Source organism: Mirounga leonina, unplaced genomic scaffold (genome assembly GCF_011800145.1).
Source record: "Mirounga leonina isolate KUSES-001 unplaced genomic scaffold, KU_Mleo_1.0 Mir_488, whole genome shotgun sequence".
Classification (NCBI taxonomy): Eukaryota; Metazoa; Chordata; class Mammalia; order Carnivora; family Phocidae; genus Mirounga; species Mirounga leonina.
Window position 1 is genome coordinate 10,927,251 of NW_023270777.1, and position 136,857 is coordinate 11,064,107.

At 53.2% G+C, this 136,857-nt stretch overlaps 7 protein-coding genes across 24 annotated transcripts in view; 3 read left to right on the top strand and 4 right to left on the bottom strand.

Moving 5' to 3' along the window:
* PRPSAP2 (phosphoribosyl pyrophosphate synthetase associated protein 2) overlaps positions 1–5,241 on the bottom strand; it is a 53,156-nt gene extending 47,915 nt beyond the window's left edge. For 3 of the 7 annotated variants that reach the window (XR_004676390.1, XM_034989718.1, XM_034989715.1), the window contains exons 1-2: positions 5,109–5,240; positions 192–288 (exon numbers count right to left, since the gene is read on the bottom strand). The gene's annotated coding sequence lies outside the window, so the exon portion shown is untranslated. Of the gene's footprint in view, positions 1–191; positions 289–5,108 lie in introns of all 7 variants that reach the window. The other 4 variants (XM_034989717.1, XM_034989719.1, XM_034989720.1 and 1 more) reach the window with 2 other exon arrangements.
* Positions 5,242–38,671: 33,430 nt separating this feature from the next.
* Positions 38,672–61,846, top strand: SHMT1 (serine hydroxymethyltransferase 1). Of its 2 annotated transcripts, none has more exons than XM_034989722.1 (12): positions 38,672–38,745; positions 45,772–45,886; positions 47,192–47,337; positions 51,488–51,603; positions 51,948–52,108; positions 53,897–53,978; positions 54,493–54,705; positions 56,087–56,203; positions 57,627–57,749; positions 59,510–59,626; positions 60,138–60,248; positions 60,806–61,846. In XM_034989722.1, the coding sequence occupies exons 2-12, from the start codon at positions 45,794–45,796 to the stop codon at positions 60,976–60,978; spliced, it is 1,452 nt and encodes a 483-aa protein (XP_034845613.1). In that variant the 5' UTR covers positions 38,672–38,745; positions 45,772–45,793; the 3' UTR covers positions 60,979–61,846. The 2 variants fall into 2 exon arrangements, with proteins under 2 accessions (XP_034845613.1, XP_034845612.1); XM_034989721.1 differs by having other exon boundaries at positions 38,699–38,960.
* A 659-nt stretch (positions 61,847–62,505) lies between these two features.
* Positions 62,506–75,545, bottom strand: SMCR8 (SMCR8-C9orf72 complex subunit). Its single transcript, XM_034989724.1, has 2 exons — positions 72,616–75,545; positions 62,506–66,946 (listed from the first exon to the last, which is right to left on the bottom strand). The coding sequence occupies exons 1-2, from the start codon at positions 74,970–74,972 to the stop codon at positions 66,493–66,495; spliced, it is 2,811 nt and encodes a 936-aa protein (XP_034845615.1). The 5' UTR covers positions 74,973–75,545; the 3' UTR covers positions 62,506–66,492.
* Positions 75,546–75,741: 196 nt separating this feature from the next.
* TOP3A (DNA topoisomerase III alpha) lies at positions 75,742–103,498 on the top strand. The gene is made up of 19 exons (XM_034989723.1): positions 75,742–76,151; positions 80,025–80,084; positions 81,243–81,316; positions 82,162–82,237; positions 83,212–83,320; positions 84,340–84,483; positions 84,639–84,809; positions 85,080–85,180; positions 87,059–87,133; positions 88,394–88,476; positions 90,564–90,771; positions 92,408–92,593; positions 92,786–92,915; positions 95,754–95,867; positions 95,967–96,132; positions 97,624–97,767; positions 99,257–99,379; positions 100,823–101,472; positions 102,806–103,498. Exons 1-19 carry the CDS (start codon positions 75,972–75,974, stop codon positions 102,982–102,984), a joined length of 2,973 nt encoding a protein of 990 aa, XP_034845614.1. The 5' UTR covers positions 75,742–75,971; the 3' UTR covers positions 102,985–103,498.
* Positions 103,499–108,693: 5,195 nt separating this feature from the next.
* MIEF2 (mitochondrial elongation factor 2) lies at positions 108,694–114,256 on the bottom strand. 9 transcript variants are annotated; one of them, XM_034989732.1, is made up of 6 exons: positions 113,977–114,256; positions 113,015–113,215; positions 111,634–111,784; positions 111,256–111,436; positions 109,292–110,718; positions 108,694–109,200 (listed from the first exon to the last, which is right to left on the bottom strand). In XM_034989732.1, the coding sequence occupies exons 3-5, from the start codon at positions 111,775–111,777 to the stop codon at positions 109,664–109,666; spliced, it is 1,380 nt and encodes a 459-aa protein (XP_034845623.1). In that variant the 5' UTR covers positions 111,778–111,784; positions 113,015–113,215; positions 113,977–114,256; the 3' UTR covers positions 108,694–109,200; positions 109,292–109,663. The 9 variants fall into 9 exon arrangements, with proteins under 9 accessions (XP_034845623.1, XP_034845624.1, XP_034845618.1 ...); XM_034989733.1 differs by having other exon boundaries at positions 111,634–111,788; positions 113,977–114,029; XM_034989727.1 differs by lacking the exon at positions 113,015–113,215 and having other exon boundaries at positions 111,634–111,788; positions 113,977–114,089.
* A 1,132-nt stretch (positions 114,257–115,388) lies between these two features.
* Positions 115,389–128,494, top strand: FLII (FLII actin remodeling protein). Of its 2 annotated transcripts, none has more exons than XM_034989735.1 (30): positions 115,389–115,521; positions 117,145–117,255; positions 117,571–117,642; positions 118,803–118,883; positions 119,209–119,294; positions 119,427–119,588; positions 119,815–119,918; positions 120,292–120,467; positions 120,565–120,722; positions 121,388–121,472; positions 121,861–122,005; positions 122,204–122,340; positions 122,541–122,753; positions 123,228–123,407; positions 124,131–124,213; positions 124,324–124,398; positions 124,640–124,723; positions 124,826–124,997; positions 125,496–125,600; positions 125,689–125,880; positions 126,029–126,217; positions 126,356–126,495; positions 126,582–126,828; positions 126,998–127,152; positions 127,240–127,300; positions 127,387–127,515; positions 127,598–127,704; positions 127,792–127,897; positions 127,993–128,058; positions 128,149–128,494. In XM_034989735.1, exons 1-30 carry the CDS (start codon positions 115,459–115,461, stop codon positions 128,281–128,283), a joined length of 3,819 nt encoding a protein of 1,272 aa, XP_034845626.1. In that variant the 5' UTR covers positions 115,389–115,458; the 3' UTR covers positions 128,284–128,494. The 2 variants fall into 2 exon arrangements, with proteins under 2 accessions (XP_034845626.1, XP_034845627.1); XM_034989736.1 differs by having other exon boundaries at positions 122,207–122,340.
* Positions 128,495–128,981: 487 nt separating this feature from the next.
* LLGL1 (LLGL scribble cell polarity complex component 1) overlaps positions 128,982–136,857 on the bottom strand; it is a 15,923-nt gene continuing 8,047 nt past the window's right edge. For both annotated transcript variants that reach the window (XM_034989738.1, XM_034989737.1), the window contains exons 9-23: positions 136,840–136,857; positions 136,536–136,759; positions 136,244–136,311; positions 135,056–135,209; positions 134,871–134,975; positions 133,981–134,273; positions 133,641–133,788; positions 133,275–133,428; positions 131,541–131,833; positions 130,842–131,106; positions 130,548–130,662; positions 130,254–130,366; positions 129,859–129,979; positions 129,622–129,701; positions 128,982–129,067 (exon numbers count right to left, since the gene is read on the bottom strand). The exon at positions 136,840–136,857 is cut by the window's right edge and continues 137 nt beyond it. In XM_034989738.1, the coding sequence (XP_034845629.1) occupies positions 129,623–129,701; positions 129,859–129,979; positions 130,254–130,366; positions 130,548–130,662; positions 130,842–131,106; positions 131,541–131,833; positions 133,275–133,428; positions 133,641–133,788; positions 133,981–134,273; positions 134,871–134,975; positions 135,056–135,209; positions 136,244–136,311; positions 136,536–136,759; positions 136,840–136,857 (2,150 nt within the window). In that variant the 3' untranslated portion in view covers positions 128,982–129,067; position 129,622. The remainder of the gene's footprint in view (positions 129,068–129,621; positions 129,702–129,858; positions 129,980–130,253; positions 130,367–130,547; positions 130,663–130,841; positions 131,107–131,540; positions 131,834–133,274; positions 133,429–133,640; positions 133,789–133,980; positions 134,274–134,870; positions 134,976–135,055; positions 135,210–136,243; positions 136,312–136,535; positions 136,760–136,839) is intronic.

The following is a 136,857-nucleotide window of genomic DNA, read 5'->3' on the forward strand; positions in this document are numbered from 1 at the left end:
TTTTATTTTTTTTAAATAGCAAATGACTTAAGCTGAAGGAGATTAGTGTTCGCCATCATGGAGTCTCTTATGTTACATCTATGTATGGACAAATAAAAAGTTCGTTTGGATTTTAGGGTTCCGAATTTATGGAAATATGTTATATGATTTAGTTAGTTTTCATGACCACTGGGAATAAATGATAAACTTACAAGAAAGGTGGAGCTGAAGAGCTCAGTGTTTTACTGTTTTGCTGCTTAAAGTCAATTATGGACAACCTCCTTTTATTCTCTGACAACAAAAGTCCTCCTGGATTAACACACAGAAAAATGGCAGAGCCATTAGCAAGGACACGGACTGATGGACCCTTAAATAATGAATAAATAACCCACCTATGACCATTATATTTTCCTATAATAACTATTGACCCCAAAGCCCTCCCCTGGTCTGTCAGCTGCCTAATGCCCTGAGCCACATCTAAGGCGGACCTTGCCACCTGCATTTTCCTGAACTGCAAGAAAAGGCCGACCAGAAAATAACCCTGAGGGGGAGTGAGCAGACCACCCAACTGAAAGGCAGCAGGGCATAGACAGAAAAGCCCCCGGCCTCAAAGTCATCAGAGGTGAGGTGGTCATCCCACATTCACGTGCCCTCCCACCTTCCCTTCTCTGGGCTGTGTCCTTATCACCCAAGGAAGGTGCAGGACTTAGGTGCCCCAGCAACAATCTCGAAGGCCACGGGGGCATGGGGGCACGTTCCCAGCAAGCACACTGTGCTTCCTCAGTTGCAGCTTTACTTGGGATGGCACCAGGGAAGGCCGGTGGAGATTACGAAAAGAGATGAAGCTGAGCGGCTCTTTTTTGCTGTTCTTCCATTTTAATTATAAGAGTAACACACAAACGCATTCTCCTTGGAAAAATCGGAACCAGGACCGTTTAAGCTAAAGTCACCAGGCCCCTTCCCACCCACCCTCCCAGAATGGACAGTTCTTATTAGTTTGATACGGACACCATCAGACCTTTACGCATTCACTCGTGGCCCTCCCCTCATAAAAAGATAGGACAAAAATACATTTCTAACATTAAAAAAATCATCGTACAAATGTATCTATCATCCTTTTTGTTAAACGATATATTCTGACAACCCAGGGTTACAAAATATATGCCCATCTGGTCCTTTTTAACTGCTGCAAATACTCCATGGTACTTGAGTTGCCTCATTTAGGGGGTCAGCATCCTAAACAGGCCTCCTAGTGCATGTGTGCATCTCTCTGCAGTAACTGCAAGAGAACCACTGGGGCCTGGGGATGGTGCAATTTACAGGTACGGCAGCACCAGCAGGCTAGGAAAGCCCGCTTCCCCACAGAGTGCCTCTTAAGGGAAATGTGGAGCAGGGCCATGAAATTTACCTACAGCCTGTGAATTACAAACAGAAACGCAGGCACAAATGGCCAAAGCCCTAAGGAGACCAAGGAGGACTGGTGGTGCCTACCATGGAAGGTGGCTTGGGAGCAGGGATTAGCCAACTACAGTCCACGGGCCAAACCAGGTCCCTCCTAATGCTATTGCTGTACATAAAACTGTATTGGAACACAGCCACGCTCACCGCCTACAAACTGTCTATGGCTACAATGATAGAGTTGAGTGCCGGCCATAAAGCCGAAAAAGAGCTGATCATCTGATCCTCTACAGAAAGTCGGCTGACCCCTGCTTTATGGCATAGTGTGGGGCAGAATGGCTGGTATATATGAAAGAACATTTGCAACACTCGAAGTTGTAAGAGATCTTAAGTATCTTCCGACACTGTCTCTCAACCAATATATGTGTGTTCAGGAACACAGGGTACACGTCTGGAAGAGGAAACTCGTTTTCCTGTAGTTGTAAGTATAGGCTTTGGAGTCAAACTCATGTGTGCATCTTGTCTCCTACTTAGTTCCCTGCGAGGCCCTGCATAAATTAATCTCTCTTAGCCTCAGTTCCCTCATCCATACAATACATGAATATGGCCCCTACAGGGTCACTGTAAAATTAATTTCTGTACAGCACTTAACAAAGTGTCCCACACAGAGGATCTGCTTGGTAAATGGAAGCTACATAGGAATCAACTGTTAATATTTTGGTTTTCTCCTGAACAAGTACAGTAATACACATAGGGTGGCCCTCTTTTTATATCCCACAAACTTCAAAGAAGAAGATTGCTAAAGTACCACACAGTGTTCTTGAGAGGGCTTGGAACACTCAGAAGGAAAGCATCTGAGGGCAGAAAGAGCTCTTAGAGGTCAATCGGCCCATCTACAGGACTCCAAGAAACCACTCCGGGCGCTTGAAGAGCTCCAGAGACTGATGACCACATCCTGAGGGCCCATCCATTCCAAACTCTTTTTAGAACATGTTAAACTTCCTTTCCCTGCAGTCGCCACCCCTGGTCCTTGTCCTTCCCTTGATAATTTACAGCAAACATCAAATTCCTTCACTGCAGGGCAGTGCTCCATCTATCTCTAGATGGCTCTCTTAGCTCTGTGTATTCTCTTCTCCAAGCTACTTCCTGGAGCCTTTCCTCACTGGTCATAGTTTAAATGCCCTTCACCACTGACTGTGGCCTCTTAAGTCCCCGTCTTCAGGTACCAGGTTTCTGTAACTGAAACCTAACCTGAGACTACACTCAGAGATGGCACCGGAAGGGGAGTCCATGTGGAAATGGTTATCGATACAGTCATGTTCTGTGACCATTCATTCTACAAGATGTTCAAACCTAAGGGCTGTTGCTAGCTTTGGTTCTCCTTTTCCCTACTGGAAATGGAAGTTGTGCTCTTTACCAAGCTTCAAGAAAAGTGAGTTTTAAAAGATTATCCTCAGAAACATAATCACCAGGATGGGGCTGGCAGGAGGCTCATTAGCACAAAGCTTCAGTGTGAAATGGAACCCACAAACTACAGTTGCTTTTGCATTTATCCTAAATTTACTCTAGAATGTAAATGTGTGAGAATTATTTATACCACGTATGAAAACACACCCTTTTCAGAGACTCTCGGCCCCTCTCAAAAAGCAAATCCTACTCCTCTTTGAATGAGATTTGACAACCTATTGGGTCTCATGAAGGAATCCACACTGAAAGACCACTTGCTTTGGCTGTTGCCAGCAGTCATTTCAAAAGCACTTCTCCATATTTTGGATGAGGAAGGCTCGCATTACAGCGTGATGCTTTCCCTCCAAAGAGCCCACTGTACAAACACCTCCTGTCTAAAGATGCTGGAGTAGGAGGGTGAAGTCTTGGGTCTGTCTTCCACAGTCCCTAGCTACCAGTCCTTGGGTAGGTCCCTTGGCCAGGCCTGTGCCTCTCCCTTCCTGACAAGAGAAATAGATGCTTAGTAAAATCAGCTTCCTCCACCAGAATTTAAGGTCCAGGACAGCAGAGATTTTTTTCTCACCATTATGTCCTCTGCTGTACGACCAGAGCACATCGAAGAAGCTCAATGATATTTGTCAAACAACAAACATTTGTTGAGTAAAGTCTGACCTGGTTGAGGTGCAATGATTAACAAATGGAACTAGAAGGCATCATAAAGTGCAAAGAATGATTATTTTTATTAGTGATGTCCCTCACTCAAAAAAAAAAAAAAATGCTTTTTATATCAGTGCTGAAGAGAATTAGTAGGGCAAAAGCCTAAGCTGAATTAATCCTCTATGCTTCTGTGATCCCAGGCACGTTGCCCATCTCTCCATCAGCACGTTTTCTTACAGCAAACATCATTTTCTGAGTGCTTTGAATTCTTATGACAACTCAATAAAGCAGGCACCAGATGAGGACCCATTTTACACATGGGGAAATGAGGCTTTGAGATGAAGAAATGGGCTCAAGCCTGCATGGCCTCCAAGCAGCAGACATTAGCTCAGTTTCAGTCTGACTTGGGAGCACTGACAGTTGTATGCACAGCTTGTCTCTTCACAGCACAGAAAATGACTGGACTCCCCTGCTGAATTTGGCATTACAGCGAGCAGGATCGGACAAACATCCAGATTTTGAAAAATGTCTACAGCAAACATGCTTGTTTAGGAAACAACTGATATCAAGTGTTAAAGAAAGAGCACAACACAGAACTTTGATTCAGTATTTCCCCTTTTGGGGATTTATACCAAGGGGAAGAAAGAAAAAAGCCCTATATGCTCAGTGATGGTCACTGCAAGATTTTTTTAAGAGCAACACTGGACATGTGGAAAGGATCCATAATGGGGTAATTAAGTAAAATTCTGAATATATATTCAACACAATAAAAACGGTAAATCTCCGGGACTATGCAGAAGTCCTTCGGTTAAGTAAGAGCAGAATTTCATTTCCTCTAATCAAAACTGGGTGATAATGGTACAGACCAGGTCAGGATAGGAATACGGACAGGAGTAAGGGTATGACTTAGTGGAGTTCAATAGTGTGACTGAATTATTTTTATTTGCGCATTTAAATCTTTTCAACATTAGAAATCACACTTCCTCATGCCCCAAATCCCCATTCCGCACTTCCTTATTCTTTGTAAAAGCTAAAACAACCTAAACTGCGCCAGTACCAAAATAAAGGGGGGGAAATCCTTACCATCCATGTAATACACTGGGGGAAAACATTTTATAGTGAAATAAGACCTAAACATGACATCAAGGTCCTCCCTCCTGGGTGAGTTCTGGGCGGAATAAGAAAAAAATTAAAATAAAAAATTAAAAGCCGGCTACAGGGTAACAAATGTCTGCGACGAGCAAGGCCAGTCAACTCAACATCACGGGCCGTGTCAGATTAGGGGCCGGAGACGGCTGGGCTGGAGGCTTGTTTTCTGAGCCGCCCGGCCGCAGGTCCCCTAATTAGGGCTCGACTCCCAACGGCGCCTGGAGCGGGGTAACCCCGGGGCCCGCGCGCCGGGCCCGAGCCCTGCGGACTCCGGACGGGAAGGGAGGGAGGGAGGAAGGGGGCGGCTGCGGGCGCGAGGCCGGGGTCGCCCCGCTGCACCCCCCCAGCCGCCGCCCCGGGACCGCGCGACCCGTCGGCGAGCCGGCGCCGCGGGGCTCCCCGCCCCTTGCACCTGCGCCCCGCAGCGCCGGAGCCCGCCGGTCCGCGCCGCCACTCGTCGCTGGCTCCCGCCCGCCTACCTGGCCCCGACCCCAGCCCCGGCCCCGCCGCAGCCTCGGCTGCCGAAGGAAGAAAGCGCCGGCTCTCCAGACGGCTTCTCTAGGAGCAAAATGGCGACTCCATGCGCAAGAACGGCGTCCGCGGCGACTGCGAGGCCTGTGGGCGGGGCAGGGGGCGGGGCCGGGAGCCGCGATTGCGGAGGCACCTGGCTTGGGGCCGTGGGCGTGGCCCACCCGAGCGGAGCAGCGAGGCCGAAGAGCCGGGCTAGAGGGGTGGGGCCAGGCCGGCGCGAGGGGCGGAGGTGGGCGGGGCTGAGCCTCACTGGGCCCCCGGGACGTGGCTATCCCCCAGGTGGCTGTGAATGAGAGCGAGCGTGTGGAATCACAGATGTCTGGGTTCGAGTCTTTACTGGCCTGTAACCTTGGGCAAAGTCACTTCACCCCTCCGAGCCTCGATTTCCTCATCTGAAAAATGGAAAGATAGTAGCATCCATGTCATGGGGTTGTGAGGATTAAATGAGATGGCACCTGCAGAGCTTTTTAGCTCAGTTTCTGGCAAGTAGTAAATGCTCCGTTGTTATTGTAATTATTTCCTTTCTTCTTTTGTTATAAAGGAATTGGTGCTTTTGGTATCCGTTTCCTGAATTCCTTATAATTTAAGTGTGTTTAGCCTTTATTTTATATATATAACATAATAATAGCGACCATGTATGTAGCATTTATCATGTGTCAGACCAAGTCCTCTTAAGTGCTTAACATATATTAACCGTAATTTATTTAATCCTCACAAGAGAATGAGGTAGGCATTTTAACAGCTCTGGGAACTGAAACACCGACGCTGAATGACTTGACAAATGACTAAGTGGACAAGAATTGCAATCCAGGATGCCCGGCACCAAACTCTGCACTAAGCTGACCCGTATACCGCACTGCATCTCCAACTCTGCTTTGGATTTTTCACAAGCATCAGGCACGAAATCATTCATCAAAAGTTGGGCAGCTAGGGCGCCTGGGTGGCTCAGTTGGTTAAGCGACTGCCTTCGGCTCAGGTCATGATCCTGGAGTCCCGGGATTGAGTCCCGCATCGGGCTCCCTGCTCGGCAGGGAGTCTGCTTCTCCCTCTGACCCTCCTCCCTCTCATGCTCTCTGTCTCTCATTCTCTCTGTCTCAAATAAATAAAATCTTAAAAAAAAAAAAAAGAAAGAAAGAAAGAAAAAGTTGGGCAGCTAGCTAGAAGCAGCCAACCTCTTATTTTACAATTGCAGAATACAAGCATCTCAATTTATGAGTTATAAATTGGGTGATACTTCATGAAATGGAGTCATTTAAGACATCTCCTTTGCCTGACAACTGTACAGGGACATACTTCTGCAAAGAGCGAGGCCCATGAGCCCACTGATACATCCGCGGCACAAAACTGAATCCTCTCCAAACGGAACTCTGCTGGGTTTTCTTCACTTCTTCTGCACTGTGATCTAACCCTCGTCCAACCCCACCTGCCTGCCTTGGCCAGCAGCGTGGGATCCACCCTTCACGCCACCTGTTGCCCTATGAATGGATCTGACCAATCAGGACAGCTCATCTCTCTCTCTGCTTGCTGATTGGCTCCAAGGATAGGCCGCTGAGCCAACGGGAGCCCGGGAGACACAATCTCCAGCCTCCTGGGGGGACTGAGGCTAGAGGCTTCCTCTCTTGCTATCTGTCAGGATACCTGGAGGGGAACCGACAGAAGAAATGCTCAGAGAAGAAGAAAGGGGGAGGGATATAGACGAGCCCCGTTGAGTTTGGCTGAATCTGAAGTCAGGAGTTCCCTGGACTTTTCAATGATGCGAGCCAATAAATTTCTCGCCCTCTACCCTCTTAAGTCATTGCGGACTGGGTTTCAATCATTCATTCGCAGGGGCCTGCGGGTTCTCGCCCAGCTTACTTGTTGTTCTTTCTCACCAGCCTGGTCCTCTATCTATGAACTACAGGGCCTTTGCACGTGCTATTCCTGCCTCCCGGAATGCTCTTCCTCCTGCAGTCCTTTCCTCCATCCACTCCTACTGAAACTGCATCTCAGCTCAGCTGTCATCTTCAAGCCTTCCCTAAACACCCCCCATCTACTTCATGTACTTTTTCTTCATTAAGCTTATCATGATTGCTAATTATTGCTAATTGTTTTTACTTGGATGATTATTTCATAAATATCTCCACCCCAGGTCCCGTAGACTGTAAGTCCCGTTTGGGCAGGCCCTTTGTCTCTTTTGCTGACCACTATTTCCCAGTACTCAAAACAGTGTCTGGCACAAATATGGTACTCAAGAAATGTCTGTAAAATGGGTGACCTCAGATTTACTCCCCTGGTGGAAAGGAGGTGGGCAATAGCACAGAATTATATGATACTCGCACCACACAGAGAGAACGTTCTGGAAATTATACAGATCGGCTCTCCTGAGCCAGTATGGCTTGCTCCGATATAGCACTGCTTTCAGGATTCCAGTGAAATGGTTAGTTTCTCATCAGTTTCCCCTCATTGCAGGCACTTATCTTCTGGTTTCCTTTGCTCTTTTATATCAAATACCACTTGTCCATCCGCCTTCCGTTTTCCAAAGATTCTTTTGAAATCCCTGGGGCCGATGTCTTATCTCCCATTATCATTATCCTTGGGGTTTAGGCCATGGGGGGAAGCTGTGGTGGACATCCTGCCCCGATGACCCAGCAGTGACCGCAGCCCCAGTCACCACCTGACAGCAATGGTAGGAGAGACCCCAAGTGAGAATCACCCAGCTGAGCCCAGTCAAACCACAGAATATTGAGAGATAATAATACATTTTTGGATTAGGTCACTGAGGTTGGAGATGTCTTGCTACACAGCAATGGGTAATTAGCAAGAAAGGAGCAGAACCAGAATTTAAAGACTGTGGTCAGTTTCACTTGAATGCAGTTTTGGGTTAGTCTATTGCTAAGCTTGAGAATCCCTTGCACACTTGGAGGTTTACAAGTCTTTATATATTATGGAAGTGATCAGCCTGCCTGCATCACTTCATTGACCACATTCAAGGGTCAAACTTTTGCACATAAAATATGAATCAAGACACCAAGCCTAAGACATTCCCCTCCAACCTTTTCTTTTTAAAGGAAGAGAATCTTTGCTATAGTTTTTTAGAAGTTTGTCAGAAGGGTGGTAGAGCAGAAAACACAGACTTCTCCTTCAAATAAATGTTAAAATGAAAATTCAGGGACTTGACTGTCAGTCACTAGGACCAGAGTCTGCATCCTGCCTCCTCACTGCAGAAATGACCTCAGACAGAGCAGTGAGGGCACTGTCCTGAGCTTCAGTTTCCTCACCTGAAAAATGGGTACTCAGATTAGCAGCTATATGGGGATTCAGGGTAGGGAATGACCTTTCCGTGGAGTCCAGGAGTAAGAGGCCACCAGGGGAAGCTGGCCCACCCTGCATCTCTGGCCATCAGGAATAAATGGCTTTGTTTCCTCTCCAAGTGGAGGAGGATGGCAGCTGGTCTGACTGTGGGAGGCAACAGAGACCAGTGGCCTGGTCAGTAGTCAAGGGGACCTTGGAAGCTTCCATCATCGAGCCCTTTCCCTTATCCTTTGGATTTTCTTTTTCTATATCCCCCCCCAAAAATGAAAAAAGCTTCATAGTTTTCATGATTATTAATATTTACATGTAAAAAAAATTCAAACACACAAAGAGAAGAGAGTAAAAAGGTGTTTGCCATTATCTTACCGTGGAGAGATGCTCACTCCTGATATGATTTTTTAAAGATTTATTTATTTATTTGAGCGGGGGGGGGAGAGGAGCAGAGGGAGAGAATCTTCAAGCAGACTCCCTGCTGAGCGCGGAGCCCAACACGGGACTTGATCCCACCACCCATGAGACCATGACCTGAGCCAAAATCAAGAGTCTTTCGCTTAACTGACTACGCCACCCAGGCACCCCACTCCTGATATTTTTTTAACCTCCCTTTTCCACTTACCAATTGATTGCAGACAGTTCATGTTAATGAACTTAAGTCAAGGTCATCGTCATGTGTACCGTGGATTAAACAGCATAGACTTGGGAACGAGATGACCTCTGTCCAAATTCCTTCTCCCCTACTCACTGGCCGTGTGACCTTTACCTTTCTGTCCCTGCTTCCTCAGCTATAGGAGGGGAATGATCACAACGTCTACCTCAGTAGGTTGTCGTGATGACCAAGTGACTTATTATCTGGCACAGAGTTGCCAACCACTTTCTATTAGCCACACTTACTATGAACTACGGTAATATGGATGGACCATGATGTTTTTAAACCACCTCTAATTCTGAGCACTTTTTACTAATCTACGCAACCTGTCTTTGCACTTTTGCCCAAGTATTTTTTCACGTTAAATTTCTCCAGGTAAGCTTGTTGATCAAAGGATATGCGCTTTTCAAATTTTGTCCCCAAGAAATTTTGTATTAACTTATATTCTTGCCAAAAACATGAAGAGTGTCCATTTTTTCTCCTCATCCCCACCCACACCAAGCACGATCCTTTTTTTTTTTTTTAATTGGCCCAGTGGATGGTCAATGTTTCCTGGACTTTTAAAATTACTTGTCCAGGGCGCCTGGGTGGCTCAGATGGTTAAGCGTCTGCCTTTGGCTCAGGTCGTGGCCTGGTCAGTAGTCAAGGGGACCTTGGAAGCTTCCATCATCGGGTCCTGGGATCGAGTCCCGCATCTGGCTCCCTGCTAGGCGGGGAGCCTACTTCTCCCTCTGCCTCTGCCTCTCTCTCTCTGACTCTCATGAATAAATAAATAAAACATTTAAAAAATAAAATAAAATAAAATAAAATAAAATTACTTGTCCATATCAAACTGCCTGTAGCTCCCTGGCCACCTTGCTAGCTGACCTTCAGCTCCATTCATTCACTCAACAAATATTGATTGAGTACCCACCACGTGCCAGGCCCAGTTAGAGAGCTGGGCCTCAGCAGAGAATGATGAAACACCTGCCTTACGAGATGACCAAGAGGTAGGTAAGCCCCTGCATGCTAAGTGGTTGCCAAGTGCCTGCTTTAGCACCCAGGAAATGATACTATACAAGTGAAACCTTCGTAAATAAATATAGAATATAAATTTTGTAAATATATAAATGATATTATATCACCATATATGACATTCATCCCAAGTTCCCATGGGATGTCGATGCTGTCCAACAGCCATACTTTGAGAACCACTGTCTGGGAGCTCTGAGGATGAAGGAGAAGAGTGGATGTTGGTGAGCTACTAGCCATCTCTATCACAGACGGGAAGGGGCCCCAAGTCATGTCCTGCAAAGGACCACTAACAGCATTAAGACCTTCTTCCAGAATGAAGGGGGGGAAATCGGAGGGGGAGATGAACCATGAGAGACGATAGACTCTGAAAAACAAACTGAGGGTTCTAGAGGGGAGGGGTGTGGGAGAATGGGTTAGCCTGGTGATGGGTATTAAGAGGGCACGTTCGGCATGGAGCACTGGGTGTTATGCACAAACAATGAATCATGGAACACTACATCAAAAACTAATGAAGTAATGTATGGTGATTAACATAACAATAAAAAAATTTTTTTAAAAAAAGACCTTCTTCCAAGGCTTTGTCTTTGTATGCTCACTCCACATCCTCCATCAAATATATAAAAATGTGCCCACATATGGCAGAAAATACGAAAGTCTTTGCCATAAAATAAAACTTGGAAGGATTTTATATGATTTCATTTCTGAAGTCATTTGGCCGCAAGGGATTCACTCAACTCCTGAATATCTGTGATATCTAAGCAATTAGCGTTCATCTTACTTTATGGGAAATTTTTACAAAGTGAGGAAATCTAAGCCACATGTTTTGCTGTCCTGAAAAATGTATGAACATTAGATTCAGTGATGAGGAGATGGAGTCTAATGTTACATTGTGTGGGCCTTTAATTAAATACTGATTAATACCGGCTTTGCAGGGGTTTAAAACATTTTTTTGATGTAATAAAAAAAAAAATTAGGTCTCAAATATAAATGAGAGCCCTTGAAATAGTCCTCAGTCCTGGGCTTGGTGCCCAAAAGCTTGCAAAATAAAGTGGAAGCTCTTTCTGAAGTGTCTGGACATGGACCCTGGAGACACCTCTCTGCCTATAAATCACTGCAGGCCTGTCCCATGGGAGGGAGCAGCTGGGCCTTGTTCCTCACTGAGGCCCGAACTGGGGCCAGGGCAGAGGCTGCCAGGAAACAGCTTTCATCTCGGCCTCAGGAAGCTGGTCAGAGCTACCAGCAGAAGGCCTGTCCTGTCTGGGGAGGCACCACTGTGAACGGCAATAAGGAGGTCTCTGTGGATCAAGCTGGGCTGGGTTTTGCTGCAGTAACAAATGGGCCCCAGATGACTGTTGGTTATAACAGCAAAGAATTTGTTCTTTTTTTTTTTAAGATTTTATTTATTTATTTGAGAGAGCACGAGAAAGCACGAGCAGGGGAAGGGGGAGGGGCAGAAGGAGAGGAAGAAGCAGAAGGAGAGGAAGAAGCAGACTCCCCGCTGAGCAGGGAGCCCAACACCAGGCTCGATCCCAGACCCTGGGGTCATGACCTGAGCCAAAGGCAGATGCTTAACCGACTGAGCCACCCTGGCGCCCCCCAAAGAATTCTTTCTAACACTACGTGTCCATTGTGGGTCCTCTGGCAGCTCTAACCCACATGGTCCACATTCGATGCCCCAGCCTGAAGGAACAACCCCTTTTTGGGCCAGTGTCCATCTTCCAGCAGAGAGAAAAAAAGACATCTGTTGCTAATTATGCATCAACCGGAACAGCTCCTGCTGGGAAATGACATGTGTCATTTTTGCTCATGTCAGACAAAGAGTCTCTCCTTGGCTGAACTCTACTCAGGCTCCTCTAAGTTCTTTTTCAACTAGGCCTCAACTTTTGGACTTCTGTGCTCATATTTGCATTGTCCAGTTGAAGTAAGAACGTTGCTAAGTCCGTTTAGCCAGAATCCCCCATCCTCCATATGCGATCACCCTCCATACCTAATGGAGATCCTCACCCTCCGCTGTCCCCCTGGTGGTGTCTCATCACCCTGGCCCGCCTTCTGCCAAAATCTCCTTTGGCCAGAATCCCTCTTGACATTTCCTTTCGGTAATTTCTCATCCAATGGCCCCCACCCTACTCCTTGGTTATAAATGGCCACTTTTCTGTGTTGTGTTCCGAGTTGAGCCCAGTTTTTCTCCCCCACTGCAAAACCCCACCACAGTGGTCCCGGCACTTACCCCGATTGACCCTCTTGAATAAAGCCTGCCTTACCATTCTTTAACGGGTGTCAGAATGAGTCATTCTCTCTTTAACACACCCATTGGCCAGAGGAAGTCGTGGGGCCAAGCCTGGTGTCTGAAGCAGGGGAAGAGAGTGCTCCAGCAAGTGGCTCTGCGTATAATGCCATCCTCCACCACTTTCCTTTGAGAGGGAAACCTGGGGCAACCATCTGTAAAGCAGACCCCACCCAGAACGGTGGTCTTGTCCATTAGGTCTCACGCAACTGTGCACTGGAGAGAAGGAGGAAACGTCACTTGCCAAGGTCACAGAGCCAGAAAGTGGCAGAGCATCAGAAGACCCTTTCCCCCCCCTCCCCCCTTTAATCTCTTCCTCCATGTTTCTAAAGCGGATGCAGGTGTGGTCATCTCTGATTTACATCCCGGCCCCTCAAGCCAGTGTAGAAGGTCATCTGACTCTGACTCAGCTGGGCTTGAGGTGTGGAAGTTACAAAACCTCCGCGGCCTGATTGACAGGTGAAGACACATCCTTACATTTCTGGGGAAGGTCGAAACTGCAATTAGGTTAGGTAGTAAGCCCCAGTTTGGTGAGTTGGCCTGGCCCAAGTGATGCCATTTGGGGCCTGGGTTTTCTTTTTAACAAGGGAAAAAGAGACCTCTCAGTACAGGACTGGGCTCAACTCTGAACACAAGGAAAAATCAGAATTCACAGCCAAGGAGCAGCATGGGCAGGTCAATGGATGGAAAATTATTAAGAGGAAATATCAGGGCTAAGGGGGGATTCTGGCTAAAGGCAGGCCAGGGTGATCAGACATCACTTGAGCGATGATGGGGGATGAGGAATTTCCTCAGATATCCAGGGTGGGAGATTCTGGCTAAAATGATTTAGCAGGATTCTTGCTAAAACTCTTAGAGGATGTGCTCAAGGACAGGGCCAAATTAGGCTCAGAAGAGTTTGGTGGTCAAGTTTGATCAAGGAGAGAACTTTTGCCAACAACCCTCCATTGATCCTAATGTTTAAACACCAGCTCTAAAGAATATTTGCGGGACAGTTGAGGAAACTTGAAAGGGGACTTGATGTGAAACAGTATTATAGAACTCTAAATGTTCTTGTGCTTCCTTTAGCAGCACAGATACCAAAATTAAACTTTCTTGCATGTGGTAGTATCCTTGGGTTATGTAGGATATTCTTGTTTTTAAGGGGTGCGTGCTTAAGTATTTAGAGGTGAAAAGTTAGCCCAAGACCACAGGAGTGGGTCTCAGGTTAGGACTGACAATCGAACTCACGACACGCAATGGCTCACCCAGCCCCTCATTTTCTTAGAAAGGATATGGAGCAGGAAACACAGCAGCAGCTTCATAAAGAACTTCCATATGGCTTTTCTTCTCTAATTTCTGCATGGGGGGGCATGTTCTAGCTGCAGGCAATCTCAACAAAGGGAAGCCACTGGCTCTGGGGTCCCCTGCTAGGTGAGTTACACTGTAAAGACTCCCATTCTTCAGTAAAGCTATAGTCCATAAATTATAAGTTATACCAGGAAAAACGCTAGAGGCCAAGTACAGCAATCGAGGGGCATTCTTGGGTCCGTTTAACAGCACAGGACAGGTCCTGCAAGAACCCCATCTAAATGCACATTGAAAATCCATTCATGAGGCTAGAGGAGGGAGTCCAAGTTCAGCCCTGAGGGCTTTCGCTCTCTGCAACTTCTTTTGAAGTGCTTTGATTAAAAAAAAAGAAAAAGAAGGGGTGCCTGGGTGGCTCAGTCCTTAAGCGTCTGCCTTCGGCTCAGGTCATGATCCCAGGGGCCTGGGATCCAGCTCCGCATCGGGCTCCCTGCTCAGAGGGAAGCCTGCTTCTCCCTCTCCCACTCCCCCTGCTTGTGTTCCCTCTCTCGAGGTGTCTCTCTGTCAAATAAATAAATAAAATCTTTAAAAAAAAAAAAAAGTTGAATAGGACCAAATGCGAACAACTGTTGAATCTAGGAAATGAGAAAATGTTTACCGAACTATTCTTCCAACTCTGCTGTGGTTGACAATTTTCTGTACAAGTCGTCGAAAAAGTAAAATCTAAAACGGAGGAATTCCCCTCCTGCTTTTATTTCCTGTGTGGTTTACTAGTCAACTCTGCCTGTTCAAACCTTCCGGTTCTCACGTCCCAGGACAGATCTCTCCGGTTTCACGCAGTCCCCGAGCGCCTGACTGATGATTGGAGCCTAGGATCCCTCCCTCCCTCCAATGCAAGTGCTGATTCTTCTGGAAGCACATGCCTTCGGACTCTGTTGGCTTCCTTCTGTGGCAAAGCACACAAAACAACAACAACACACACACACACACACACAAATTGCCTTAAACAAAAAACCAAAAACCAAAAAAAAAAGGAAAATTTTCCACATAACCAAATAGTCCTAGATTTCACTTCAGCCAAGTTTTGTGCCAAAGACCAGAGGATGAGGCCACGCCCCCATCTCTTTCCCATCACTGGCTTTTCATCGTCAGTGTTGCTTCCGCCGGTAGACAGGCCATTAGACGGCGGTGAACAACTTCCGGACCTGCCCCCTTCCAGAAGAGCTCTCCGCAGCCTTGGCCCCAGCGTGGTCAGCAAAAAGTCCCGGCTCACTCTGATTGGACAGGCTGAGTCACACTCCCACCCCCCACCCCAGCCCGAGCCAATCACTTAAGCCAGGGAATATTAGCCCTGATTGGCCTACCCTGCGTCACACACTCCACACCTGGATAAGGGGTGGAGTCCCCGTGGGCGGAGAGCCCTGGGAAAGGGGCGGGAGCTGGGAGCGGCTGGGTTCTGGAAGATTAGCGGCTGCGTCAGGGATGAGAGCAGAGAGGGAGGTGACTTGGTTGGTGACCTGGTTCCAATGCACTTCAGAGGACTCTGAGAGCTTTTTCAACCTTTGGATCCCCCCAGTGATTTTTTTTTTTTTTTTTTTTTTTGGACGCTGAAAGGGCTTGGCTGGTTGGTTGGATTTTTGTTTTGTTTTGTTTTTTCCTCCGGGAAGTATTGATTAACCTGCCCTCCTCACGCTCAGCCCAGCCCCTGTCAGGAGCCCGCACGGGCTGGGTGTAGTAGTTCACAAAATGACCACGAGATGGAGATGGAGAGGTGAGAAACCAGTCTGGGTTTATGTTGTTTACTTTTTAGGGAAGTAGAAAATATATACAGAAAAGTGCATCTTAAGGGTTCCGTTCAATGAATTCTCACAAACTGAACAAACCTGTGTGGCCAGCATTCATTCATCTCAAGAGATAGAATATAGATGCCCTCTTCCACCCACTCTCCCCCCCCCCCCGCGAAGATCACCACTGTCCTCATTCACAGAGCCCTAGATTAATCTTTCTTGTTTTGTCATTTATATTCATGGAATCATACAGTATGTGCTCCTTTGGGTCTGGCCTTTTTTTTTTTTTTTTTAAGATTGTATTTATTTATTTGAGAGAGAGAGAGCATGAGCTGGGAGAAAGTCAGACTCCCCGCTGAGCAGGGAGCCCCATGGGGGGCTCGATCCCAGAACCCTGGGATCATGACCTGAGCCAAAGGCAAACGCTTAACGACTGAGCCACCCAGGCGCCCCCTGGGTCTGGCCTTTTCCCTCAACATTCGTTTGTGAGCTTTATCCATGCTGTCGTGGGTAATTGTATTATTATTATTATTATTAAAGTAAGCGCTACCCCCAAGGTGAGGCTTGAAGTCACAAGCCCGAGCTCAAGAGTTGCGTGCGCCACTGACTGAGCCACCCAGGCGCCCCTGTAGTTGTATTTTTGAATGAACACAGCTCATTCTGGTTCTGTAGCTCCCTTCTGTTGTGGATGGGCATTTGGGTGATTTCCGGTTTGGGGCCATTATGAATAGCTCTGTTATGAATCTTTCACACTTATCTTTTGGTGGAGATTATATATATTTTTGTTGGGTGTATGCCTGTGAATGAGATTGGTGGGCCATAGGTTATATATATTGGTTTAGCATAAGCAGCTCCTGCCAGGCTGCTTCCAACCTAGTTGAGCTGATTTATACTCCCAGTGGTGGTGCAACAGGATTCTGATCGCACTGGGTGTTTTCTGTCTCTTCCATTTTAGCCATTCAAATAGGTTAGGCTTTTTTTTTTTTTTAAGTTTGTTTGTTTGTTTGTTTTAGTAGTCTCTACATTAGTTAGTTATTTTAGTAATCTTTACACCAAACATGGGGCTCGAACTCACAACCCCAAGATCAAGAGTCTCATGTGCCTCCAACTGAGCCAGCCAGGCATCCCTAGGCTTTTTTCTTTTTTTTAACAGCTTTATTAGGTATAGTTTACATACTGTAAAATTCACCTGTTTTATGTGTCCAATTCAACAATTTTTGGTAAATTTATGGAGTTGTGCAACCACCACCATGAACCGATTATAGAAAATTTCCATCACTCCAGAAAGATCTCTCAGGCCCATTTTCGCTTGGGTTTTAACTTCATTGTTTTCTTTTCTTTTTTTTTTTTTTTTTTTAAGATTTTATTTATTTATTTGACAGAGAGAGACACAGCGAGAGAGGGAACACAAGCAGGGGGAGTGGGAGAGGGAGAAGCAGGCTTCCCGCCGAGCAGGGAGCCCAATGTGGGGCCCGATCCCAGCACCCTGGGACCATGACCTGACTGAAGGCAGATGCTTAACGACTGAGCCACCCAGGCGCCCCTTCATTGTTTTCAATAGCCTTTAGGGACTTCCTTGGTGCCAGGCACTTTGCTAAGCAATATCAGTGATTTTAAAAATCAGAAAGGGGTGCTTGGGTGGCTCAGTTGGTTGGGCATCTGACTCTTGGTTTCGGCTCAGGTCATGATCTCGGAGTGTCAAGATCAAGCCAGGCGCCGGACTCCACTCAGTGTGGAGTCTGCTTCAGATTCTCTCCCTCTCCCTCTCGCTCACACTCTCTCTCTCTCAGGTAAATAAATAAAATCTTTTAAAAAACCAATCGGTAACACCTGGTCCTTGCAGCCAAGAGAGAGACAGACTGTGGGTCAGGGGAGACACAGAGCAGCATGGTATGTGTGGTGACCCAGAAAGGGTTGAGGGTTTCCGAAGCTTTAATTGCCCACAGGGGGAATGAAGGGAAGGAGAATCGGCTTGGCCACCACCTGGGGGAAAATGTCCCTCCAAAGAAGAGCTCAGATTTCCGGGCCTTGCTAGGAGAACTTTTCAACCAGGGGCTTGATTAGGGGTCTCTGCCCTTTATACCCAGAACTTCCTGGACTCCAGCACACGTCTGCCTCCCCCACTGGACTGAGAGCTCTTAAGAACAAGGGTCTTGGCCCACTTTTTCACTGTGTCTCCAGAGTTTGACACAGTGTCTAGCATATAGTAGGTGCTTGTATTTGCTTCATGGGCTGCCATGACAAAATGCTATAAACTGGAGGGCCTACAACAGCAGAAATTTATTCTTTCACGGTTCTGGAGACTCGAAGTCAGAAGTCAAAGTGTGGGCAGGGTCCCCCTCCCTACGAAGCCTCCAAAGCAGGATCCTCCCTTGCCTCTTCGGACTTCTGATGATTGCTGGCAGTCCATCCTGATCCTTGGCTTGCACTACATCTCTCCAATCTCTGCCTGGTCCTCACGGGGCACATTCGTGTTTGTGTTTTGTGTCTCTTCTCCTCCAATCATGTTGAATTTAGGGCTCACACTACCCCAGTATGACTTCATCTTCACTAAGAATACCTGCGAAGACACACCATTTCCAAATAGAGTCATATTCTGAGGTTCCAGGTGGACATGAATTCTGCACACGTGTGTGTGTGTGTGTGTGTGTGTGTGTGTGGAGGGGGAGGGAACATTATTCAATCCAATACAGCACTCGACAGGAGTTTTCTGGAAAGTGACTGCCCTTCTGCCTGCTTCAGAGCCTGTTGCTGGCTCTGGTATGACAGCCATTATCATGGGTTGGGACGGGGCTGTTCCATGACGTCTGTTAGACCATAGCCCCTGCTCCCAATGGCTTCCTGGGTGTTCAGTCTGTCTTCTCCTAGAATCAGCCCCCCATGGGTGCTTCCAGACAAGCCCCCCACAGAGGGCACAGCCCTGGACACAGTAAGTTACTGTATCCTAGCTTCCCTCTCTTTTTTATTTCAAACATTTTTAAAAATATACAAATAATGCATGGTGATTTTTATACACTAAAAAAAATTGTTTTTTTTTTACTTAAACATTTCAGGGGCTGCCTGGGTTAAACGTCTGCCTTCAGCTCAGGTTATGATCCCAAAGTCCTGGGATCAAGACCCTGAGATCATGACTTGAGCAGAAACCGAGAGTCAGAGGCTTTAACCCACTGAGCCACCAAGGAGCCCCCACCTCCAGAAACTTTAGAGGAGAATTTGCTCCTTGCCTCTTCCAGCCTCTGGTGGCTACTGGGATTGTGGCTAGATCACTCCAATCTCTGCCTCCATCTACACACTGCCTTCTCTGTGTGTACATCAACTCTCCCTCTGCCTTCTCCGTCGAGGATATATACAACTGCATTTAGGGTCCACCCAGATAATCCAGTAAAATCTTATCTCAAGATCCTTAGCTTCATCACATCTATGAAGACCCTTTTTCCAAATAAGGGACTATTTACAGGTTCCAGGGATTAAGACTTGGTATCTTCCAGAGGCCATTGTCCATACTGCTATGGCACTGTTATTCACGTCCCTATCACTTAGCAGTGAAACAAAATCCTAGTAAAAAGAAAAGGAGGCCATAAAGGAGTGTTCTGGGCACCATTATTTGTTATAGCAAAAAAGATGGAAATGTCCTCAGTGATCAGCTGGTAAAGGAGAATGGACAAACTATGGCATGATGTCATGGGATCTTACATAGCAAAGAAGATGAATGAGCTCCTGCTACATTTAGCAACATGGATAAATCAACTGCAGGAGTATATACTGAGCTCTGTGCTGGAGGTTGGGGGTCAAGAGAAAAACTGGAGTCAGTCCTTTGTCATAGGAGTCCTCAGTCCAGTGATGGACACAGACCAAGAACTAATCATGGCAGCCCAGTGTATACAAAATAGCAGTGTACCCTGGGACCTCTAGTTGCGCTGAGGATGAGCCAACCCTACCTGGGAACTCGGGGGAAGCTACACGGAGAAGGAATATTGAAGGATAACTAGGTTTGCACCAGGTGGGCATGAGGGAAGGGCATTCGAAGTGGAGAGAGGCCAAATGCAAAGGCTTGGAGATATGAGAAGAAGGGGAAAGAAGAAGGTGCACTCAGGGTATGGTCAGGCTCAGGCAAGAGAAATCCTAACAAGAGAAGGAACTTATGGGCTCCAGTGACATGAGTTTCAGGAGTGGTTTGATCAGGCTCTGCTGCTCTATCTGCTCTGCCCTTCCTCATGTGTCAGCTTCTTCCTTGGAATGACTTCCTGCCAGCCAGCAGTCACCAGGGAAACAACCTTCCTTATTCAGTCCAGGGTAGGAAGGTGTTTCTGCAACCATGGGCAACCATTCCGAGCTTAGCATCAAGTGGGCTACCCCCAAATCATCATGAAAGCTATTCTGTTTGCCATGCCCTCCCCTCCCCTGCCCCCGTCATTCTCCACTCCTCTCTCTGCATTGTTCCAAATCCTGGTTATGACATAGGTAAATACAGAAGCTAGTGAGATCGCAGTTTTGGTTTGTAACTCCTCTTCTTTTCATATCGATTTAAAAGAAAACTACACTGGGGTGCCCAGCTAGCTCAGTCGGAAAAGCGTGGGACTCTTGATCTCAGGGTCGTGAGTTCGAGTCCCACGTTGGGTGTCGAGATTAGTAAAAAGTAAATAAATAAACTTAAAAGACAACTACATAAAGCAAGACTTTTAAATCTATGTGGATGGGCACACAAGGTATATTTATTTGGGGACAATCGCAGCAGAATGGAAGGGAAGAATGGAGTTATAATACAGCAGCAAAGGTTTGGTAAACTATGTACTGAAATGAACATTAGCCTTGAGGGGCGCCTGGGTGGCTCAGTCAGTTAAGCATCTGCCTTCAGCTCAGGTCATGATCTCGGGGTCCTGGGATAGAGCCCCACGTCGGCAGACTCCTTGCTCAGCAGGGAGTCTGCTTCTCCCTCTCCTCCCTCTGCCCCTTCCCCTGCTCATGCTCTCTCTCTGTCTCTCTCTCAAATAAATAAAATCTGAAAAAAAAAAAATGTTGCGAAAGGCAGGGGTTGTAGAGAATGGGGGAGAGAGGGATGGCGTGTGACTACTAACTCCTTTTGGGAGTGAAGAAAACGTTCCGAAATTGGATGGTGGTGAGGGTGGCATAACCTTGTGAATATACTAAAAAGTGCTGAACTGTATACATTAAAATAGTGAGTCTTATGATACGTGGGTTTAAAAAAAAAAAACAAAACAAAAAACAACCCATCCTCCTGTGTGTAGCAGTAGGAACATACTCAGGGCAAGTGACAGAAAAAAACAGCAAACATCCAGAGTAGCTTCACACAGGTGTTCGTGGCTGGGGCTGGAATTTTCCAAAGGCTACTGGCCTTGGCTCACATGGACCAGGATGGCTAAAACCGACTGGGGCTGGTCAGGCCTTGACCTCTCGCCAGGCGGCGTTTCCACGTGGCTAGCATGGGCTTCCTTAGAGTAGTCTGACTTCGGACATTGGCAGCTAGCTGTCCCCAGGAAGGCGGGGACAGGAAGTGGAGGCCGCAAGGTTCTTAAAGGCCTGAGCCCAGAAATTGGCACATTATCATTTCTTGGTATTTTAGTAATCAAAGCAGCCACAGAGGGGTGCCTCTGTGTTGTTAAGCGTCTGCCTTCGGCTCAGGTCATGATCCCAGGGTCCTGGGATCGAGCCCCACATGGGGCTTCCTGCTCAGAGGGAAGCCAGCTTCTCCCTCTCCCACTCCCCCTGCTTGTGTTCCCTCTCTCGCTGTCAAATAAATAAATAAAATCTTTTTTTTTTTTTTAAGAAAGCAACCACAGAGCCCACTCTAATTCAAGGGAAGATAACATAACCCTCAATGAGAGGGATTTTTAAAAGATTTGGGGCTGTTTTAATCCTCCCAAAAGGTTTTGACAGACACCCCAGGAAGGGCTCATAGACACACACTGCACCCTGAGTGTTTGCAACTTCATGGTAGTTTGAGTCCTTGTCAGCTGGTTTTGTTGTGGATCTAGTCAGTGAGATTTTGCTGTGCTCTCCTGGTTCAACTGTTTTTATGTAGGAATTTGGAGATTTTGAAATATGATATCACCATCACCGCCACCATCATCCAAGACTCTGCCCTCTGGGTTTTAATTTGGATCTGTATAGTTTCTTCATTCCTGAGCTGATACAGGTCATGAGAGAATATGGGACCCGCAGGGCTCATAGAAACTGTAGGAATGTTCTGGCCAGTCAACCCTCATCTGTGTAACCTCAAATGACTGGAACTTGCCAAGTTTCTTCATTAGTAAATGCAAACACTCACTTTGAGAAGACGCATTAAGTGGAGCACTTGGGTGGCCCAGTAGGTTAAGGGTCTATCTGCTGGTTTCAGCCCAGGTCATGATCTCAGGGTCGTGGGATGGAGCCCTGCATTGGACTGTGCTCAGCTTGGAGTCTGCTTGAGATTCTCTCTCCCTCTGCTCCTCCCCCCACTCGCACTCTCTTTCTCTCTCTCAATAAATAAATAAAATCTTAAAAAAAAAAAAAACCCTCTTATCTTAAAAAGAAAAAAAGAAGATGCATTAAGAAATACCAGACAAAGCATTTGGCATGTATTAGATACTCAGTAAAGATAGGTATTTAAAAAATAAAAATAACAAAGTTGTTGACAGATTGAAGAGAAAAACAAAGATTGGAGGAGTGTGTGTGTGTGTGTGTGTGTGTGTGTGTGTGATGGTTAAGTCAAGCCAATCTTTCTAGAGTGATTGGTAATATTTAAACCAGAGCTGTACAACTGTTATTTTCTTTGGCCCGAATTTCCCCATCTGGGAATAAATTCCAAGGAAATCCATTCACAAAGAGAAAATATGTAATTTCTCTGCAGATGTTTTAATAGCACTATCCATGGTAAGAAGTAATTTGAAACAAAACAACTGACTAATAAGAAAGAAAATCTTGAAGGGCACCTGGGTGGCTAGGTCGGTTAAGTGCCCACTCTTGATTTCGACTCAGGTCATGATCTCAGGGTCGTGAGCTCTGTACTGAACATAGAGCCTGCTTAAGATTCTCTCTCTTCCCTCTCCCTTTGCCCTTCTTCCCCCGCTCATGCACTCTCTCTCTCTAAAAAAAGAAAAAGAAAAAGAAAAAGAAAGAAAGAAAAAAAGAAAGAAAGAAAGAAAGAAAGAAAGAGGAGAAAATCTTGAAAAAGCAGAGGAAGAGAGAAAAATAGCAAAAGAAAATGGAAGTGTAAGAAGTCAAATGGTCAGTCCCTCCACTGAAGCAACCATTAAGCAAAAACTGACAGAGTCAACTTTTTCTGGAGCTCTGGAATCCAATCAAAAACTTACAGCCACCAGAAAGTGCTAAGTGAAGGAAAAAAAAATTATTAAATTTTAGTAAGAAAGGATTGTGTCCATCGATAGATGAATGGATAAAGAAGATGTGATATATATATATATATATATATATATATATACACACAATGGAATTTTATCCAGCCTTAAAAAAGATGAAATCCTGGTGCGCCTGGGTGGCTCAGTCAGTCAAGCAGCTGCCTTTGGCTCAGGTCATGATCCCAGGGTCCTGGGATCGAGCCCCGCATCGGGCTCCCTGCTCAGCAGGGAGCCTGCTTCTCCCTCTCCCTCTGCCTGCCTCTCTGCCTACTTGTTCTCTCTCTCTATCTCTCTGTCAAATAAATAAATAAAATATTTAAAAAAAGAAAAGATGAAATCTTGCCATTTGCAACAATATGGATGAACTAGACAGAATTATGCTACTTGAAGTAAGTCAGTCAAAGGTAAATACCATATGATCTCACTCACAGGCAGAATTTAAGAAACAAAACAAATGAGCAAAAGGGGGAAAAAAGAGACAGACCAAGAAACAGACTCTTAACTATAGAGAAAAACTGATGGTTACTAGAGGGGATGCAGGTGGGGGGATGGGTAAAATTATAAATAAATAAATAAATAAATAAATAAATAAATAAAAGATTGTGGGTTTTTTTTTTTCCTTCCCACCAACCATCACCCATTTCTCTGGCTGTGGGGATGGCAGCCCATGTTCCTGTCGTAACTTGCTAGACCAGGGGCTTTGTTCCAAATACTGTGCTTGTATGTTTTGACTAATCTGTCAGTTACCTAAGGTACTGGGGCAAGCTAAAGAGTATAATACTTGAAAGAAAATATTCACTAGCAGGATTCAGAAGCAGATTTGATCAGGCAAAAGAAAGAATCCACAAACTTAAAGATAGAACAATTGAAATTATCCAATCTAAGAAGCACAGAGAAAAAATGATGAAAAATAGAGCTTAAAGGATATGTGGGACATCATCAAATGTATCAATATATGCATTATGAGAACCCTGACAGGAAGAGAAAGGAAGAGGCAAAAGAATAACTGAAAAAATTAAGGGGCGCCTGGGTGGCTCAGTTGGTTAAGCGACTGCCTTCAGCTCAGGTCATGATCCTGGAGTCCCTGGATCGAGTCCCGCATCGGGCTCCCTGCTCAGCAGGGAGCCTGCTTCTCCCTCTGACCGTCCCTCCTCTCATGTGCTCTCTCTCTCTCATTCTCTCTGTCTCAAATAAATAAATAAAACCTTAAAAAAAAAAAAAGAAAAGAAAAAGTTAAGGCCAAACACTTCCAACATTTTGTGAAACCATGAATCTACATAGTCAAAAACTCAAAGAACTGCAAGTATGAAAAATCCAAAAAGATCCACAAAAAGACTTTAAAATCAAATTTTCAAAAGTCAAACACAAAGGAGAGGATTTTGGAAAGAGAGTGAAGTAGCAAGCATCAAAACTGTCTCCCCACCTAGATAAGAATTGCACTAGCAGATTCTGTTTTGTGGGAGTGCCTGGGTGGCTCAATCAGTTAAGCGTCTGCCTTCAGCTCAGGTCATGATCTCAGGGTCCTGGGATCGAGTCCCAGGTCAGGCTCCCTGCTCAGTGGAGAGTTTGCTTCTCCCTCTACCCCTCCCCTCTGCTCATGATCTCTCTCTCATGCTCTCTCTCAAATAAATAAATAAAATCTCAAAAAAAAGAAAATCATAAGGAAGAGAAAATACATTTATAGTACTGTATTTATTTTTAAAAATTTTTTAATTATGTAAGTGGACCCGTCCTGTTCAAACCCATATTGTTAGGGGCCAACTATATGTATACATATATATATAAAATTATATATAATATATATAATATAATATTATAGCCATATATTATACTATTATAAATAATATCTATTATATCTATTATATATATTATATATAATTATATATGTTTATATTATTAAACTATATATAACTATAATACATGATATACATAATATATAATCATATATAATAATATGATTATATTTCAGAATATAGTATTATATTAGTTCATATATATTATAGCTTTAATATATAATTATATATAATAGCTATATGTTAAAGCTATAGTATATAATTATATATAATATTTATAATAATGATTATTATATGTTATCATATGTCATTATGTTAGCATATATAATATTATTTATTGTAGATATATTATTATATATTAAAGCTAATGGGACAAAATGTTAGCAATATGAGACCTATGCATAAAGGAAAAGGCACACATATGTTCTATTATTCTGATTCTCGGAAATTTTCTGTAAATTTGAAATTATTTAAAAATAAAATATATTTTTTAAAAGATTTATTTATTTATTTATTTATTTGACAGAGAAAGGCACAGCGAGAGAGGGAACACAAGCAGGGGGGGTGGCAGAGGGAGAAGCAGGCTTCCCGCCGAGCAGGGAGCCCGACGCGGGGCTCCATCCCAGGACCCTCAGATCATGACCTGAGCCGAAGGCAGACGCTCAACGACTGAGCCACCCAGGCGCCCCTAAAAATAAAATATTTTTATTTTTAATTACTTATTTACTTAATTTTAAGCAAACTCTACCCCCAACGTGGGCCTCAAAGTCACCATCCTGAGATCAAGAGTTGCATGCTCTACCGAGCCAGCCAGGTGCCCCCTACAAATAAAATATTTTAAAATTCTCTGTGCATACTGACATAGTTTGGGTCATTTGTCCATTCCTTCACTCCTACGGTATGTACTGAGTGTGCCAGTCAGTGCTAAGGATCCCACTGAGCAGTCCCAGTTCCTGCCTTGGAGGAGTCTCACGCCTCAGCGAATGTTAACACCACATTATATACCTAAGTGTCTCAGTGGAATTATGGTACGCATGTGGCTCTTAGCTTGATTTTCTTCTTGCTATACTTCTCCCACCCCGGCCTCTCAAAGCAAGAAGCTAGTCTTTTATCTTCTGCTCATGGTTTGGGGCTGCTGGGATGAAAGCACTTGGAAAGAAAATCTTCCAGCACCTGTACAAATTCTAATGCAAGCCACATTAGGCAGCAAGGACGGGGACAAGGTGAGTAAAGAGGAGGAGCCAAAGCTTGCCCCAGACAGACGGAATCCACTACCCATAAGAGAAAAACATACCATAGAAGAGCTTATTTCTCTCTCACGTAGGGGTAGGCACTCCAGGACAGGTTCTGGCTTTTGACCCTCCTCCTATCAAGAGGTAGAATCTGATTCCACAATCTCTGAGTCTGGGTTGACTTTAGTGATGCACTTCTAACGCACGGAATGCAACAGAAGTGATGCTGTGTGAGTTTCAAGGCTAGGTTGTAAGAGGTGCCCGGCCCTCTTGGTGGGAAGCTCACTCTCACCATGCTGTGAGCAAGGCCAGGCCATATGCAGAGGCCACGGGTCCATGCTCTGTCTGAATGACCCCACAGAGGTCTCGGCTCAACCAGCAAGGACCATCAGACAGGTGAGTGAAGAAGCCTGCAGCCCCAGCCTCTTCTGACTATAAGCACACCAAGGACCTCAAGCAAGAACCTGCTAGCTGAGCCCAGGCAACCACCAGAACCAGGAGATACAATAAACAATCAACTGGGGGCGCCTGGGTGGCTCAGTCGGTTAAGCGTCTGCCTTCGGCTCAGGTCATGGTCCCAGGGTCCTGGGATCGAGCCCCGCATCGGGCTCCCTGCTCTGCGGGAAGCCTGCTTCTCCCTCTCCCACTCCCCCTGCTTGTATTCCCTCTCTCGCTGTGTCTCTCTGTGTCAAATAAATAAATAAAATCTTAAAAAAAAAAATTAAAAAAAAAAAACAATCAATTGTAGTTGTTGCCGTAGGGCATTAAATTTGGGGTGGTTTGCTCTGCAAGAATAGGTGATCAGAGCGTACATGTTCCGTGCTAGAGTTCTTTGGAAGGATTAAGACCCAATCACCTACAGCAGTAATTCACTTGATCCATGGGCTTTGTTGGCTATTTTCTCTTCTATACTTATTGATGTGTTTCTTTTTTTTATTTAAGATCAATTTATTTATTTGAGAGAGAGCATGAGCAAGTGGGAGGAGCAGAGGGAGAGGGAGAGAGAACCTCAAGCAGACTCCATGCTGAGCATGGAGTCTGATGCAGGGCTGGATCTCACGACCCTGAGATCACGACCTGAGCAGAAACCAAGAGTTGGACGTTTCACTGACTGCGCCACCCAGGCACTCCCTTACTGATGTTTCTTAACATCATCTCCCAAATAAACTACTGTATCAAATGCCTAATTCGGGGTCTGCCTCTGGAGACCAGGGTATTACACTCAGATCATTGTCATGGTTAAGAGCAAGAATGCCATGGCCAAACTAACTAGGTTCAGGATGCGGCTGTCACATTTACTGGCTATTGACCTTGGCTAAGTTACTTACGATCTCTCTATTTCAGTTTCCTCATATGTAAATAGTGAATAAAAAATAGGCCTACCTCCTAAAGTTGTTCTAAGTTTAAATGAGCTAATATATGTACAGTGTTTAGAACAGTTTCAGATACATAATCAGCAGTATAAACGTGTTCTTTAAAAAACAAAGAGGGGCGCCTGGGTGGCTCAGTCGTTAAGCGTCTGCCTTCGGCTCAGGTCATGGTCCCAGGGTCCTGGGATTGAGGCCCGCATCGGGCTCCCTGCTCAGCTGGAAGCCTGCTTCTCCCTCTCCCACTCCCCCTGCTTGTGTTCCCTCTCTTGCTGCTCTCTCTCAAATAAATGAATAAAATCTTTAAAAAAAAAAAAAAGAAAGAAAATTTTTTAAATAAGAAAGAGAGGGGCACCTGGGTGGCTCAGTCAGTTAAGCATCCCACTCTTGGTTTCTGCTCAGGCTATGATCTCAGGGTCGTGAGATCAAGCCCCGAGTAGAGCTCCATGCTCAGTGTGGAGTCTGCTTGAGATTCTGTTTCTCCCTACCCCCGCTCTTCCCCCCCTCAGATAAATAAATACATCTTTTAAAAATAATAATAATAATAATAAAGAGAATTTATTGGCTCGGGTAACTGGACAATTCCAGTGATCAAGAATGGCTTGATCTGGGCTTCACTCTATTTTGACATCATTCTTTCAACTCTATGCCCCTCCATGGTTGGCTTCATCCTCAGGCTGGTTCTTTATTGGTCAGAAAAACAAGAAGCAGAGGTTCCAGAACTCACATCCATGTACCACATAATGAAAAAGGAGAGAGAGAACTTCTGGTCCCCCAACAATCTCTCAAAACTCTTGGGTCCATTCTGACTGAATCAGCTTATCTCATGTGCTGTCAGTAAGTGGACCATTTGGAGCTGGGGGCAGGGTCAGTCTCCAGACAACTTCCTGCTACACAGTGTGGACCGGAAGCGATGAATGTCCGACTTCCGTGTCAAAGCCAGGTGGAACACTGCTGCCTGGCATCTTGAAAACAAATCACTCTGCCTCGGAGGACAGATGGGACAAGGGCCCGAGTGACAAGGAAGGGCGATCAGTAGATTGTGATTATTAAGAGAAATGATCCAAAACTTGGAAAATGACTCTGTGAGCTTTCAGTGTCTTGCAGAGGTTCGTCTAACCAGCCTGACTGAGGACAGACAACTTTCTGGGGGAAAGGAAACTTTACTTGCCAACGGTTTGGAGCCAATGGATTTTACGGTTCTGCAAAACTACGATGAGGTGCTTTTATTTTCTGTCCAGTGTAGGAGATGGCCCCAAGGGTTATAGGGTTGTTTTTTGGTTTTGTTTGTTTTTTGCTGGGTAAAACATTAATCGATTTTGTACTGACACAGCATTTCTCATCTTGCCCTTCCTTTTTTTCCCCCATGGATTATATGTTCGAGAGCAGGAAGAATGTAAAGTGTCCCCAAATTGAGAAGGCATGTAGAGACTGAAAAAACAAAGCATCTGTCTCCATACAGAATACACAGAGTTTTATTTTGGGTAACTTTCTGACAAGGAGGATCTGGGGGACAGCTATCCAGACAGCCGTGCAGGCAGTCTCAGCAAAAACCCAGTTTTTAACCTAGTGGTTTTATAGAAGGGGGGATGCAGGGGCGCCTGGGTGGCTCAGTCGTTAAGCGTCTGCCTTCGGCTCAGGTCATGACCCCAGGGTCCTGGGATTGAGCCCCGCATCAGGCTCCCTGCTCGGCGGGAAGCCTGCTTCTCCCTCTCCCAATCCCCCTGCTTGTGTTCCCTCTCTCGCTGTCTCTCTCTCTGTCAAATAAAAATAAATAAATAAAATAAAATAAAATAAAATAAGGGGTGCCTGGGTGGCTCAGTCATTAAGCGTCAGCCTTCGGCTCAGGTCAGGATCCCAGAGTCCTGGGATCGAGCCCCGCATCGGGCTCCCTGCTCGGCGGGAAACCTGCTTCTCCCTCTCCCACTCCCCCTGCTTGTGTTCCCTCTCTTCTCTGGGTCTCTGTCAAATAAATAAAATCTTAAAAAAAAAGAAGAAGAAGAAGAAGGGGGGATGCATAGGGGAGTGTTTGCATATATATGACTGACAACTAATATTTAACAGACCTGACGCCATCTTTGCCTCTGAAGGAGAAAAGCATGTTATGGGAGCCCACGGAAATCCAGAACAGGCTCCCTAAACATTCTGGTCTTGGGATGTGAGCATGGAGTTTATACATCTATCATTAGGAGGCCTGAAGAGGTCATTAAGCAAACAACGACAAGATGGTGGGTCAAAAATGGACTCAGTATGGACAGCATTCCTACATTATAAAAATCCCAGTTTTTTTTATGTTCCCTGTGACCATACCAAGTGTTAGTGAGGATGTGGAGCAACTGGAACTCTCCTAAGTTATGTAGGGGAATTTGAATGGGTACACAACACTGGAAACCAGTTTGTGAGTTTCTGATCCCATTGTGGATTGAATTTTCATTTCCCAAATGACTGATGACATTGAGCATCTTCTCATGTGCTTATTGTCCATTGGTATATCTTCTTTGGAGAAATGTCTATCCAAATCTTTTGCCCATTTTCTAAGTGGGTTGTTTTTTGTTGTTGTTGATTTGTGAAAGAACTTTATATCTTCTAGACACAAGTCTTTGGCAAATATAGGTATTGTAAATATTTTCTCCCATTCCCCGGTTTATCATTTCATTTTTTTTTTTTAAGATTATATTTATTTATTTGACAGAGAGAGACACAGCGAGAGAGGGAATACAAGCAGGGGGAATAGGAGAGGGAGAGACAGGCTTCCGCGGAGCAGGGAGCCCGATGCGGGGCTCAATCCCAGGACCCCGGGATCATGACCTGAGCCGAAGGCAGACGCTTAACAACTGAGCCACCCAGGCGCCCCTATCATTTCATTTTCTTAAAGGGATCTTTCAAAAAGCAGATTTCAAAATTTGATAAAGTCTAAGTTACACTTTTTTCTTTTGTAGTTCACAATGCTTGTGTTACTTAGAAATCTTTGCCATTCCAAACTGTGAAAGTGTTCTTCTATGCATTTTTCCTAGATACTGTTATAGTTTTAGCCTTTATGTGTAGTTCTCTAATCTATTTAAAGTAAATGTTTTTATATAGTGTGAGGTCAGGGTCAAAGTTTATTTTTGCCCGTGTGTATATTCAATTGTTCACCACCATTTCTTGAAAAGAATATCCTTTCCTCATTGGATTACAATGACCCCTGTGTTGAAAATCAATTGACCATATCTTCATGGTTCTATTTCTGGACTTGCTTCCCACTTATACATCTATCCTTATCCCAATACCATACTGACTTGATTTCTGTACCTCCATTCTAAGTCTTGAAATCAGGTAATGTAACTTTGTTATTTTTCAAAGTTGATTTGGCTTTTACATTTCTGTATAAATTTCAAAAATCAGCTTATAATTTCTGCAAAAATAAGAAAAGCCTGCTGGGATTTTTATCTGATTGCATTAAACCTACACATCAATTTAAGGAGAATTGCTATCATAAAATATTGAAGCTTCCAGTCCATGAGCATGGTATGCTGGTGTATCTCTCCATTTATTTAAGTCTTTTTTTACTTTTCCAACAATGCCTTAGAGTTTTCATTGTACATTTAATAAACATATTTGGTTAAATTCACCCCTAAGTATTTCATGGTTTTGGACACTGTTTTAAATGGTATTAGTTTTATAAAAGTGGTGGGAGTATGACCCCTGCCTTTCTCCCTATCTTGGGGGAAAAGCATTCAGTCTTTTACCATTAAGTGTTATGTTACCTATCTGTTTTTCATAGCTACCCTTTATCAGGCTGAGAAAGTTTCCTTATTTCTAGTTTGCTGAAAGTTTCTTTTTCTCATAAATGGGTGTATTTTTAAACTTTTTATTTTGAAATAATTTTAGCTCTATGAACAGTTGCAAAAATATTACAGAGTTCTGGGGCACCTGGGTGGCGCAGTCAGTTATGCATCTGGCTCTTGGTTTTGGCTCAGGTTGTGATCTCAGGGTCATGATCTCAAGGTCATGATCTCAGGGTCATGAGACCAAGCCCTGCATCAGGCTCCATGCTCAGTATGGAGTCTGTTTAAGACTGTCTCTCTCTCCCTCTGCACCACCCCCCCCACTCTCTTAAATAAATAAATAAATCTTTAAAAAAATATTACAGAGTTCTTTTAGGTTGATAAATATGTTCTGAACTCTAGTTGGTGATGACTGCATAACATAGTAAATGTACTAAATGCCACTGAATTATATGTTTAAAAATGATTAAAATAGTTGATGTGTTTATGTTCTGTGTATTTCACTACAATAAAAAAATTAATACAGTGTTTCCATATACCATTCTCCTAGCTTCCACTAATGATAACAACTTACATATCCACAATGCAATGATTAAAACTAGGAAATTAACACTGGTACATTACTGTTAATTAAACTGCATGCTTTATTTGGATTCTATTCTATTCTTTTTGGATTTCTCCTAAGATTTATTTTTGCCTGTTCCAGTTTCCAATCCAGGATCCTGTATCCCATTTAGATGTCATACAGCCTTAGTCTTCTCCCGTTTGTGACAGTTCCTCACTTCTTTCCTTGTCTTTCACAACCTTGACAATTTAGTGGAGTTCTAGTCTGATATTTTGTAAAATGCCCCTCAATTTGGGTTTGTCTGGTGTTTTCTCCAGATTCAATCAAGGTTATGCATTTCAAGGAAGAAAAGCTGAGAGGTAATGTGCTTTTCTTAGTATCTGATATGAAGTCAACATATCTTAGGGGCACCTGGGTGGTTCAGTCATTAAGCGTCTGCCTTTGGCTCAGGTCATGATCCCAGGGTCCTGGGATGGAGCCCCGCCTCAGGCTCCCTGCTCGGCGGGAAGCCTGCTTCTCCCTCTCCCACTCCCCCTGCTTGTGTTCGCTCTCTCGCTGTGTCTCTCTCTGTCAAATAAATAAATAAAATCTTTAAAAAAAAATCCTTAAAAATTATTAGCAAACCGAATCCACCAACATAGAAAAGAATTATATACTGTGACTAAGTGGGATTTATCCCCAGAATCCAAAGTTGGTTGAACATTCAAAAACAAATTAATGTGTTATACAGACCATATAATTTTTTTAAATGCTACATAGTGATCTTAATAGATGCAGGGAAATCATTCGACAAAATCCAAAACTCTTTAATGATAAAAACACTCAACAGACTAGGAAGAAAAGGGAACTTACTCAACCTGAGTAGGACCATCCAAGGAAAACCCACAGCTAACATCATACTTAACGATTAAAGACTAGATGCTATCCTCCTAAGATCAGGAACAAGAAAACGATATCTGCTCTCACTACTAGTGGTTCTAGTCAGTGCAATTAGACAAGAAAAAGAAATAAAGGCACCTGGGTGGCTCAGTCAGCTAAGCATCCCAACTCTTTATTTCATCAGGCTCAGGTCATGATCTCAGGGTTCTGAGATTGAGCCCCGTGTTGGGCTCCGCACTGGGCATAGAGCCTGTTTATGACTATCTCTCTCCCTCTGCCTCTCTCTGCCCCCACCCCAACCCCCGCTTGCTGGTGCACGCTCTCTCTCTTAAAAAAAAAAAATCCAAAACACTGACAAAACCAAATCCAATAGATCCCACCTTTATCTACCATTTTGCTTTCCATGGTTTTAGTTATCCAGTGTCAACCAGAGTCCAGAAGCAGATAATACTCCTTCCTATGCATCCTATCCTCTTTCTGATGTATAGCATCCTAACACTACATCACAATGCCTGTGTCACCCACCTTACTTCATCTCATCACACAGGCATGTTATCATCTCACATAGTCACAAGAAGAGTGACTACAGGACAATGAGATATTTTGAGAGAGAGACCACGTTCACATAACTTTTATTACAGTCCATTAATATAACTGTTCTACTTTATTATTAGTTATTGTTGTTAATCCCTTACTGTGCCTAATTTATAAATTAACCTTTATCGGGGTGCCTGGGTGGCTCAGTTGTTAAGCGTCTGCCTTCGGCTCAGGTCATGATCCCAGGGTCCTTGGATCGAGCCCCACCATAGAGCTCCCTGCTCTGCAGGAAGCCTGCTTCTCCCTCTCCCACTCCCCCTGCTTGTGTTCCTGCTCTCGCTATCTCTCTCTCTGTCAAATAAATACATAAAATCTTAAAAAAAAAAAAAAACTTTTAAATTAACCTTTATCATAGGTATGTATGTTTAGGAAAGAACATAGTATATACAGGGTTTGGTACCATCCATGGTTTCAGGCATCCACTGGGTCTTGGATCATAGTCCCTGGGGATAAGGGGGGTGGGAAACTAGTGTACAGATGAGAATGCAAAACAACTATAACTCTCGTTCTTATTTATGTGAGTGCAAATTTATGCAGCTACTTTGGAAACCATGTTAGCAGTTTACTATAAAGTTATACTTAACCATAATAGCCAGCCGTCTTTCCTAGGTTTTTATATAAGTGAAATGAAAATGTATGGTCATGCAAAAACCTGCACATTGATGTTTATAGCAGCTTTATTGATAATAGTAAAAACTTCAGTGCTAAATCTGACCAATGCTTTTCCTGCATTTATTGTGACGATCATATTTTTTCACCTTTATTCTATTAATATGTGAATTGCATTGATTGATATTCAAATGTTGAAATAAACTTTGCATTTCTGGGATAAACTCCACTTGATCAAATATATGATCATGCTTATATTTTGCTGAATTTGTTATTATTTTGTTAAGGACTTTTATATCTCTGTTCACGAGGAATATTGGTCTGTAGTTTTCTTCTAATGATTTTTTTTTAAAGATTTTTATTTATTTATTTATTTGAGAGAGAGAATGAGCTAGAGAGAGAGAGAGAACACATGAGAGGGGGGAGGGTCAGAGGGAGAAGCAGACCCCCCGCTGAGCAGGGAGCCCGACGCGGGACTCGATCCAGGGACTCCAGGATCATGACCTGAGCCGAAGGCAGTCGCTTAACTAACTGAGCCACCCAGGCGCCCTCTTCTAATGATTTTTGTCTAGTTTTTGTAATAAGTAATGCTGGGTTCATGAAGTGTGTTGGAAGGTGTTTACTACTTCTCTATTTTTCTGAAAGACTTTGTATAGAATTTGCATTATTTCTTATATGTTTGATAGGTAGGAATACTATGCGGGCCTGGAGTTTTATTTGTGGGAACTTTTTAAAAATATGAATTCAAATTCTTTACTTGATATAAGATTATTCATAATTTCTATTTCTTCTTGAGTGAGTGTTGGTAATGTGTGTCTTTGAGGGAATTTGTCTGTTTTAATTCTCTTATTATTCTTTCAATGTTTTTATGGTATGTAGTCATGTAATTTGTGTCTTCTCTCTTATTTTCTTGATTATTCTAGGTAGAGTCTTATCAATTTTGTTGATTTTTTAAAAGATGTATTTATTTGGGGCAGGGGAGAGCAGAGGGAGAGAGAGAATCCTCAAGCAGATTCCCCACTGAGTGCAAGTGGGCCAACTTGGTGCTTGATCTCATGACCCTGAGACCATGACCTGAGCTGAAATCAAGAGTGGGGCGCTGAATCAACTGAGCCACCTAGGTGCCCCAATTTTGTTGATTTTTCTAAAGCTTTTGATTACACTGATTTCCCTTCTCACTATATTTGTGTATGTTTTTAAATGGTTGAGCATAATTCTAAAAGTTGTTTTGATGTTCTTATCTGCAAGTTTCAACACCTCTATCATTCCGCATCTGTTTCTATTCATTGATGTTTTCTCTTAGTTATAGGTCACATTTTTCTGCTTCTTGGCATGTCTCCTAACTTTTGATTGGATACAGGACACTGTGGATGGTATTTGTTGAGTATCTAGACTTTGTTGTCTTTTTTTTTTTTAAGATTTTATTTATTTATTTGAGAGAGAGAATGAGACAGAGAGCATGAGGGGGGGAGGGTCAGAGGGAGAAGCAGACTCCCTGCCGAGCAGGGAGCCCGATGCGGGACTCGATCCAGGGACTCCAGGATCATGACCTGAGCCGAAGGCAGTCGCTTAACCAACTGAGCCACCCAGGCGCCCCTGTCTTTTTTTTTAAAAAAACGTGTTGGATTTTGTTCTGGAAGACAGTTAAGTTACTTGTAGATCTGTTTGATCTCCTTGAGACTTTTCCTAGAAGTTTTTTTTTTTTTTTCAAAATAATTGTAATTCACATGAAATTTCAAAGATAGTACAAAGAGGGCCTATGTACCCTTTACTCAGTTTCTCTCATGGCCACATCTTCCATAACTATAGAGATCCCATGCAAACTGTTATGTGTATCAACAGCTCAGTACTTTCTATTGCTGGCTGGTATTCTAGTACACGTTTCTTTTTCTTCCAATAAAAACAAAACAAAACAAACAAACAAACAAACAAAAACACAAGTATTAGGATTCTAAAGAATTACACAACAAAAGAACGTCAAGGGACGGGCAAAATTGCACCATTCTCCAGGGGCACATTAGTTATTCCAGCTTAACACGTAGCTTCCAGACAAAATGAATTTTTATTTTTTCTAAGTGAAATAATGTACAACTGCTATCTTCCTCTGAACTTACAACTTTCAAATGCATAGCTTCATCTTAAGCTTGGTAAAAAAAAAAACTTTTAACAGGATGATGGCCTGCCTCAGTATGTAGTATGTACTTTGCGGGAAATTTTTTACAACAATTATAACACAGGAATAATACTATTGACAATGAAATCTTCAATTTAGAATCTGAATATTCAGTCAATGAAGCTGTCTCAAGATCTCCATCTCTTGTTTGCTCTATTTGTATTCTCTTTCTGGCCACTGAATTAGAGCTTTGAGCCCAAAAGATTTATTTTCATTACAGTAGATAATATGTTGTTTAGTGTTCAGTTTTTTTTTTTTTTTTTTAAGTAGGCTCCACGCTCAGCATCGAGCTCAAAGTGGGGCTCGATCCCATGATCCATGAGATCATGACCTAAGCTGAAACCAAGAGTCGGATGCCCAACTGACTGAGCCACCCAGGCGCCCCTCTTCTTTTTGCCTTCTTGATCATCTCCTTCTTTAGAATCAGAGGTTGATGGGACCCCTGTGTTAGTTGAAATGTTCCCTTTTGATTCAATGCTTGCGTTTCTCTCTTGTTTGTCTCGCTCTTCTCTTGGTTATCTCCTTCCTTCTGACCCTCTTCATCTTCTTGAAGCTTCTTTTTAGGTTATCATTTCACCCTCTGAAGGACAAGGCAGATCGATTTTGGATCTGCCTGTTGGTTTTAGAATCTTCACTTCTGAAAATAGGGAATAGAAAAATAAAACGTTCCCATAACGGTTGGTTTAACCATTCATCTAATGAAGGACATTTGAGTTGTTTCCAGTTTGGGCGTATTGGAAATACAGCTGCTGTGAACGCTTATGTATAGGTCGTGTACACTAAAGTTTTTGTTTATCTGGGTAAATGTCCAGGAGTATGATTGCTAGGCAATATGGAAAGTGTAGGTTTAGTTTGTTAAGACACTGATGAACTGTTTTCCAGAGTGGCTGTACCATTTTACATCTCTACCGGTGATGGATGAGAGATCCAGTTTTTTAGCTTCTTCTCCAGCATTTGGCAGTGGGCGTAATCTTTTGATTTTAGCCATTCTGATTGCTATGGAATGAATTTTGTCATCCTCCGCCCCCCCCCCCTCCCATTCTTATGTTGGAGGTCTAAAACCCAATTGGACTGTATTTGGAGATCGGGTCTTTAGGAGGTAATTAAGGTTAAGTGAAGACACAAGGGTGGGGCCTTGATCTGGTAGGATTAGCATCCATATTAGAAGAGGGCCCCGGGGCGCCTGGGTGGCTCAGTCGTTAAGCGTCTGCCTTCGGCTCAGGTCATGATCCCAGGGTCCTGGGATAGAGCGCCGCATCGGGCTCCCTGCTCCGCGGGAAGCCTGCTTCTCCTTCTCCCTCTGTCTACCACTCTGCGTACTTGTGCTGTCAAATAAATAAATAAAACCTTTAAAAAAAAATCCAGCTGCTTTTGCAAAAGTTGATAGGCTGATTCTAAGATTCATATAGAAATGTAACAGGAAGGCGCCTGGGTGGCTCAGTCAAGCATCTGCCTTCAGCTCAGGTCATGATCCCAGGGTCCTGGGATCGAGCCCCGCATCGGGCTCCCTGCTCAGCAGGAAGCCTGTTTCTCCCTCTCCCACTCCCCCTGCTTGTGTTCCCTCTCTCGCTGTGTCTCTCTGTCAAATAAATAAATAAAATCTTTAAAAAAAAAAAAAAGAAGAGGGTCCCTATAAGAAGAGATCTTGCTCGCTCTCTCTCCTTGTGCGCACACACACTAAGGAAAGGCCACGTGAGGACATACTGAGAAGGCAGCCATATACAAGCCAAGAAGAGAGTCCTTACCCGAAACCAAATTTGCTGGATGGTCGATTGCAGTGGGGGAGAGAGATGGAACTAAACTCTGAATATAGCATGGGCAATTAGGAATCTACAGCCAAGGAGGGAGTGGGGGGGTAGTCAGTGGGTGAACAATTACTAAGGGGTAAGGGGGATTCTGGATAAACTGACCAGGCCAGGGGGATCCGACATCACCAAGGATGGTGGAGGACAAGGAATCCAGATACAGAGGGTCGTGGGTTCTGGTTAAACTGACTTAGCTGAATTCTTTCTAAAATTGGACAAACACAGAAGTCCAAAAGGCTTACTGGAAAAAGAATTCAGGAGAGCGTGACTAGAATTCAGCCAAAGAGAGAATGTTTGTGGGCGCCTGGGTGGCTCAGTTGGTTAAGCGACTGCCTTCGGCTCAGGTCATGATCCTGGAGTCCCGGGATCGAGTCCCGCATCGGGCTCCCTGCTCAGCAGGGAGTCTGATTCTCCCTCTCCCGCTCCTCCCTCTTGTGCTCTCTCTCTCTCTTAAATAAATAAATAAAATCTTAAAAAAAAAAAAAGAATCTTTGCCAGCTCCTTTCCCTATACTGTGCAGCCCCATGGCTTTTATTATTCTTAACAATGGCTAATACTTATTGAGCCCTTATAATGTGTCAGGTACGACGTTAAGTGTTTCAGACACGTCTATTAATCCTCCCGGGAGTCCTGTCAGGCAGATAAAATTATCTCCAATTCAAAGTTGAGAAATATGAAACTCACATAAACTGACTGCCTAGGACTCCATACATAGAGTAACAGTGGCATGAGCTCGAACCCACGTTTGTCCTATTTAAATGATCACTGCGGTAAACTGTAAAGAGGACAATGCAAATGTCAAATATGAGCAACAAAATTCACCCCTATTTCCGCGGCCTACCCAAATTCACTGGGACAGGCCCTCTGCCGACGCCCCGGAAACCCCCGCCCCGCGCCCGCAGCCAAGGACTAGGTAAGCAGCGCACTACGGCTGTTCCCCGGCCGGGCGGGGAGGGGCGGGGAGGGGCAGCCCCGCCCACCGCTCCGCTGCAGCCAATAGCGCCTGCGCCACGGGGGCGGGGCTGCCCCTCTGATTGGGCACCTCCGGGGGCGGGGCCGGGCAGCGAGCACCCGGCACCGAGTGGAGCGCGAACCGCGGAGCGCCGAGTTCTGGGTTCCGGATTCGCGCGGCAGGTATCACGTGGCGGGCACACAGTCGGGCGCGGGTCGGCAGGTCTCGGACTCTGGCCGCGGCGGCAGCGCGAGGCCTCGGGGTCGCTGGGCTGGTGTGCGGGACCCTGTTCCGGTCGGTGGGCAGCTTCAGGTGCCAGGACCTTGGTGTCCCCGGCGCTCTCGGGGTGTGCGCCTTGTCGCCGCGCTTCCCCCGCAGCTCTGAGAAGCCGGAAAAGGTGAGGGGCGCTTTGTTAGTGGCCGGGGTGAGGGGCGAGAGGGCGGCGAGCCCCGATGCCCGGTCCCTGGTCACCGGTCGGTGCAGTAGGGGTGGTGGGCTCCGCCTTTGACACAGATACGAATGCTTATAGCTGATAAGGTAGCCGCTCCCCACGGAGCACGTTTCTCGCAGAGCATGTTCAATTTAAGTGCACCCTTCACCTGGCTACAGAATCCCCTGTGCTGCAGGTGGAGGGCTGTCACGTAGCCCATTTTACAGACGAGGAAGTTGCGGCTCGACTAGAAGAGCCGATTTAGGCGCGACCCTGCAGATAGCAAAATGGCAGGGCCCGGAATCAAACGGAAGCTTCTCAAGCATTGCATATATGGTCGCGCTGCTTTCGGAGTGCGAGCAGATCCCTGCGGGGGAGGAGCTCCGCCTGTTGTCTGCAATCTGTCACCCCCCTGCGCTAGGAGACAAACGTTGCACTGTGGGGTGTGGGGTTCTTGGCCCCGTGCCCTGTGCTTCGAGGTCCTGGAAGTTAAGTGACCCTTGATCACATGAGGCCAGCACAAAACATGTGCCTTTAGTCAGGCAGTTGCCGGACTCGAAACACCAGTTCAGGTTCTTATGGAATCACATTTTAAATTTCTTACTGGAGGGAACATGCGCTGGAGGTGGGCAACTTGTGCTTTTATTTAGCGCAGCGTCATGGGAACGTGGCTTTGGAATTAAAGGTAAACCGGAGTTCAGATTCTGACTCCTTGTTGTAGGACCTTAGACCACTTAGCTCTCTGAGCCCCGGTTTCCTCCTCTGTATACTAGGGAACACAAAATCTGTGTGTGGGACACACAGATGGCATTTAACAGGGTCGTTCCCTCAGGAGACTTCTGGCTGGTTCCACCTGTGTGGCAAAGGCCCGGGGAGGATTTGGGGCCATGGGGAGGCTGATGACCTTGGCAAGTAAATTCACTTACCAGGTCTGTTTCCCTGGGGTTGAGCTGAGGATGATGCCACACGTGAATGACATTTCCCCAACAGAAATATCCGGCACTAAAATGATAGTAATGGCTGCAGTGGGCTGTGTCCTCAGCCCAGATTACTGAGTGGTAACAAAGTGGTAACAAATATGGCCCGAAGGTCCCTCCGTTTCTTTCGTAAGAGTAGTAGCTGGTAGTTTTTGAGTACTTACTCTGTGCCTGGCACTGTTGTGAGTGCTCTGTGTATGGCCGGTGGCTCATTTAACTCTCCCTGCCAGCTCAGAACTATCTTCACTTCTGGGTTTTATATGAGGGGACTGAGAAACAGAGGCGTCAGTAACTGGGGTTGCACATTAGGAAGTGGAGACCAGGATTTGAACCCAGCAGGCTGGCTTTAGCAGTTTCCTTGGGTGTGGTCTTACACTGTTGGGACATGGGAGGTTTGGAGGGGTCCAGCTTGGGAGGTGTCCCCAACCTGCTTTTTGACATCGGGAACCTTGATCTCCCTCAGTTGGGTTTCTCTAGTTGTTAGTTTCAGGTTGCACAGATGGATTGAGAAATGGCTTTAAGACCAAGGTTTCTAGAACACAGTTTAAAACTTGTCAAGTATGTTCGGTCAAGGTGAAGAATCTCTTCTCCCATCCCTGTTCTCACCCTTGGTCCTTCCAAGTATCATCTTTTGTGCCTCTGCTTTGTTCCCCAAGCTTCAGCCATGCGGGCCTGATTTCTGGCCCTTAAGTCAAACTTCTTCCCATTTTAGGGCCTTTGCACTAAATGTGATAAGGTGAAGAGTGATTTAGGAGGATAAGGTGTGTTTGCTCTTACCCCAGATCTCAGAAGCTTGGCCCCTTCCCACTTCAGATCTCAGCTTAGACATCTTTCACGGCTTGGCCTAAGGAAGCCCTCCACCCATTTATTGTCCTCAGGGCAATCACTACCACCTGAAATTATCTTGTGAATTTCTTACTTTTTTGTTTGTCTGCTCCTCATAAAAGCAGGGCCTCTGTCCTTTTTTTTTTTTTTTTAAAGATTTTATTTATTTATTCATGAGAGACAGAGAGAGAGAGACAGAGGCAGAGGGAGAAGCAGGCTCCCCGCGGAGCAGGGAGCCCGATGCGGGACTCGATCCCAGAACCCTGGGATCATGACCTGAGCCGAAGGCAGACGCTTAACCGACTGAGCCACCCAGGCGTCCCAAAAGCAGGGCCTCTGTCCTTTTGACCCATGTATTCTTGTTCCTCACTCAGCGCCTGGGACATAGGAGTTGCTCAATAAATATTTGTTGCAGGAATGAGTGAATTTACTGTAGGCTAATAGTAGCAGTAGAGTATAGATCTCTTAAATATCAAAAGCTTGTTTTGAACGAAATATAGAATTACTGTATGATCCAGCAATTCCTCTTTGGGTCTATACCCAGAAGGCTTGAAAGCAGGGACTTGGTATTTGTTCATGTTCATGGCAGCATTACTGACAGTAGCCAAAAGGTGGAAGCAACCCAATGTCAGTGATGGAAAAATGGATAACCAAAGTACTGTGTGGCGCCTACATCCAGTGGAATATTATCCAGACTTAAAAGGGAGGGACATTCGGACACGTGCTACAACATGGATGAACTTTGAAGACCTCATGCTGTGTGAAATAAGCCAAACACAAAAGGGCGACTGTTGTGTGATTTCATTTACTGAGGCCCCTGACATAGTCCGATTCATGGAAAGTAGAGTAGTTGTTACCACCAGCTTGGAGAGAAGAGAATGGAGAGGTGTTTAATGGGGGCCCAGAATTGCGGTTTGGGGTGATGAGAACGTTCTGGAGACTGATGGTGGTGATGGTTGCACAACAATGTGCGTGTATTTAATGCTACTGAATTGCACTTAAAAAATGGTCAAAATGGCAGAGAATGACAAATACCATAGTGGCTTCACTTATATATGGAATTTAAGAAACAAAAGGAACAAGCAAAGAAAAAATAAAAAAACCAGACTCTTAAATACAGGACAAACTGGTGGTTGCCAGAGGGGAGGTGGATGGGTGAAATAGGAAAAAAAAAAATTTTTTTTTTTTTAAAGATTTTATTTATTTGAGAGAGAGAGAATGAGAAAGCACATGAGAGGGGGGAGGGTCAGAGGGAGAAGCAGACTCCCCGCTGATCAGGGAGCCTGATGCGGGACTCGATCCAGGGACTCCAGGATCATGACCTGAGCCGAAGGCAGTCGCTTAACCAACTGAGCCACCCAGGCGCCCAAAAAAAAAATTTTTTTAATAAAGATGATTTTTAATTTAAAAATGGTTAAAATGGTAAATCTTATGTATATTTTATCAGAGTTCAAAAAAAATGAGGACAAAGTTCAAGGTATGTTATTTTTCAGCCAAACTCCAGACCTCAGGAAAAGATGTGAAGTATGTCTTCCCTAAATATATTAGCCAAAAATGATGATCTTCCCTGTGCTTCTTAAAAGGTACACAGTGTCGGGGCGCCTGGGTGGCTCAGTCGTTAAGCGTCTACCTTCGGCTCAGGTCATGATCCCAGGGTCTTGGGATCGAGCCCCGCATCGGGCTTCCTGCTCAGCGGGAAGCCTGCTTCTCCCTCTCCCACTGCCCCTGCTTGTGTTCCCTCTCTCGCTGTGTCTCTCTCTGTCAAACAAATAAATAAAATCTTTAAAAAAAAAAAAAAAAGTACACAGTGTCAGGATCTCTTTCTTGTTTTTTTTTTTAAGATTTTATTTATTTGACAGAGAGAGACACAGTGAGAGAGGGAACACAAGCAGGAGGGAGTGGGAGAGGGAGAAGCAGGCTCCCCGATGAGCAGGGAGCCCGATGCGGGGTGGGATCATGACCTGAGCGGAAGGCAGACGCTTAACCGACTGAGCCACCCAGACGCCCCCTCTTTCTTGTTTTATCAGCTCCCTGGTCATCTGTAAATCTGGTCAAGTTGACACATAATTTAGCTATTTATATTCCAGGTCTTTGTCTTACTGTAATTCAGATTGCCCCGGGATATAATAGATCTATTTGACTTAGTAGAGACAATAGATTGTATCTATAGTAGGTGTAATTGACTTAATTGAAACAAGACAAAGAATCTTGAACTCTCTGCTTTTTTTTTTTTTTAAAGATTTTATTTATTTATTTGAGACAGAGAACAGGCAGAGGGAAGAGGAGAGGGAGAGGGAGAAGCAGGCTTCCCACTGAGCAGGGAGCCCAATGCGGGGCTCGATCCCAGGACCCTGGGATCATGCCCTGAGCCTAAGGCAGATGCTTAACTGACTGAGCCACCCAGGTGCCCCTGAACTCTCTGTTTGAATAAAGAATAGAAACTTTTTCATGGTTAAAACAAAAAGCTTCATCTGGACTAAAGAAGGGTATGGGTTTGGGGCACCTGGGTGACTCAGTCCTGCATTGGGCTCCCTGCTCTGCCGGGAGCCTGCTTCTGCCACTGCCCTGCCTGAAATAAATAAATACACTCTTTAAAAAAAAAAAAAGAGGGTGCCTGGGTGGCACAGTTGGTTAAGCGACTGCCTTCGGCTCAGGTCATGATCCTGGAGTCCTGGGATCGAGTCCCGCATCGGGCTCCCTGCTCGGCAGGGAGTCTGCTTCTCCCTCTCCCACTCCCCATTTGTGTTCCCTTTCTCGCTGTGTCTTTCTCTGTCAAATAAATAAATAAATAATTAAAAAAAAAAAAAAAAGGAGGAGGAGGATATGGGCTTAATAAGAGTGGATTAAGTACCCCATGTCGGGGAAGAAGGCTTGATCCTTAGTAGTTATAGGATACAGGGTAGAAAGTTCCTCCCCGTGGGTGGGCCGTGAGAGCAGGAGGTCCTGGTCCCACCTGCAGCTCTCCCCTGGGGCTTCAGAGGTAACTGACTCAGAATTAGCATCTTTCCCTAAGGAAAAGGCTTGCAGCCAGGACAGAAGGCCGCAGGTCTTCTGAAGGGAAGCCAGTGAGCGTGGAGATGCAGGTGGGGACTTTGTTCCTTGTCCTGAGGCAGAGTGCAAGGGAGTGCCTTTCCCACAATGACTGTAGATCTGGACTGCCTTGGAGGAGGAGGAGGGCTACAAACGGACTTTAGTTATTTGGCGTTTGAGCAATATCTTCCCTGTGCTGCTTGCCACCTTCACATCCTTTTTGAGTAATCAATATTTAAAAGCAGCTTGGTCTTCGAAATTCTAGGACCAGAGCGCCAGTTTTGGCTCTTGTGCTTTTTTTTTTTTTTTTTTTTTAAAGATTTTATTTATTTATTTGAGACAGAGAGAATGAGAGACAGCATGAGAGGGAGGAGGGTCAGAGGGAGAAGCAGACTCCCCGCCGAGCAGGGAGCCTGATGCGGGACTCGATCCCGGGACTCCAGGATCATGACCTGAGCCGAAGGCAGTCGCTTAACCGACTGAGCCACCCAGGCGCCCAGCTTTTTTTTTTTTTTTGGTGGGTTTACCACCTGTCGAGGGCAAGTGTGTGGGCTGATGCAGAGAGCCTTGGGTTATATTGGCCTTTCTTGAGTGCAGGGATCAGCATGGAAAAAAGCTCTGGGCATAGTGCCCAAACCATTTTCCCATCTCGCTCTCTCCACCTGTGACAGCAACGTGGACATGGCCAGCCACCTTCGAGGCCACCTGCCTGCCCTTGGCAAAGTAGGCCTGCTGTTGCTGCAGAAGCGTGCATTACATTGAGGCTGAAGTGCTTGCAGAACGTGGCTTATTCCTAATCCTCTATGCTTGAGTTAGAATCATGGCTGCTTTGAAAGCCTCAGTGAGGAATTTCCCAGTTTCTTCTTGCTAGCTCTACCGGAGGTTAAGGAGGATGGATCGCTGAAATTTGGGAATACTGGGCTGTTTTCTTTAGCCACTTCCCTTGTTTTATCTAGCTGCATGAAGTCACCTGTTTTGCTCGCTGCTGGGCAGGGCTCCCGTCTGTTTCAGTCACCACCGTGTGCCCAGTACCAACCCTGTGGCTGCCACAGGGAAGGTCCCTGATAAATAGCTGGCAAATGAGTGTCCTGAAATGAAAACATAGCAAATTGATGGAAAAGTCCTGAAAAGCTGCCAACTACTGATTAGAGGAGGTTGGTTCCTGGCAATATTTAAACTTTCTCACTGGTGGATATTCCACTGCCCACAAATTGTCATTCTCTGCAGGAGCCTAGGTTACAAAGCTTGCATTTTCCGCTCAGCTCTATTTTAACAGGGTGCGGTTTTCTGTTGAAAAAGACAGACATGCAGATCTGACCGGAGGGTTTCTATTTAAGCAAAGAGCGCATGCCTTAACTCATAGCTCCTACAGTAGGACGTCTGTGGGGCACTCAGAATGTGTGTTTGGGGGTTTTGAGCCCATCCTTCATGGCCAACCTGCCGTTCAGCCCTGGGCTGAGATACTTTTTCTGTTCTGAGCCTCATTTTCATTACTTGAAAAATGGGAAGAATAACAGTGAAGTCAGCAGTTGGTTTGTTCAATTTGGCAAATATATCTGGCCATGCTGGGGTTCTGTGTGGGATTAAAAAAAAAGAAAAAAGTAACACTGAGTTCTTGCCTTCGAGGCACCTGGTTTAGTTGGGGAGCTACCCAGGAAGGGTAGAGGGAAGAGGGGTACGGGGCTATCTCTAGGCTGGGGCAAGCCTCAGAGGGAGGGCGGAGAGTTAGTTCTCTCCACTAACAGGATTACGAGCTGACCTCCAGAGTTCCAGAAGGATCCAGAAGTTCCTGACATGGTGGTTTTGCAATAGATGACCGTCATGTTTACCCAGCGGTTGTGAGGGAAGGGCCGTAAGACACGTCCGTCCTTCAGCAACTTGGGAGAACCAACAGTTTGCCATGAGCTTTAACTAAATTTAATGCTGGGAGTGTTTCCATTTTTTAGGCAAATTGAAACCAGTGCAGTGATGACTCAAGTCAACGGGGCTCACAAGGATGCTGCCCTGTGGTCGTCGCATGATAAAATGCTGCTACAGCCCCTGAAAGATGGTGACACCGAGGTGAGGCGCGGGGAGTCTTGTTTAAATCGCCTGGTCTATTCCTAAATAAACCTTCCTCGGGACAGCCTTGCAGTTAGCAGAAGAGGGCCAGATTTAGAGGTGGTGGCTGACAAAGTGGCTAAAAGTCCTCCGTGGAAGGCACCTGGCTGGCTCGGTTAAGCATCCGACTCTTGGTTTCAGCTCAGCTCATGATCTCAGGGTCTTGGGATCGAGCCCTGAGTCAGGGTTTGGCACTGAGCGTGAAGCCTGCTTCAGATTCTCTCTCCCTCTCCCTCTGCTCCTCCCCCTGCTCACTCACACTCACTCTCTAAAATAAAGAAAAACAAAAGCCCACTGTGGGGAGGGAAATAGGGATATTTCTGGGTTTCCACAGAGTGCAGAGCACTGTTCTGCCTGCTCTGGAGGAAAGGGGCACTGGCGGGCCATTGAGATCTGACCTTTTTCTTCATGTTCAGATATCTAGACACCGAGAAGCATCTTTTATTTATGTGTTTTTATAACAGCTTTATACGTGAGAGATCATTCACTTACCATATAAGTTACCCACTTAAAGTGCATACGTCAGTGGTTTTAGTATGTTCACAATCAATTTTATTTATTTATTTATTTATTTGAGAGAGAGAGAGCATGAGTAGGGAGGAAAGGGAGAAGCAGACTCCCCGCTGAGCAGGGAGCCCGATGCGGGGCTCCATCCCAGGACCCTGGGATCATGACCTGAGCTGAAGGCAGACACTTAACCAACTGAGCCACCCAGGTGCCCCCCACAATCAATTCTAGAACATTTTTATCTCCCCCAAAGAGAAACTTCAAACCCATGAGCAGTCATCCCCGTACCCCCCCCGCCCCCGCAAACTCCCCAGCCCGTGGCCACCACTGGCCTACTTTCTGCCTCTGTGGGTTTACCAAAGCAACTTTTATTTTAAGGACAAAGAGCAAGGAATAAAGTCCAGGAGGGAGAAACTTGGTGAAACATAGTGATGAAAATAACAAGATGGTGCAAAATTAAAAATTAGGTGGGATGCTTATTTGAAAGATCATTTTCTCTTCAGTCCTTTTGTTTCCCTTAATTCATTGTCTTCTATGAATTCCTCCCTAAATGCTAAAATCTGAGGAAGATTTCGGCTATTCTCTTCATGCTATGGGAGTCTTTGTGGGGTTATTTGGGTTATGGTCAGCTTCTGCGGGCAAAATAGGACTCTCTCCTAGCGTCTCATCTCTTTCATAGATTATGGCTTTGATCCGAGCAAAACGCCAACCTAAATCGGCCAGATGTTCACCGGTCACCATCCCTTCTCTTCTCATCAGGTTTACAACATCATCAAGAAGGAGAGTAACCGGCAGAGGGTCGGGCTGGAGCTGATCGCGTCAGAGAATTTCGCCAGCCGAGCAGTTTTGGAGGCCCTGGGCTCTTGCTTAAATAACAAGTACTCCGAGGGGTACCCAGGCCAGAGGTATGTGAGTGCCATCAAAGGCCTGCTTCTGACCTAGGGATGGGAACTGCCGAGTCCGTCTAGGGTCTACACGACCTGGGGATTTCTCTTCCGCCCCTATCCCGTCCGTAACTCGTTTGCGATTCCCAGCATGTGGCAGCGCTGATGTTCTTAGAGCAGCTGTCCTCATGGTCTTTAGCAGTCCCTTTGGGGGCTTTCCAGAATAACAGGCCAGTCCCTAAGGAGTCTGGAGCTGCTGGGCCGTTGTCGAGCTTCTAGAAAAAGGTCAGCGCTCTGAGGGACGCCGTGGAAGGTTGTTGCTCTGTGAGTAATGGAGTCGGTGTCTAGAATGATCCGGAAGCAACTACTGACTCCACCGTGGCTGCATTAGAAATGTTGGATTTGGTCAACTCCCTCACCCTGCGAACCACAAGAAGTTCTGTTCATTTGTGGTTTTTTACAGTCTTCAGCAAAGATGACGACTACAGAATTTGACTTAGGGTTTTTGCAGATTTGTGTATTTGTGTCCCAAAGGACAGGGAAAAAGAAGGGTTCCCCCCTCGACCCGCTGTCTGCCACTCCACCCCGAGATGCCCCCGGAGGTCTCTGGAGAAGGGCCGAGAAGCAAGTTGAAGGCATACTCTTTCTCCGCCCTGAATAACTGCCTTCCTCTCTGCGCCTTCAAGGGTTCACCTGGTGTTTTCACAACCAGTAGCTCATTTGATCCTCGGGGCTGCCCTACAGGGCAAGGAGGGCCGTTTTCCACGTGTTACAGATGAGGAAGCCCAGACTCACTGAGGTTCAGTGACTGCTCAGGGTCGCACACAGCGGGATGTTTCCACGCTGTGGTCTCGTAAAAAATGAACATCGGGTCTTTCTTGCTGGTTCCTGGCACTGAGCCCCTAAAGCCCTTGGAATTCGCTGGTGGTAGGCGTGTCTTTTGTTATTCTCAGTGACCCTTTGTTGACCAGGCTTGAGTTTATGTGAGGTGACCGAGGGTGGGGCGCCTAGATGCAGAAAGACCAGATAGGAGATTAGAAGGTCAGAGCTTTTGGCCCTCTCCCCAAGCCTCCAAGGCACCAGGGCTCCAGGGGAGGCTGGACTCCGTGGGGCTTGTACCCGTCGAGGTGCTGGGAGGGTGACGCGCCCTCCCGTAATGCCCTATGCACCTCTTCCCTTGGGCTGTCCTTGAGTTGAATCTTTCATAATAGACCAGTAATCATACAGAAAGCACTTTTCCTGAGTTTTGTGACTTGTTCTGGTGAAATGAGTGAGCCTGAGAGGAGGTTGTGGGGACCCCCAAATTTGTGGCCAAGCGGGACAGCGGTGTAGGTAGCCTGGGGGCCCAGGACTTGTGGCTGGTGTGTGAAGTGGGGGCAGACCCGGGAAACTGAGTCCTTAACCTGGGGCATCTGCGCTAACTCCGGGCACTTCATGTCAGAACGGAGTGGAATTGTTGGGACACCCAGCTCGTGTCCCAGATTTGGTTGTTGGTGTTGGAAAAAAAAAAAAACCACACCACACATACTCCAAATCCCAAGCTGTCTCAGGGGTTCCAACATTTCTGAGTTGACCTTGTAGAAGAGACTCTGACGGATCCTGGGGGTTTCTGTCCCCACGCAGTGGACACAGGGACACCTGTCCTTGTAGAGAGGTGAAGCAGGTGATACCTGGCCCCCTGAGGTGGTTAAGAGTTCCACTGTATTTACTGCTGTGGTTTGAGGGCACCCATTAATCCCTGGTAGGCATTTCTCCTCCTCTGTGAGTCTTGTCCCAAATGAAAATAGATACGAATGAAGAGGATCCACTTTCTTGTAGGTGAAGTTTATTGGAAGAACATGGCTTAGATCCCAGGCCCAAATCGGGCTTCCGAACCCCTTGCCCCGAGCTGAATTTCCAGGTGCGGCTTGGGACAGCAGTGGGGAACCGTGGGGACATTTACCAAGTACTTGCTGACTTTTCATCAACCCTGAGCTCCCACTTTTTCACATTTTAACATCTCTGAACTGGGGATGGACCTGACTGACACCAAGCCATTATTTCATTGAAAACACTTCTGTCTTTCTCGGCAATCGGTGAGAATATGGTGGCCTTGTAATTGAGGGTGAAACGCAGTGCTGTGTTCTAGGCATCGGGCTGAGCGTGACCACGGTCCCGTGCATGCATCCCGTAGCCTGACTGGCCTTCCTGAAGGTCTAGCACTCTTCCTCAGTCATGGGCTGCTCTCCTTCAAGCTCGGGGAGACCACACCCTTCTTTGGTGACAAAGCAGAGCATGTGACGCTGGAAGGGCCCTTCCGGATCACTCAGTGAAGCCCCTTCCGGTTCCCAGACTTGTTTACGGCAGCCTTATTCACAAGAGCCAAGAGCTGGGAGCAACCCAGGTGTTGGTGGGTGGATGAATGGATAAGCAAAATGTGGCCGAGCCACATAATAGAACGCCCTTTAGCCTTAAAAAAGAATTCCCGGGACGCCTGGGTGGCTCAGTCGGTTAAGCGTCTGCCTCCGGCTCAGGTCATGATCCCGGGGTCCTGGGATCGAATCCCACATTGGGCTCCCTGCTCCGCGGGAAGCCTGATTCTCCCTCTCCCGCTCCCCCTGCTTGTGTTCCTGCTCTTGCTGTGTCTCTCTCTGTCAAATAAATAAATAAAATCTTAAAAAAAAAAAAAAAACCTTTTCAGATTGGGCACCTGGGTGGCTCAGATGGTTAAGCGTCTGCCTTCAGCTCAGGTCACGATCTCAGGGTCCTGGGATCGAGTCCCGCATCGGGCTCCCTGCTCCTTGGGAGCCTGCTTCTCCCTCTGCCTCTGTCTCTCTCTCTGTCTCTCATGAATAAATAAATAAAATCTTTAAAAAAAAAAAAAAGAGAAGAAAAAAGAATTCCCATCACACGCTATATCGAAGATGAACCGTGAGGACGTTGTGCTACGTGCAATAACCCAGTCTCCAAAATGTGCATACGTGGCATGCCACTGTGGGCTATCTGGAATTGTCAGGATCAGAGCGAAAGGAGAATGACGGCTGCTAGCAGCTGTGGGGAGCTGCTCCCGCATATGGGTGTAGAGTTTCAGTTTTGCAGGATGAGAAAGTTCCAGAGGTCTGCTGCACGACAATGAGAATCTACTCAGCAGTGTGAAGTACTTAATACCACTAAACTATATGCTTAAAAAAGGTTAAGATGTCAATTCTGTACTATGTGTTCTTTACTAGGATAAAAAGAATATATATATTATTTATTTTGAGAGAGAGTGAGCCAGTGTGAGCGAGCACGGGGTGGCGGGGAGGGGCACAGGGAGAGGGAGAAGCAGACTCCCTGCTGACCAGGGAGCCCAATGTGGGGCTCAATCCCACGACCCCAAGATCCCATGACCTGAGCCGCAGTCAAGAGTCGGGCACTCAACCGACTGAGCCACCCAGGCGTCCCAAAAAGAGTATATATATTTAATTTAAAATTTTGAAGGTTTGGGGCGCCTGGGTGGCTCAGTCACTGGGCGTCTGCCTTTGGCTCAGGTCATGATCCTGGAGTCCTGGGATCGAGCCCCGCATCGGGCTCTCTGCTCAGCGGGGAGTCTGCTTCTCCCTCTCACTCTCCCTCCGTACATGCTTTCTCTCTCAAATACATAAAATCTTAAAAATATATATATAAAATAAATAAAAATAAATAAAAATAAAAATGTCTACTGAATTGAGTTAATACGATTATTAATATACAGATAAAAAACAAATTTTCATATGTAATTATTAAACAAGTAAAATTTTATTAGAACTATAAAAACAAAAAACAGAAGAACTTTCCAGCTCTCCATGCCCACCAGCCCTGAGGAACCCCCATTCCCCATTCTGGCTCTAGGACTTTGACTGCTCTTGGAACCTGATATAAGGGGGAACACACAACACACGGCTGTAACTGGCTGATGTCACTCAGCATATTGACAAGGTCCTCAAGGTTCATCCGCACAGCCTGTCAGAATTTCCTGTAGACGCGGAGGTACTCGCTCAGTCTCGCGGCTGACTTGGCACGGATGGAAGATGAGTGGCGTGGGGCTCGGGGGACTCGTTCTCACTGCTCCAACACTTTTTTTTCTTCTGTCCCAGCCCGAAGCTTCTTTGGCCTCTGTACGAAGCACAGAGGTTCGGGGCCAGAGGGGGCCTAAGTCGGCTTTCTCCCGCAGGTATTATGGCGGGACCGAGTTCATCGACGAGCTGGAGATCCTCTGTCAGAAGCGAGCGCTGCAGGTCTATGGTCTGGACCCCGAGTGCTGGGGGGTCAATGTCCAGCCCTACTCAGGTAACTGCCACATCCAGACGGGCCTGGGCTGCCCCCTGCCTGCTGGCGTTAAACGAAGGCAGTCCCAAGAAGGACTGCCTGTAAACCGAAGTGAAAAATAGGCTAAGCCCCTCCTGGGTCTGTGCATCTCTGTCCATCAACCTTGACTCCCTCCTGACTCCCCCCTCCTGAACACTCCTGTCCCTTATTCTCGGGGTTTGCTGCAGGGGAACCTCCAGGGAGCTGGGGGAGCTGCACAGCGGTGGCCAGGCCCGTTCTGTCCACTCCTGCTTGATAGCCTAGTGGCCAAGCTCTGGGGTCCTGCTCGGGGCCTCATGGGACCTTCCCCTGGCCTCGCGTTCCAGGCTCCCCCGCCAACTTCGCGGTGTATACCGCCCTGGTGGAGCCCCACGGGCGCATCATGGGCCTGGACCTGCCCGATGGCGGCCACCTGACCCACGGGTTCATGACAGACAAGAAGAAAATCTCTGCCACATCCATCTTTTTTGAATCTATGCCCTATAAGGTAAGAGGGGGTCTCTCTCTGGGGCTCTGCAGGCCTTTTCCTCAGAAAGCCTCAGTGTTTGGCTGTACCTGTAGGAATAGGTGGTCCTGTTCCTGAGGTGCTACAGGATGTCCCCCCCTTTGGCCATCTGTCACCTCCCTGCCCTGGGGACTCCTCAGGCATTCGGGGCACGTCAGGGGCAGCTAAAGCACAGGGAGATGGGTCTCCTGGGTACTGGGGGCGGCCCTGCTCAGAACCCCCCCCGCCGTCTGGAGGCAGCCCCTGCAGGTGGGAGGCTGGGGCCAGCGCCGCACACCCGCGCCCCAGCCCATGATGTTCTGGAAGAGCCGGCCCCTGCACCCCGCTGACCCTCACAGACTGGCCAGCAAGCCACAGCCTATATGAGCCACGGGCCCGGCGTGTGACTGGCACGTAGTCGTGAGGGACCCTTGTCATTATAAACAGTTGGGTCGGAACAATGCACGGACGACACGTGGGCTCCCGGGGGGGCGGGGGGTGGTGGCTGATGCGTAAACTGGATGCCGGTGATGGGGACAATGGCAGTAACCTGCACGCTGGGTTATGGGGCAGCCCGTGCACGTGGTGATTCTCCCTCTCGTCCAGAAACCACTTCCTCCTGCTGTTTATTGTCCCGTGGGCTGGTCCCCATTAGTCCAAGGGTCTCACCACGAGCAAAGGTTCCAGGGCATCCTTGTGCTTGGCTGAGTGTCAGACACAGGATTTTAATCTTTTAGGAAAGTCAATCCAGTGTTCCTTCCATCTTGGCATTCCGTGGTCTTTGCTGAGTGCCCTTGACTGTTCGCCGTTCGTTAGCCTTTGGCTCCGTCTTAGTAACCGTGTGTGCTTTTTGTGTGCAAGGGACAGTTCACTTGTTTTCATGGCAAGTGCAGGCATTTCTGGCCACAGGGATCCTCATCGGCCAACACTGACCTTAAAGATGGATTTTGAAACATGAGCATAATGAGATGATGCTCAGCCTTTGCACGTAGAACACAAAAGCCAATTTCTATCTTTCCTTTTTTTTTTTTTTTAAAGATTTTATTTTTTTTATTTGAGAGAGAGAGAGAGAGTGAGAGAGATCATGAGCAAGGGGGAACAGGAGACAGAGAAGCAGACTCCCTGCAGAGCAGGGAGCCTGATGCGGGGCTCCATCCCAGGACCCTGGGATCATGACCTGAGCCGAAGGCAGACACTTAACGACTGAGCCACCCAGGCGCCCCTCAGTTACTAATTCTAATAGCTTGCCGCCAGAGGCTCGGCTTTTCCGGGTACACTGTCACGATGTCTGTGAGTAATGTCAGCTTTTTGCGTCTTCTGATCCTTGTGTCTTTCTTTCTTTTTCTGGCCTCTTTGTACTTGGACTAGAAGGGCTGTTAGCTGCAGCTTGTCTCTTTCCCAAAGGTAACAGCGGCTCAGCACTGCATTGCGTGGTGCACGTTTGTTGTTCCTGTTTCGTTCCCCGGTGGCTTTTTGGGTCCTCGTCCTTCCTGGGAGAGCCCCGGGGCAGGGGCTGACTCTTCCTCTGGGGACCCCTCAGGGCATCCTGCCTCCGTGAGCAATGCTTGGTTATCCCCCACTAGTGCAGGCCAAATACACGGGCGCCCTGTCTCGCCCTCCAGTCGGGCCCTGGGACAGCTTTCCTGCATTCGCGGTGGAGGGGAGCGAACAGGTTTCGGGCAGGTACAGAAAGTCATCTTACCTCGAGAGCTGGCGCAGGTTCGGGCGGGAGGGCAGGCCCGGCGTGGTGGAGGACGCCGCCCGAGCCTGCTTCTCCGTGACATCCCACAGGTGAACCCGGACACCGGCTACATCAACTATGACCAACTGGAGGAAAATGCCCGCCTCTTCCACCCGAAGCTGATTATCGCAGGTGAGGAGCGGGGGGTGAAGGAACCGCCTTTCTTAGCAGCTCCCGTGCCTCTTAGAAAACGAGGACGTGGACATGTTCCCTAGCTCACTGCTAGTCTCTGCCTCGAAAGGCTGGCCTTCTGGGGTCTCAGTGTAGTCTTTTCTTTCAGGACAAATAACTGTTTGCCGCCGTTAGTACAAAGCGGAGTGAGAGCTGAGGCTGTTCTCAGAGAAGCATCTAGAAACGTTAACCCCTGACTAATTGGTGGAGGTGATAATAGTTAGAGGCCATCCCAACCACCGTGAAGAGGCACCTGACCTGAAGAGGCAGCTCAGAGTGGTTGCCTCTGGCACCAAGATGTTTTTTGGGGGGGGGGGGGGTAGTTGTCATTGCCGTTCTCGGGGATGTTGCAGGGAGAAATTTCCAAGCTGTCGACTGTGCCTGCCCGGGGGCCGCTTTGCAGGTTCGCACTTCCGGCGACTCTCAGCTGGCCGTGGGTGTCTCTGACTCGACTCTGTCACCTCTGCCATCTCAGGAACCAGCTGCTACTCCCGAAACCTGGACTACGCTCGACTGAGGAAGATCGCGGACGACAACGGGGCGTATCTCATGGCCGACATGGCGCACATCAGCGGGCTGGTGGCGGCTGGCGTGGTGCCCTCCCCCTTTGAGCATTGCCACGTGGTGTCCACCACCACCCACAAAACCCTGAGAGGCTGCCGAGCCGGCATGATCTTCTACAGGAGAGGTGCGCTTTCCAGGTGTGGGGTACCGGCGGGGTGCTGGCGTTGGCCTTTCTCCTCTGGGGTTCATGTTCCGTTTGGGGAGCTGGGAAAACCCAGGTCCCTTGATGTGTCCCTGCAAGAGCTACTTAGGAGGGGGCAATGGCGGGCTGCTGAAGAGATCTGGAAAGAAGCTCTGAGCACAGCTCTTGCCTCACTCCTTGGGTGTCCGGGTCTTGGGAAAGGAGGAAGGGTATTGCGCTGTGGGACAACTAGTCCTCCCTACAAGAGCTGAATGGAGGTGCGTGGCTGGCCAGGGGCTGCCAGAGGCCTCACGGTGCAGCCTTGCTTTGGTGAACTTACTCTGGTCCAGCATGCCTCTCGAAGAGGATGACTCACAGTAATCAAAGCGTAAGACACTGATGTATAAACCATAGTTACCAGTGTAGTCCTTTTAGTGAGGATTCTCTGTTGAATGCCTGCAACCCACACGTCCGAGCACTCCCTTTATTTTGGGATCCCCACACCTGGGAAAGCCAGATTCGTGATCAGATCATTCAGCCCGTGGTGAGACCAGATGCACGCCCACCCGCAGAGAAACCGGCCCTCTTGGCAACTGGGTCTCTCTCCCCTGCAGTCTCCTTGTCAGGCCCCCTGGCCAGGGCTGGCCACACCCACATGCCCACGAGCCTTCTCAGTGCCCTGTTGTCCCTGAGGACCTTCTTCAGTTGTATGGACAGTTCTGAGGCAGGTAGCCATTGCCACCTGCCTGGGAAATGTTTGTTTCTTCCCACGGAGTGCTGCTGTGTGGCTAGCCTGAGCGACTTCTGCATCGGCCACGTCCACGCTGTGTGATCCTCGGCTAGTTGTGCAGCCTCTCTGTGCCTCATTTCCATGCCTCCGGAGCGGGAATCGTTATAATAGCAGCCGTCCCTTCAGACTAGTGTTTGGAGCATTCATTCATTCATGTAAAGTGCCTCGAGCAATTCCTCGCTCACAAGAAGCTCTGCAGAGACCTTAGTTACTACAACGGATTGTTAACCTTTCTTCCAAAAAGGAATCTTAGTCCTCATTAGAGCCTTATTATATAATTAATATATGTCATTATACAAATGAGTCTTCTCTCCTTCAAAGTAACCGTCTTGGAAGACTGCTGTCTTGGACAGGTCTTTGAGGAAATATGCCCAAGGCATAGTCTTTGTTACAGTCTCAGTGGAGGGAAATTATTATCCTTTGATTTCAAGGGGCCCCTAGCCCCTGCAGTGTGATGGACCAGGTCTCCTCCCCCAGGACCAGAGGCCAGGCTTGTGCTTAGCGCCCCGGAGCCAGTCTGGGTTGGAGTCCGGGTGGGGAGAAAACAGAGGGGACAGCCTGGCTGATGTTCCCATTCTGTTTTCCTTCATCCAGGAGTGCGCAGCGTGGATCCCAAGACGGGCAAAGAGACTCTGTACAACCTGGAGTCGCTTATCAACTCGGCCGTGTTCCCAGGCCTGCAGGGCGGTCCCCACAACCACGCCATTGCTGGTAAAACGTCACCAGAGCCAACCCCGAGGCCTCGGGTGGCGCTTGGGGGGGGGGGCTCCCTCATCCATGGCGGCCCCTTCGCTCCTCGGTGGCGCCTAATGCCCAGCTTACCTGTCCACCAAATGGGTGGCAGGACCTGCACGCTGGGGCGAAACCAAAGCGAGATCTCTGTCCGGGAGGTGCCAACCAGGAAGAAGAGGGAAACTGGTAACTGGTGTCAGGCAGGGACAGCGGAGAGTGATGACCACTCCGCTTCAGGGAAGGAATTCAACAATTAGGAGGCGGCACAGCAGAGGGGGTGAGCGGTTAGCATCCAATCCCTGAGGAGACAAGTCACCTCGTCCTGACATCCTGCCCCTCGCACCGCTGAGAACATCCAGCAGGCTGCCAGTGACTTACTCCTTCTCTGTACAAATGGCTTAGGAGATGTGATGACCTCAGAGTTGTTCCAGAGTCTTCCGTGGAACAAAGCGGTTTGGTAGAGGAGCCCAGGACAAAGGCACACGGCCTCCATTCAGAGACACGCTGGTGTTTCTAAGGAGGGGAGGAAGGGGGCGGGTTTCCGCGGGGTCTTTTCCCAGTCCCCTCTACACCTCCAGACTCCGGGTCTGCGGTTCCTTCAAGCCCTGGGTGATGGCATCACTCGCTCTCCAGCCACCCTGGGCCTTTTCCAGTCATTTCCACCAACACCGACGAGTGGCTTTGGTGCGCGCACGTAGGCAATGCCTACTTTGCTTTCTCCTTTACTTCCTGTGCCCCCTTCAGCGGCCCTTGGGATTGAACGAGGGACCGGAGGAGTCTGGACGCGCAGGTCAAACAGGCCTGCGCCTCTCTCTCCTGGCCTCTGGTCGGAGAGATTTGCACAATTTGGCACCAGAGCGGAAGCGTTTGGGGGCAGCTGAGTGCTCGTGTCCACACACTGAGCCTAAAAAGGACCGTAAAATCCATCTTGCGGGAGAACAGCTTCCCTGTGATAACCGTGTTAGCACGAAACTCCCATGCTCCTCAAAAAGTAGAGGCCTGGGGCGCCTGGGTGGCTCAGTTGGTTAAGCGACTGCCTTCAGCTCAGGTCATGATCCCAGGGTCCTGGGATCGAGTCCCGCATCGGGCTCCCTGCTCTGTGGGGAGCCTGCTTCTCCCTCTCCCACTCCCCCTGCTTGTGTTCCCTCTCTCGCTGTGTCTCTGTCAAATAAATAAATAAAATCTTTAAAAAAAAAAAAAAAAAAAGTAGAGGCCTGTAGGGTCAGCCAGGTAATTGTAGGATTAAAAATAGATCTCATTTGGGGCGAGGAATATAATCCACCCTCTCTCGGGTGGCAGTGAAAAGCAGGGAGGCCCGCGTGGAAACAAGGGGTGTTCTGTGACTCCTGGTCGGCCGGCTGGTCCCGTCCTGCCTTCCTGACCCTTTCTCTCCTCCCGCCAGGGGTCGCTGTGGCCCTGAAGCAAGCGATGACTCCGGAATTCAGACTTTACCAGCGCCAGGTGGTGGCCAACTGCCGGGTTCTGGCTGAGACCCTGATGGAGCTGGGCTACAAAGTGGTGACAGGTACCAACCGAATGCCCGGGGAGGTGCCCCTGCTCCTCGGGGTGGCATTGAGGCCCTGCGGCTGCAGCCGTGGGCTGAGTCTGTCACTGGCGCGGGAGACCACAGGTCCTCAGGAGCTTTGTGGAAGGCGTGCCCAAGGCCCGGGGAGTGCACCGTGTCCACGTGTGCTTTAATACAACAGATGGTGCTGGGGCGCCTGGGTGGCTCAATTGGTTAAGCGACTGCCTTCGGCTCAGGTCATGATCCCAGAGTCCCAGGATCGAGTCCCGCATCGGGCTCCCTGCTCGGCAGGGAGTCTGCTCTCCCTCTGACCCTCCTCCCTCTCATGCTCTCTGTATCTCATTCTCTCTGTCTCAAATAAATAAATAAAATCTTTAAAAAAAAAAAAAAAGGGGCGCCTGGGTGGCTCAGTTGGTTAAGCGACTGCCTTCGGCTCAGGTCATGATCCTGGAGTCCTGGGTTCGAGTCCCACATCGGGCTCCCTGCTCAGCGAGGAGCCTGCTTCTCCCTCTGACCCTCCCCCACTCATGTACTCTCTCTCTCTCTCTCTCATTCTCGCTCTCTCAAATAAATAAATCTTTAAAAAAGAAATACAACAGATGGTGCTGAGTAAGCTCCCGCGGGGTGGGCTTTTCAGGTGAGGGCCCGCTCAGGGCTGCCGTCCGCTTGCGTCCCTGCGGGCTCACGCAGTTAGGACGGCAGCTTTCTGGCAGACTGTGATCTTGAAGGACAGCGTCGTTCTTCTGCTCGCAAGGCTGCTGTCTATGCTGCCAGTGGGGTGGTCTAGGGAGGGACGTCCTGGTATCCCACAGACTCGGTGCCCACTCCCTGCCCGCCGCCCTTTTCAGGGACTTCAGGCCCCTGTCTGAGGAGTGGGCTCCCCACCAAACTTGATGAGCAGCAGAACTGGGACAAAAACTGGCTCCTCTGCAGTCCTGGGGAGCACTTTTCTCTGGTTCCCTCCACTTCCTTTCTTTCCTTTCTCCTTCGTCCTGCGCATCTGTCAGTAAGAACGCCCTGGAAACCTCCGTGGGGACGGTGACCTTCAAGGTCCCTCGGGTCACTCGTCAAACTTGGATGTGCACACAGTCCCCCAGGCACCCTGTTAAAGTGCAGGTCTGACTTGGCAGGTCTGGGTTGGGGTCTGCATTCCAGCCGGCCCCCACGTGATGCTGGCGTGGGAACCGCACTTGGCATCGGGAGGAGTTAGACCAGACTCCCTCTGGGTGCAGACAGCACATGGCAGCCCCGCGCTGCCCGAGGCCTCACGGGAGTCTCAGGAGAGAAGCCTCCACCTCCCTGAGCTCCCAGGCCTGCCCGCACCTGAGGGCACAGCGCAGGTGGCGGAAGCAGAGAATGGTGACCGTAAGTCAGCATTTGTGATCACCTGCTTTGTGCATGGTGCGGGCGGAGTGCTGCACTGAAACGTCACAACAGCCTTGTCAATTATTGCTCTTCTTTTATTTTTATTTATTAATTAAAAAAAAATATTTTATTTGATAGAGACACAGCGAGAGAGGGAACACAAGCAGGGGGAGTGGGAGAGGGAGAAGCAGGCTTCCCGGCGGAGCAGGGAGCCCGATGCCTGATGCGGGGCTCGATCCCAGGACCCTGGGACCATGACCTGAGCCGAAGGCAGACATTTAACTGACTGAGCCACCCAGGCGTCCTGTTACCCTCGTTTCTTAGGAAGAGAGGACTCCGTCACTTGGCATGGAATCAAGTTTCTCTATTCCTACATGTCCAATTTGGTTTTCCAGGTGGTTCTGACAACCATTTGATCCTCGTGGATCTCCGTTCCAAAGGCACGGACGGGGGAAGGGCTGAGAAGGTTCTAGAAGCCTGTTCTATTGCCTGTAATAAGAACACCTGTCCAGGTAAGAATCCTTTCAGCCAAAGTTCTAGCTGATGGTAGCTGGGCTCTGGGGACAGACATAAAGGGATTCTGGAGAGGTACATACATGGGAGCAAAATCGTGGCTCTCTCCCGGCCTGCTCCTTCCGACACAGCCCGAACCCTGCCAGGGGCAGAGACGGAGGGACTGAGGCAGGCTGCTCGCAGGTGCCATGGGCATTTGGATAAGGGAAGCAGGGGCCTCTGGAACAGGCTGGCTCTCTCGGGGTTGTAAGAATGTGGGTGATGCATCTAACACAGATGCTAGCCTCGCTTTGTGGAGGAGCAACCCCCTTCCTGTTTCAATACAGTGGCCCAGAGGGGCTGCTGTCTCCCTGGGCCTTTGTTCCTGCCTCTGGCATTTCAGTCAGCAGCACTCTGCTTCCTAGAAAGAGCCACCATCCAAGTCCACTTCTTTTGGCCAAGAGTCTTAAATGCACAGCGGTCAGTGGTGAGTTGGGGGTGGCCGAGGGACAGAGCCTGTTTTTCTCGAAGGTGACAAAAGCGCACTGCGGCCCAGCGGACTGCGTCTGGGGACTCCAGCCCTGACATCCCGAGGACTTTTGGAAAAAGAGTTCCAGAAAGTAGCCCAGTTTATTCACAGAGGTAAGGATAAGGTTTGGAAGTCGGCCACTCTGAACTGTGCATGGAGTTTCTGATTGGGAGCAAGCATTTGAGACCCAGCCGCTGAAGGACTTTCCATGTCCAGGCGCAGTGCGGGGGGACAAGGCAGAGCAAAAGTCACCTTAGCAAACCATCTAGTCTGTGAGAGGTCGGTAAACTCGTCCTGCCCAAGGAAGGGGGCACAGGAATCACTTCCGAGGTCCCCCTTAACACCTGCGGCTGTCATGCCCCCGCCACTGGGCGCACCCTGACAGCCGAGCCTCGGGTGTGTCTCTGGGGCCCGCTGAGCCGCAGCACGGCACAGTTCTAGAAGCCTGTTCTATTGCCTGTGATAAGAACACCTGTCCAGGTAAGAATCCTCACTGCTCTTTCGTTCCGTACCTCTCCCCTGTTACATTTCTTTTGGCCAAAGCTCTAGCTGATGGTAGTTGGGCTCTGGGGACAGACACGAGGAGATTCTGGAGGGGTACATACATGGGGGCAAAATCGTGGCTCTCTCCCGGCCCACAGAGGACTCGTTTTGTCTCTTGCCGGCACAGGGATAGAACTGACTCTGCAGATTCAGAACGACGTTGGGGCCAGGGCCACCCTGAAGGAGTTCAGAGAGAAACTGGCAGGGGACGAGAAGCACCAAAGGGCCGTCGGGGCTCTCAGGGAGGAGGTGGAGAGCTTCGCATCTCTCTTCCCTCTGCCTGGCCTGCCTGACTTCTAGAGGAACCCACACCTGCCCAGGAACCACTTGCTCGAGGACCCAGTGCCCTTCTGAGAAGAGACGAAGAGCGGCCCCACGCAGGACCTGGCTGCGTCAACGTCTCCGTGCCCTCTGAGGGGGTTTCTTTTGGGACTTTGTTCAAATTACCTCCTTCGCGAATCAAAATTTGTTTTTAAGACCCTCTGTTAGTAATTTAGTAATTCTGGGACAAGTTATCAGGGGGTTCACATGTGATCCTTTCTCTCAGCTGTATAAACAGTTCTTCTGGAAAAATGAAATACTTAAGACTGGGTTCAGGGCAGACGACTGGAAAGACCCTGGTAGGTGTACTCGCCCTTCTCTGAGTTCCTGGGCTTCCCCCACCCTCTGAGATCGACGACCACCCGAGTTCGGAGCTGCCACCAGCTGCCCCTTCTTAATACCTTGTTACGCGGAGGGCTGCCAGAGGAGGACTCACTTAGGGCTGTCACAACTGAGGAGGGAAATTTTGAAGCTTCTGGTGAGTTCTATACAAGGTGCCGTGGGCTTTGTCCACAGCAGCTCAGGACATCATGGGAATGATCTCCTTCACCCCCACCCCATCCCTGGGGAGTGTCAGGTGCCATCAGGGGTGAGAACCAGTGGGGGCGGGGGGGTCCTGCCCTGTGCCAGATAACCAACTCCCTCCTGTAATCAGGAAACCAAATGTCACCTTCCCAGAGAAACTTTATTTTTCACAAAGCTGAAGTGCGAAACATAGATGACTGTTTTTAATAATAAGCACAAATTTTTAACCACAGAATGTCTACAAGAATTATAGCTTTAAAAAATACAACCAATTTTTATATTTCAAAAATATCTGAACTCAAATAAATTAATTTCTTAAAAAGTACACTTCTCATACTATCTGTTTGGCATTTACTCTGGTTAAACTCTGGCGCGGCCACACCCCCGAGCGGCTGTCGCGCACGCATCCGAGGTGGGGCGCTGTGACGCGCGCAGCTCACGTGGGGGAGGACTCGGCGTTCACACGAGTGGACAGAGGAACATGCAGTAATAAAATAGCTTTCCAAAAATAACAGGTACAAATTCATCACAGACTATGCTTTTCACTGCAGCCTTAAAAGGTGGCATCTTTTTCAACCCAACCTGTATAACCAGCCAGCGCTGGGCAGTCGGTGGGCGAGGCACCCCACGGTCCTGCCTGGAGGGCGCCCCTGGGGCCTGGGGTCCAGCACGTCCTTGGCATTCACTCCAGCATGGGTGGGGACGGGCTGCTGCAGACTCCATGGGGCGTGGGTGACACACCAGTCCCCACATCTCTGCCTTCACTTTGGGAGCCGTGATGCTGCCAAGCCAGTCTTAGGTTCAGGGGCTCGGCTCCTCCCGCAACTGAAGACAAAAGGCTATCTCCAAGCGCCCCCCCCCCCGCCATGTGGCCTCCATTTTGGAACTGAACAATTACTCCCACGAAGCTGGGGCTCCCCAGCAGCAGCCTAATTCATTGCAAGTGCTCGGGCCGCCCCCCTCCCCCTCCCCCCACCCCACTCCCCTCTTCCCATGACCGTAACCAAACCTTAACAGGTAAGACCAGATTAGGTCAGGGCTCACAGCTTTCTGCTTTGAGGGCTCAGGGACACTTGGTGTGTGCTCAGACCTTTTCAGCTGAGACTGGTTCTTTCCAGCCAGGAGTAGAAACTTGATGCTTTCTCTTTTTTGTAGTCTGTTAATACCGCATCTCTGGAAGATTCCAGTTTTGTCACTTTCTATCACAGTATTGGGGAAAAGCCGGAGAGCTGGCTGGTTGGCCTCCGAGCACAAACCAAGGCACTTTCTTCTGAGCTTCTGAGCTTCTGGGGAGATGGGAAGTAAAACCGGATTGCTGGCTTGGGAGATCAGTTCCTGTGAAGGTGGTTCATGCTTGCCAGCGGGTTCCCCGGCGGCTGAGTGTTACCTGCTGGGCAGCAGTACGAGAAGCTGACCTGCCCTGCAACACCAGGTCCGGGGAGGTGGGGGCACGCGTCCGGCACTGGCAGAAGCGGGTGGTCGGTATGCAGGCGAGTTCTTTAAGGCTGCCCTCGGCCTCCAGAAACACGTTGCTCAACTGTAGCTGCCCTGGCACTTGGGGTACAATCTGTTGGCCTCCCTAGGATTTGAACTGGGCTGTGCTGTTTGTTGGAGGTGGAAACCTACAATACCTTGAATATAGCGACAAAGAAGTTAAAAGCTAGATGGGAAATGACAGGGGGCCTATCAGGGTCCATTTCCAAATTCTGGTGCAATTCATCATGTAACTTCAGCCACTGCAGTAAATCACGGGCAAGTCGCGATTTCTAAAATCTGAAGATTCCACCAGGGAAGCAAGATCCCTAGGGGAACGGGGAGGTGTGAGGCAGCAGCTCAGGTCGGAGCGCCCCGAGGGCCCCGGTGCTACAAAGGCTCTCGCTCCTCTCTCACGTGGAGCTTCTGGAAATCACTACCGCCAGACTGCTAGCCTGATCAGCCTGCTCTCAACCTGGACCTGGTGGAAAAAGGGGTGGTTGGAGGCGGGGGAGCAGTCATGGGTCGGAACTAAAGTTGAAATAAACCCCAGGGACACTTTTGGTACCTGGTCACTGACAAAGTAGTAAGAGGCACGGATGTCCTCTATTTGCTGTGAAGTGTTTTTAAAACGTTTTATTTGAGACAAACCTCAAATGAAAATTCTTAAAGAGCTCAGTCCCACTGCATAGGGCTCCCCACACCTTAAGATTTACAGATGTGGGACTTCTAGTGGGTTCCAGCTCTCCAAAGTGGAGGGGGTCTGGGAAGGGCAGCTCCACGGTCTCAAGTGCCTGCCCGAAGTGGCTCCGTCCCAGTACCACTTTGAAATCCCCCCGGAAAAAAACACACTTGGCATCCAGCAACCCTGTGAAACTGCCACAATGGAAAGTTAGACTTTAACCAAAATTTAAAACCTGGAGTCTACCTACTGGCCCGTGAAGCCATGAAGGAACGACTCAAGGGAGACACTCCTTCCTCACTTGCTCTTTCTGAGGCTGGCCCCAGGATGGGACATACCTGTTCTGTTCACACCCGCCTGATCCCTCGCCTCAGAATCCTGGGGCCTCCGGAACCATCCCTGAGACAGAGCTTCCACGCAAACCCCCTCCAAAGTGACATCTACTTCAGACCGTGGTAGCGACGGCTTTAGCTTCTAGAAGGCCCCACATGCCTGACCTTCTGCCTTGATCAGTTTCCCAGGTGACAGTACGGTTAAACTGTATAGAATCCACAACGGTGTGAAACAGGAATGAAAAGCAACAGTGGTGCCGATGATCACTTTCAGTCTTGTCATCTGGACCCCAGAGACCTCTCCCGCCTTGGAGATAAAATGCTGTAAGGTGACGTCCCCAGAGGCGTAAGCAGACGGCAGCGGGCCACCCAGTTAGCAGAGCGGCATCTTGAACACGGGGGACACTGGAGGCAGCAACGAAGGGGGGCAGCCCGCGGAGAGAAACAGGCTTCCTACGCAGCCTTCCCCACGTGCAAACACACACCTCGCATCTCGAAGCTGCCAAGCCGTCCCTGGCGACTCTTCTGTGTGTGAACGTATGCAATGGGCACAGGTACAAAGAAAACCCGTGGCGTGTAGACAGACCATCTGCCGCAGAAGGTTCTCTCTCAGTCACAGGCTCAGAAGCAAAATCACACCCCCTCTGCCAGGGCCGTGGGCCCTCACCAGAAGCCGATGGCCACGGGCCCAAGGGCTGTAGCCGCGTGCGTGAAGAGGAGCCGGGCCAGGAAAGGGCGGCAGGAGTGACGGGACGCTAACGCCCCTCGGGGTCCTGCCTCCCCAGCGTGACCTCCACGGTGCGCCACAGAGCCGGCAGGTAGGCAGGTCTCGACGGCGAGACCCCAACTACAGAGTACGCGGCGCCCAGAGACGCGCACGCGAATGCTCAGGAGCAACGGCGTCGTGGCTGGGCCAGATCTGCTGCAGGACAACTGTCCCGGACACGTTAAAAAGCGGTCATACTAAGAGTTCTCCCTACTTGGAGGAAAAAAGCAGCCATAAAAAAGAAAAAAAAAAAGTATAAAAATTTCAAGGTTGCAAGAAACCCTCCGCGTACAAACCAACGGCAACTGGAAGGAGCGTCGGGGAGGTCACGGCGGGTGAGGCAGGGATTGTGTCCTTCCCCGAAGGGAGGACTCACGTGGGGCTGGGAGTGAGCTGCTGGGAGGTGAGTGGACCTGGGGGACCTGCGTGGGGCAGGAGTGAGCGCTGGTGAGGCGACCATATGTGGGGGGCCCGTGTGGGGTGGGAGTGGACAGCGGTGAGGTGCATGTATTTGAGGGCACGGCGTACGGGCAGGAGTGAGCAGGGGTGAGGCCCACGTGGGGCAGATCCACGAAGACAGCCACACGAGGCTTTCCTCCTTCCTGGAGGAGACCCTGGCCCTGGGTTCTCGCTAGCTGGGCTGCCCCCCCAGACCACGCAGCTGAGCAGAACCCCGCTGTCGCCGTGCCCACGAGACCCTGCAAGAGGTAGTGAAGTGGTTGCAAAGGTTTGCTGCGGGTGGAGGACGGGGGGGGGGGAGGGGGGTGACCTTGGCCAAGTCCCAGCGTGCCTGCCGACCTTCCCCGAAAGCACAGTGTAGACTCACTGCGCCAGAAAGGCTGGCGGGCTGCGCCCCGGAGGCCTGCTGGCTCCTCATCCCTTGCACTGTGCTGACGGCCTCGTGGCCCAGCGGCCCTGCCCGTCTCCCGGGCCCTCCAGCTGCGAGAGTGGTTCTCACTCACGAGCAGGGACGAGCGCCTAACTCGAGCCCATCCTGCCGCCCCGGGGGTGCAGCTGCAAAGCCCACCCACAGGCACTTCCGTGCCTGGTGAGGAAGCCAGGACCAGACAGGGTGCTGCTCGCTCTCCCTGCAGCCCCAGGGCCCAGAAGTTCCCATGTCTGCCACCACCCAGCGTAGGCAGAGCTGCCTCCCTCCACCTCACTCATTTGGGGGCCTCCTCAGGGATGACAGGCTCTAGGGGGCCCGAGTGAAGGACCCCAGCTGGGATCTGAATGAGGCAATGGACGTTCTGTCGGCCTGTTTCCCGCTAAACCGTGCCAGTGAATGCGGTGCTTCCCTTGATCTCGCCGCCCCAGTGTTTGGGAGCTGACCGTGCCAGCGTGCCCCTCCCGTCCGGGCTTCACCTCTCTGCCCTCGTCCCGCTCCATCGAGAGAGTGCTGGCTCTCTCCCAGCCCGCCTCCCAGTCCTCAGGAAGCCAAGCGGCCCCCTCCCGTCCCCAGGGGCCACTCCTCGCCTGGCGGAGCAGCCTGTCACTGTCCTTATTGACGCCAGCGGAGAGCCAGGCGCCCGCTTCTGCCCGAGCCCGCCTCCCAGACCGCCGGACGCCACCCGGGAACCAGGGCTGCCACCTCGGGTTCCCTCGCCCGATGACACCTGAAGTCTCAACAGCTCAGAGGACCCCTCGCTCACGCCAACCCCTCCCCTCCCCGTACCCTGAGTCACAGGTCTCGGTCACAGTGGCTGGGGCGGACCTCAGATCTTGTACAAGAAGCTGGGGACGTAGTCGAACCTGAGTGTGGGCTGGCTGGTCCCGGGAGCCTCCTGCGTGTAGTGCAGCTTCAGCAGCTCGGCCAGGTACTGGACCACCTTCACATCTTCGTTCACCAGGCCCAGGTTCAGCTTCAGGAAGCTCGCCTGGCGGCCGGCAACCACCTCCCGGGTCTCCTTGTCGTGCGCGGGCAGGTGCAGGTGGTGGCAGAAGGCGTAGAGGAAGGCCTTGGAGCAGAGCTGCGTGAGCGTGCTCTGGACGTGCAGGTAGTAGGTGCTGCCCCGCTTGATCTGAGTGCGGTGGTCGGCCAGCCGGGGCACCAGGGCGCCCCTGTAGAGGGGGCAGCGGAGCGCTTTGCTGTCCAGGTCCAGGACGCTCGTGTAGCGGCTGTAGCGGCCCAGGGTGTGCAGCGTGCCGGCGCCGGCGGGGGGCGCCACCCTGAAACACACAGGCCAGCGTCAGGGGGGCGGCTTGCGCGGGGCCGCCCGTCTCCGGGGCCGGCTCCCGCCAGCCAACGCTCACTGGCTCTTTCCGGGCGGCAAGTCTGATCATGATGCTCTTCAAAGGGCTCCTCACCACCCTCGTGACCAAGTTCAAGTGCCTGGGCGTGGCCCACAGGCCCTGCGTGACCCACTTCCTGCCTGTTACGGCCACGGTGACTTCCTCGCAACCATCCACGCTTTCGGTAGGGCCTCACAATCACGGACCTCAGTGCTCTGCCCAGGACACCCCTCCCTTCCATTTGTACTCGCTTCTATGCCAACTCAAACCTTACCCAGCCGCCCGTGATCCCCTCCTCTGCATCTCTACTGTTTTGCTTTGTGACCCCGGCCAAGTGCCCTAACCCTTCTGAGCCCCTTCTGTCCGACAGAGATAACCGGTCCTGCCTCAGGCGGTCACTGCAGAGACCAAACTGGTCGTGTTTAGGACAGTGCCTGGGCCTCAGTCCCATCAGCCTGGCACCGAGCAGGGCGGTGCTGGCCATCTATGCCCCGTCTCTCCCAGCGCACGGAGCTCCTGCGGGCCCGGCACTAGCTGATCTGGCCTCCTGGCCCACTGCCCACGATGGCACCCGTGGAGCAGAGGCAAGCAGAGGGCTTGCTCAACGAGGGAAGGGGTCAGGGTGACCCGCCCTAGTAAGCAGCGCCTTAAAACCCTCTAGATCGGTCTTCCCAGAGCAGCCAGAGTCCGCCAGCCTTGCAGTCTGGCAAAGGTCTAGCTGACCAGAGATTTCACGGACTGACACACGTCTGGAATTGAGAGCTTGGGTTAGGCCTCAGGTATTGTGTACAGAGGGCTGACAGGCACTTGGGGGACAAAGGCAATCTCGTTATGTTTTTTCCTTCCTGGGTGGTGTCATGTCCTTGTACAGTTAGCAGCATCTACTATATGCCAGGCAGTGAGCTGGGGGCAGAAGAGGGAGTGAGGCACGAGCCTGGTCAGCTGGGAAGAAAAGACGTGCACACAGGACCTGGAGTGAAAGGGGGAGGCCCAGGGCCAGGAAGGTTCTGGAGGAACAGCCTCGGAGCTGGACCTTACAACAAAGGTGGGCTCCGAGAACCTGGGACTCACAAGAGCAGGGTCACAGAGATGAGGAAACAGCCACAGGGGCCGCGTGTCCTGAAGACCGTGAGGCAAGCAGTGGGCTGTGGCCCCCACCACGTGGGCAATGAGGAAGCAGGACCTACAGGCGGCTCACTGGCTTCGCGGGGACACGGGCCTCCTCAGTCACACTACCAATGTGCTCAGGCAGCTCCCGAGGCACCCTTGCCCCACAAGCCCCACCCCAGGAGGGGCCCAGTCCATGAGCCAAAGGCCCCCTCGAGCTGGGCACATCCAGCCCCCCGAGGTTCTGCGCGGCAGCAAAGCCAGGCCTCACCCCGTCCTCCTGCCGCTCCGCTGCAGCCACCGGTCGTGCTGAACACCTTGCCTCAGGCCCGGCCATTCCCGGGGAGCTCTGGCACCCCACACCTACCCTCACCTACAGAGCACCGCTTCTTCAGAAGATGCCGCTCCGTCTAACTCTTCCTCCACGTGTTTCCCCCCAACGCTCCTCACCAGGGGGCGAGGCAGCATGGAAAGAGGCGAGCCCACACCTCTGGCCCTCGGCGGCACTGACAGCCTCACGCTTCACCTCCCACACCTGTCTCAGATTCCTTACGGTCCGTCCCAAGGCCGGGGGTAGGCTGTGGGCGGACGCGAACACTGAGGCCCAGAGCGGGGCCGTGGCTCACGCAAGGTCCGCCAGCTAAGTGGTTGAGCCGGGACTCAACCAAGGCCTCTGACCGCCACCCCCACCCCCCCCCGCAACTAGCACTTCTTCCCATCGGTACTGAGCTCTGTCCGGGGCTTGTTCCTGAGACTTGGTAGCAATACACTTATCCTTCATTTTGATTTAAAATAATGGGAAACCAACATGATTATCTGCCCATCTCATACCCATAAGTGATGGATCCAACTCACGAGCATCTCCAGGCAGAAGGCCTACTTTAGGGGGAAAAAAATCAAGGGCTAATGAAACTGGCAGTTGTGGGGGTGGGAGTCTTCAAACAGTTCATCATCTCAGCTGGTTTTAGCTGGAGTCGAAGCACCTGACTGGGGAGAGACTCTCCTGGGTCACAGTTCTGATTCCAGATTAACCCAGCACACGGACTCAACCCCCTCTAGAGCGGAGCTCCCCCCGGGCAAGGAAGTTCACGGCCACACAAAGGCCCCTCTTCTACTACTACTCTTTAATGCTGATCCTCAGATGGGCCTCCTCCTGCCTCCCAGTTTCAACACTGGCTCTGCCTGCTGGGATGACTCACCAGTGATACCCACAGCTCTGAGCACTTCAAAGGGCGAGCACAGGGCGTTACGTTCTTTCTAGATGTGACCCTTTCCCGCAGCTCCACACAGCCCCAGAAGCCCGCTCACAGGCGTGTGCAACAAGCCTTGCTGAATGAATGAGAGGAGAGGCCTGGTCCAAATCCACACGGCCGACAGTGGAAGCATCAGGACCTGAGGTCACAGCACCCACAGCGCCCCTCCCTACCCACCCCAGGCCACGACTCCACGGCTCTTCATCTCAGGACACGTTCAGATGGTGTCTGCTGCTCACCTCCCAGGATTTCCTTGGGAGAGCTGCGGCAAATCCAGTCCCCGCTGCGGTGACACGGCCCCTAGGGAACAAGGCCTCCAGCCCCCACCCACTGTATCTCACACCAGAGCAGGACCTCTGGAGGCAGACCTTGCTAATACCCAACATCTGTGCACGCCCAGAAGGTCTGAGAACGTGAGCAACGGGAGACACTTCCCCACTCGGGGCTGTTTGCTGCTCTCATCTGTCACTTCTGACGGGCCTCTCGCCTTCACAGAGAGATGCTTAAAGGCTCCAAAGCCGGGCTGGTGAGGGCCGCACTCAGCGTCTGCTGCCTCGGCCTGCCTCCCTCGACGGTGTATGCGTCCCCCTAGGTTACCAGAGACGCACTCAAGCTGATCAGACACAGACCAGATGCAATGGGCCTTTTCACACCCGCTCTCACGAGACAGGTCTTGGCAACCCCATCTGCAGATGCGAACAGCCTCAGAGGTCAAGCTGACAGTGTGGTGACAGAGCTGGGACTGGCGTGAGGGACCCCCCCCTTGAAGACCGTGCTTGCCCTGTCACGGGGACGCACCACGGCTGACTCGCCTTATGACTCTGGCAGTGGGCCGAGTGGCTAGCACTTCACAGTCCTCTGTAAATATTTGGCAAATGATCATTCAGGGATCCAACCCTCTCATTTTCTCAGGAGGGAACAAAGCCTCGAGTGGAGGAGCGACTTGCTCAGGTGCCCACGGTGGATGAATACTGGTAGGGCCGGCCAGGGACTCAGACCACCTCACTCCTCCACTTCAGGGAGCCCGCCCACCAGCTACCTTCTCTTTAAATTTTTTTTTTAAAGATTTTTTATTTATTTATTCATGATAGAGAGAGAGAGAGAAACAGAGGGAGAAGCAGGCTCCCAAGGAGCAGGGAGCCCGATGCTGGACTCGATCCCAGGACCCTGGGATCATGACCTGAGCTGAAGGCAGACGCTTAACCATCTGAGCCACCCAGGCGCCCCCAGCTACCCTCTCTTGCAGCCAGACTCCATGAGCTGATCACAGCAGGCTGCCCAAGGCAGCCCCGCCCAGGCCTCAGAATCCTCAACGCAGCCCTCCAGCCACGTACCCAACGGGACAGAGCTGGCGTAAGAGATGAACTTCTTTTGCCATCCTGGCACATTCTAAGGAGGGGATTTGGGGAAAACCTTTGGGAAGGGCAAGACTGTCCTGAGCCTGGTCCTGGATAAGCCAGCTGACAACAGACTGATGTGCGTTTTAGATTTTCCATCTTTGAGGGAGAAAAAGGGGAAAAGGTCAAGGGTTGGGGCGAGGGGAGTGACTCGGAGAAGAGGTATGTGTCTGCAAGGGGCATGGACCCATTCTTCCACCAAGATCAGGGGCAAAAGCAATCTCTGAAAAGCCCTTGCCTTGCTGGGACTGACGGGTGACACCCGAGCACAGAGCTGGCATCAGCAGAGGGACCGGATCCCGGGAGGAAGGACAAAGTCCGCAAGGGCGCCCAGTGCAGCCTCTCACTCCTGAGCCTGGTTCTGCAGCCATAAGCAAGGACTCCACTCGGTGGTCTCCTGTGCAGCCCGAGGAAGGGGCTGGTCCAGGGGTCTGGGCCACGTCACACCAAGTCCCCATGTCATCACTCTTCCCCCACACTGGCAAGCTCGCCCTCTTGGTGCCTTCAGCCAAAGACCCCCAGCCTTCCCCAGGCGCCCTTCTCCCTCGCTTCCCACCTGTCACTCAGTCGCCCCCCCCCCTTTGTTTTCTTAGAACGCACGATGCACCCGCTGTTGACACTCTCCTCCCTGACATCTGTCTCCCCTCCTCAACTATGAATTCTTCCAAGGCAGTGGCCTTGCCCAGGCACCTGCAGATGGCACCCCAGCACCCACCAGCATGGCCAGTGAGCCGAGGCAGGCCGTGGAGGCGCCACTTGCTTAAATGCCACCACCACGACCCCGAGGAAAGCCTTTTTACCCTTTTAATTTATTGTTTAGTTTGAACACGCAGCAAGGGTTAGAGCGAGGGCCGCGTGACTTCTCCAAGAGGGGCAAACGCCAGGTGACTCGGGTGGCGGGGACCTCACCGATACTAGGGACTGATGCAAAAGGAGAGTCGGAAAATTGGAACGAACAGTTCCTGATTGCAGTGTTCTCTCTTCCCATGCGGCACGGGAAGCACAGACTGGCTGTGTCAGCACCTCTGTTTTACAGATGTGCCAAGCGGGGTGCAGAGAAGGAAACGAGGAAGCTGAACCCCGTGCGTACCCCAAGGGAAAGAGACCCTTGGGCCCGACAACTTGCCAAGCAGTATTTGGAAAAAAGAAAAGGAGTCTACTGCAACACAAGTATTGTGGGAAAATGAGATAGAAAGCAATCAAACAGAGAAAGGAGGAACTGGCTCTTCCGTTTCCTTATGAACACAGACTTCTAGGGGAAAAAAACACAGCCTCCTAAGGCAAATAGGACAGTGGAGTGAAAGCCACTGGGGCCCCTGATGTCCCTGTCACCAGTGATGGCTGCCACCTTCTGAGACTACCACGGCCCTTTCTCAGAAGGCGATGTCTCTTCAGTCATTTACACCATAGTGTGAATTTGAGAATCAGTGAGAACCTGAGATCTCCAAGTTCGGTTGTTCCCCAAACCTTGCTGGGACACCAGATAAACTCCAGGTGTCACCCCAGACCAAGTGAACCAGAATCTCTGGGGGGTGGGACCCGGAACTCCATGATCTAAAAAAAACTCTCCTAAATAATTCTGACACGGCAGATCGCAGACCAGGGTTGGCAACCACCTCGGAACGGCAACCCCTCATGCGAGGGACGAGGAAACAGAAGGCCAGAGAAAGGGAATGATCTGCCAAAAGTTACAGAGTAAGCTGGTTAGTGTTGAGGGCCCAGTGTGGAAGCCAGGTCGCCCAATTCCGGGCCCACCTCGCGACCTTGTGCACCTCCCCCAGAGGGATGTACGTCTGAAGCCTCGTCTCTAACGGGATGGGGCCCTTCCCCACCGCGGGTAACCAGTTACCTCTGCAGGCCGATAAGCTTCCACTTCTGAAAATCCGTGATATGCAAAGGAGAGGAGACCCAGTGCTTCACCGGCTTGGCGAAATGGCTGTGGCTGGGGACAAAGATGGACAGCGCTGTCACCAGCTTCCTCACTACGGCCTCATCCTCCCCTAGGACCACAAGTGTCCTCCCGCTGAGCAAGGAGTAGATGGCCGGGTGGGCAAAGGGGTACTGACGGATGAATTTTAAGGCGTTCTGGCCAGCCCTCTTTTTATGCCTCTCGGAAGAGGGGCCGGTGGGGTGAGCAGAAGAGGGAGTCCTGTCTGAGCTGGTGGAGGCTACACTGCTCATGTTGCTGGTAGTGTCCGAGTAGTTGTCCAGGCTGGTCTTACTGACATCCCGGCTCGCCAGCAGGCGGTTTGGATCCAGCTCATCAGCAGGGAAGCCTTCGGAACTGTTGTCTCGGGAAGGGCTGGCATTTTCCACGGCAAAGTCCACACGGAACCCCTGGTCCTTCTGCCTGTAGCGCTGCGGAGGGATGCTCACTACTCCGTCCTGCTCTGAGGGGGTGTGGGCTGGAGGGGAGAGGGGCACCCGCAGACTGTCACTCTCCTTCCCAATGCAGCAGGAGGAGTCTATTTGTGACGGGGGGGTTTCTAGGCTGCCCTCTGCTTCACCCAGCTCCGGCGGGCTGACGCTTGCCTGGAAATGGATGGCTCCCTCGCTATCATCTGCGTATGATTCTTCTTCGTTAATGGCACTTGGGTAGCTGGCCTTAAAATCATCAGGGATGAGGGCCTCCGAGGGGCAGGTGCTGAGGACTTCAATACTGTCCTCGCTGATGGTCCTGTGGCTGACCGCTTTGCTCCGGACCACCTGGGGGCTCAATGGCACCGTGAGGCTGGCCTGGCTGTCAGACTTAGGCAGCACAGCGGTGGACTTCTCCGTGCCCAGAACCTCGATGCTTTCGCCACTGCTGATGCTCCCTTTCATATCCATATCCAGGTAGTCCAAGTTTTCCTGGGGGTCAAAACTGCTCGATTCTGTCACCTCCGCTTCCCTGTACTCCTCATCTCCAAGTTCCTGCTCCATCTTGATCGGCACAGACTCCACACTGGACTTGTAGGAACCAACGCTAACTAACACTTGAGGAATCGGACATTCTTCCAGAGACCTAGAAGGCGGCCTGCCTGGAACGGGCCTAGGGGGTGCGCTCTCTTGTTTCTCTGCCACCCTGTCGTCGACCTCCACAAAATCTTCAAAGAGGAAGTTTGTTATATGCTGTTGTTTTAGAAGTGCTCTGTCAATCTGGCTGGTCAGGAGGTAGCACAGGTCTCCTCTGAACATGTGCTCTATGTGGCTGAGCTGAGCCAGGGTCTGGGTGAAATACTCAGTGTCACAGAGCTCTTCCAAGGTCTTCAACTTCTTGTCAAAACACTTGGTGGACTTTGCTTTGATGAGTTTCGGGGTATAAGCAGGTCTGCAGGTGTAAAGGTCTGTGTCAGCAGACTCATCAGGGTTAGAGGTAGTGGCTGCCTGGCTGGCCTGATCCTGGGTGTGCTCCGTCTCCCCAGAACACAAAGGAGACCCCTTCAACTTCCGATGAGGGTACGAGCGGATCTGCTTCAGCAGGTCTTGATGTTCAATGATGGACTTCTCTACACTAGCCAGTTCATTGGCTTTCTCAATTGCCTGAGATGAGTAAAAGCCTTTGTCATTGGCCTTCTTCTGGATCTCCGTTTCCGTGTGCAGCACTGTCCTGGTGTAATCCAAGTCTTTCAGTTTTTTTTCAAGTTCTCCCGCAAATGCCTTCCTGTTGCCTGTCTTCAAGCACTCGGAAGCTTTGGAAAATTCAGCTGAGAGCTCCTGAAACTGCTGCATGATTTTGTGCTGGTCCGCTGAGATATAAGCCATGCAAAAGGGCCTCACAAAGCCCCGGGCCTCCAGGTCGTACAGGGTAAGGTGGTGCACATACGCAAAGGCTCCCTCCTTGGAGTCTCCCAGCACCACCTTGGAGTCCTCCACAAAGTTCAGCTTGGGGTAGGCAGAACCAGGCGGATGGCCCACAAAGGAGGCCTGGTAATCCACAGACATGATCCGCAAGGAGAAGTAATTGAGATCGAAAGTACCAAAAACTTTGGTGTCATTGGGGATGGTCAACAAGGGCTGGGGTCCCACCTGCTCGGAGAACTCGGAAATAAGGATGAAGTCCCGAGAGAACTTGGCCCCGGACAGTTTGGACCATGGGTTGGCTCCCTGGCTGGCGAAGGGGAAGAGTGGCACCGAGTACTCCTCGGGCAAGGCGGGCTCATTGTAAGGCTCCTCCTCGTACTCCTCCTCTTTGGTGAAGGCCACCACGTCAGGGGCGCTGATCATATTTCCAGATATATGGAGAGAACATTGAGAGGAAGGGGGAAAGAATGAGGGGGTAATCAACGCAGGGAAGCAAGGCCTCTGGAAGAGGAAGCAAAGTCCCCGCGGTCTTCTTTGCGCCCTCAGGGGTACTAGGCTGCCCCTCACACTCTCGAAGACTCGAACTCCCACAGTCCCCTCAGAGCTATAGCTCCTCCAGAGCCCTCAGAAGCCCATGGACGCCGCAGGTCCAGAAGACCCGGCAGGCCGGTTGTCCTCCTCTTCCTCCTCCTCCTCCTCCTCCTCCTCCGGCGAGAGCGTCCGGCGCAGGACACCTGCAGCGAGGTCACCGGCACTCCCCCGAACCCACCGCGACAGCAACAGCCAAGCCCTGAACCGGTGCCTGACGCGGGGCTACGGGCCGCCGCAGGGGCCAGTCAAGCGTTGCCGCCCCCACGGCCCGAGGACAGAAACCGTCGCGGCTCCTCGGACGCCACAACCCGTAGCCAGCTACCGCGGCGCCGCCATCTTGGTGTCACATGACTCTTGGTGTCTGCGCCGCGTGACCCGGAAGCGTCCGCGTAGACTTCCGAGCGGGACAGAAGATTTGTGAGCTAGCGACAGGTTTGGGCAGAACTGTCCAGCGGCCTCTCCCAAGGACGAATCGACTTACCAACCACTGTCGGGAAGCGAAGGAAGTGGGGCGGAGGAGCGGAAATGTGCTAGGGGTCCAGGAGCGCGGGGCAGTCTGGGAGTTGTAGTTCGCGGTCATGTGGCGCTCGGGCGGGGCGGATGTAGCCCGAGAAGGCGGGCGGAAGCGGGACGCCTGCGGTGCGGGATTCCCGGCAGAGGCAGCGGGTGCAAAGCCCGGCGGGCTGAGGGGAGGTGACGGGCCGCAGAAGGTGGCGCTGGCGGCTCCCGGAGGCCCCAGTTCCCTTAGGACGGGGGCCAGGTGGACCTCACCTCTGGCTTCTCCAGCATGCGTGGGCACCCGGGGGGCGGCTGCGGGCGCGGGGCCTAGGGATGATCTTCCCGGTCGCCCGCTGCGCGCTCCGCTGGCTGAAACGGCCGGGAGCCCGCACCTTGTCCCGCGCTGCCATGGAGGTGGCCTTCCGAGGCGTGCGGAAAATTCTCTGTGTGGCCGAGAAAAACGACGCGGCCAAGGGGATCGCCGACCTGCTGTCCAACGGTCGCATGAGGCGGGTAAGGAGGCGTATTTCCGATCAGCTGTGCGGGTGAGGGAGCTGTCCCGATCCCCCAGCGGGACGGCGAGGCGCGCGCTGGGAATACACACGGAGGCCACTTCTCTCGCTTCTGGGTCATTGCATTGGCTTCCTGTCTTTTCCGAAAGATAGGCATGCAAAAGTACAGTGAGACGTTTCACCCGTGTTCTTGAAAACCTTGGCTCCTCCTCGTCCACAGCAGCGGTTCGCAAACTTGTCTGATGATCGGAACCAGCTGGGGCACCGGCTATTCTGTGGGTCTGGGGTGAGATCAGAGAAGTCTTTATTTTAACATTAGTCCCTGTGATTCGGAAACTCATTTGTTGGGAACCACTGAGCAAAGTCCTTTCAGTTGGTAGTCAGGCTCTGTCCGAGCATTCCCAGCTAACAAGCTCTCCCCGTCTCTGTCGCATCCCCGGCGTTCTGCAGCTGCACTGACTTTGCAGTCTGTGAACGCATATTGATGGGGCAGAACTGCCTAGGGTTTGGGATTAGAGCGAACATCAGCCCTATTCCTACTGGTACAAACTCCAAGAAACAGGCAAGTAAGGGATGAGAATGTGTCCTAGACACACTGGAGGTGCAAAAGATTTTGTATAAGAGTTGGCACGGAGGCGGCAAGAACTGTTCAGGAAAATCTGTCAAATTGAAGTGGATCGGGCGCCTGGGTGGCTCAGTTGGTTAAGCGACTGCCTTCGGCTCAGGTCATGATCCTGGAGTCCCAGGATCGAGTCCCGCGTCGGGCTCCCTGCTCGGCGGGGAGTCTGCTTCTCCCTCTCCCACTCCCCGTTTGTGTTCCCTCTCTCGCTGTGTCTTTCTCTGTCAAATAAATAAATAAAATTAAAAAAAAATTTTTTTTTTAATTGAAGTGGATCGTGAAATGGTTTTCTGGAGGCCATTTCTAAGAGTATGGGGAAGAAGTTCCCTGCCCTTTTTTCTTTAAAGATTCCCAAGATCCTTAGACCTCCATTTCTAGCTCCTGGATAGTGGGAGCAAGAGCTGATGTGTTGTAGAGTGCGGGCCTCTGACCCCTCACATGGAAAACTCCAGTAGCTTTCTCCCTAGCCTTTCACTCTTGAAATTCTCCATTGCCAAAGTGACTTTATAAAACACAGATATGACCCCAGTAATCCCCCACTTAAAACCTACATTGTTGGGGCGCCTGGGTGGCTCAGTCGTTAAGCGTCTGCCTTCGGCTCAGGTCATGATCCCAGGGTCCTGGGATCGAGCTCCGCATCGGGCTCCCTGCTCCGCGGGAAGCCTGCTTCTCCCTCTCCCGCTCCCCCTGCTTGTGTTCCTTCTCTCGCTGTTTCTCTCTCTGTCAAATAAATAAATAAAATTTAAAAAAAAAAAACCTACATTGTTTATCTCAATTGATGCAGAAAACGAAATTGATAAAAATGTAATCCCCTTCATGATAAAAGGCATTTTTGAAAATCCCATTACTAACTTTAGCTGGAGGGTGAAAGACTGAAAGCTTGCCCTCTGAGATCAGGAACGAGACAAGATTGCCTATTTTCCCCATTGCTATCCCAAATTACTAGAAGTTCTAGCTAAAGGAATTAGGCAAGAAAAATAAATCTAAATTGGAAAGAATTAAAAATATGTCTATCTGCGGGACGCCTGGGTGGCTCAGTCGGTTAAGCATCTGCCTTCAGCCCAGGTCATGACGCCACGGTCCTGGGATGGTGTCCCACATCGGCTCTCTGCTCCGCAGGGCGTCTGCTTGTCCCTTCCCCACTGCCCCTCCTCCCTTCTCACGTGCTCTCTCTTTCTCTCAAATAGCTAAAATCTTAAAAAAAAAAATGTCTGTTTGCAGACAACATGATCTTATAGAATAGAAATCCTAAAGAAGTCACGAAAGACCATTAGTGCTAATAAATTCGGCAAAGTTGCAGGATACAAGATCAACGCACACAAATTAGTAGCGATGAACAATCGGAAAGAAAATTAAGAGAACTGTTCCATTTACAATAGCATTCAGAAGCACATTGAAAACTACAACCTTCTACGTGTGTACAGCTTTTTCATGGTTTTATTTTTTATATTCGGAAAGAGAAATCTTAGTGACTCCTGCTATACATTAGCAGCAGCCGTGTAACAGTTCCTCCAGAGTGCTTAGAGAAGGAACTTGTGTTTGTTTTTTTAATAGAGTGGACAACACTGCAAAAGAGATCACAAAAGCTACATTCTTGGTCTACCGGGTTGTTTTGTTTTTGTTCTGTTTTTCTTTCTCCAGACTCCAGAACTACTGTAATTTGGGAGCATCCACTTTCCCTGAGCACCTCACGCAAATGGGGAATCGTACATAATTGTGCGCCATCCTCAGATGGGACTTGTAGGGGGGCAAGTTTGAAATGTCAGGAAAAACATTTCACATCCTCGAGGCTACCACTGGCAGAGGAGACCACCTGGAAGAGCCCTGTTGTGGGGTCACACGCATGTTATCAGACAAGTTATTTATCTTGAAACGTATATCTAAAACAGTGGTTTTCAGACTGCGTTCCCAAGAGACCCAAGGGACAGTGAATGTGCACCTCAGGAGTCACTTGGGGCTGGGCTGGGGAGAGGTTGAGTAAGCCGACTTCAGCCTTGTTATATATCAGGGTCCATATTAGTGTTTGTTTGGGAGGGCTTCAGAGCTTTCTTAAAAAGTCAGAAACCATTTTCTCGAAAAAAAAGTTGCTGACACTGCTTCTCATAAAAAAAAGTCAGAAACTACTGATTAGACAGTTTCTATTCTCTATTACTAGAAGGGCTTAACTAGCAAGTGGAGTTTATACAGAGGAATTCTTTTCTTGGCAACATTGGCAACCAGTGAACTCTTAAGTATCAGATACTAAAATAAAATCCCTCTTAAAATTTGTCATTATGGGGGCGCCTGGGTGGCTCAGTCAGTTGGGCGTCTGTCTTCAGCTCGGGTGGTGATCTCGGGGTCCTCGGATCGAGCCCTGTGTCTGGCTCTGTGCTCAGTGGGGAGTCTGCTTGAGGATTCTCTCTCCCTGTGCCCCTTCCCCTGCTCATTTGTTCTCTCTCAAATAAAATCTTTTTTTAAAAAAAATCATCCATATGCCTCAAAGATAACCTCATTTACTATTCCACTCAGAAGAATTGTCTTTGTGAGACGGAGGAAGACTCTTCTCAACACTGACCCTTCTCTTGGCCCTTGAACATTTCTCCAGTTCCCAGTTGGCCCTTTTCTTGTCTTCTGTGTAGTGTTGGTGCAAAACTCACATGTGTAACTACATTTAATGTCCCTATGGAGAAAAGTGGGACCTACTCAGAGAGGGTCTTATTCATCCATGATTACAAGCTAAGGAATTGCTTTATAGACTGGGTTCCAGTTCTGACTAGGGCTCATAGTGTTACTGGATTTTAGAGCCAGGGGAGAACCCAGAGGTAAATTTATTCAAAAATAAATTGATGTTCAGAAAAGTGAACGACTTGCCTGTGTTCACAGTTGACAGGTACAATTGTACAGCCAGAAAGTAGTAAAAGTATATGGGGAAGAAGGAGAAAATTGTCAAGAGAATTATGTCCTAATCCTTCTTCTGCCTTTAATTTGTGACGTGACCTTGGACACATCCATTCTCATCCATGAAAAGATGTTATATTAGCCGACCTCAAGGTTACCTTCCAGCATAAAAACTCCATGGACTCTACCAATTATGTGCTTGTAACTATTTCGAGGAGCCACTTGATAAATGGTCTTAGTAATATAGCCTAGTTTTTGTCTTTAGGAAATACTGTTACTTTTCAGTATTATCGCTTACCAGTGTTCTGCTTCATCTTTAGGCTGAGGAATCCTTTGTTTTCAACGTAATCGATCAATTGTATTTTTGTTTTGTTACAGAGGGAAGGATTTTCAAAATTCAACAAGATCTATGAATTTGATTATCATCTATTTGGCCAGGTAGGTGTCTTTTAGATCTGTGGGCCATTTTGGGGTATGTTCCTGGAGTTTTTCGTTATGGCTATAAAAAGAGCAGCTGTTTACTAGAGGTCGTCCCTAAACTCCTTGCATCTTGAGTTATTCGATCGAGAAGAATGAGCCTGGCCACTGTAGAATAAGTCACAATCTTTTAAGAATAACGATTGTTAAGACCTAAAGATCCCTGATGACAGGCAACCATTTTATCATTTATAAGGAAGTCACTTTTTTTTTTTTTAAAGGGTTTTTTTTTTTTTTTTTTTTTTTTTTTTTTTTTTTTATTTATTTGAGACAGAGAGAATGAGAGAGACAGAGAGCACATGAGAGGGGGGAGGGTCAGAGGGAGAAGCAGGCTCCCTGCCGAGCAGGGAGCCCGATGCGGGACTCGATCCCGGGACTCCAGGATCATGACCTGAGCCGAAGGCAGTCGCTTAACCAACTGAGCCACCCAGGCGCCCCCAGGAAGTCACTTTTTAATTAAATGTGGTCCCATCTCTTTATAACAAGAAAGAAGCAAATACATAAGAGTTTGAGGAAACTTTAAATCCCATCAAAGGCATCATGGTGCTAGAATCAGAAAGGTGATTGTATTACTGTGGCATTTGGCTTCAAGGAGACATATTTATGTTCATTTCTTCCTGATCAACTAGGTTTGGTTTTATTTTTTTACAGACTTTTTTTTTAGAGCCATTTTCGGTTTTTAGAGCAAAATTGAGAGGGTGGTAGAGAGATTTCCTATAGAACCCCTGCCCCCCCAACACACATATACACACCGCCCACCCCCACCCCCCCCCCATGATCAACATCACTCACCAGAGTGATATATTTGTACAATCGAGCCTACACTGGCACATCATAAGCAGCCAAAGTCCATACTTTACATTAGGGTTACCTCTTGGTATTGTATGTTCTACGGGTTTGGACAAAAGTATAACATGCATCCATCATTCTAACACCATGCGGAGTATTCCCACTGTCGCTAAAGTCCTCTGTGTTCCATCTGTTCATTCCTCCCCACCTCCCCCCAAGCCCCTGGCAACCCCCTTTTTTTTTTCCTTAATAGAAGTTTCTCCCTTTTATTTGGATGATCTGGCAAAATATAATTTCTAGAAGACTAATGTGAATTTTGTTATTATTCAGAATGTTACCATGATAATGACTTCAGTTTCTGGACATTTGCTGGCCCATGATTTCCAGATGCAGTTTCGCAAATGGTCAGTACAATTCCTGGGGGAGGAACTTTCTGATTATTACAGTAAGTTGTGAAATGCTACAGGAATTTTGAGGCATGTTGATCTCATTGTAGAGCTTACAATACTCAGGTGACTGTCTCAGTCCATTCGGGCTGCTGTAACAAAATGTCATCAACTCGAGGGGCTCATGAACGACAGAAATTTATTTCTCCCAGTTCTGGCTGCTGGAAGTAGGAGATCAGGGTGCCGACACGGTCAGGTGAAGAGCTCTCTTCCCCGTTGTACTCTGCTGACCTCTCACTGTGTCCTCACCTTGTGGCAGGACTTAGGGAGCTCTGTGAGGCCTCTTTTATAAGAATGGGATTTTATAAATCCCGTTCATGAGGTAGCACCACCCTTGTGACAGAATCACCTGTGAGAGTCTCTCCCTTCTAACCCCATCACATTGGTGTTAGGATTCCAACATGTGCATTTTGAGGGGACGAAAACCATAGAGACCACAGCAGTGACCTAAGATCAACTGAACCATTGTGAATTTTTGCCCTACGTTTAGAATAAACAACCACTCTGAAGGGTATTTCCCTTAAAATAGCCAGACCTATTTCACGTAGTCCTTGGGTTACATTTATCCTGTTGCAGACATGAATGAAAGAGTCCCAGAATTTCTTCTTGGCCACTCCTGTTGTCACAGAAAGCAGGAAGGGCTTTGTACAGAGGGTCGTAGCCTTGATTTTAATTCTCTGGCGTTTTCATGTGGGACTTTTTCTGTTGGGGATCCATCACTGGAGCAATTTTTTCTCATTAAAATGGGGGACTTTCCATCCTGTGCTGAGGTTGGATATGTTGTGTTTTCATTTCTTTTCTAGGCAGAGCTGCAATCCCCTTGTCCTCTTTGAAGCAGAAATTGAAAAGTACTGCCCAGAGAATTTTGTAGACATCAAGGTAGGATGTTTTAGAAGACATGTGGCACTGGAGTTGAGCAGCTTCCAAGTACAAAATAATTGAACTGTGATTCCTGTGTTCTGAATGCATTAGAATTTAGAGATCAAGTTTCCCACCACACTTAGTACCATGATTTTATTTATTTTTTAACATACTTTTTAAAGATTTTATTTCTCTTAGAGAGAGAGAGAGAGAATGTGAGTGGGGGGAGGGGTAGAGGTAGAGGAAGACAGAGAATTCCAAGCAGACTCCACGATAAGCGTGGAGCCCAACTCAGGGCTCGATTCCACAACCCTGAGATCACAACGTGAACCAAAGGTCAGACGCTCAACCGACTGAGCCACCCAGGCGTCCCAGTACCATGCTTTTAAAAATTACTCCCACTCATCATATAAATGAGGCCATTTAAACTAAGTAGCCAAGGAACTAAAGTAAGCTTTTTTGTAAGTAGTGGTTGTTTAAATCCTAGGGATAATATTGTTAAGTTATTAATCCTAGATTCAGCCCTAATTAACATGGAGAGACGACAAAGTGTAAAGGGTCATTTGACAGCAAGTTATGAGTTCTCAAGCAGTCAGGGCACCTATAATTAGTTCACTGCTAACTGGGAAGCCTTCTTGGGGGCAAAACTCAATTTAGGGATTTTTTTTTTTTTGGACCAGTTCATTAACAGAGCCATGAGAGTTACAAGTATGTGTTAGAACTGAGTTTCAGGTTTCATCAGACTAGGGTAGTTGTATTAAACCCTCCGGCTTCTAGAAGCTCACTTACAGGTCTGTGGTTCTAAGCTGGAGGATTGTACTGTTGGCCTTGGCATCCTTAGAGGTGGTAAGAGCAGTTTCCCAGATCTCTCCTTCTCGCCAAGTTGCCATGTTCCAAGAACATCACTAGTCTTCAGTCAGATCTCTTTAGCGGAGAGGTGTTAAGTGATTGCATTTGTGCTCTCCCTGCTCTTTCCCCACTGGGAATTTCAGAAAACTCTGGAACGAGAGACTCGGCAGTGCCAGGCCCTGGTGATCTGGACCGACTGTGATAGAGAAGGTGAAAATATCGGGTTTGAAATTATCCACGTATGCAGGGCCGGTAAGTGCTGTGGCTTCTGAGTTTCCGTAGTTTGGGACCACAGAAGTAGATGGTTCCCCTGTGCGGACGGGCCGTGGCTGCGTTCCTCCCCAGAGAGTCTCCCCCCTGGATCCATCAGTTCTCCCCAGCTATGTGTCCTGGAGCAAGTTACTAAACCCTCGGGAGCCTCAGCTTTCTGGAAAGTCAGGCCAGTCTGACACAGCTGTTAGGGCTGCATAAGGACTAAATGAGTTAACCAGTGGCACAGACCATGTAGCCTAGGGCTTGTGACGTGTTAGGTCCAAGTACATGGCCAGCTCCTCAAGAGCAGGGACTTTGTATATCCTCTTTCTTTACGTATTGAATATTTCTAAGAGAACGTATACACGACATACGTGCAGTACGAAGAATAATTCTAGAATGTCGTGTTTGTCTGCTGTGTTCTTGGTACAGTACCGGGATATTAACACGTACTTGTTGAAATGAATTTAAGTGACTCGAACAGGGCTAATGACTTCAGGTAACTTAGAGGAAGTGATGTGTGGCCCATCCTCAGGCTTCAGAGAGTGGACGGCTTCCGTTTTCCCAAAGTGTGTTTGTGTTGAAAGCTGTAATGACTCCTGGGAATTTAAGCACATTAACTTTCAGGGACAGTGTACGTGTCCTGTGTTATTTCCATGCCAGGACGTAAAATTCCCCCGTAGGATCTTTCCATTGACAACGTTTTTATTTTCCGTAAGTGTCTAAGAGAGCAAGTGAGATTAGGATCTTGAGAGGCTCACCAAGAGAATAGCTGAGATTCACTTGAATCCCTAAAATTCATACCACTGTTATTTCTCACAACACTAAGTTTAGCGGTTATAGTGAAGTTTTCCTCTTAGGTGGCTAGGCATGCTGTTTATTTAACCTAATCAGAAAATTGGGTGCCTCACAGCGTCTTGAGATGGTTTTCCTTCCATTCAGGGTGGTTTAAGAAAAACGGGCCCTTTATGCTGGGACGGCAATGTGATTTGACTTTGACCTTGGTGATTCTTGCACAGTGAAGCCCAGTCTCCCGGTGCTGAGAGCCCGTTTCTCTGAGATCACCCCCCGAGCCGTCCGGGCGGCCTGTGAAAACCTGACCGAGCCCGATCAGAGAGTGAGCGATGCCGTGGACGTGAGGCAGGAGCTGGACCTGAGGATTGGTGAGCCACCGGTGAACTCCTGGGCGCCCACGTGGCACACTGGGTGTTGGGTTACAGAACTGAGAATGACGTTCGTGTGTAAGTATGTGCAGCTAGCTTTGATCTTACAGTCCACCACTTTCTCCTTCCTTCTTCCTTCCTCCCTCACTTTCTAGGAGCTGCCTTCACTAGGTTCCAAACCCTGAGGCTTCAGAGGATTTTTCCAGAAGTGTTGGCAGAGCAGCTGATCAGTTACGGCAGCTGCCAGTTCCCGACCCTGGGGTTCGTGGTGGAGAGGTTCAAAGCCATTCAGGCTTTTGTGCCAGAAACCTTCCACAAAATTAAAGGTAAGGCTGGGGGAGTTGTTTATGGCGTGGAGCCCAAGGGCCTGGGAAGAACCGGGAGCGTAAATGGCACTAATTAACTTTTTCAGCCTTGCTGTCCTTCCTCCCACCCTGTTACAAGGTTCAGAATCCACTTAGTTTTCTTAGGGACCCAAAATATTCCCAAAGCAATGTTTCATATCCCTTTGGACTTCCACTGCAATATACTTTCTCCTCTCTGTCCTATCATGTGGCTTCCGTGAGTCACGGCCTTCCCGTTTGTCCCCAATACAGTAACTCATGACCACAAAGATGGAGTCGTAGATTTCAACTGGAAAAGGCATCGTCTCTTTAACCATACGGCTTGTCTTGTCCTCTACCAGCTGTGCATGGAGGTAAGAAATATTTGGAATTTTAGTGATCTGGGAAAACCGTTCTGTAGGTTCCCAAGCCAGTCCTTCTCTTAGGGGAGGTGATCCTGCTCCATTTTCCTTCTGAACCGTAGCTTTCCGCTTGCATCTCAGTATCATTTTTGGGGAACCAATAAGACCGGAACTCCATGAAAACAACGCTCAACAATCTGAAAGTAAAGGGTCTGTAGACCTTTTAGATGAAGTCAGAAACTGTAAGAACTGTATAGCTTCAGTCTCTCCCTGCAGCAGAATGCTGTCACCGGAGACAACTCGGGATCTTCTAGAGCAGTCTAGAACAATAGACTTCTAGAGCTGGAAGGAGTTTAGACAGTATCTGGTCCAGCCTCCTCTTCCACTGGTCGGATGAGGAGATCTAGAGAGAAGAAAGTCACAAATGAACAAGTGAATTTCATACGGGGACTGATGCCAGGAAGTAAAAGGGTAAAGGAACAGAAACCTGCCTTGGGGGCGGGGGGCAGGGAGCGGGAATGTTCTAGATGGGGTGGTCAGGGAAGGCCTCTCACGGTGACCTCTGAGTGAAGGTCAGGGTGATTAGCAGGAGGCAGCCAGCCACAGGAGAGCCTGGGGGAAGCACGGATCAGGAGAGTGCAGCACATCAGAGGGCCACGGGCCGGTCAGTGGCCGAGTTGCGACCCTTGGACCGATCGTCCACACAGTGGTACTCAAGGAAAGCTCAGAGATCTCTACTTCGATGGGTCATGTGTGCCCCTGGCCGAAGGCCCCAGGCAGGTTTAGTAGTGATTTGGGAAGGGGGATGGTAACTTGTGAGCAGCTGCTACAGTGCCAGTCTTACGTGATTTTATTCAGTCCTCCTGGTGCCGTGAGGGTGGTGATGCTGTCCCCACCTTACAGGCGATGTGGGAGGAAGTTAAGTAACCTGTGCACAGACTCTCTGGAGCTAATGAGGAGCAGAGCACGGCTGGATCCCCGTGTATGTGACTATCCAGCCCCTTCTGCAGACCACACTGCCTCCCAGGAGTCACTCTCCCCACTGCTCCACCTTTGACCCTAGAGGTCACGCAACCACTGGCATGTCTGTGACACTGCACATTTATCTGTTAATAAAAGAGAGCTGTCCTTTTTCTACTTCGCTAGAATGTGGTGCAGGAAGGCCTGGCAAGTTGGATACTTTCGCGTTCCTTGTAAAGAGCACCTGGAGCCAACTCCCATTTGCGGAGAGAAATGTGGATTTTGAAATACAAATGTCCTCATCAACAAATCAGTTAGACTGAGTTCTTTGTCCATTTATAGTCTCTTAAAAGTCTGAAGTTGGGCAGGGCACCTGGGAGGCTCAGTCGGTTAAGCATCCGGCTCTTGATTTCAGCTCAGGTCATGATCTCAGGGTTGTGAGATCGAGCCCCACGTCGGGGTCCACGCTGGACATGCAGCCTGCTTAAGATTCTCTCTGTCTCCCTCTGCCCCTCCCTACCCTGCTCTCTGTCTCAAAAAAAGAAAAGAAAAAGTGTGAAGTCAGTCTTAAGATTGAGTTCTCCAGCTTGTAGTGTATAATTTCTCCTATTTCTGACTTGGTATTATCCTGAATTTAAAAAAAGAAAAATGTACACTGCACGTATAGATAGGAAACGGTTCTTCAGAGATGCACAGGCTGTTGTGAGGGCTTATGAAGTTGCCCCTCAAAGCCTTGGTTTGAGCGGGAAGGTGGTGATGTCTCCACCACACTGTGGGCTACAAGCCGACCTCACTCGAGGTCCTCTCCCGGCCGGAGCAGGGACCTCTGCTGGTGGTGTCGTCCAGAATGGTGAGCTGAGGCTGCCGCAGGAATGTTGGAGAAGGTGCACCAACAGGTTACTATGGCCTCTGCTTTTTCTGGCTTTCTAGGATCCCAGGGCAACCGTGGTGGAGGTCAGGTCTAAGGCAAAGAGCAAGTGGAGGCCTCAAGCGTTGGACACTGTGGTATGTTCCAGAAGAGTGTGCCAGGTGCTCAGGAGCGCTGACTTCCCGTGCTGGGGACCCGGCTTCTGCAGCAGATAGTGGCCCAGTGGCAGGAAACATCACCCTTTATGGGGCCATGTAGGAAAGTGCTTGGGAAGAAAAAAGCCCCAAAACAGGGCCTGCTTAGTCTTCTAATGCTGGGGTTTGGTTTTTTTGTTTGTTTGTAAGTTAATAAATGCAGTATAGCTGCTTTGTGTGGGGTTTGGGAAGCCTCAAGAGGAAGACACATCACCCCTCACCTTGCCAGCCTTACGCAATCTCTGATACAATCGGAGTGTCTTCCTATTTTTTTCATACGCGTGTATTTTACATTGTTGTAATTGGAATAGGTTGTTTTTTCCGCCCAAGCATTTTTTTTAATGTTTCTGCATAATCTGTATACACATCATTTTTAAAGATCTGCATTAATAGCCTACTTTAAAGGGAACAGAGTTTTTCAAATTTTTAGACCCAGGAAGAGCCACCCCCGTTGGACATAACTTGGAGTTAACTACCTTGGGGCGGGGGGTGCCCCTTCCCAAAGACCACTTTGCAGGAAAATTCAGAGTATAGTTTCTGTCGGGATTCACCCTAGAGATTGAACATACAGAGCAAGCAGGCTAAGAGAAACATGCAGGGACTGGTGGGCAGTGTATTCTTGATCTGTGGTGTGGCATGGTGTGTGTGTGTGTGTGTGTGTGGTTGGATTGACAAGGGGAGAGTTATGGATTGATTTCCTATAACAGACATAAGTGTATTATTCCTCACTGGTTAAGTATGCTTTCACATACAGCCATCAGCATTGGTGGAATGTCACCAGGGGGAAGAACAGCCAATTATCTCCCAGGAGTTCTTGAAGAATGGTATTCGTCACCAGGAGAAGTTACTAGGGCCCGGGTGGTGTTCCCAAAGTTCGGTTCCCAGACTGCCTGTGTTAGAATCTGTGTATTAGCTGGCTTGTTGAAAAATGCTGATTTCTGGCCTCTATCCCAGCCCTCTTCTGTCAGTGCTCAGGGCCCGGGAGTCTGTTGCCTCCCTGGGTGATTCTTGCTTCTGCCCATCAGATCTACCCCGTCCCTGCCCAGCAGGCCCAGAAAGCTTTCCTCAGCACAGTCTTTCCCCCTCTGTGTGACAGCAGCTGGAGTGACAGGGGCCAGACATTTGTGAAGATGAGTTGTGTGGCCGTGCTGTGCCCTCTGACTCCTGCACTACGCCCTAACTTGCCTGTGACACGTTTAACAGGAGCTTGAGAAGCTGGCTTCTCGAAAGTTGAGAATAAATGCTAAAGAAACCATGAGGATTGCCGAAAAGCTCTACACTCAAGGGTAAATATTCCACATTTGGGAATAGAATTCAGTGCATCTTTGTCAGGGTGAAATACTTTATTTATTTTTAGAGAGGGGGGCGCAGAGGGAGAGCGAGAATCTTTTTTTTTTTTTTTAAGATTTTATTTATTTGTTTGACAGAGAGAGACATAGGAAGAGAGGGAACACAGGCAAAGGGAGTGGGAGAGGGAGAAGCAGGCTTCTCGAAGAGCAGGGAGTCTGGTTTGGGGCTCGATCCCAGGACCCTGGGATCATGACCTGAGCCGAAGGCAGACACTTAACGACTGAGGCACCCAGGCGCCCCAGGAGAGCGAGAATCTTTTTTTTTTTTTTAAGGTTTTATTTATTTATTTATTAGAGAGAGAGAATGAGAGAGAGAGAGCATGAGAGCAGGGAGGGTCAGAGGGAGAAGCAGACTCCCCGCCGAGCAGGGAGCCCGATGTAGGACTCGATCCTGAGACTCCAGGATCATGACCTGAGCTGAAGGCAGTCGCTTAACCAACTGAGCCACCCAGGCGCCCCGGAGAGCGAGAATCTTAAGCAGGCTTCACACTCAGCATAGAGCCCAGCGCGGGGCTCAGTCTCACACCCCTGAGATGATGATCTGAGCCAAAATCAAGAGTCAGACACTTAATTGACTGAGCCACCGGGCGCCCCATTTTATTTTATTTTTTAAAAGGATTTTATTTTTAAGGAATCTCCACGCCCAACATGGGGCTCGAACTCACAACCCAAGATCAAGAGTCACACAGTCACCCACTGAGCCAGCCAGGGGCCCCAGGGTAAAACATTTTAGAGCTTATGGGAAAATACAGACTGTCTAGACATCACCTGAACTCTGAAGTAAAAGAATTTTGACACTTTTCTTTTCTTTTCTTTTTTTAAGATTTTATTTATTTATTTGATAAAGAGAGACACACAGAGAGAGGGAACACAAGCAGGGGGAGTGGGAGAGGGAGAAGCAGGCTTCCCGCCAAGCAGGGAGCCCGATGTGGGGCTCGATCCCAGGACCCTGGGATCATGACCCAAGTTGAAGGCAGACACTCAACGACTGAGCCACCCAGGCGCCCCGACGCTCACTTTTCTGATATGAAAAAGGCATTTCAAAATCACTTCCTAAAATAAGAGCCCATAGAGTGAATTCCCATCCCACTGTTGACCTCTCAGCAGCTGCCCCCAGGGCCTTGGCAGGTGGCACACAGCACCTTTGGGAGTCGTTTGCCATCGTAAACCATCCAGGGACAGTGTGGTCCTCACAACCAGCGTGGCAGCCACTCACCACAGGGGACTGTTGAACACTTGAAATTTGGGATGTGCTGTAAGTGTAAAATATGCACTGGGTTTTGAAGACTTGTATGGAAACAAGAATGTAAATTATCTCATTAATGCTGTTTAAGTGGCCAATAAAAAAATGTTAAATTACATGGAGGGTCCACATTATGGTTTATTAGGCAGCATTATTCTTTCTCTGTTTTTTTTTTAAACATTTATTTTTTAATTTTTTTTCAAGATTTTATTTACTTATTTGAGAGAGAGAGAGAGAGGGCTGAGTGGAGGGGCAGAGGGAAAAGCAGATTCCCTGCTGAGCAGGGAGCCCAACCTGGAACTTGATCCCAGGGCCCTGAGATTATGACCTGAGCCGAAGGCAGATGCTTAACTGATGGAGCCACCCAGGTGCCCCCCAGCATTATTCTTTCTGTGCTCGAAGCGAAGTCGTAGAAGCAGGCTCCATTGCCACTGTCAAGGCTGTGCAGGTCACTGGCAGAGCAACGAGGGATCGGGCCGGGGCTGTGTCCCCGGCCACACAGGTGCTGGCAGGCCTAGCGGGAGTGTGTCCCACCCCGTGCTGCCCCCTCACTTACGCTCTGGCTTCTCGGAGCATCTCAGCCAGCGAGCCTGCTGTTACTCACCCCATTGTGGGTCCCATGTGAGAACCTTCCTCAGCAGAGGGAAACTAGGTTGCCTTCCGTTGAGCCCGCTAAGGCAGATGGGGCAGGACAGGTGTCTCCGGGGGTTTCCAGTCTAATTCAGCTGTTTCTAGAGCAATTAAAGCAATTTCTTTTTCTCTTTGTTTGTCTTTGTTCTAGGTACATCAGCTATCCTCGTACTGAAACAAACATCTTCCCCAAAGACTTGAACCTGACCGTGCTGGTGGAGCAGCAGACCCTGGATCCACGCTGGGGGGCCTTCGCCCAGAGCATTCTAGAGCGGGGTGGCCCCACTCCACGCAACGGGAACAAGTCTGACCAAGCTCACCCTCCCATCCACCCCACCAAATACACCGACAGCTTGCAGGTCGGTTTCCCTAACCCCGCCTCCTGGAACCCGTGGGGAAGCGAGGGGTCAGTAGCACTTGATTGTACTCTGCGGGCTCTTACTTTAGGAACTAAGTGATTTTGAAATAGCTCTTACATTTTAGCAAAGAGATGTCAGTGTCAAAATTCTCTTGCTTCACCATCCTGCTTGGCTTCCATGAGCCCCCTCCCGCCCCCCAGGTTGGGTCTACTCTGTGCAGCCCCACTTCCCACTTTGTCAGACCCTCCACACCTGGCTGGGCAGTTCACCTTCCCTGTGCCTTTGCACAGCCCCCACGGGGCCTCCCCAGACTGGACCGGGTTCCATTGCCGTCCTGAGGCGGTGACACCCGACACTGGCCTCCTGTCGCGGTCCAGGGGCGGCAGGGCTTTGAGGCAGCCCTGAGAAAGCTCAGGCATCTCACCTGCTCCCGCCCTTCCTCAGCTGGGGGATGCACTCCGTGAGGCCAAGCTGGTTGGGCTTGTTTGCAGGCTTATTGCAAAGCTAAATCCGGTCTGGTCTTTGTTTCCTTCTTTTATTAATACATACGTTCTTCTCTGGCTTTAAATGTGGTATGTGTTCGTTTTAGACAGTTTAGGAAATTCAGAAGATTATAAGGAAGAAACATTTGCTATTTCCCCATATGCTGAAATATTTTCAAGTACGACACTTAATGATCGTGTAGATATACCATAATTTATTTTGCCAAATGTGTTTTTGTTTTTTTTTTTAAGATTTTTTATTTATTTATTTGACAGAGAGAGACACAGCGAGAGAGGGAACACAAGCAGGGGGAGTGGGAGAGGGAGAAGCAGGCTCCCAAGGAGCAGGGAGCCCGATGCGGGACTCAATCCCAGGACCCCGGGATCATGACCTGAGCTGAAGGCAGTCGCTTAACCAACTGAGCCACCCAGGCGCCCGCCAAATGTGTTTTTTAAAAATAAATTGCCCCCCAAGGGCGCCTGGGTGGCTCAGACGGTTGAGCGTCTGCCTTCGGCTCAGGTCATGATCCCGGGGTCCCGGGATTGAGTCCTACATCGGGCTCCCTGCTCCTTGGGAGCCTGCTTCTTCCTCAGCTTCTCTCTCTCTCTCTGTCTCTCATGAATAAATAAATAAAATCTTTAAAAATAAAAAAAAAAAAGAATAAATTGCCTCCAACTTTCTGAGACGTGATGACAGTTAACGTTTATGTCTGTGTCTGTGTGGACCTCCCATTATTTCCTTGGGATCCGTTCTTAGAAGGAGAATTACTGGCCGTGAGTATGAGTGTCTTAGGGGCTTTTGACAGATCGAGGCTCACTAGACCCTTGATTACTTACCTGGTAGAAAATCACCGCAAACCCTGGGAGCCGGGGCTGCTGGCTACAGCTTTCCGTGTCTTGTACACAAGGGGTCTCTTGTTAGCTGTTACGCTTTTACCTCGTTTTCTCCTTCGGCTGGGTTTATGTCAGAAAACATCGGGCATGTTTGCCTGGCACTCCATGCGGGTGCAGAACCTACAGGAGCCACGTGCCCTCTTCTGTGCAGAACTCGAGGCTGAAAGGTGGCCTAAACCAGGTCAGACTTCCGGTGAGGCTGAGGTCCTTGGGCGGTAATATTCTGCAGGGAGTTGCAGACTCTTCTCTTGTCTTCCTAGGGGGATGAGCAGCGACTGTACGAGTTCATTGTGCGGCATTTCCTGGCTTGCTGCTCCCAGGATGCTCAGGGACAGGAGACCACCGTGGAGATCGACATTGCGCAGGAACGCTTCGTGGCCCATGGCCTCATGATTTTGGCCCGAAACTATCTGGACGTGTACCCATATGACCACTGGAGTGACAAGGTAATAAAGCGCAGGCCCAGTCAGAGGTCAGAGTTCACGTTCTCCGTGAGCCTCGGGGAGAGGGGAAGACAGTCGTGTTCCTGACCCTCATGCCGTCCGACGGAACAGGGCCAAGCGCTTCAAAATGGCAGTTGTCTTTTGCCTCAGTGCTGCGTGGAGTGATCGGACCGATGCTTCTGCTCCTCCCTGTAGACCCTCCCTGTCTACGAGAGAGGTGCCTGCTTCCAGCCCAGCACTGTGGAGATGGTGGACGGGGAGACCAGCCCACCCCAGCTGCTCACCGAAGCCGACCTCATCGCCCTCATGGAAAAGCACGGCATTGGTCAGTAGCCTGTCGTCGTGGTAACCAGCAGCTCTTGTATGTCTTCTGGTCTTCGTGACAGCTCTGCCGTGGGTGTCCTCTTCTTGATCCCCTTTATAGCTGAAGGGAGGCATAGAGAAGTTCAGAACATGCCTGAGGCCACGAGGTGTGCGAGGTTTTTTGTTTTTTTGGTTTGTTTTTTTAAGATTTATTTTATGTATTTTAGAGAGAGTGGGGGGGGCAGGGGGCAGAGGGAGAGAATCCCAAGCAGACTCCACTCAGCACGGAGCCCCACGCGGGGCTCTATGCCGTGACCCAGAGATCACGACCTGGCTAAATTCAACCCACTGAGCCACCCAAGTGCTCTGTTGTGCGAGTTATTAAAACCTTGGTCTGAATAAGTCCACACTTAGGCTCTTAACCTCTGCTCCACCCCAGCTGGATCAGGACATGGATATGTCCCAGAACTCGGTGGCGGGGACGGGCTGGACTGGGAGCACCCTGGCCAGGTCCTGGCCATGGACTCAGGATTTTTGGCCCACACAGGGGTTTGTTTTTATCTCGAATAAGGTACCAACATTCAAAAGTTGAGAGATTCCACATAAACGTCTGTGTCTTCGTCTTGAGAAGTGTCGGGAGGTCTGGCAGCCCAAGCCTTCCCTCCCAGGTGGAAGCAGTTGGTTGAACTGGGAAGGCAGCTGCCTCTTCTCACTTGGCTTCGCTCACCAGTCGTTCCGTGCCAGGTCCCGGCGGCGTCTGGGTTGGTCACCCTGCAGGTAGCCACAGCTGGCCGTGCTCGGAGTTTCCGTTACAGCGTTTCCCCTGATTGTTTAGGAACTGAAATGAGGTTAAACAAGAAATTAGGCCAGAATTGGTTTTCCCAATAGGTTCCGTGGCCACGGGTTGACAGGCAGGTCTGCTGCCCCCTCGTCCGTTTCATCACGACTCTGAGGATCGTCTCTGGCAAACCCAGTTCAGAAGGGCAGCGGCGTGATGGAGAGAGAAGTGGCAGGAAGGAGAAGTAGAGCTCCCTGGGCGTGTTCCGGCAGCAGGCCGTTCCCCGTGGGGCACGGACGGCCACCTCACTACCCAGTGGCTTTTGTAGTTCTGTGACTTCGGAAGAAGGGCCCCTCTTGGAGTCCACTGGCCGTTGTCATGCTATCCAGAAAGCCTGTCGGCTTAAGTCAAATTAGAGTTCGCGTACTGCTCAGGATGTACTCATTACAAATGTGACGCTCACGAGAGCCAGACCTTGGTCTTGGCCCCGGGGACACAGTGAGGAATAAGGCCTAGGCATCCCGTGCCCGTCGAGGGCTCGTCTAGCAGGAGAAACAAATCAAAGCAACACACAAACACAGCCTGTTGGCTCTGCAGAGATCGGGCAGGGACCGTAAAACCTTACAGTAAGAGTTCCTGGGGAGTGAAGCAAGCCCGGCCCAGGCAGAGCGTGAGGGAGCACAAAGGGCCCGGAGAGCACGTGGCCCTGTGGCGGGGAGCAGACGGGGTGGTCACGGAAGGTGAGGCTGGAAAGATGATTGGAGCCCAAGTGCAGGGCTTGGCACGCTGGCCTGAGGGGCTTGGGTGTGGGCCTGTGGCTCGCAGAGAGCCATTTAAGATTTCTGAGGAGGGCACCTGGGTGGCTCAGATGGTTAAGCATCTGCCTTCAGCTCAGGTCATGATCCCAGGGTCCTGGGATCGAGTCCCACATCGGGCTCCCTGCTCCTTGGGAGCCTGCTTCTCTCTCTCTCTCTCTGTCTCTCATGAATAAATAAATAAAATCTTTTAAAAAAAAGATTTCTGAGGAAAGGAGCAAAGAGAGCTGCATTTCTTAAAAACGTTAGCGGCGTTGTTGAGACATAATTCACATACTGATTTAAGTTACTCAGTGTAGTCACAAAATCAGGCAAGTATCACCTTACTTAATTCTAGAACGTTTTCATCGCCTCCAAAAGCAATGCCATACCCCTTAGCAGTCTCACCCCATTCCCCCTCCCCTCCATCGCTCCAGCCCTGGGCAACCACTCATCTTTCTGACTCAGTAGATTTGCATGTTTTACACAGTTTGTATACATAGAATGATAAAGCGAGTGGCCTTTTGTAACTGTCTTCTTTCACTTCGCGAGTTCTCACGGCTCGTCCACATTGTAGCGCGAATCAGTACTTGCTTCCTTTCTGTTCCCTGTACTGTTCCACTGTGTGCAGAGACCACAGTTTATCCATTCATCCGTTGGTGGAATTCAGGGCATTTCTGGTTTGGGGCAATTGTGAATAATGTCGCAGCGCACATTTGTGCATAGGTTTGTATGTGGACGGGTTTGCGGTTCCCCTGCGTAGATACCTAGGAGTAGAATTGCTGGGTCTGATGGTCGCTCTTGTGTTTACCTTCTGAGGAACCTCTGGACCGACCGCCGTTCGCGTCCCACCGGCCACGTGTGAGGGTTCAGGTTTCTCCGAGTTCTCACCAACATTTGTTCTCTGTGCTTTTCGGTGATGCTTCACACCAAGTGGGTGTGAAGTGTGGTGTTTCTTTGTGCTTTTGAGTTGCATCTCCTTGATGACAGCTCCATTTGCAAAGATCCCTTTGGCCACAGCATAAGAAATGGGTTGGGTGGAGGATGCGACCAGAAAGGTGGAGACTGAGCACATTGTCCTGATGCCGAGGACGTGATGTGGGTTCCAGCCGTGGCTTTGCCACGTGGAGCGGAGGAGAAAGACTTAGAGGTGTCTCAGAGCTGGCGTGGGCCTGATGCAAGTGGAGGTGTCTTACCGAGAATGAGGAGTCCAGGCAGAGGAAGGTGCCTGTGGGACAGCGGGGAGGGGGGTGTCTGCATCACGCTGAGTAACGGAAGTGGCTTTCAGGGACTGATGCCACCCACGCGGAGCACATCGAGACAATCAAAGCCCGGATGTACGTCGGGCTCACGGCAGACAAGCGGTTCCTCCCAGGGCATCTGGGCATGGGGCTCGTGGAAGGTAAGCAGGAGTTTGAGGTGGGTGGTTGCAGAGCCAGGCGGCTGAAGCCCCCGGGGGAGCTGCGTGGGGCCCCGCGGAACACTGCTCTTCTCCCTGCAGGTTATGACTCCATGGGCTATGAGATGTCCAAGCCTGACCTTCGGGCCGAGCTGGAAGCTGACCTGAAGCTGATCTGTGAAGGCAAGAAGGACAAGTGGGTGGTTCTAAGGCAGCAAGTCCAGAAATACAAGGAGGTTTTCGTTGAAGCGGTGGCCAAAGCTAAGAAGTGAGTCCAGACCCTACTTGCCTGCGCGTGAGGTCATTTAGCTCTGCCTCCTGGGCCGTGCCCTTGCCCTGAGCAGCGAGAGCGGGGAAGATTCAGCAGAAAGCGGGGGACGCGCCTCCTCGCTCCTCGTCACGTGTGCCCGCGGGTGCTTCAGCGTCCCCCAGGCCAGTTCGCCTTCTGCAGGGCTGTCGTGCTTGGGTGTCCACGTGCAGCTGCTCCCCCTTCGGGTTTTCCTCCCGAGTTCTGTTCCTTCTGTAGAGCTTTGTCAGCCCAGAAACCGTAAGCAGAAAAATCTGGGCCAGTTATTTCAGGCTGTTGGCTTTAGAGATGCCATTCTCTGGATTTTAATTCTGTCTCAAGTTAACAGGCACACAGTCCCGAGCCGTAAATTCAGTCTGACACATTTGTTCTATGGAGTATTTGGAGGTGGTCATGTAGCAAGCAGTATGTGGGCATGTTGTTGGGGAAATACACCTTTTCTGCCCCGTGCCAACTAGGGAAAGAAATGGATGAGCCGGGGCGCCTGGCTGGCTTTAGTCGGTAGAGCATGTGACTCTAGATCTCGGGATTGAGTTCAAGCCCCACGTTGGGTGTAGAGATTACTTAAATTTATTTTTAGAGACAGAGTGTGCTCGAGCACGCATGCAAGTTGGGGGAGGGACAGGAGAGAGAATTTCAAGCAGATTCCGTGCTGAGCGCAGAACCTCACACGGGGCTCAATCCCACAACCCTGAGATCATGACCTGAGCCGAAATCAAGAGTCAGACGCTCAACCGACTGAGCCACCCAGGTGTCCCCCAAAATAAAATCTTTAAAAAAAAGGCCAGGGTGGGGAACGGATGAGCTAGCTTAAATGTAAACCCAGACAGGCATTTCTGGAGTGCGTGCAGGGACCCTGTGCAGTTTGATGTGAGGCCAGTGACAAGGCAAAAGTACCTACCTGTAGCTGGATCCCTCCTGGGAGCTGCTGGGAGCCAGAGAGGAGCCAGGGCTGCTTGGCCAACCTCTGTTCTCTGCATCAGGCCTGTGGTGAGCAGCCCCCTTCGCCCTGGTCAAATTCACCTGGTGTGCACATAAGAATATTGTAGGGGGTGCGCCTGGGTGGCTCGGTCGGTTGGGTGGCTGCCTTCGGCTCGGGTCATGATCCCGGGGTCCTGGGATCGAGTTCCGCATCGGGCTCCTTGCTCAGCAGGAAGCCTGCTTCTCCCCTGCCTGCCATTCCCCCTGCTTGTGCTTGCTCTCTGTCTCTCTCTTGCTCTCTCTGTGTCAAATAAATAAATTAAATTAAATTAAAATATCATAGGGGTACCTGGGTGGCTCAGTCAGTTAAGCATCTGCCTTCGCCTCAGGTCATAATCCCAGGACCCTGAGATCATGACCTGAGCCGAAGGCAAACACTTAACCGACTGAGCCACCCAGGCATCCCAATAAATAAAATCTTAAAAAAAAAAAAAAAAAAAGAATATTGTGAATGTTTTGCTCTTTCTTCAGATTGGATGAGGCGTTAGCCCAGTACTTTGGGGAAGGGGCAGAGGTGGCCCAGCAAGAAGCCATCTACCCGAGCATGCCAGAGCCCATCATGAAGTGTCCACAGTGCAACAAGGACATGGTCCTCAAGACCAAGAAGAATGGCGGGTCAGTGCCGTACATCTGCTTGCCCAGCACTTGCTGGGTTGGCTGGACACTCTCTGAGAGGCCCTGTCATTTCATTTCTGTGTCATTATTTAAAGGCGGTCCTACCGTTGCCGGCCCGTGGACTAGGTATTGGAGATAGAAGGGTAGCTGACAGGGACCTGGCCTTGGAGACGTGAAGTGCTCTGGGATTCAGAGGAGGTGGGGGATGATGGCGCCACCGTGTCCCTTGTGGATAGGACATCGCCCATCCACCGTGTGGATGATGGTGGGGAAGGAGGAGCTGAGGAACCAGCTGGGTCTGAGTTCAGATCCCACTTCTGCCACATACACAAGTTTTGTGCCCCAAAGCAGGTTACGTTAGCTACTGAGCCCCAATTTCCTTTTCCATAAGCCTAGGTCAGTGGTGTCTACCATGGGAAGGGTGAGGATTTGGTGAAATGTCTCCAAAATCCAGCCCTGGGGGTCAGGAAGAGCAGAATTTGATCCCAGGTCCTTCATTCCTCCGACCCCCTTGGATTCCCCGACTACTGACCCATCACTGGCCCGGGCACAGAGAAGGCCAGCCTGGCTCTCAGAAACCAGAGGTTAATGGGCCTGACCTGGGACTCGGGATGCCCACAAACACAGAAGGCAGTGCCAGGGTGGGCTTAGCCCGGTGCAGGATACTCGTAAACGCTCCAAGTGCTTGGGTCAGCCGGGGAGGTCTGGAGATCGTCCTGTGGGATTTACCGCTCTGAGGGGTATCTGCCAGTTTCCATTTCTGAGTTTGTAGGTTTGCTCTTTGAATAATTGGGCTTTGAGGTTTTGTTGGGTGGCTTTCCCCTGATCCAGCCATACCCAGGCATGCTCAGAGGACGTCATAGCCAGGCATGCTCAGAGGACTTTGTAAATTGTGTTCCCATTGGCTTTTCTGGCTCTAAAGTTTTGTGACTGGAAGCCGCAAAGAACTGTTGGCCGACGACGCAGTGCCGGTGTCCGGAATAAAGACTCTTCCATCAGACAGCTAGGGCTCTCTTCCCAGCGCCCCCGCTTACTGCGCGTGCATCCTTGGGCAGGTTTCCAGACCGCCCCCCGCCTGTTTGCCCCACTGTGAACTGAGGGTGCTGCTGGTCCCCATCGGGGTTGTCATGTGGAGAAGTCAGGGAGCATCTGAGAGCACGCGGCCTGGAGCCTGAGCAGAGCCCTCGGGACTGGGCCTTGCCGTGGCCCAGGAGTTGGTCAGCGGGTTGGTGGTTTCTAAGTAGAAAGCAGAGTCAGCAAGAGCAGTTTCTTTTTCTTAGGGAGATGAGAAATAAATGCAGGCCAGTTTTTCTCAGTCATTCAGTACCAGCGACTGTGCATCCATTTATGTGTCCTCCAGAAAAGTGAATGTCTCCTTTTAATCAGCCGGAGAAAATCTTCTTTGCCAGATGGGCGACAGCCCAGGAATGTGTATTTCCTGCAGTCCGGTGGCTTCTGCCCGACCCTGCTCCCTGTGCTCCCTCTCCAGGTTCTACCTCAGCTGCACGGGCTTCCCAGAATGCCGATCGGCCATGTGGTTCCCGGACTCTGTGCTGGAGGCCAGCAGGGACGAGAGTGTGTGTCCAGTGTGTCAGCCGCACCCTGTTTACAGGTGAGCTGGGCCCCTGCGAGGCTGGGGCGTGCTCGCCGCGCTCAGCAGCAGCTGGGTTGGTGGTCCTGAGTCGGCTTGTGTCCCACCCTTGCCTTTGTGGTATGGAAGCCATGGGCCTGGGGGCAGGTCCCGGGGCAGCTCGGGAGGAGCCCTCCATGCACCTGAAGAACCACGAGGGCACCCTTTCCCTGCCCGTTCCAGCTAGATTGCTAGATTGCTGCCCAGCCGAGTTGGGGAAGTGAATATTCCGGTGTCAGATAGTGTTTCCAGGCTCCTCCCAAAAGCCCAGAGCCCTTGGGTAGAACTGGTCCTCAAACCTTTTGGTCAGAGGACCCCTACACTCTTAAAAATCATTGAGGGGTGGCGCCTGGGTGGCTCAGTCGTTAAGCGTCTGCCTTCGGCTCAGGTCGTGATCCCAGGGTCCTGGGATCGAGCCCCACATCAGGCTCCCTGCTCAGCGGGAAGCCTGCTTCTCCCTCTCCCACTGCCTCTGCTTGTGTTCTTGCTCTCGCTATCTCTCTCTCTGTCAAATAAATAAATAAAATCTTTAAAAAAAAATAAAAATAAAAATCATTGAGGAAGGCACCCAGAGAGCTTTCATTGTGGGTTAAGTTTATCAATACTACCATATTCTGAATTGAAGTGGAGATGTTTTAAAAATGTACTTTTTAATTTTAGAATAGGTACGCTGCATACTAAGATAAATAGCATATTTTTACGTATTTGTAAAGCAAAAAGGTAAGAAGAAAATGCCTATTTGCAAAGCAGAAAACGGAGAAAGAAAATGCATTGTTTTCCATTTTTGTGAGTCTAACATCTGGCTCGATAGAGTTAGACTCTGGTGTCTGCTCCCAGTCAGTCCACTGGGCTGGTCGTGTGGGCTCTAGCCTCCGGCAAACTCATGCATATGGCATGGGAGGACGAGAGCACAACAGACGTAACTTCCTAGCCTTGTTACGAAATAGTCCTGACCTCACCAGCAGCGTCCAGGGGCCCAAGAACCACTGGTTATAGGAAGTGAGCCTTTCCGAGGTTTCTGTGTTTTTTAAGGTTTTACTTATTTATTTGAGAGAGAGTGAGAGCATGAGCAGAGGGGAGGGGCAGAGGGAGAGGGAAAAGCAGGCTCCCCACTGAGCAGGGAGCCCGATGCGGGACTCGATCCCAGGACCCTGGGGGATCATGACCTGAGCCGAAGGCAGACCCTTAACCAACTGAGCCACCCAAGCGCCGCGCGGCTTCTGTGTTTGGGAGATTAACCGGGGTTTCAGATTTCTTCTGTCTCCCACTCTGAGCTCTCATGACACCCAGAGGGGCTTGTGGCTGGCAGGTGCTGGGGTGCGGGGGTGCCGAGGGGAGGCCCGGGGTGGGCGCAGCTCTCTGCGGACAAGGAGGAGACGCTTGCAGCTGGTAGTAAGGCTTTCTCGCATCTCCTGGCCTCGCTAGGTTGAAGTTAAAGTTTAAACGCGGCAGCCTTCCCCCGACCATGCCCTTGGAGTTTGTCGGCTGCATCGGCGGATGTGACGAGACGCTGCGGGAGATCTTGGACCTGAGGTTCTCACGGGGCCCCCCCAGAGCTTCCCAGCCAGCCAGCCAGCCCTCTAACTACCTGCAGGCTAGCCAGTCCCTGAATAGAATGGCCAGCGCCCCCCGGATGCTGCCCCCACCCACCGCCGCCGCCGAGGGCAGCAACTCGGTGACCTGCAACTGCGGCCAGGAGGCCGTGCTGCTCACCGTGCGGAAGGAGGGCCCCAACCAGGGCCGCCAGTTCTATAAGTGCCACGGCGGCGGCTGCAGCTTCTTCCTGTGGGCCGACAGCAGCCCCTCGGAAGCCGGGGGGCCGCCCTCCTCCACGTCGAGACCCACCGGCGGCTTGCTGGGCCGCCCGCCCGCCACAGGGGACCGCCGGGGCGGGTCCGGCCGACCCGGAGATGAGGACGGCGGCGGGGGCATGTCCTGCCTGTGCAGCCAGCCCACCGTCACCCGCACTGTGCAGAAGGACGGGCCCAACAAGGGCCGCCGGTTCCACACGTGCGCCAAGCCCAGAGAGCAGCAGTGCGGCTTCTTCCAGTGGGTGGACGAGAACGTGGCCCCAGGTGAGGCGGGGCGCCCAGGCTCGGGTTTGCTTGGTGGTCTCCACCTCGGAGACCCGGGCGGCGGAGGGAGGGACGAGGGCAGCGGTGGGGCTGGTGCAGCTCTCGGGGCAGCCTGCCGCGTGCCCGCCGCGTGCCCAGTATACCGGCTGTCTTCACGTCTGTCGGCTCGGCCCTGTGAGGCCGCGGAGGCCCAGGGTAAACGAGCTGCCCCTGCTCGGGGTCCCACGGCCACGCGGCCCGAGGTCGGCCCGACCCCACAGCCCTGGGCTCCTCTAGCCTCCGTAGGCTCGCGAGGTCCTCGTCATCGGCCGCCTTCCTTCAAATGCGGAGCCTGGCCCCCCCGGGGATGTCTAGGAACCCGCTCAGGCTTACACGGCTTGGGCCCGGTGCCCCGAAACCGGGTGTGGTGAGAATTGCCCCCCAGACATTGGAGCCAGGTGGATAATGCCCCGGAGGCCCCCGAAAACGGCCCCCGCCCGCCCCAGTGCCCAGCAGAAGCTTAGCTCACGTGTGAGCATGGCCGAAAGGCCTGGTGGGAGCTCTGTTGTCGGGCAGAGCCGGGCCCCGAGCCTGCCTGTGGAACCTTGAGCAGAGGGCTTGGCCTCACAGCCTCATGGTTTCCTCAGTAAGATGGGCGCTTGCCCGCCTTCCTTGGGGTTCCTGTCTTGTAAAAGAGTTAGGGAGTCTCAGGCTATGATTCTGACACACGGGGTTGCCGGCTCGCACGTACAGGAAGAACCCAGAAGGCTCGGTAAGGCGCCGGGCTGGCTACCGGTGGCGGAGGGGGGCCGGAGACAGGCTCACGTTGGAAGTGTGTGAGGAGCGGTGGTTCGGGCGTGCAAGGCTCCCTTGTCGCCCTGTTGGAAGGAAGCGCTGTCTGACCTCCAGGCCATCTGATCAGTTGTCCTGGGCGCCAGGGCAGTCAGAATTAAGAGGCCTGTTTGAGGCCTGGAAGAATCCAGAACTCAGTTAACTTGCATGGGAGGTGGGGAGCAGGTGGTTGGTCACGGGCCTGCCGGGTTTCGCTGCTTCTCCAGCAGCCTCAGGCCCGTTGGCTGGACCTCTGCTTCCGGAAAGAGGACGTGCGTGAAGTGACAACAGTGCCCTTTTCATCAGGATAGTGATTGTGGGCCAAGGCCTTCAAGGGCTCCGGATTCTTCAGGGAGTGGCGTTGGGGCCACTGAAGATGACAGGAGGGAAGGGAGCCTGGCCTGGGGGTGGACACGGCCGTGCAAGGCTGGGGGGACACCCTGCACCCAACACTCGGACCTGGACTTCCTGCCTCTTCGGTGTGTCTGTTCTGAATTCAACCTTCCCCTAATTCTTCCCACAGGGACTTTCGGAGCCCTGACCTGGCCAAGAGGCAGAGAAAGAACCCAGGGGCCAGAGGCCAGAAGCAAAAGAGCCCGGGCCAGTTCCACAGACACGGGGTCCACGCCCAAGAAATCCCGGAAATGCAGCCTTTGCCACCAGCCCGGACACACCCGTCCCTTCTGTCCCCAGAACAGATGAGGCAGGGGAGTGGAGGGAGGGCTGCTTCCTCAGACCTGCCCCTTTCCTCTCGGGAATAAGCTGTTTTCACTAGGACCTTCCCTGCCCTGTGGAGGTCTTGAGGAAAGCGGTGGCTTCTGGAGCCTGGCCTAGCTGTGCTCGGGAGTCAGGATCCAGACCGCTTTCTGGAGAAGTCCATCTCGGGTGGACAGTAACCCCCGGCCTGGGGCTTCTCACTGCTGGTGCTGCGGAGCATTTAGCAGCGGGGTGCGCGCATCCTGCGCTGTGGCCTCCGGGGCTTTCTTCCCTTCTGGAAAGTCCCCTCGAGGGACCGGCACTCCTGTTCCAGGCTCCGGGCAGCCTGGACAGGGCTCCGCTCGCGGACGTTCTGAGAAAGGAGGGTGTAATGCAAGAACGTGGCTCTTGTTCTAAAATTGTGTCTATCGAAGATGCTTTGTTTGTCTTTATCGAGACGCCGCTGCGGCCGGGACACCCCACGGCTCGTGTGCCTTAATAAAGAATCCTGTCCCTCTGCTCTGGTGGGTGTGGTGCACTGGTGACCGATGGCAGAAGCGGCGGCCTCGGACCCCAGCCAGGGCTCGAGGGACCTCTCACCGACCTCTGGCCCTCTTGGCCTCTCCTCCCAGCCCCACGAACAGCTTGCCCCGCAGAGCAGAGCGGAGAGGCCATACGAGATGCAGAATGCTTCCACTCTGTGCAGGGGTGGCCTCGTCCCTTGTGTGTCTTTACAAAACCCTGTGAATGATACGTAACCATGTGGCTTTATTTTGCTGGTTAGGAGATCAACAGGAATGGGTGTGAGTTGCCAGGAGTTGCGTTGCTGGCTGCTGAAGAAATGAACAGTCCTCACTCTTGGACTCCTGGCTCCATACCCTCCAGTTACACCAGTTGCTCGTGGAGCATCTGAACAGTGGGGTGGGTCACGGCCCTGCCTTTGTGTTTTCGTCCCCAGCCCCCCAGCCCTTGGCAGCCACCAGTCTGCTTTCTGTCTTGGTGGCTTTACCTCTTTGGAACAGTCCCTGTAAATGGAATCACAGAGCCTGTGACCTGCCGTCTGGCTTCTCTGCCTTCGCGTATCGTCTGCAAGGCTCACCCATGAGCGCGTGTCAGCATGTGATTCGTCTGTGTGACTGAGCGATACTCCATCCTGTGGATGAACCACATCATGTCCATCCGGTCAGCTGATGGGCATTTGCGTTGTTCCCACATTTTGGCTGTTGGGAACGGTGCTCATAGAAACTCACGTACAAGATTTGAACACCTGTCTTCAATTTTTGGGGGTACATACTTGGGACCAGGTCTGCCGGCTCTTATGGGAATTCTGGGTGACCTGTTTTCCCCAGCAGCTGCCCTGTTTCTCGTTCCCACCGGCAACACACGAGGGCTCTCCACCTCCTCGCCAATGTGTATTTTCCTTTATTTATTTTTATTATGGCCATCCTAAGGAGTGTGAAGTGTTCTCTCATTGTGGTTCTGACTCGCATCTTCCTAATGACCATGGATGCCGAGCATCTTTTCACGTGCCTATGGGCCACTTGCGTATCTTTGGAGAAATGTCTGTTCGAGTCTTTAGCCCATTTTTCAAGTGGGTTTTGTTGCTGAGCTATAGGAGTTCCTTAGAGATTCCGGATTTTAGACGGATTTGTGGATTTTAATCTTTTCACAGGTAACTCCCGTGTGTGCCAAGACCAAAAGCTATTTGGGTGGATTGTACCAAGGTCAGACCTGGCTCGGGTCCTGCACCTTAACCGCTGAGCCTGAGCAGCCCCATTTGTAACAGGCTCTGGGCAGAAGGTTGCAGCCAGGCCGGATGGCAGTGAGAAATTCCCGAGCAGAACCCGTGAGGGAGTTTTCCAGGTGTCTCGATGGCCCGCTCAGGCTAGCAGAGTTCAGGTGATGAGAAATTGAACTTTCCCCACCTAACTGTGACTGGAAAGGTGTGACCCCTGAAATGACCCCCGTCTGCAGCTCGTGCAGTGCAGGACCAAGGTGAAAACGACCCCAACTTCCTGAGCACTAGACCAGGTGGGTCATCCACGTTTCTCATCCAGCCTCCCCGCAAGGCAGCGCCTGCGACCCGTCTGCTAGTGGAGACTGAGGCTCAGACGGGGAAATGCTTTCCCCTATAAGCAGCCAAGCTGGAATTGGAGTCTGCCACCATGCCTACACCTCAAAGCTCTGGGAGAACCCACGCCGAGGTGAAGGACCGATCGAACACGCTCGAGAGTCTGGCCTTCCCACCAGCCTGAAGGCCCGGCCCCATAAACTAAGTTGTCTCGGGAAATCGGCAGCCGTGCAGAAAGGGCCCAAAACAGCCTTCCCGGAACCATTCCTGTTGGTCTCTGGAATACACTCTGGGCCTCGTCCACTGCAGCCTTACTAGCTTCCGTGAATCTAGTGCCTCCAAACTGTAATGGTGCTGGGTTTTTATTGTAATATCTTTATTTTTCTGATTACAGAAGTGTACTTCTGAAAAATGCCAATGTGTAAGCCAGTGGTGATGGACCAGGTTGAGGGCCCTCGTTTTAGGGAGAACAGGACAGAGGTAGAGCAGTGGCCTCGGACGGCAGGCTGTTGGGTGAGGCTTCCAGGCCGCGCCCCGGCCCCTGGGCCCCGCGCCCTCCTGGGCCCCGCCAGCCACATAAATGGCCAGCCACCTAAGTCGCTGTCTGAAGGGGAAGGGCCGTTTGCTACCGAAACTCAGGAAGTCCTTTCCTCGTCCCCCTCGGACACCAGCTCAGAGGCACCTGTTCTCGTGGTAGATTCTGGCCCCCGAGGCAACCAGGTGGCTCCTCGGCTGACTCCAGGGAGTCAGCCCGACTCGGTGCACTCCAGGCAGGTGTGGCGAGCCGGAGACAGCAGGCACAGCTCCCGGGAGTGTGCCTCGATTTCCACTGTCCGCTCCAAATCGTAAAGTCTCCGGAAAGGGGGTTAGGAGCCCACAGCCGTGGGGCAGTGGGGCCGGGATGGGGGTGGATGTGTGCCCCCCTGGGCTCCCACCTCCCAGACGCACCTGTTCGCCCCTTCCTGCCCACCCGGGGCTCTGGGCTGGTTTTCTGGCCTGCTAACCGAAGTCCTTCCAGAATGCAGTTTGGCAGCTTCCTCAGAGTCGGAACACTGAATACTTTCCACTCCCAGGAATGTCCCATGCCGCAGTATGCATGCGCAGAGACTTTCTTCAGGGTGTGTTGGCTTAAGTACAGTTTGCCCCCTGCTTATCTTTGGGGGATACGTCCCAAGACCCCCCAGCGGTTGCCTAAAACCACAGATAGTACCAAACCCTACATACGCTGTTTTACTATGTCTTTTCCTATACCTACATATGAATGAGTTTAATTTCTAAATTAGGCGCAGTAAGAAATTCACAATAACTGGACGCCTGGGTGGCTCAGTTGGTTAAGCGACTGCCTTCGGCTCAGGTCATGATCCTGGAGTCCCTGGATCGAGTCCCGCATTGGGCTCCCTGGTCGGCGGGGAGTCTGCTTCTCCCTCTGACCCTCCCGACCCTCCCCCCTCTCATGCTCTGTCTCTCTCTCAAATAAATAAAATCTTAAAAAAAAAAAAAATTCACAATAACTAATAGAACCGTAACGATATATTGTAATAAAACATACGTAAATGTAGTCTCTCCCTGTCAAAACTACCTTATTGTAGCCACCCTTCTTGTGGGGACGTGAGGTGGTTCAATGCCTATGGGATGACATCAGGAGAATGACGTGGGCGTTGTGACCCAGCATGAGGCTGCTGTGGGCACGATACATTGGGAAGATCATCTGCTTCTGGTCTGCATCTGGCCATGCAGAACCGAAACCACAGATAAGGGGGACTGCCGTCATAGCAAAGATGGGGACAACCGGGCAGGCCAGCTCTAGGGAATGAATGGTACCCCCACTTGAGAGATTATCCTACAGCTAAGTGTTCCTGAAGGGAAGGGCCTACAAGTGGGTTTACAGAAAGGAAGCGTCTTATATATGGTAAGATCAATTCTAGAGTTCTCTTAGGGTAGAAGTGAGAGCAGTGGCATATTTTATATTAGTAAGTTTCTATTTGCCATGGGGGGGTGTCCTTTATCTGCACCGGCGATCCCTTTGTTCTGAGCAGGGGACAGCTCTGCCATACCACAGTCATCCGAACTCCTGGCTTTGGGTCACTTGGTAAAGCTAAGCCGAGGACATGGATGGCCTGCTTCTGCCACTGCGGCCAGAGTCCGAGGATGAAGACATTTAAACCCCGGGCTGAGACCACAAGTGACTTGGAACTGTCCTTGCATGAAAGGGGCGAATGAAACTGATGAGCAGCTACTCTGGGCGCTGAATGGGCCAGCCCAGCACACAAGGCCCCGAAAAGCCTCCTAGCGAAGTAATGACTTGTTTCCGATTCTCTGGCTAGAAACTGAAGTCCCAGACGTTAACCTTGGGTAGATGATGTAACCAGGAGCGCCTGCTTTCTCTCCCTTTTAATTCATCCTGATGTTGTCTTACCGAAATGGTGGTGTGAGAACTTCGGAGCCACCTGAAGCACGCGGCCTCCACAGAGGGGACCGCGTGTTGGGGTTTGGTCATCTAAGAAGAGGGGCTCTGGACCCAGCTGGCTTCCAGACGGCTGCCCCCCGGCCGTGCCCAGCCAGCCCTTCAGCAGGGGTCCCGAGGAGCCCAGCCTTGGTCAGACGCAGGCCTGGCACCGGGCGCCCCTTGCCGTGCTCGGGCCTCGTGACGCTGGTCATGGGGGAGGCAGCAGGGGCCCACACTGGGGCTCGGGGGTGGTTTCCTTTGTGCCAGGCGCTGAGCTCACACTGCACGCCGGCATTTATCCCACTCAGCTGCCTGAGAGCTTGCTATTACACAGTCCCCCATTTTCCCGACAAGAATACCAAGGCCCCGCCCAGTCTGCCTCCAGGCCGTTCCCTTGCCCACACTCGGCCGCCACAGCCGCCACGACAGGTGCTCAAAGCTCCCCGTGCACCAGCCCCCCGCCCTTTGACCCTCACCACAGCCTCTCTGTGGAGCCACCCAGCCGTCTGAATGCCCCTGAGGCAGAGCCCTCATGACCTCCCGGGGCAGCCCCGGGCCTGCATCCAGAGGCGCACAGACGCAGCTCATCGGTCCCAGGTGCTGGCCCTCAGACGAGGGAGGACATTGATCCTGCTCCTTGTCCCGGACTCACTGCTCAAAGACGTGGGGGGTGCCTCAGGAAATAGGACAGGATGGGAAGGAGAAAAGCAGGATGGGAACAGCGGCTGTAGTCAGACGCATGGCCCGGGGCCCTCCCCAGGCCCCGCTTGTCATCTGTGGTGACAGAGGAAGTGAGCCCCAGCCCTGACTCCTGTGGGGACCCTGACATGCTCTCACTTCCCTGTCTGGGGCGGCGGGGGGAGGGGGGCTGTTCCCCACTTGTGGAGCCACCAGGAGGCAAGGGGGGTAGAGACCTCACAGTTCTCTGAACACTGACGTGCTGGCCGAGGGGCTCGGGGTCAGCCCTACCCACCACAAAAGCACAGGGGGGGCTTGAGAGTTTAGACCTCAGGGGGGTAAGTCCCTCACTCGTCGGTTCCCATCACTAAAGTGAAACATCACACCGGGAACCTTGTAATATTCTCTCCACATGATCTACTTTTCCAATTAAACCCTAACTCCCCCAGGCTGATCCCAAGACCCATGGCCAAGCTTCCAGAACTGCGCGTAAGAGCCCAGCCCAAATCACACAGACGTCTGGAGTTTCCCCTTTTATTCTTACTCACATTCTTTGAGGCATAGCTTTGCTTCAGCAAGAAGGATACCAAAGCCAGGAGGGATGTCTGGGAGGTGAGGCAGAACCCCCTCCCCACTGGTGCCAGGCTTCAGCGAGAACTCAGGCGGCGGCGGGGCGTTCACGGTGGCTCTGTGGGGGCCAGGCCTGCTCCTCCGGCCTTGGGGGTGGGGGGACGGCCTCTGCTCTCCGGCCGGGCCCAGCAGCAGCTAGTGGGGCGTCCTTGGCTCCAGGCAAGGCGGGCAGCGCAGGGGACTCTGCATCCCGATAACGGCCCAGGTGGAGAGAAAGGGGCCTTCCCCTGAGGTCCGAGGTGGGCAGCACGTCACGCTGACCTCCTGCTCCGGGCTCGAGGCGAGAGCTTGACAAGCCAACTAGACACGCAGGTGACATGGGGGGACGCAGCCTTCAAGTCCACCCCGGAGCTGCAATCCGGGGAGGGGATCAGGAGGTAGCAGGTGACTCCGGCCCCTGGGGGACGAAACAAACACTCAGTATTTACCACCCAGCACCAGAAGCCTCGAGACGCCTGAGCTGGCACCCGAGGAAAGTGCTAACTCACCCTCTCAACGGAAGAACGGAGCTGCCTTTATCCCCTGCCTAGGACAGCAGCAGCCATGTCCTGTCAGCGCGGTCAGTGCAGGCGACGATGTCCCGAGCCCAGGGTCCGGGGGGCGGCCGGGGCACGTGTGCGTGGCCGGCGCTCCGGGCTGTCCCCACGGGCAGCCCGGCCGCGCTCTCCGGGCCTGGGGGCAGGGGGGCTCCCGTGATAGCTGCCCCCGTACATGCTAGCCCCGTGGGCTTGCAGAGCGCAGCCCCCTCTTTCCTTCTGGCTAAAGCAAGAGAAAAAGTGCTCTCCAAAGGCCGGGGCGGTGGGGGCGCGCTCCCCGCTCCCCCGCACGAGACCCGCGCCGGCCGCCCCGCCCCCACCCAGCTAGAGCAGCCGCTCGGGGGCCCGCAGGCCGCTGTACAGCGCGAAGCCCAGCGCGTCGATGTCCTCGGCGCGCAGGCCGCCGAAGAGGTTCACGGCGGGGTTGAAGTGGCGCGGCAGGCTGGCCCGCTCCAGGCCGAGGACGAGCGCCTCCAGGGCCTGCAGGAAGCGCTGCCCCAGGGCCGCCTCGGCCCAGTCGGCCTCGGCCTCCCCCAGGCGCAGCACCACCTGGCTCAGGTGGCACTGGTCCAGCCGCGCCAGGGCCGGGTGGCCGCGGCACACCCCGCACAGCAGCCGCAGCAGCCGCCGCCGGGCCCCGGCGTCGCGCGCATCCAGGGCCCGCAGCCGGGCGGCCTCCGCGGGGTACCAGTCCTGCAGCCACAGGCTCCCGGCCAGGCCCTCCAGGGGCCAGGCCAGGAGGACGGGATCTCCGGCGGCGGCGCCCGGGACGGCCAGCAGCACGGCCACCGAGAGCGCCAGGCGCTCGTGCTGCACCTCGAGCAGCGGCTCCTCCGAGGCCACGCTGGGCCGGATCAGGCACCCGAGGAGGCCGCCGATGGCCGGCCAGTTGACGGAGGAGGCCAGGGCCTTGCGGAGCAGCTCCAGCGGGACGCGCGGAGACAGGTAGCCGCCCACCAGGAAGCGGTCCCAGGGGCTGCTCCCGCGGGGACGGAACTCCAGCTGAGTCCTGCGCACGGCCCAGCAGCGAGGGTCCCTGGCCACAGTGTCCAGCCCGGGCACCAGGTCCCACAGGCCCCGCTCGAGCGCCAGGGGAACGAGCAGGCGCACGCGGTCGGCCGCCCCCGCCTGCAGCCCGTCGTAGAGCGGCCCGCTGGGCACCAGCGCCCCGAAGGGCAGTTCCGGGAACTTGTTCCGCAAGTAGGCCTGCAGCTCGAGGGCGATGTCAGTGGCCAGCTGCTTGGCCAGAGCCACCTGGGCCGCCGGGATGGTCACGTGGTCCCGCTCGAAGGCCAGCAGCTTCTCCTGGAACGTCAGGCACAGCAGTGCCGGGGAGCTACGCGGTGGCGACATCTGAGGACCGGTGTCTGTGGGCCCCTCTGCAGAAGGAACGGGTCAGGGACCGTGTCAGAGGACCCCCCCCCCCGTCAGGAGCCAAGAGAACTCCACCCAAGCTGCATCACCACCAAGCGACATCCTGGGCCTCGTTTCTTCTCAGCCGTACAAGGACCACCTGAGAGAGCGCTTAGCGCGAGTTCACATATAGTGAGCACGTGACGACAAACCTCATTGCCCCAGATGCCCAGTGCCCTCAAACAGCCTCGTGTACAGTGGGAAGGCAGGTTCTGGGCCCCCGTTTCCCCATCTGGGGCCCCTCACCACCATAACACTGCTGCCACGCTCTGGGACCCCCCTCCAAGTGCATGTCTCAGAGGCAGGAGCCTTGGCACGACCCAGGAGGTTAGCAGGGCAGAGACACAGGCCCCTGCTGAACATGCCGGGAGGCTGCCGTCTTGGAGGAGCAGGGACTGGCCTAGGGTCACACGGTCAGTCAATGTAGAGCCTGGGTTCCAGCTCCCAAAAGGGACCAGCAGAGGGGGACCCACCCAGGTCAGCGGGGAAGGGGTGCCACTCACCTGGGGCAGCTGGCGAGGGGCCGGGGAGTGACAGGGGCTGGCTGAGCGCAGCAGGTGGGCTCCGGGGCTGTTGACGTGGCGTGGCCTTGAGGAGGCTCAGTTCCTTCCAGCTCTCCTCCAGGCATGTGCTGTCCCCCTTGGTGTCATCTTCATCTCGAGGGCTGGTGGCCCTGTCAATGAGCTGCAGGCAGAGCGACAAGGATCAGAGCATCTGAGGCCTGGGCGGCCATGCCAAAGCTGCGGGCAACGCCAAGCAGGTTGCTGGGGTAGAGAAGCAGGTCCCCACCTTGGGCAGTACCCCCCCCCCACCGGCTGTATGCCCAGCCCTGCTGTCCTCCTCTGGGAGCCCCAGGTGTAAGCGGCTCAGCCTGGCCTTACCCGCTTCACAGCCAGGGTAGCAATCCCCAGCACGGCGGCACCACCCACGCCCAGCACCAGGCGGGCATTGGCCAGGAGGAAGTCCAGGGTGCCGCCCAGCACCTCATCACGCTGCTTCCCCCGCTTCTGGGAGAACTCCGCCATGGTCCGTCTGCCTGTAAGAGAGCCCATGGGGGGGGCGGCGCCTGGGTGGCTCAGTCGTTAAGCAACTGCCTTCGGCTCAGGTCATGATCCCAGGGTCCTGGGATCGAGCCCCGCATCGGGCTCCCTGCTCTGCAGAAGCCTACTTCTCCCTCAACCACTCCCCCTGCTTGTGTTCCCTCTCTGTATCTCTCTGTCAAATAAATAAAATAAAATCTTAAAAAAAAAAAGAGCCCAGGGGTAGTTACAGCTCTGTGGGGGCGGCCAGGCTGCCCAGTGGGGCAGACCCCATCAGGCTGGGGCTGCCACGAGTGGAGCCCGTGAGGGGCGTTCCTGGGAATTTCTCAGGAGAAGGGGTTTCTTGGGAGGAGATGGGGAGCTGCCCAAGCCCCCTCCCCCAAACCTGCAAACAGCTCACCCACGCCCTAGACAGGGGAGCTCCTGTAGAAAGGCCCTGAGACTTGTGGCAGGTCAGAAAAGGAGGCCCATCTTCTCCATCCCACCCTCAAGGGCCCCGGACATCCCCTAAGACTGTGAGTCTTATGATCGCTACCCCCATTTTAGGGACCCAGACCCATGAGTGCAAAGCGTCCTGACTCTGGCCCACTCCCAGAGTCCGATCAGTCTCCTGGGGCCTGCAGCCAGCTCCCTGAGGCTGCTTCATCCTGCTTCCTAACCAGGGCTGGGCATGGGCAGGAGAAAACCAAGGCCTAAAGAAGTCACAAGCTGCCCTGGAGGGCCCCTCAGGCCTTTGAGAGGACTTCAGTGAAGCTGAGGGGGCCACAATTCCCCCCCAGATCTCAACAGGGTAGCCCCCCAGAGGGAAAGCAATCGAGTCAAAGGACAGGATGAGCGAGGTGGCCCAGGCCTCCCAGGGAGGCAAACGTCAGTCAAGGTTGAAGGCCTGGTTGTGGGGACAGCAAGCAAGGTAACTCTAAAGACCCCAAAAGGGGTGCGTGGCTGGCTCAGTCGGTGGAGCATGCGACTCTTGATCTCGGGGTTGTGAGTTCCAGGCCCACATTCAGTGTAGAGATTATTTAAAAATGAATAAATAATAAAGGGCCCTCCCCGCCCTCCCCAAACAGAGAACTGGCCCAGTGCCTCTGGACAGGGGCCTCTCTGGGCCCCTCAGGTTTGGGACAATGGCAGGGGCAGTGGGGATAGGGGAGCAGCTGTCCTCAGAGACTGGAAGCCCAAGCAACAGAGAAGGGAAGGTGAGGGCCCGAAGCTGTTTGTTCACCTGTAAAACGGCACAGCCGTGGAGAAGGGTTTACAAGTGGGGAGCCTAGAACCGTAAGGCTGGGTACGGCCGGGCGCTTGGAGAGGCAGAGATCTTTCCCAGGCCACCAAGCTCCAGGTTCCGGTTCTGCCCTCAGCCCTGAGAGCTTGGGGTTGGGTGGGGTGGGGTGCTGTGTGTGTCCCAGATGCAAACTCAGGGAACCTGTCAGATACCAGGCAGAACTGTCTGTCTGCGGACGCCTGAGCACATGACCTGAACAGATGACCATGGGCTCAGACTAGCTCAGGCACCAAGGACTTGTGCCCTCTCTGCTCTGCTGTGGGTGCCCAGGGCTCAGTTGCCAGGTGACAAGATGCCTAGGGCAGTTGAAGCCTGAATCACCGCGGGAGTCAGCCCCAACCCCCGCCCCCAATTTGCCCAGACTAAAAATAGGACAAGAGGGCTCTGGGGACTGGGTTGGTGGAAGGCTAGGCGGAGGGGGGGTGACCCACCAAGGCCCCGCAGCCACTTTTAGTTTCCTCAGCGCTGATCAATACTGCCAGCCATCTCCGGCGGGACCAAGAATCTACTTGCAAACTGTAAAGCACTTGAAATTACCTACTACCTAAACTGGACTCCGCCCAACCCCTGGCGGGGTCGCGCAGGCCCCAAACCGAAGCCTTCCAACTCGGGGCGCGGGTGGTTAAAAATAACCCGACTCAGCGTCCTGAGGTGCCTCCCGTCCTTCCCCTCCTCCGCCACACCTGCTGCCCGCGGCCGGGGCTGAGCGGGCCGCGCAGCAACCCCTGGTGGGCCTGTGAGGGCCCGCTTCACGGGGAGGGCACCCAGGCCCCGAGAAACGCAGTGATGTGCCCAAGACGTGAAGCGGCAGGCCAGACACTCGAACTCCAGCCTGGGGCCCAAAGCCCCTCCCTCCTTCCCGGGCCTGGACCGCGGGCCCCGGCGGAGACCACGCCCCCGACCTGCGTCCGACGCACGCTCCACGCCCGGGCCTGGGTGACCAGGGCCGCCCAGCCCCTCTCCGGCTGTACGTGCGTCGCGGCTTCAGCACAGCGACCGGAGGACGCGGCGGGTGTGCCTGGGCCCCCGAGCCCAGACCCGCCTGGGAATGGAACTCGGAGGACCCGGGAACCGAACACCGAGGCCCCGGGGGTGGCCGCTGACCTCCGACGCACGCAGAAACGCTCCAATCGGAGCGCCCGAGGCCCCTCCCACGTTCCAAAATACTGAGCGGCTCCGGCAATGAGGAGCAGGCCACGCCCCCTCGTCGACAACCCGGTCCTTCGGGGGCGGGACTCTCGGACGCACTCCAGATTTAAAGGCGCAGGGCTGCATTCCGAAGGTGTGGGGGCGGTGACCGGGTTCAGAAGAAGCGGGTCCCTAGGGCCCGTTGTGAAGGCGTGTGTGCTTGCGTGTGAGGCAGCGGTGTAGAGAAAGCTGTCTGCGCTTACGTTGTTTCCGGGACCTGGCAAGCAGGTGGTACCTGGCCCGAAGGCCCGCTTGCCTGACCCTTTAGGTCACCCTGAGTGTGCCGTGGGGGCTTCGTTATTTTATCTGTTGGCCCGCGGGGCACACAGCGCGACTCAGGAGGCCACCCCTGCCACCTGCTCCGTGTGACCGTGTGCGGGCCACTGCACCATTCTGGCCTCAGTTTTCTCTCCTATGAAATGGGTATCACAAGGCCCCCTCCTCCCTTACGAAGGATGATTGTGCATATAACCTGTGGCTCACTCGGCATTTATTTATTGGGGACCTACTATGTGCCGGCTGGTGGGGGAGCAAGGAAATAAAGAGAGACAAGGGTGGATGTTGACTTTAAGCGGGAATAATAACGTGCCACTTATTGAGCGCCTGCTGTATGCTGCGACTTACACCTGCGTTTGTTTCTGGCGACAACCTTAGGAAGCATTGCCCAAATGAGGAAACTGAGGCCAGGAGGAGACCTGGGGTTTGCCCAGAGCCCCAGGACCCAAGGACCCAGGCCTCCTGCTACCATTCATTGGTCGCCATGCAGGGCCCAGTGAGGGGATAGAGACTCCCGGGTCCGTGCGCCCCCAGGCCTGGGTCCATAATCTCTCCAGAGGTCACGGCCAGCCGCTGCAGCAGCCCAGGGGACAGTGCTCGGACCTGCAGGGTCTGTGATACGCGCCCCCCATAGGTCGCTGGAACTTAGCCTACGAAGGCTTCGGAAGCACAGAGGGAGCCCGGACTGGTCAGCGAACAGACGGGGAAACTGAGGCCCAGGGAGTCCCAAAGCGCCCGGCGGGCCCGGCGCTTCCCGGCGGCGCGCGGGTGGGCGGGCTGGCTAGGGGCGCGGCCGGGGCTCCGCCTGCCCGCCGGCCCGGGCGGGGGCGGGTTAAAGGGGCGGGGCCGGCGTTGGCCCAGCCCGCGGCTCGCCCCACCGCCCCCTGCGCCCGGCCCGGCCCGGCAGCGAGAGCGGCGCCATGGAGGCCACCGGGGTGCTGCCGTTCGTGCGCGGTGTGGACCTCAGCGGCAACGACTTCAAGGTGAGCCGGCCCGGCGTGGGGCCGACCTCCCTCCAGGCCGTCTCTTCCGCTGGGGCCCGCGCCCGTCTCCGCTTCCTGTCCCGCCCGCCTCCGGGGACTGCGCGGACGACGCGGGGTGGGGCTCCCGCCGGCGCTCCCGACCCCTCCCGGAACGGACCCCCGGTGCCCCCGCTCAGGGCCCGCACGGGAAGCCCGGGACTGGCCGGGGCCGGGCGGACACTGGAGCGCCGAGTCACGCCAGGAAGCGGGCTGGGCTGGGGGCCCCCATCCCGTGTCCCAGTCCGGGGGTCTGGGCCCCGCCCGGGCCGGAGAGGGGCCTGGGGGTCTTGCGAGCTTCTGCTCCCGCCTTCCCGGCCCTCGGTCCCCGCCCCTCTGAGGTCACACGCCCAAGCCAGGCCTTGACTCCTGGCCGGCTTTGCTACCGGGCTGTCGGGGGCGGGTCCTGAGCACACTCATCACTGCCCTGTCCCTGTCTCTGCCACCGCCACCCTAGCCTGTGTGGTCTTGGGCAAGTCACTTCCCCTCTCAGAGTCTGGGTTTTCTCATCCGGCGAAGGGGCAATCAAGTAGCCGTCTTGGGGGCGTGGATTAGTTGGTGTGGAGACTCTCAGGCAGATGTGAGGCCCCAGGTGGGGGCGGTGGGGACTGATAGACTAGGGCCACAAGGAGCTGGAGCCCAGCCTTCCAGCCAGCTGGTGGGGGGAGGCGGTTCTAGAGGCCCAGGAATGAGGTGGGCAGTGCTGGTGACCAGAGGAGGCTGGGCAGGAGTGGAAATGAGAGCTGGCCCGGTACAGGGAGGTCACCCTGGGCGGCAGGGTGGGTAAGTGAGTGGAGTCAGGCTGGGGTGAGTGTTGTGTCAGCCTGGGTCTGCAGGGGGTGGGGGGCCCAGGCTTTCCCTGGGGTTGGGTTGGGCCACTGCTGAGGAGGCGAGCGGGGCCTTGCTGCATTTACCCACACGTGCATACACCACTTTCCTCTGCCCCCATCCCCGCCATCCTCACCTGGGGTCTCATTGACGTCTCCAGACTGGGAGAGTCTGAGTCACCAGCCGGGAATGTGGCTGTAGGGGGCTGGGGACACCAGCCAGGGGCCCTGAAGGCACATGCTGCCTCAGACTGCCTGCCCGAAGGTGTTCCCGAAGGCATGAACAAGGCTGTGCCTCTGCGGATGGGGACCTGGGGCCTTACACAGGGGGTTGGACCTTGCCAAGAACGGCTTGTTTGCTGATGGCCCGGTGGGGGCATAGGCTGGCATTGGTGGAGGCTCAGGGGTACTCCCATCTCTGGAAGCCTAGTGAGGGCCTAGAATGGCAGGCAGAGGAATTTGAGCCAAGCTAATTGCACTGGGGACAAGCCAGTTCCGTCATGGCCCGCTCAGAGCTCAGAATCCAACAAGAAATTTTAGGCCAACAGCCACCATGACTATTAGTCTGTCCTTTTGTCATGGGGGGCTTTTAAACGTCCCGTTCCGTTGATAAAGTTGAGGTACAGAGTGGCAAGGTGATGTGTCCAGAGTTGCACAGCTTTTGAGAGGTGCCTCCGTTGCTCTCCAAAGGCTCCCATGGGCATGGGGGCCACGGAGGGTCTGGGGTGAGACCAGTCTCACCATGACACTCCCCGCCCAGGGCGGCTACTTCCCTGAGAATGTCAAGGCCATGACCAGTCTGCGGTGGCTGAAGCTGAACCGCACGGGCCTCTGCTACCTGCCGGAGGAGTTGGCCGCCCTGCAGAAGCTGGTAAGGGGCTTTGGGCAGTCATGGAGGGTCCCTGTGGATGGGGCTGGCCCAGGCAGGCAGAGCTGGTGCAGAATGGAGACGACCTAGACAAAGACACTGACAGCCATGAACAGAGCTGTCAGGGAGGGAGTGAGCACCCTGTCCTAGGAGGTGTGCAAGTAAAGATGGGCTGTGTGAGGGAGGGAGGCTGCAAGAGGTGGCCTGAGCCTGTGTGGCTGAGGGCCCCCTGGATGGTGCAAGGTTTTGGTGGCGGATGGGGACTCTGTAGGCGCCCTACCCACACTGCTGAGCCTCTGCTGTCCTGTCCTGGCCCAGGAGCACTTGTCCGTGAGCCACAACAACCTGACCACGCTTCACGGGGAGCTGTCCAGCCTGCCGTCCCTGCGGGTGAGTGCTGCTACAGGCCATTGAGCTCGGGGGTGGGGGCCGGAGCCCAGCCAGTGGCCTGAGGGCAGGGTCAGCCCCCAGGGGGACCAGCACCGCTGCCGTGTCAGACTCAGAGGCCTGTTCCTAAAGGGGAAGGATTACCATAATGCCCTGCGGTCAGTACCACGTGGGGAGAAAAAATAAAAAACCCAAACTCCCACCCATTTTTAGACAACAAGTACCGTAAAAACAGCTGATACCAGCCAAGCACTGTTCCAACTCTTCCTCATGGATTTTTCCATATAATCCTGACCCTCACCAAGTTCACAGATGAAGACACAGAGAGCCAGGTCTCTTGCCCAAGGTCACTTGCCTGAGGCTGAAGTCAAGTGGCCAGGCAGTGGGAAAACGGGTTTGGCCCTGAAGAAAGGTGGTCACGGTGGTCCTGTCACCCCTCTGCTCTCCACGGAGCCTCTGACATCCCAGAACTTCAGGCCCCTATCTAGACCCTTTGGGCCTCGGTGAGGGTTGTTCCCATCTAAGGCCAGATATTAAGAGCACAGCCTCTGGACCTGGGAGGCCTGAGTTCAGATCTGGGCCCCACCGCTTCCTGGCTGCACGACCTTGGACAAGTTCCTTCCACGTTCCGGGGAGGGTTCAGCGGGTGACAGCTATGAAGCCACAGTGTGGCCCTGCACAGACACTAGGGCTGAAGGAAAGGTGGCAGCAGCCCCGTTGGTGCTCGTAGTCGTGGCACCATCCTGTGGCCTGTCCTCTCTCCCCCCTCAGACCTTCTGAGGTTTCAGCCCTGAGAGGATAGAAAACAGACTTGCTCTCCGTCCGCACTCTGAGTTTGTTCTGGTCCAGCCCTCTCCCTCTGTCCTAGAAACTCTGCCTCAGAGCTACCCCCTTATCTTGCTCTCTGGAATGGGGAAGTTCTTTCTCGGGTTCCCTGAGGACATGCTGGGCTCTGGGGCACATATGAGCTGGGCTTTGAGGTGTGAATAGGAGCTCATCAGGAGGCCAGGAAGAGCTCGCCAGGTGGAGGGACTGTGAGCAAAGGCCAGGCTAGGACAGCACTTGGGCCCCTGGGGGTTTCCCGAGGCGCTGTCCTTCCCTGATCTCTGCTGCTTCCTGGGGGTAGAAGCCGGGAATCATGGACTCTCATGGTTTCTCCCCAGGCCATTGTGGCTCGAGCCAACAGCCTGAAGAATTCCGGAGTCCCCGATGACATATTCAAGCTGGATGACCTCTCAGTTCTGGTCAGTGGTTCCCCACCTACCTGGCCTCTGCTGACCCCCCAGTCAGTCCTCATCTATTAGAGTGGTCCCTGCAGCCACTGGTAAACCATTTAACAGACAGAGAAACTGAGGCGCAGAGTGCCTTACCTGAGCTCACTCATGGCGTCAGAGCCCTAACTTAGGCACGCTTTCTCACAGGATCCCAACTGTCTCCCTTTGGCTCTGAAACCCCCTCATCCACTCCTTCCTCAGTGCCCCCCGCCCCCCGATCCCCAAGGCTGGCAGAGGCCCAGCAGCGTGGCACTGGCCCTGAGACCCCTGCCTTGGCCGCCCTGCTTCCACCCAGGACTTGAGCTACAACCAGTTGACGGAGTGCCCTCGGGAGCTGGAGAACGCCAAGAACATGCTGGTGCTGAACCTCAGCCACAACAGGTACCTGCCAGCCAGGGCGGGGCAGGGAGGAGGGTCTGGGGTGGGATTACAGCACGGTGGGTGTGCTGGGCCCAGGAGGCATGCGTCTGGCACTGACGGCCCCCTGCCTGCCTCACCCCCACCCACCCACAGCATCGACACCATCCCCAACCAGCTCTTCATCAACCTCACCGACCTGCTGTACCTGGACCTCAGTGAGAACCGCCTGGAGAGCTTGCCCCCACAGATGCGCCGCCTGGTGCACCTGCAGACGCTCGTGCTCAACGGGAACCCGCTGCTGCACGCACAGCTCCGGTGGGCGCCTCCGCACACCACACCCCTCCAGAGCCCTCCCTGGGCCGTCTGGCCCCCGGCCCACCACAACCCCACCCCTCCTGTGGGGGCTGGGCCCCTCAGGCCCCATCCTTCCAAAGCATCAGGCCCTACCTCAGTCCGGCGTTCTGTCTCCCCCATGCCACAGCCACCCCTGACCTGGGCTTCTCAGTCCGTCTCAGCCCCATGCTCTCGACTCTCTCTGCAGGCAGCTCCCGGCTCTGACAGCCCTGCAGACCCTGCACCTGAGGAACACGCAGCGCACCCAGAGCAACCTCCCCACTAGCCTGGAGGGCCTGAGCAACCTCGCAGGTAGGCAGTCCCTGGGTGGTCTCCGCGGGCTCTGGTCCCTTCAGGTCCCTGGCTTCCTTATGGAGGACGGGATTGACCCTAGTTTCCTGGCCACCTCCCGGAGGGAAAAGGATGCAATTACGTCATGATTCTTCTTTTTGTTACTGTGATGACTAGTGCTAACTCCTCAAGTTACGAGCACTGGCTTGATGCTTAGACCCACTGGTGTCAGGTTTTTCCAAACGGAGAAACCGGGGCTCAGAGAGATTCAGTCACTTGCTTAAGACCACAGAGCCTGGAGAGAGTGGAGTTGGGGCTCACATTAGGGCTCTTACCCCTGGAGCTGGCCATGGGGGCCCCCACTGATGTGCCTCCCCCCACCCCCGCACCCCAGATGTGGACCTGTCCTGCAACGACCTGACGCGGGTGCCCGAGTGCCTGTACACCCTCCCCAGCCTGCGCCGCCTCAACCTCAGCAGCAACCAGATCACGGAGCTCTCCCTGTGCATCGACCAGTGGGTGCACGTGGAGACCTTGAACCTGTCCCGCAACCAGCTCACCTCGCTCCCTGTATGTGCAGGCCCGGGGTGGGAGAGGGAAGGCTGCTGAGCTGCCCTGGTTCCTGCCCCTGACTCCCGCCCACCCACGCCCATGTCTCCCCCTATAGTCTGCCATTTGCAAGCTCACCAAGCTGAAGAAGCTGTACCTGAACTCCAACAAGCTGGATTTTGACGGGCTGCCCTCGGGCATCGGCAAGCTGACCAGCCTAGAGGAGTTCATGGCCGCCAACAACAACCTGGAGCTGATCCCTGAGAGCCTGTGCAGGTGCTGGGGCGAGTGGGGGCGGGGGGCCTTACGGCACTGAAGACCCCAGCCTCGTAGCCAGAACCCACCCTGTGCCCTCTGAGCATCGTGCAAAGTGGATGGCTTATTTCGGTTTTGTTTGGAAAGCCCACCCAGTCCTGTGCCAGCGATTCCTGATGTGGGTGCCCCCTGGCACAGTGTGGGAGGACGCTGACAGGGATGAGGCTGGACGGGTTTCCCTGCCACGTGAGTTTGGACATGGCACCATCTGCATCTCCCTCCGGAGGTCACAGAGTCCTAGCATGGCCTCCCCAGGACTCGGAGAGAACAGAGGGCCCCTCAGTGGCTTCCAAGTGAATGTGAGGACAGAATACGTGTTTCACTGTTCTGTGGTTCATATCCGGGGGCCTTCATTTCTGCAGAAGGTGACTCTGAAAAATGCCGTTCTGTAGAGGTCACCGAAAGTCCTTCCCAGTCACTTAGCTGTGAGGAGACTCCCGTTCAGCTGCTTCAGCCTCTCCCGCCGTTCTTGGCCTGTTTAAACCCGCTGCTGTCTTAACTGGCTGGGCTGCTCGGCTCCCCATCTCCAAAACCGGAAGTTTCCCTCCCTCCCCCCACACCTCGTCTGTCGCCTCCCCCCACACCTCATCTGTCACCTCCCTGAGGCTCCGGCTCTGCCCTCACAGGTGCACAAAGCTGAAGAAGCTCGTCCTGAACAAGAACCGCCTGGTGACCCTCCCGGAGGCCATCCACTTCCTGACGGAGATCGAGGTCCGGGCAGGCCAGGGCCGCTGCGGAGGGGGAGGAGGGGCCCGATGGGGAGGCCGGAGCTGACGACAGCCCCTCAGGAAAAACTGGATAGGGTGGGGTCACTGGAGTGGGGGGACCTGGCAGAGGCCCCTGGAGGGGTGCCAGTGCCACGGAAGGGAGAGGACGAGCCACACCCCCGTGTCCATACCGTGCTCGACAGCATCCTCTAAGCCCCACTACCAGCCCGCAAGGTCACGCTCCACAGATGGGAAAAGCGGAGCCCTGACGGGCAGCTGTAGAGCTGGGATGCAGCCCAGGCCCCTGGTTGCCAAGAGCCAGAAAGCCGGGGCACGGTGGCTGGGAGGTAGATTTCAGGCTCAGTGCCACGTCTGCTCACCCCACGAGGCAGGTCCTGGACGTGCGGGAGAACCCCAGCCTGGTCATGCCCCCCAAGCCCGCAGACCGCACCGCCGAGTGGTACAACATCGACTTCTCGCTGCAGAACCAGCTGCGGCTGGCAGGAGCCTCGCCTGCCACAGTGGCTGCAGCCGCTGGTAAGCAGAGCAGGTCTGGCCGGGGTGCCGAGGGGGTGCTTCTCCGGGCCTCGACTTACCCATGTGTACCCTGGGTGGGACACACACAGCTTGTGGATCCTGGGGCATTGGGTTGGCCCCTGGTTGACTGGATGCCCAAAGGGGGCGGGCCCAGCCAGGGTCCAGCTGTTTACTCCCCCCCCACCACCGCCCCCCAAGCAGGAAGCGGGCCCAAGGACCCCCTGGCTCGCAAGATGCGGCTCCGGAGACGCAAGGACTCAGCCCAGGATGACCAGGCTAAGCAGGTGCTGAAAGGCATGTCCGATGTGGCCCAGGAGAAGAACAAAAAGCAGGAGGTAAGCCAGGCCAGGGGCTGGGACAGGGGCAAGTGACCCTGGGCTCTGCTTAAGACAGACTGTGTGACCCCGGCCAAGAGGGAGAGTGGGTCCTGGGTAGTGAGGACAGCCCGTGCAAAGGCCCTGAGGTGGGTAGCAAATAAAGAGGCCAGACTGAGTGGCTGTGTAGAGGCAAGCCATGCCTTTGACTGTGACCCCAGGAGAGTACTGACGCCCGAGCCCCTGGGGGCAAGGCACGGCGCTGGGACCAGGGCCTGGAGAAGCCACGCCTTGACTACTCTGAGTTCTTCATGGAGGATGTGGGCCAGTTGCCTGGTCTGACCATCTGGCAGATCGAGAACTTCTTGCCTGTGCTGGTGGAGGAAGCCTTCCACGGCAAGTTCTATGAGGCTGACTGCTACATTGTGCTCAAGGTGAGGGTTGGGCGTGTTGCTGGGGGCTACGTGACCCCCAGGAACCTTATCTTAGATGGCTCAGAGTCCGCAACTCCAGTTTTTTGGGTTTTTTGGTTTTTTAAAATATTCATTTGAGAGAGGGAGAGAGCGCACAAGCAGGGGGAGAGGCAGAGGGAGAGGGAGAAGCGGACTCCCCGCTGAGGACGTGGGGCTCCATCCCAGGACCTGGGATCATGACCTGAGCCGAAGGCAGACGCTTAACCGTCTGAGCCACCCAGGCGCCCCTGCAACTCCAGTTTTGTTCATTGAGGGAAGGTGGGAGGGGGAAGACTTTGCAAAGGGGGCCAGATGGCAGTGGCCCAGGCAGAGGTGCATCAGTGCAACCCGCCCTGGGGCAGGGGAGTCTGTGGCACCTCGAGGGGCCTCTGCGGGGTGAGCCGGCAAGCCAGGAGGCCCTGGCAAGGCCTGACACGGCCTGTGCCCCGCCCCCAGACCTTCCTGGATGACAGTGGCTCTCTGAACTGGGAGATCTACTACTGGATCGGCGGGGAGGCCACACTGGACAAGAAGGCTTGCTCTGCCATCCATGCCGTGAACCTGCGCAACTACCTGGGTGCCGAGTGCCGCACTGTGCGGGAGGAGATGGGCGAGGAGAGCGAGGAGTTCCTGCAGGTGCCGGCCGGAGGGGAGGGCCTGGGGTGGGGCGGGGCCGGGCGGCGGGCGTGGCCAGCGGCTGGGGCGGGGCTGGGGCGGGGCGAAGACCTTTGGCTCCCGCTGCTGAGACCAGAGGTGGGGGGATGGGAGGGTGGTTGAGACCTCAGGCAGACAGCAGGGGCAGGAGAGCTAGGTAAGGCCCAAGGTGGGGAGCTGGGACCAACAGCCCCTAGGGGAGGGGGTGGGGCTGCGGGCTGGGAACCAGGGAGGCGGGCCCCTGAGTCCGAGGGCCCTGTAAGCAAAGCTGTGCTGTCCCCGCGGCCAACTGGTTATGCGTAGACACCCATCCACACCAGATTTTACCCTAATTCACCCCTTGCCCTCTTGCATCAACCTGCTTGGTCCTGTGCCCTGATACACGCCTATCTGAAGGTGCTGTGTGTATCTGTTAGCAATAATTGTGCCTTGGATAAGCCTCATTGGCCAGATCCTGCCACCGCGCAGAGCTCATGCTGTGTGTATCTAAACCTGAACAGGAGTGAACACGTATTTCCGTATATCCTGATGCTCTCGTGTGTGTTTGTTTATAGACCCAGGTCTTACTTTTTTATTTTTTCACACCTTCGAGACGAACGTGTAGCACTTGATGCCCCTGCACACAAGTCTGTCCTCCTGACAGGTGGTGTCTGGTGGGGGAAGGGGGTGGCTCAGGGATGAAGGCCTGCACCCTCACACACGCAGGTGTTTGACAATGACATCTCCTACATCGAGGGTGGAACGGCCAGTGGCTTCTACACTGTGGAGGACACACACTATGTCACCAGGTGAGGGGCTCTGGGGGTGGCTGGCGCTGGCCTGGGCTCGGCTGGGCAGGATTGGAGGAGAGGGTGTTTGGGCCCCGCCCTGCCCCAGTCACTCTTGCTCCGGCCCCCAGGATGTACCGCGTGTATGGGAAAAAGAACATCAAGTTGGAGCCTGTGCCTCTCAAGGGGGCCTCTCTGGACCCAAGGTAGGCCCCCATGCCTCCAGGGGGGAGTGCTGGAGCCCATCCTCCTCCCCACTAGTGGGGCGCAGTTTTGGGTTCTAGAAAAAAAAGACCTTCCAGCAACCCTTTTAACCCCTGTCTCATTGAGCTTGGCCGGACCAGTACGGGGGCTAAACCCCACCACAAGGGATTTGGGGCAGGGTCAAGGGCATGAGGGCAGTTGCTGCCCCTGCCCATCACTGCCCCTCCCGCCCCTCCCGTCCAGGTTTGTTTTCCTGCTGGATCGAGGGCTGGACATTTACGTGTGGCGGGGGGCCCAGGCCACACTGAGTAGCACTACCAAGGCCAGGTATGAGGACATGGTGGGGTATTTTCTGCAAAGACAGATTGTCACCTAAGAAGGGGCATGGGACTCACTAAGGGCTTTGCACACTTCCCCCCACCCCCCAAGGCTCTTTGCGGAGAAAATTAACAAGAACGAGCGGAAAGGGAAGGCAGAGATCACACTGCTGGTGCAAGGTCAGGAGCCCCCAGAGTTCTGGGAGGCACTGGGCGGGGAGCCCTCTGAGATCAAGAAGCACGTGCCCGATGACTTCTGGCCACCTCAGCCCAAGCTGTATAAGGTGAGCCGTGGTGCGGGGGGCAGTGCTGGCCCAACTTCGTCGGTCCCGCACCACTGTGGTGGCCCGGCTCTTCATCTGGACTTTGGTGGGGAGAGGGCGCCACCTTCTGGACAGGAAGAGCCGCAGCAAAGGTTTAGAGGCCGGCTGAGTGAGGCCGAGAGCAGTAGCCCTGGAGTGTGCCTTTCCAGGAAGGTGGGGCTGCGGAGGGAGGCGGCGGCGGGCCCGGCTGCCAGGCCTGAATTCTCTCGGTGACGGGCAAGAAGAGGACAGAGAATTAGGGACAGTAAGGACCTGGAGAGGGCAGGCAGGGAAGGCATCATTTGAAAGCCCTTCCACTGATAGAATGTCCTTCAGACATCGGTGGAGGGAGGAAGCTGAGGTCCAGAGAGGAGCGGGCAGGAGCCAGACTCCAAAGCAGGGGGCTGCCGGGGGCGGGAGGGGGGAGGCTCCTGTGCCCCAGACCCCGCCCCTGCCACGCCCACCCCTTGCTGCTGCCAGGTGGGCCTGGGCCTCGGCTATCTGGAGCTGCCGCAGATCAACTACAAGCTCTCTGTGGAACATAAGACCCGGCCCAAGGTGGAACTGCTGCCCAGGATGCGGCTGGTGAGACACGGAGGGAGGAGGGCGCGGGGCCCGGGATGCCTCGCTGGCGGCCCAGCATCAGCGTTGACCTCCAGCTTTTGCCCTACAGCTGCAGAGCCTGCTGGACACGCGCTGCGTGTACATCCTGGACTGTTGGTCCGACGTGTTCATCTGGCTGGGCCGCAAATCCCCGCGCCTGGTGCGCGCCGCCGCCCTCAAGCTGGGCCAGGAGCTGTGCGGGATGTTGCACAGGCCGCGCCACGCCGCGGTCAGCCGCAGCCTGGAGGGCACCGAGGCGCAGGTGCGGAGCGCGGCACAGGCCACGCCCCGGCTCCGCCCATCGGGCACGCCCCCTCCGCAACGAGGCCCCGCCCTCGTTCTGGGCCCCGCCCCCCAAGCCTCGCGCGACCAGACCCACCACTCCAGCTGTCTTTTCTCCCTCTCGGCAGGTGTTCAAGGCCAAGTTCAAGAACTGGGACGACGTGTTGACAGTGGACTACACGCGCAACGCGGAGGCCGTGCTGCAGGGCCCGGGACTCACCGGGAAGGTGAAGCGCGACGCGGAGAAGAAAGATCAGATGAAGGCTGACCTCACGGCGCTGTTCCTGCCGCGGCAGCCGCCCATGGCGTTGGCGGAGGTGGGGGCGGGGCCCGGGGCGGGGCGGGCTCGGCGCGGGGGGTGGGGGTGGGGTCCCCGCCGCAGTGGGAGGGGGCCGCGGGCAGCGGGGGGGCTCCGGCCGGGGCCCTGCCCTGTGACTGGCGGCTGTCGCGTGCAGGCCGAGCAGCTGATGGAGGAGTGGAACGAGGACCTGGACGGCATGGAGGGCTTTGTGCTCGAGGGCAAGAAGTTCGCGAGGCTGCCCGAGGAGGAGTTCGGCCACTTCTACACGCAGGACTGCTACGTCTTCCTCTGCAGGTGCCCCCGCGGCGCCTCCGTCACCCGGCCCCTCCCCTGAGGCTTGGGGGCTCGAGCCCCCCGCTCATCGCCCTCTGACCCCCCAGGTACTGGGTCCCCGTGGAGTACGAAGAGGAGGAGGAGAAGAAGGAAGAGAAGGAAGAGGAGAAAGCGGGAGCGGAGGGCAAAGAAGGCGAGGAGGCAGCGGCCGAGGCAGAGGAGAAGCAGCCCGAGGAGGACTTCCAGTGCATCGTGTACTTCTGGCAGGGCCGGGAAGCCTCCAACATGGGCTGGCTCACCTTCACCTTCAGCCTGCAGAAGAAGTTCGAGAGCCTCTTCCCAGGCAAGCTAGAGGTGTGTCTGCCGCGCCCCCCTTCCAGGCCCCGCCCCACCCAGGCCCCGCCCCGCCCCACCCAGGCCCCGCCCCCATAATCTCTGGAGAGGGGCAGACCCATGGAGGCCTGGCGCTGGGGGCGGGGGGAGGTTGTCCAGGGAGCTGCCCCTAACGCTTCCATACCCCCAGGTGGTACGCATGACACAGCAGCAGGAGAACCCCAAGTTCCTGTCCCATTTCAAGAGAAAGTTCATCATCCATCGGGGCAAGAGGAAGGCGGCTCAGGGCGCCCAGCAGCCCAGCCTCTACCAGATCCGCACCAACGGCAGCGCCCTGTGCACCCGGTGCCCGGCTGGGGGGAGGGAGCGTGCGGTGGGCAGGCAGGGGTCAGTGGCCAGCAGGGACCCCTTGCTGACATCTCCCACCCGCAGGTGCATCCAGATCAACACTGACTCCAGCCTCCTCAACTCCGAGTTCTGCTTCATCCTCAAGGTGGGGTCGTGGGTGTGGCGGGGACTGTGGGGCAGGGTGATGGGCTGTGGGCTGGCCGGGACTTGGACCCCCTGCACGCTCCTCAGGTTCCCTTTGAGAGCGAGGACAACCAGGGCATCGTGTACGCGTGGGTGGGCCGGGCGTCGGACCCAGACGAGGCCAAGCTCGCGGAAGATATCCTGAACACCATGTTTGACACATCCTACAGCAAGCAGGTGACGAGGGCAGGTGGCGGGCGGGTGGGCAGTGGCGTGGGAGCAGAGCGGGGCCCTGGGCCAGACAGACTCCTTCCCACAGGTCATCAACGAAGGCGAGGAGCCCGAGAACTTCTTTTGGGTGGGCATCGGGGCCCAGAAGCCGTATGATGATGACGCCGAATACATGAAGCACACCAGGCTCTTCCGGTGAGGCTGGGGGCCCAGACCCCTCCCCAGCTTCCTCCCGGGGCCTGCGCCTGCCACCCTCACCTCGCAGTCCCTCCCGACCCCCAGGTGCTCCAACGAGAAGGGCTACTTCGCAGTGACGGAGAAGTGCTCGGATTTCTGCCAGGATGACCTGGCCGACGACGACATCATGCTGCTGGACAATGGCCATGAGGTGCGGCCCCTCCCCTCCCGCGGCCCCTGCCCACTCGGGGAGCCCACCCACTGCTAGATGGGAAGCTGAGACCCCCTGCCCTGCTGTGCCCACAGGTCTACATGTGGGTGGGGACCCAGACAAGCCAGGTGGAGATCAAACTGAGCCTGAAGGCCTGCCAGGTGCGCCAGGTGGTGGGGAGGACCAAGGCCGGCCGGAGGGGGTGGGGGCACGAGGCCCACCCACAGCTCACACCCCGACCCGTTGGCCAGGTCTACATCCAGCACATGCGATCCAAAGAGCACGAGCAGCCGCGCCGCCTGCGCCTGGTCCGCAAGGGCAACGAGCAGCACGCCTTCACCCGCTGCTTCCACGCGTGGAGCACCTTCCGCAAGGCCCTGGCCTAGGGCGGCGCCCCCTGCCTGCAGCCCCCCCCCTGCCCCCTCGCAGCCCCTGCTCTGGCCACCACCCCCCCCGCCCAGCGCCGCAGTCCCCAGCAGCACCGGGCTCTGGTCCCTCCAGTGGGCGCTCCCGCGTGACGCCCCCTCCCCACCGGAGACAAAGCAGCGTGGTTGCCTTTTAAGAGATATTAAATGCTTTTATTTTCAATATTAAAAATCAGTATTTTTAATATTAAAACAGCGCTAATCTTAACAAAATGACAGGAAAAAACCCCCAAGGTACGATCTACAAGAAAACCCATCCTGACCAGCCCTCCTCCTCACACACACACACACACACACGCGCACACGCACCTGACTGGACCCCAGTCGTGGGGCAGCAAAGCTCCCAGTCACATATGCACACACATGTGCACTCGTGCACAGACTAGGGGGCAGGGGTGGGTGCTGGCCCAGGAGCAAGTACCAAAATAGTTTTAGAAATGCCTGTCCAGCCCGGCACAGGCGTTAGAAAAATATTCTTTGCAAAGGGAATGGGGAAGGACAGCGTGTTGAGTGGGAGGTGGAGTGGGCTTGCCAGCCCCAGCTGTCTTCTCCCCGTGGCACCTGGCCCCCAGGTCACCAGCGGCCCAGACGAGGGGCCGCTGCGAATCTGCCCCAGGCCCACAGCGTCGTCCCAGCCCCGGCTGGAGGCCACAGGTTAGCAGGTGTAGGTCTATGCGAAGGGGCCAGAGGGTCCTGGATCCCAGCTCTGAGCAGGGCAGTCGGTAGCCAAACGGTTTTGGCCTTCCTGGTAAAAGAAGAGAAGAAGGGTCAGAGAAAGCCAGGGAGGCCCAGAGGGGCAGATGGCCTCGGTGCAGGGGGCCCCCACGCTGCCTCCAGCCATTTAGGGGCAAGGGTCCTGCAGTGACGGCCGGAGGTGGGCTTGCTGAGCCCGAGTGCTGCCCACATTCGGCCCACTGAGGTGAGGGTTGGCAGTGGTAACCCCAACAGCAGAGGAAGAGGGAGCTGGGGCACAAGGCCAGGCTGTGTGGGTGGGGGCGCCAGGCAGCCAATAGGTCCCAGATGTGGACCCCAGACCCAGGACCCGCTCCCCAGGCTCGCCGGGCCTAACCCGACCACGTGAGCCTGGGGGAACCAGCTGCCAAGTGGGCTGGCCGACCCAGCCCCCGAGCGCCCCGCTGCCACCACTCCGAACTGGTTTGCTCTGGCCCCGTTCCCAGCACCCCCTGTGACATCCAGGGGCTGACAAGCCGGCCATGTTTTTTCTAAGACTCCGGTATGCAAATCTGGGCTGTCGAACAGTAAGCAGCAGGTGAAGCCAGGGCCCTAAGCCTGCAGCACCTCATTTGATCAGGATGGCACAGGCTCGAGCCTCGTCTTCCGCCAGGTTCCTCAGATTCTTCTCAGATTCCTCTGAAGAGCTGGGGAGAGGGGGGCGGTGATCAGCAAGTCCTGGGGCCGGGCCTTTCCTCGGGCCTCTGTGCCCAGCTCTGACAGAAGGGAGGCCGAAGGGTGCGAAAGGGAGGCTGGGGAGCCAGGGGAGCCCCTCCCGCGGACCCGCCCGCCCACCTGCCTCACCCCAGGAAATCCTTCACGTCCTCCACCGTGACGTCCCCCGTCGTGTCCAGCGTGGTGTCCGCACTGGTGGCCGAGTCAACGGACATGGGCGAGAGCATGGCCTCAGGCGTCTCTGGGGTGTCTGCAGGGAGGAAGGGATCAGGCCCGTGCCTGGGGCCCTGGGCACCCACGGCCCTCCACCTTCCAACCCTAGGGACCTGAGGACCCAGACCCCAACCCAGCCCACAGTGAGGCTTGGGACCCCACGCCGACCTCCAGCCCTCTCCCGCCCGGCCTGCTCCACCCCGGGCTTCCAGCCACGGCCAGGCTGCTGCCTCCCACGGAGGCCTGCCCCCATGCCTGAGCTGGGCGGGGGGCGGTCCTGCCACCTTCGTTTCCCACCCAGTCCCCCTTACCGGCTCCCTTGCTGCGGCCAAGATCGGGGCTTCCATCGCGGCTCTGTGAGGCCAGGACGACACCCGGGGTCCCATTAGCCTGGCTCAGCTTGGGTGATTCTCGGAGCCTATAGCTGCAGAGACGGGGCCATGATGGGGGGCCCCGGGAGTGCCAGACCCTGTCCTCCCTCTCCCGGGCCCCAGGACCAGAGAGGGGTGCCACCACAGAGGGCCACCCTCGTTCCGTGCAGAGTCAGGGCACGGGGATGAGACCAGCCGTGGTGACAGGCCTCCTGGGCCAGGCCCTCCATGCACCTGGCGCGGGTGGTATCTCGGGGCCAGCTGATGTCCAGAGAGCAGAGCGGCTCTGTGATGTTCTGGGCACTGAGAGAGAAGCGTTCAAACTCCGATGGAGAAATCAGGTAAAAACCTGGGTGGGCAGGCGGAGCGGGGCGCAGTCAGGGGCAGGACTCCGACCACAGTCCCCTCAGCGGCCTCCCCGCCCCCCCCCCCCCGTCCCCGGCCTCGGGGTCCCCCCCTCTGCCGCCACTCCCCAGCGACCCTCCCGGCCGCGCTCAGGCCGCCTGGCCCGGGAAACCTCCCCCTCACCCTGGCCGTGGCGCGTGAAGACGCAGGAAGCGATGCCGCTGATGTCCTCCTTCCGGATGCAGGAGTAGTGCACCTGGGGCCGCAGGCCGGGCACCGAGAACACGTGCACGTCGCCCAGGTTGGTGAGGCAGGCCAGGCAGGTCTCCGCGTAGTCCTCACAGGCCACGCTGGCAAACGTGGCAAGTGCCACCTTGCGCACGCGGCAGCCCTCGTGGGCCGTCAGCTTGAACTTGGTCTTGGCGCTCACCTTGGGTAGCGTGAACACCTGGTGGCGGGCGGCGGGCGGGCGGCCGGTGAGCAGGGCCCGTCACCCCTGGCCACAGGGCTGTGTCGGCCCGGGCGCCCGCCCGCCCCAGGCTGCCCTCTCCTCACACTCCACGCAGGCTTCACGCCGCTCCCAGAACCCCCCCGGGGCCCCGCCATCTGCAGCCAAACCAGCCACGCTGGGCGGTAAGCGTCGGGGGATCCACTCGGATCACGACCTCCTGCCGGCAGAGCCCCGAGGAGCGCTCAGAGCGTCCTGGCGGGGACCCAGGGAGGCAGCAGGGTCCGGAGGGGCCGCGGCCGGCCGACGGAGCCTCTGTGCTAGCTAGCGGTGTCTCGGGGGGATCTCAGCAGACAGCAGGTATAGGCAGGGCAGTTTCTAGAAGGTCCGGCGCCGTGTGCGCGCCAGCCGGGACGGTCTCCACGGGCGCTTACCTTGAACTGCTCCTCAGACGCGATGAGCACGGCGTGGCCGCCCTGCATGTCGGGGGCCTGGGCCAAGTCCCGGGAGGCCTCGTAGGGCTCGGGCAGCGGGCGGCCGCGCCCATCCAGCACAGCGATGGCCACCACGGGCGCGCGGTGCATCAGCTGCACCTCCTTGCCCAGCACGGCCTCCACTGCCCGCTCGGGCCGCTTCTCGCCCCCTGCCGGCGGCGGCACCTCCAGCGCGTAGGCGAACACAGAGCCTGAGTTGGTGCCTGCCCACATGGTGGGCCCGTGGTGGGCCGCTGCGGAACGGCGGGCCGGTGAGGCGGGCCCCTGCCCTCCTCTCCTGAGGCCCCAGCACCGCTCCCCTGCTGTCCCACGCGTCCCTGGGGGGCCCGAGGCACCTCCTCTGCACTGCTCACGAAACGCGGGGCCTGCGATACGGCCCCCCTGCAGCAGGGGGAACGGCCTCGAAGACGTCAACAGGCACCCCGACTACACCCGGGCCTCTCCAACCCCGTCCCGCCGCACCCCCCGCCCCCGAGGCCTACCGACCGCCTCGCAACCACCCTCAGCCCGCAGACGTGCCCCGGCAGGCCGCGGCCCACCCGCTTCAGGGCGCTTTCCGGCCCACAGCCGCACGCGGAGCCCTCGGGCCTGGGCACAAAGGAACCGAGGCCCCCGGGGCCGCCGTCTGGCCAGCTTTCCCCGTGTGAGCTGAAACTCTGGGGACAGAATCGGGAGCTGAATGTGCGAGAGCCTGCAGGAGCCCGCGGTCACTGCCACGTGCCCTTGATGAACTGATGGCCCAGCAGCAACCGTCAGGGGGAGCCAAACCCCAGGGAAAAGTCAGCGACTCAACACGCCGCCCTGACCCATGACACCCAGCAGCTGGGAAGCTGCGCCCCGTCGGCCTTCTCACGGGGACAGCGGAACACGGGAAAGGCCGCGGGGCTGCCATGTCCGCATGCTGAGAAGACCCACTAGACAGAGGATCCCCACCATATAAATGACACCAGGAGGGGGATGCTCCCCTCTCAGACTCAGGGACCAGAAGTCGCCTCAGTGAGATGCCAAGCACAGCCCAACTAGATGCTGACCCGACATCAACTAAAGAAAGCAATTTTGAGACAAGTGGAGAAAGGCGCCGTGAACCCAGTGTGACCGGGACCAGCGTCGGTTCCGCAGGGTGCGAGGCGGGGACCCCGGCTGTGGGTTACGCCCGTTGGACACACACTCAAGTCCTCACTTAAACGACGAGTGTGGGGTGGGGACGGGTGTGGCAGCCGCAGATGGCTGGAGGGACCAGGCTGGACGGCGGGGTGACCGGACTCCTCCCTAGTTCTGTGTATGGTTGAAATTCTCCATCACACGAGTTACAAATCAATCCGTGAAGCAGTCCCGAAAGCCAACCGCGTCACCCTGTGGAGGACGCTGCCGGGCCCCCCACCCCCCAGCAGCCTCCCGGACACGTGCCACGGCAGCCCTCGGCGCTGGCCGACCCCCGCACCCGCCTCCTCGAGATCTCGGGCTCCCTTCTCCCCGTTCGGGCCTCAGAGGCCGGCCTGGCTCACTCCCCACCCCCATACTCAGGCGGAAATCCCAGGGGGGCCGTTTGGGGGGCCAGCTCGGTCCGGCATGCAGTAGGCTTCCCCACCTCCCGGGAGGCGCGGTCCCACCCCCTCCCCCATGGCCTACATGCCAACTGAGGCCCGTCTCTGCAGCCCAGCCCCCAGGTCTCACCATCTCGAAGGAACGTGTCGGCGAAATAAAGGCAGCGGACGACGCCGGAGAGGGAGTCGTCGGCGGAGCGGGGCTCGATGCGGCGCTGCACTGGGGTCATGTCCACGTCGTGGGGGCCGGCCTGCTCAGCCAGCTGCGCGTTGGCCTCCTGCAACTGGAGGGGCAGCGGCCTCCAGGACGCCGCCTTCCCCGCACCCGGCCGGTGCCCCCCCCCCCCCGACCAGGCCGGCGCCCAACAGCCCGGCACCCTCCCCGGCCCGCCCTGACCCTCCTGGCCGGGGCGACCGCAATGAGCGGACACCGGGCTTGGGGGCCTGGCCTGGAGCGGCAGACCGGCGGCTCCCGGGCGGCCCGCCCCCAGCTCACCTTGCTGGCGGCCGTAGCGGCCCGCTTCTTGCCCGAGACTCGGCTCTTGCGGATGCGCCGGAAAGACTGGCGCAGAGACTTCTTGAGGGACTTCACCCGGGACAGCGGCCCCTCCATGGCCAGGGAGTCGTTGGGGTGAAGTGTGCACCTGTGGGCCAGCAGACGACAGCGGTGCCACCGCAGAGTCCCGGAGCGGCCCCTGCTCCCGCTGGCCCCGGGGCTCAGGACCGTGCACCCCACCTTCACCAGGTCAGATCTCAGAAGGGGAAACTGAGGCCCGGGGGGTGGGGAGTGCAGACCCCGCCTGCCTCCCCGGGCTCCGGGCCCGCCCCCCACACACCTGGCCAGCACCGGGCTCCTGCGCTGATAGTCGAACAGGCCAAAGCCGTGACTGGTGCCAAAGGCCACGAGGCTCCACTCGGCGTGGAGCGTGACAGCGGTGACGGCAGCTGGTGGCAGGCACTGAACCAGCACTCGGGGCTGGAAGCCAGCAGGCCACGGCAGCGGCCCCGTGCGCGGACTCAGCCGCTCGTGGCCCTTCCACGTGAAGCCCTCTCGGTCCTGGAGGAGGTCCACGCTGGCCACGCTGACCGCCTGCTCCGAGGGCACATCACTCAGCTCCAGCACCAGCACCTGAGCCCACAGCCGGGGCGGGGCAGGGGTCAGCATGGAGGAGGATGGCACTGGGCCCGTCGGAGCCTGCAAAGCCCCCGCCACGGTGCTCCCGGTATTGTCTCTAGTTCATCTACTGAATAAGCACTTACTGAATGCCTACTGTGTACCGGAGCCTCCACTGAGCACTGGGGACACAGCGGTGACCGAGACCCACTGCCTTGCCTTCCAGGAGCCAAACAGCCCACCGCCCACCCCCCCCAAGCCGGTCTCCACTCAGTCATAAGCACACACCGAGCACCTTGTGCATGCCACGTGGGTGCCGCTAGCCTTTGAAGCCAAGTCCTCCCCACGAGCTGGTCTTCCGTTTAGCAGTAAGTCCCCACGGAGCACAGATAAGCCGCGTGAGTGCCGGGGGCGCCGCGGTGACCGAGCCCCGCCGGCCCCAACCCTCCGTGGTTCCCCAAGGGCCAGCCTCCAGACTCAAGGCCCCCAGCAGGTTCCACCCCCTGGCTGGCCTCACCGCAGCCATGCCCACCTGGAGCCCCGCTCTAGCTCAGACCCACTTCCTCCAGGGAGCCCTCGGAGACCGCAACCCCGAGGGCAGCCCCGCCTCACCTGGCCTGCGGTGCCGGCCACCACCATCTGGGCCGTGTACTTGCACAGTGCCACCTTCTGCACTCCAAGCCGAGGGTCGTCACTGTAGGGGTCGAAGCAGCCCACCTGGGGGGGGGGGGCAGGATGGAGTGAGGACTCGCCGCAGGGCTGGGACCAGCTCCCCAGGGCTGGGCAGGGGGGGTCACCTTGCGAAAGGGGGGCCAGTCGTCCTCGGCGGCCTGGGCCAGGCTGTCGGCGTGCTCACAGTCTGTCTGGAAGAGGCCAGCCGTGCTGAGTTTGTACAGCGGCCGCAGGGCCACGCCAGACGCATCCCAGAACCGCACGGTGCCGTCCTCGTGGCTGCGGGGAAGGAAGGCGACGTCAGGCCCGCCCCGGGGCCCCCTGCATCTCCCCGGCCACTCATCCGGTGACCACTCACAGAGCACCTCCTGCAGATGCCGAGCACTGACCAGACTCGCACTCCCGCAGCAAACAGGAGGCATCTACTGTAGAGAGCAAACACATACTGAGCGCCTACTGTATGCCAGACCCCACGCACCTGGGTCTCTCCAACAGGGTGAAAGGTGTGGAAATAATCACCAGCGTGACGGGCAGCAGAGCAGATAATGCAGGGGAGAGAGGACTACAGGCGCGTCCGGAGAAGCGACCGGGGTTAGCACAGAGCAGAAGGATCAGCTGGGCCGTGAGGCAGCCATGCAGGCAGAGCAGCAGGAAGCCTGGGGAGGCTGGGAGGAAGCAGGGGGCAGGAGCAGACAAATCTGGGGTGCAGCCTCAGGACATAGCTGCAGGGCCCAGGTTAGGGGCCTCTGCACAGTGGTGCAAGCCCAGAGCCAGGGTGTGAAAAGGTGCCTGGGTCTCTGGGGCTGGCTGGGACACTTCCAAAGCCACGATTAGGAGTTCTCCGGCAGGGAAGGGGACCCTGGAGCCAGAGGCCCGAGGGTCCCAGCACAGGCGGGAGGCAGGGGCAGGGCAGGAAGTTGGGGCCTGAGTCACTGGGCACGTCAGCGCCCGCCAGGCCCAGGCTGGGCTCTCTAGCACCTGCCCGGGGCAGATCGGCGTGGGCCAGCCCAGATTTTCCGGTCCCAGGGCAGGCTGGGTGGGTGGAGCTCAGTTCCAGACCGAAAGGCAGGGCAGGGCGGGGCATTAAACCAGGGCCTAGGAAGGCTTCCTCCCAATCCACCCTGCAGGAGAGGGGATGGCCTGGTCCCACCAGGGGCGGGGCCTGACTCACCAGGCAGGTCAGTAGCCACCAGGCCCCGGACAGGCTCTCCCGCACCTGCGGGGGCTGTACCAGGCCCCATCTGTCCACACACACACGCACACACACACACGTCACACCTGTGCTCGGCCCCCGAACACACGTGTGCACCTACCCAGTCAGCAGCAGCCCTCGCTGCGATGGCTCCTGGGCCAGGTTCCGGCCCCCCGTGATGGGCCAGCTCTGGGAGAGGGGAGCAGAGATACGGGACGTGGAAGGTCAGGACAAATGCCTTCTCCTCTCCCTGGGCTTGGCACCCAGGGCCCAAACGCACTGCCTCTGAGTTCTCTATGGATGCCTGCCACATTCTCCCCTCCGGGCCTGTGCCTGGGCAGAGCCCAGAACACCCTCCCTCCCCAAACACCCGCCCTGCCAGGGGGTGCCGGGGGAGGGCCCTGGGCACACACCGAGGCGCCGGAGGCAGGCTGAGGGCTCTGCTGCTCGCCAGCGCTCACGATGCGGGCCCACAGCTTGGCGGGGACGTTGGCAACGTGTGCAGAACAGGTGATGGCAGACGAGTGCAGCGGGGCCAGGTACGGAGCGGGCACGGCAGGCCAGCCAGGCGTCTGCAGGTCGAGCACCACCAGCTCCTCCTCGAGCAGCACGGCCAGGGCCTGGGGCTCGTCGAACTCTGCGGGACCAGGGCTGGGTGAGCCCAGCGGCAGGGGGCGCCGGGCGCCGGGCGCGGGGCGGGGAGGGCGGGGCACACACCATCCTCGGGCCGAGCGC

Excerpts from the sequence above, each read along its gene's own strand:
- SHMT1 (XM_034989722.1), top strand. The coding sequence starts at position 45,794 with ATGACTCAAGTCAACGGGGCTCACAAGGATGCTGCCCTGTGGTCGTCG. Across the intron at positions 53,979-54,492 it reads CCCGAAGCTGATTATCGCAG|GAACCAGCTGCTACTCCCGA; the intron begins GTGAGGAGCGGG and ends CTGCCATCTCAG. Across the intron at positions 60,249-60,805 it reads AGCCCAGTTTATTCACAGAG|GGATAGAACTGACTCTGCAG; the intron begins GTAAGGATAAGG and ends TTGCCGGCACAG.
- SMCR8 (XM_034989724.1), bottom strand. The coding sequence starts at position 74,972 with ATGATCAGCGCCCCTGACGTGGTGGCCTTCACCAAAGAGGAGGAGTAC. Across the intron at positions 66,947-72,615 it reads AAGCTTATCGGCCTGCAGAG|GGTGGCGCCCCCCGCCGGCG; the intron begins GTAACTGGTTAC and ends TGTGTGTTTCAG.
- TOP3A (XM_034989723.1), top strand. The coding sequence starts at position 75,972 with ATGATCTTCCCGGTCGCCCGCTGCGCGCTCCGCTGGCTGAAACGGCCG. Across the intron at positions 84,484-84,638 it reads GGAGCTGGACCTGAGGATTG|GAGCTGCCTTCACTAGGTTC; the intron begins GTGAGCCACCGG and ends CTCACTTTCTAG. Across the intron at positions 87,134-88,393 it reads CTCAAGCGTTGGACACTGTG|GAGCTTGAGAAGCTGGCTTC; the intron begins GTATGTTCCAGA and ends CACGTTTAACAG.
- MIEF2 (XM_034989725.1), bottom strand. The coding sequence starts at position 113,282 with ATGGTCATCTGTTCAGGTCATGTGCTCAGGCGTCCGCAGACAGACAGT. Across the intron at positions 111,789-113,014 it reads ACGGCTGTGCCGTTTTACAG|GCAGACGGACCATGGCGGAG; the intron begins GTGAACAAACAG and ends GCTCTCTTACAG. Across the intron at positions 111,437-111,633 it reads CTACCCTGGCTGTGAAGCGG|CTCATTGACAGGGCCACCAG; the intron begins GTAAGGCCAGGC and ends CTCTGCCTGCAG.
- FLII (XM_034989735.1), top strand. The coding sequence starts at position 115,459 with ATGGAGGCCACCGGGGTGCTGCCGTTCGTGCGCGGTGTGGACCTCAGC. Across the intron at positions 119,295-119,426 it reads CTGAACCTCAGCCACAACAG|CATCGACACCATCCCCAACC; the intron begins GTACCTGCCAGC and ends ACCCACCCACAG. Across the intron at positions 121,473-121,860 it reads ACTTCCTGACGGAGATCGAG|GTCCTGGACGTGCGGGAGAA; the intron begins GTCCGGGCAGGC and ends CCCACGAGGCAG.